The sequence below is a fragment of the Marmota flaviventris genome, chromosome 6 (genome assembly GCF_047511675.1).
Source record: "Marmota flaviventris isolate mMarFla1 chromosome 6, mMarFla1.hap1, whole genome shotgun sequence".
NCBI classification, from domain to species: domain Eukaryota; kingdom Metazoa; phylum Chordata; class Mammalia; order Rodentia; family Sciuridae; genus Marmota; species Marmota flaviventris.
Window position 1 is genome coordinate 110,847,003 of NC_092503.1, and position 110,859 is coordinate 110,957,861.

Sequence of the window (110,859 nt, forward strand, 5' to 3'; positions counted from 1 at the left end):
TCACAACCCCAGCACTCAGTATCAGTTTTTGTTTAAATATTTTTTTTAGTTGTATTTATTTTTATGTGGTGCGGAGGATCGAATCTAGCACCTCGATGCTCACTAGGCAAGCACTCTACCACTAAGCCACAACCCCAGCCCTCAGTATCACTCTTTTTTAACATTTATTTTTTATAGTTGTACACAATGATTTTATTTTCTTTATTTATATGTGGTGCTGAGGATCGAACCCAGGGCCTTACACATGTGAGGCAAGCGCTCTACCGCTGAGCCATAACCCCAGCCCCTCAGTATCACTTTTAAATGTTTTCTTTTAAACTCAAGCAAAAAATAGAATTAAGGCAGCAGTAGTCTAAATGGATTTTGGCAGTTGGCTGCACAGGGAAAGGATGCAGAGATTTATGATGAATGAAGGTTTTGAGTAAAGCTAACTCATCTCCAAACAGTGGCGCCTGTTATGGTTTGGATGTGAGTTGTCCCCCAAAAGCTCAGATTTGAGACAATTCAAGAAGGTTCAGAGGAGAAATGATTGGGTTGTGAAAGTCTTAACCCAATCAGTGATTTAATTCCCTGATGGGGATTAACTGAGTGGTAACTGAAGTGGTGGGGTGTGGCTGGAGGAGGAGAGAATTGGGGCATGGCTTTGGGTATATATTTGTATCTGGCCAGTGGAATCTCTGCTTCCTGATCATGATTCGAGAGCTGTTCCACACTCTTCTGCCATGATGTTCTGCTTCACTTTAAGCCGTGAGGAATGGAATCAGCCTTCTATGGACTAAGACCTATGAAACTGTGAGCCCTCAAATAAATTTTTCCTCCTCTACCTTCTGGTTGGGTCCTTTTAGTCACAGCAGCAAAAAAAAAAAAAATGCTGACTAAAACTGAGCCCTTCATGGAAACAGGGAAGTTGGATGCAGGAAGAAGTTTGGGAAGGAGGTAAGTTCAGCCTGGGCCCAGGGAGACGGGCAGGGGAAAACATCCAGTAGGAAATGGCAGTAGGGTGTTCAGAAATTGAGAGTAGAGGTGGGATCTGAGTGGTTCTCACTGCCCCCAACCCCACCAATGCATGCTCAAGATTGGACCATGGGTCTCACACATGTTCAGCAAGCACTACCACTGAGTTACACACCAGTTCTAGAGCTGAGGCTTTGGGAACTGTCCACACTAGGGCTAGGAGATAGCTCAGTGTTAGGGTGCTTGCCTAGCAAGCAAAGGCCCTGGGTTTGATCTCCAGTACCAAAAAAAGAAAAAATCACTCAAGGGTCAGTTAAAGCCTTAAGGATTATAAAGTTGAGGAAGGCCAAGGATAGTCTCAGAAGAATGGACAACTCTTAAAGCAGGCAGAAGAAAAAGAAGCCTTAGCCATGGCTGCAAGACTGGTCAGAGAAGTTGGAGACAGTGCACCTACCATTACAGAAGTTGAGGCAGGAGATTCTGAAGAGGAAGGTGTGGCCAACAATAGTAGCCACAGGAAGAGGAGGCAAAGAGGTTTTTTTTTTTTTTTTTTTTTTTTTTAATATTGTTAGTTGTCAATGGATCTTTATTTTATTTATTGATATGCGGGGCTGAGAATCAAACCTAGTGCCTCACACATGCTAGGCAAGCGCTCTACCACTGAGCCACAACCCCAGCCTGGAAAGGAGGGTTTTGGTGATTGATGACTTTCTAGAGTGATGCCTCTCAAATATTTTTTTAAAATATTTATTTTTTAGTTGTAGTTACACACAATACCTTTATTTATATGTGGTGCTAAGGATCGAACCCAGGGCCTCACACATGCTAGGCAAATGTTCTACCACTGAGCCACAACCCCAGCCCAGGTCTTTCAAATATTTCTGAGTGCAACCCACAATAAGAAATCATTTTACAGGTGGGCACAGTGGCATGAGGCTGAGGCAGGAAGATCACAAGTTCAAAGCCAGCCTCAGCCAAAGCAAGGCACTAAGAAACTTAGTGAGATCCTGTCTCCAAATAAAATACAAAATAGGGCTAGAGACGTGGCTCAGTGGTTGAGTGCCCCTGAGTTCAATCCCTGGTACCAAAAAAAAAAAAAAAAAAAAATCATTTTACATTCTAACCTGAGGTGAATTAGATGATTATTCCCAACCATCCACTCCCAGTGATAGGATTATACTGCAGGCCCTTGGGAGCTGTGGGCTCTTTATCCTCAGATCCAATTGATTTCAAACTGAAAATATTCATTCTCCAGGGGATCAATTTCACGACCCTCTAAGGATACCAAAATCCGTGGATACTCAAGTCCTTATATAAAATGGCAATAGTGCTTGCATGTAACTTATGTACATCCTTCTGTATACTTTAAATCCTCTCTGTATTGTTTATAATACCCAATATAAACACCTATTATACTATATTATTAAGAATGATGATGAGAACCAACTCTACATAGGAGGATGTGTATAGGTTGTACACAAATACCACACCATCTTACATAAAGGACTTAAACACTTGTAGATTTTGTTTTTTGAGTTGTTTTTGTTCTGTGGTGCTGGAGATCAAACCCAAGGCCTCAGGTATGGTAGGCAAGCACTCTACTACTTAAGAGTGTAGCATCACCATCCCAATAGCTATACACCCAGCCCAAGTGTCTGCAGAGGGAAGGTGTATATCCTGGAACCAGAGATAAATGAGGGATAGTTGTATACCCATTTCTTTTGTCATGTGGTAACTGCAATAACTCCTACTGGTGCTGATGCAGAGTTTCATATATGACTTTGGCCAATAAAATGTTAACACACCTGTGGTTTTAAATGTGCTTCTGTGATTTGGCTTGACCTCTTGTATTTCTGCCACTGCATAATTGCAATCTCTAGATGTAGGCAGACTAAACAGCCTAAAGATAAGCCCAGCTGAACTTGGATCAACCAACATCAGCCAAACCTCTCCTACCTGTAGATCCATGATTGAGAAAAATGTTTGTTGTAAGCAAATGAGATTTGGCAGATTATGTAGCATCACCATCCCATATAACCCTATACATTAGTCCCCCCTTACCCATGTGGGTATGTGCCAACATGTTTTTCAGATGCCTGAAAGCTAGGATAATATCAAACCCTATGTATATTGTTTTTTTCTTATACAGATTTATTTAAAACTCATGAATTATTTCTGGAATTTTCCATTTAATATTTTCAGACTGTGGTTGATTGCAGGTAACTGAAACCTTGAAAATCAAAACTGGATAAAGAGGGATGATTATGGTTGCTGAGATTAAATGAGAGAATACCTATTAAGTCCTCAGCAAAGTGACTAATATGGAGTAAGTCTTCAAAAATAATAGCTGTTATATATTTTCATTACTGAGAAGTTGGTGAGGAACAGAAGGAACTAGAACAATTTCAGAGATATGGACTCATTGCTTTAGGTCAGGGAATCGGGCAGAAGTTACTGGAATGAGGTGAAGGACACCAATGATATAAGGGGACAGAATCAAATCAGTGGAGGGCTGAGATCCCTGTAGGAATAAGACCCTGGAGGTGTCTATATATCACTTTTCTGCTCAGTTTTTTTTTTTGTTGTTGTTTCGTTTTGATACTGAGGATTGAACTCAGGGGTGCTTTATCACCAAGCAACATCCCTAGCCTTTTTATTTGAGACAGGATCTTGCTAAGCCACTGAGGTTCTCCCTAAGTTGCCAAAGCTGGCCTCAAACTTGTGATCCTCCTACTTCAGCCTCCCAAGTTGCTGAAATGATAGGTGGGTGCCAATGTACCCAGCTACCTTTCTTCTTAGTTCTACCTGGGTTATCACCTTCCCAGAGTATTTTGTGTGTATGTGTGTTGAGGGGAGGGTTCTGGAAATAGAACCCACGGTCTAACATATGATAGATGTCCTCTACCACTAAGCCAGAACCCCAGCTCTTCCTAGAGTTTTAACGGGACTCAGAGTCCAAGTCTGACATTGATCCCTTCAATCCTATTCCAATTTGTCCTCCCTTACACTTCTACCCTACCCACCTGAGGGTGGTGACAGGGGTGCTAGGACTAGGATTAGTATCTGGCAGTTCCCAAGGGGTTGGATGGACAGACAAGATCTTGTGCCTCTGAGCCTACATTTCAACCATCTGTGAACTGGAGGCAAGGACCAGTGTCTACTAGTTAGTCCCATCCAAGTTTTATCAGACTCCATGAAGGAACACGGCTCCTTCTAGTCAGCAAGAAGAAAGCACAGCATGAGCAAAAGCAGGGATTGAGTCTCAGAAACAGGTTGTAAAAAAGGCTTCTTTATTGAGAGCAGCGAGTGTAAAAAAACAAAAACAAAAAAAAAAAAAACAAAAACCACAAAACAAACATCAACAACAACGACGATAAAAATGTGAGGCAGGAGTGGCCCACCCCACCATCTCCTCCAGGGCCCACCCTCACCTCCCATGCCCACCCACCCCACGCTGCAATTACATACAAAAGCCGCCCATGGTGCATACAAAAAGGGCGGGTTATAAGTGTCAAAAGCTCCTGAAAACTCCTTCATCTGCCAGGCACTTAGGATGAGGAAAGGAGAGAACCATGGGGGTAAGACATGGGTCTGGGTAGTGTGCACAAGCTCACAGCGGGGAGGACCACTTGCTATGTCCTCCACAGTCCTGGTGGGATCCCTAGGTGGGAACCGTGGGTTAAAAGGCCCCTTGGCCCTGTGTGCCCAGAGCTAGCTAGCCAGCCCGGAACTTGAGTATATTATGGAACTCCCCCCAAACCCAGCTCACCCCCAGCCTAGCCCTCCCCAGGCAAAGTTGGCAGATGAGTGGCAGAGCTGGACTTGGTCAAAAGGAGAAGATGCAGGCCAGAAATAGGGGTTACCTGAGGCACCCACATTGTCCCTCATGAGGGAAGGGGTGGCAGAGAAAGCTGCCCAGCCCAAGGCCTAGTCACCCAGACTGGGTCTGAATCAGCCTCCCTAAGAGCTGAGAGTCAGGAAAAAAGAGGGAAGTCTGTCTGCTGTGTGTGGGCAGGAACCCTGGGGCCCAGGAGGACAGGGATCTTGCCCATCATGCTGTAGGCTCCCCTCAAGAGGTGTCCTCTCCCCTGCCCATGCCATCCTGAGGCACAGCCCATTGGGTTCCCTCCTCACGGCTTGCTGTCTGCAGGGCTGTCTCCCAGGGAATTGGCAATCTCGCTGAAGGAGGGCCGGTCCTTGGGGCTGAGGGCCCAGCAACGCTGCATCAGCCGGTAGAGCTTAGAAGGGCAGCCCTCAGGCTGAGGAAGCTTAGACTTCCCAGCCTGCAAATCTGCAGGGAAGATGGGTGGAGTGTTAGGCAAAACATTTAACAACCTTTCCAATACCTTGTGAGGCCTATCGTTCTCATAAGCAGTCACATAAGTATGACTCCTGGAGTGCTGTCCAGTGATGTATGGATCTTGACTCAAGCAAATATCCTGCAAGTCCTGTGGGAGCTTAAGTTATTTGATGGACACACAACATTGCAGTTGGAGCAGGAGTTGGGGACAAGAGCTATTTGCCAACCAGTACAAAAGTATTTTAGTACTTTATTTAACAACTGGAGTAGTCCTATCTGTGTACTTGCTAAATACCAGTCCTAGGAGGGCCCTAAGAAAACTCTGGTGTGTGTGTGTGTGTTGAGGGGGCATCTGGAATCATCCTTGGGAATACAGCTACCTACCTGCCAGAACTTCGTCATCTGCCTGCCCACCATGGGGCATCTCTCCATGGGTGAACACTTCCCACATCAGCACTCCAAAGGCCCAGACATCAGACTTGGTGGAGAAGTCGCCTTCCAGGATGGCCTCAGGGGACATCCAGCGTAGGGGCACCCAAGCCTGGCGGAAGTGGTAGTACTCACTGCAGGATAGAAGCAACACAAGAAGCACAGTTGGATGGGGCCAGGACCTTGAGTCCCAGCCTCCTGCCATGTCTGGGACTCCTCCTTGGGCTGAGGTATTTCTCCAACAAGACACTTAGAGAAATTGATAATATATGTCCTGAGCACCAGGGTACACTGGGTAAATTCTGGAGACATCCACATGGGGTTTTAGGGTTTAAATATTCCATTAAAATAATATTTTGCGTAAATGTTAATTAAAAAGAAAACTAATAATCTATACACACTCTGTAATGGTTAAAAAAATTGTGAAAAAGAACTCATTAGGGATAGAATTGTAGCTCAGTGGTAGAGCGCTTGCCTAGCATGTGTGAAGCACTGGGTTCGATCCTCAGCACCACATAAAAATAAATAAAATAAAGGTCCATCAACAACTAAAAAAAATTTTAAAAAGAGAATGTCTTAAAAAAAATGAACTCATTGAATGGAAAGAGTTTTATTAGTGATAAACCAACTGTGACCAAAGCAACAGTCAGATGAACTGGGGTGACTTGGAACTAGGTGACTCAGGGGAGGTTCCCGGAGGGCGCCATGTGTAGGCATTCCAGAGCCAACCAGTACATAAGGAAACTCTGCCCATAAGGCTGAGTTTCGAGTCTTAGTCTTCAAAATAATAACTATTGAATTTAGGAAGTTACAGAGGATGCCATATGAATAGTTACACTACATAAAAACTATTAAACAGTTTGCCTAGTTATAACAACAAAAAGGTGTATCATTTTTTGTCACTACAGAAAACTTACAAACATCAGGGACTCACTGCTGGGAAGCCTGATGTACCTTTGGACAGAGGATGGGAAGGCTCTGCTCCCTTCCGGGCCTTCCTACTTTGGACTAAGTAGTCATGAAGTTCTTTCCCACATACCCCCAAACTTTATCTGCCCTCTGCCCATCACCCTCTGGGAAGGAGTACAGAGCCCCCATTCTTCTAGGCCCTTCTACCTGTTGTACACGTCCTTGCTGAGACCTAGGGCCGACACCTTCACCTGTCTTTGGGCACTGACCAGGCAGTTGCGAGCAGCCAAGTCCTTGTGTACAAAGCGGTTGTTGGACAGGTGCTCCATGCCCAGGGCCACCTGGGTGCACAGGGCCACCTGGAGAGAAAATAAGGGTCTGTCAGAACAGTCCAGATCCAGGGCTTAAGGTGACCTCCCTTGACACAACCCTTGTTGTGCTACTTAGGAAGCCCAACAACAAAATAACCTCAGCTTCCTTTTCTATAAAATGAGGATAATACAGTACCTGCTTCACTAAGTTGCTAGAAGGCTGAATTAAATGAAATAAAGTGCTTGACATCATTCTGATACACAGCAAGTATAAGACCGAATGAGTAGTACATGGGGCTGGAACATAGAGTAACCATTTGTTGAGTAAGAAATAACTGGACAGTAATACCAGCTTATATCTTTAGGGGTTACTTCTTCTTTTTCTTTTACTTTAAAAGTAGGTATTTTGCATTAGTTTAAGTAAAAAACTCTGTGTGTGTGTGTGTGTGTGTGTGTGAGAGAGAGAGAGAGAGAGAGAGAGAGAGAGAGAGAGAGAGAGAGAGAATACAGACACACGAGACTGGGTGCCTCCAAGGAAGTAAACTGGAGTCTAGGGAATAAAGAGATAGGTTAACTTTTAGCTTAAATTTTTTAGATTGGGGCAGGGAAGCAAATCAACAATGCTAGCACCCCAGAAACTCCCAAGGATTCCCTCTCAATGCTACATTCTCCCCCACTACTAGCCAAGTATGGTGGTGCATGCCTGTAATCCCAGCAACTTGGGAGGCTGAAGCAGGAGGATTGCAAGTTCAAGGCCAGCCTCTGCAATTTAGTGAGGCCCTGTCTCAAAAAATAAAAGACTAGAGATGTATGTAGCTCAGTGGTTGAGTGCCCCTGGGTTCGATCCTCAGTACTACCAAAAGAAAAAAGAAGGGATCCCTGTGAACTGTGGAAATTATTGAATAAGTTACTGGCCAGCTATGTGCCCTTCAGGCCTACAGATTCACTCTAAGGATCCCTAAAGGAGAAGTCACTCACTACATAATGCAATCATGAAGGGATGAAGAACACGGTTAGTAACCAAAGTCACCAGTGATCAAGGAAATACAAACCAAGACCCGTGACACATCAATTTACACACAACCGATTGCAAAAGTTCAAAAGCCTGCCTTCAACTTATCTCAAATGGTTCAGAAATAAATGCATAAAAATGATAATACGCTCATATGTCTCTCTCTGTGTGTGTATATATACACACACACATATATATACACACACACACACACAGAATAATAAAGGAAATGGGGCAAAATATAAAAAATTGAGTCTGGATATAGGTTTGTAGGAGATTCTTAAACTTTTCTTATTACCTTTTTTTTTTTTTTGCAATGCTAGGGACTGAACCCAGGACCTCATAGAGCACTAGGGAAGTACTCCATCACTGAGCTACATCCCCATCCCTTTATTTTTTTAAACAATTCCTTTTTTTTAATACCCTGATTTGTTTATTTAGCTTTTTTATGTGGTGCTGGGCATTGAATACAGTGCCTCAAGCATGGCAAGGCAAGCGCTCTACCACTGAGCCACAACCCGGCCCCTGTTACTTTGAGACAGGTTCTAAATTGCCCAGACTGGCCTTGAACTTGCAATCCTCCTTCTTAGCCTCCCAGTTAGCTGGCATTATAGGCATGTGCCACTGTGACCAGCTTGTTGTTACACTCTTCAAAATACGAAATACCAAAACTAAAATTTACCTACCCCTAACATACAAATAGCCAATAAGCACATTTTTAAAAACCAACAATAACTGACTAAATAAATAAAAGCAGGCCACAGAGGCTGGGGGTTGAAGGGTTGATTTTAGATAACAGGAGACATCTCCTCTGTAACCCACCCCCCCCCCCCCAAAAAAAAACCTCATGTACGAATAAAAAAATAAACAAATATATGGGGCTGGGTTTGTAGTTTGTAGTTTAGTGGTAGAGCACTTGCCTTGCATGCATGAGGCACTGGGTTCTATCCTTAGCACTATATAAATATAAATAAAATAAAGATATTGTGTCCATCTACAACTAAAATAAATAAATAAATAAATAAAGATATTGTGTCCATCTACAGCTAAAAAAATAATATTTAAAAAAAGCTAGTTTGTAGATTTCCTATTAGCAAATTAGACTCCTCTGTGGACCAATAATGAGATTATGTTATGAATTAACCAAGGATTATTTATGGTTAATCTGATTCTACACTTCTGGGGAGGGAAGGAGGGAGGGGGGGAGGGAAGGAGGGAGGGGGGGAGGGAAGGAGGGAGGGAGGGAGGGAGGAAGGAAGAGAGAGAGAGAGAGAGAGAGAGAGAGAGAGAGAGAGAGAGAGAGAGAGAAGAAAGAAAAAAGAAAAGAAAAGAAAAGAAAAAAAGAAAGAAAGAAAAGGGACGGGAGGGAATAGGGGGCTGCTACCAAGTTACTTCACGCAGGCGAGAGGTCAGCCTTTCAGTGGAAAGGAAGGGCTGGGGGTGTGTAGCTTAGTGATGGAGCATGTGCTTAGCATGCTCAAGGTGTTGGGCTCCATCCGCATCATTGGAATAAATAAACAAGCAAATAAATAAAAGAGGCCGGGGAAGGACACTGCTGAGTACATACTGGGCCAGCTGCCTTTTCTCACGTGCACTCTGAGGCAGGGCTCATCCTCAGCTTTGCCCAGGATCCACAGCCAGGTTTTACATACAGCCCAGTGTCAACACCACAGCTACGTCTCCTGGGTCACATCACTGGTGAGGGGCTGGCTGCCCACCTTTACAGAACTGGCCCTTTGGCTTCCCTTCACCAGACTGGCCCCCAGGGTTATAGGCAGGCTTGTAGAGAAGCACAGCCCAAGTGCTGGCAGAGGGGTCATTCCAAAGTGGCTCTTAGCCTTCTTGTGCACTGGCCAGTGACATCCCTGTGGGTCTCCACTGGTGGTTTGCTAACTAGGGTCACAGCCTGTTAATATACTATGAAACCAATTTACCGAATCTTAACCAACATGAAAAATAAATGAAAACAACGGAATAGAAAATAGCACATCACCATGTGGCTATCTAAATTTAAGTTAATTGAAACTTCCTAAGATTTAAAATTGAACTCCTCAGTCACTCTAACCACATTCCAGGTCCTCAATAGCCACATGGGGCTAGTGCTGACCATATTGGCCAGGAAAGATACGGAAAATTCCATCATTGTAGGGGGCTCTATTAGACAGCACTGATCTAAACCACTACCAGAGTGGACCTTGCTACACAACCAATGTGTTGCCTGGCACTCTATCAACACAGATGTGGCAAACAAATGATACCATCAGAACTGGGGAAAATTTTTTTTTTTTTTGATATATTTCGTTATCAAAGTAAAGACACAAAATCTCTGGATAGCTTCCAACCAACACAGGGTTAAAGAGGGGCCAGGTGGACAATCTGCCGGGATTACTGAGCAGCCCTGGGTGCAGGTGCTGCACTAGGTCTCCAGGGCAAAATAGAAGCCAATTCCCCAAATGATCTCTGGAAGACCATTCTCAGAATGTCCTAAGTGCCTCTCGTGGTCTAAAAGTGCTTAATGATCAGTGGTCATCATAAACAAGGTTAACTCTGCTTCAGGCATTAAAACCCCAGGGCATTGTCCTATCTGTAAGTGGCAGACAACCACTTTGGTATTGTGCCCTCCTTAGACCTGCAGCTCCCCTCAGCCTGCTCTCACTAGATCTAGCTCACAAGCTAAGCAATCTACTACAAGTCAAGAGAAACAGAAAAGTGGACCTGGCATGGTGACTAACATGCTGTTTCTCCAGAGAGGCAGTGTTTCTGGAAATACTGGCTAAGTGAGGATAGTAAAAGAGAATTCTGTTATTCCCTAGCCAAGTAAGTCTTTCCTTGCTTCTGTTATATCCTAGCCAAGTAAGAGTTTCCTTGCAAGATGCCATAAGATGGCCATTGGATTAATTGTCAAATACTGTTATAATATCCTGTTCTTTGGTAAACACCAGACCCACCCTTTCCTTTCCAACTTTATCACCTGGAGGGTTTGCCCAACTCCCAGCTAACCCACTATGACTACTAAGCTCTTCCCACAATGGGCTTTCTGTTTCTGCCCAAGCATCTGACTGGATAAAGCACAGACCTCCAGGTATGCTAAGCTGAACCTGCTCCTCCTTGTTGCGTAGTAGGTGATCCATTTAAAATGCAAGCACAGGTCATTTCTCTGGCTGCTACTGTCCTCTGACATCATCCTATCAACTACTCTAACAAGCATTACCTACAATTGTGCCAACTCCCAGGGCCCATGTCTTTCATTTCTATGGCTGCCCACAGCTGTCTTAAAATTCCCCTGGGGCTCCTCTCAGCCCACTCACCTTCCTTCCAACTCTAGTTGGCCAGAGAATAGCCAGCCCACTGCCCCACCTTCCTCTAAAACCTTGACTTTTCCTCCTTCCATTCACTCCTGTAGGCCTTAGCAATATGAAGTGAGAACGCAGCTCACTACATTATTAGAAGAAGGAAATACCTAAAAAGTTTTGGTATATCATTCCTAAGAATTTTCATTTTTATGGAATCCCCCAAAGCATTGTTTTTGAACAGCTCATCCAGACCCACATGGGGGGCTGGGGTTATACTCAGTGGTGGAGCACTTGCCTGGCATGTGTAAGGCACTGGGTTTGATCCTCAGCACCACATAAAAATAAATACAGTATTGTGTCCACCTACAACTAAACATATTAAAAAAAAAAAAAAAAAAAAAGACCCATATGGGTCTTGAAACCAATTTAGTAGGTTTAAAAAGCAAGAAAAAAAATCTGGGCCCAGTGACACACACCTGTAATCCCAGCAGGGGAGGCTGAGGTGGGAAGATTGCAAGTTTGAGGTCAGCCTCAACAATTTACCAAGGCCCTAACCAGCTTAGTGAGACCCTATCTCAAAATAAAAATAAATAAATAAAAAGGGCTAGGGATGTAGCTTACTGGTAAAGTGCCTCTGGGTTCAATCCCCAATACCACCACCAAAAAAAAAAAAAAAAAAAAAAGAATAAAATAGTACATATCAAATACATCAAATGTAGTGTTGTGAAAGTTCAATTTTAGTTATATATATATATGCATGCTTGTGTGCATGTGTGGAAGGGTATACATGCTGGGTCATGAGCAAAATGCATTTCTTATAAGAAATCCCAATCAAAAACCATTTCAAAGTCACTGGTTTCCAACAGGGTTCCTCAAAAATTTTTTTTCTTTTTTGATACTAGGGCCTTCAGCATTCAGGCTCCTAGAACTTTATGAGCTTAAGAATCTGCTACAGAGGATGGGGTTGTAGCTCAGTGGTAGAGCATGTGCTTAGCACGCACAAGACCTGGGTTCAATCTCCCGCACCTAAATAAATAAATAAATAAATAATGAGCTGAAGAGATTATTTTAAAGATTTAGGTCCTCAGGGGTTGGGGTTGTGGCTCAGTGGCAGAGCGCAAGACTTGCGCGTGTGAGGTACTGGGTTTGATCCTCAGTACCACATAAAAATAAAAATATTGTGTCCATCTACAACTAAAAAAATATTAAAAAAAAAAAAAAAAAAAGATTTAGGTCCTCAGGCCCCACTCACAAGCACTCTGATTTCCTCATTCTGAAGTATGGTCTAGAAAAATTTTAAGACAATGTCTCACTATTTTGCCAGGCTGGTCTCAACCTACTTGTGCCCAGAAGGATCACTGCATTCAAGTGATCGATCCTCCTGCCTCAGCCTTCCAAGTAGCTGGGATTCAGGTGTGTTGCACCATGCTCAGTGAAATCTGCTTTTCTTTTCTTTCTCTTTTTCTTATTGGTACCAGAGATTGAACCCTGGAGCCCTCTACCACTAAGCTTCAGCTCCATTCCTTTTTATTTTTTTGAGACAGGGTCTTGCTAAGTTGCTGAAACTGGACTCAAATTTGCCATCTTCCTGCCTTAACTTCCCAAATTGCTGGGATTATAGGCATGTGCCACCATGCCCCACTGAAATCTTCATTTTTGAAAAGCATTTCTCCTATGTGATGCAGAATAGTGTCCTCAGAAAGTATGGAACTCAACTTTTTGAAACTCCCTCATCAAATTCAAAATGCTATAGAAAAAAAAAAAAGCTGGGGGTGTATATTTAGCTAAGGTGAGGATAACTCTCAAAAGTGTCCCTCAGGTCACTTGACAGAGATAGCTGACTTCCTGTCAGCCTACCTCCCTGACCCAGACACACAAACTTACCTTGATCTCCTCCCTCTTGAAGCCATCATCCCCTTCCTGCCATTCAACTACTTCCTGTCCTTGAGAACTGGACTCAATGGCTTTTTCTACCAGGAAGCCTTCTTTGTTAATCACAGTTGTCTGTCCACCTGAAGGACTCGATTGTCATCAACATCTCTCATCGATGCCTCCCACTCACTTCCGAGTGGTACCTCAAGTCCCCAGGTCTGTAATGTCAGACTCATTTACCTAATCTCCCCCACTAAAACCTAAGAGCCTGAGGGCAGGCTGTCCATTCAGAGAAGGGCCAGCTACCCCTGGAGCCTGGTGAAACCCACTCAGGGCCACACCCAGCCAACAGGCCCTGGGACTTGGACTACATGCAGCCTCCCTACTCAGCTCACCACAGGCAAATAGGTGTCTGGTTCCAAGGAAAGCTCCTGCCCCAAAGGCAAGGGCCAGAGCTGCTTTCTATGTGACATCACTATGAGAATACAAGGCTATTTTCAGGCTCCATAAGTGGGGCAAGTCCCTTAACCTTTCTAAGTTTCAGATTCTTCCTCCACAAAATGGGGATAATAACATATATTTCAGGGGACAACAGTGATGAGTAAGATAACCCATATGAAGTTCTTACTATAGAGCCTGACCCTTAGGGAGCACTGAATAAAACAGCAGCTCTGTTACTATTACTGCCCTTGTTCTCGGCCCACTCTTGGGACCTTTCTCCCCACCTCCTCACCTTCTGCTTGGTGCTGAGGGGCTGTGACTTCAACTTCTCATCCTTGCTCTTGGAAATCCTCAGGAATTGTTTGAGATCTCCCTAAAGGAAGAGCCAAGCATCTGTGAGGGCAGAGTCCAGCTATGGCACGAGTGTTAGCCCTGCCTTAGTTTACTTACTAAAGCAGTAAACTAAGCAGGTGCCTACACAGATTCTGCCTAGGGAGGTGGTGAGAAGTCCTGACCCCGAAGGCCCTCCCAACCTGTCCCCTCTCCTGTGGGGAAAGCTCACCAGAAATGTGGAAATTAAAAGTCACATACGAAATGCCTTCTAGGAGCTTTGTCAGAAAAGGAGGAGAGCTGTCCTTCCTACCCTGACAAAGCTTCTGCCCTTAGGAAGCCAGGATGAAAAAACAGGCCCCTACCCTGTCCTCACAGATCCCTGAGAAGAAACCCCTGTCCTTCAGGGGTTTATAATCTAAAAGACAAAAATGAACATGGAGAATACCAGCAGCTGAAATATACACAAAGCACCTGTAAGTACTTGTTAACGGACACACTGAGAATACTCCCTCCCCCGCCCACTCCAGAGCTGGGAGACTTAACAAGGGGATCAGGGACTAGAGCAACTGGGGAATGAAGAGGAAAGGGCAGCTCTGGGAAGGGGCTGGGTGGAAAGGAGAAGGCTGATGCAAGGCTAACACATGCCAGAAGAGGAACTGGGGAGGCAGTGGGAAAGAAGGAAAGGAAGGAGAAAGAAAAGGAGGGAAGGGGTGAGGGAAGGAAGGGAAGAAGGAAGAAAGGCCAGCCAGCTAGTCAGCCTGGTCTAACAAGTTTATTCTCAAGGGGTGACAAGTCCTGGGGGGAAAACTATAACAAATCAAAGATAAGAATCAGGGGCTGGGGTTGCAGCTCAGTGGTACAGTGCTTGCCTAACACACGTGAGGCAATGGGTTCAATTCTCAGCACCATATAAAAATAAATAAATAAAACAAAGGTATTATGCCCATGTACAACTAAAAACAAAACAAAACAAAATTAAAAAAAAAAAAAAAAAAAGGTCAGAATCAGGGAAGTTGACCCAGAAGATACCCTAGAACAACTTAGGATCAAGCAGACACCAACAGGAAAGATGAGGTGCTGGTGAAGGAAGGGCAGGTGTCGGAGAAGTGGGAGGGTAGGGAGCAGAGCATCTCAAGGTGGCAAAAGCAGGTGGGCAGAGGTCTCAGCTGAGACCACATAAGATAAGACCTCCAAGGTGTCCCTGCCCCCATCTCTGCTAGCATACCAGGTCCACATATTCCAGCACCATGTAGTGGGGCTCAGCCTCCCGGCACAGCCCCAAGAGCCGCACCACATTGGCATGATTCAGTTTCCCGAACATCTCAAACTCCCTCCGGAAGTCCAGTTGCTGCTGCTCGTCCTTGCTCTGCAGACTCTTCACAAGCACTAGGGTCTCTGCCACACCCTCTTCCAAGCCCTGTGCCTTCGCCAGGAACACCTCCCCAAACTCGCTTTTCCCTGTGGGTACAGATCTGGGTCAGGCAGCTGCCTTTACCCAAGCAGAGGAAATCACTAGCTTGGGGAGGACCTATGGCCTCACATACAGTGGGGAGTCTTTGCTCCACCCCACCTACCCTGGTGGGCACTAGCCCTGGTTCTCTTCATCCCTCTCCCTGGGATTCAATGACTCCAAGAGTAAAATAAAATGGTTGGACAGATAGCATTTTCCAAATGGTGGTTTACATAACAATTTTTGGTGGTTTATGATAAACGTGTTTAATAGTTAAATGTTTTAAAGTAAGTTACAAAAAAAGCCAACTAGTACAAACCCATAATTCTCACATTTTTTCATATAAAAAAGTTAACTTTGCTTTGTTTTCTCAGTACTGGGAATTGAACTCAGGGGTGCTTTACCACTGAGCTACTTCCCAGTCCTTTTTATTTTTTATTTTAAGACAGGGTCTCACTAAGTTGCCTAGGTTGGCCTTGAACCTGTGATCCTCCTGCCTCAGTCTCCAAGTAGCTGGGATTATAGGCATGTGCCACCACATCCAAGGTGTCAATTTATAAAAACATCAAGAGAATAATACCATAGGCAGGACCACAGGCGAGACACAATCTGTATGGAGGTAGCCTAGCACACAGGGGACACCCTAGACAGTATTTCCACCTATGCTCTGCCATCTCTTACATGCTAGGGTTCATAGACATCAGGGTCACCACCTGGCTATCACCAAGGCTCAGAACAGGCCTGGTGACATGTAATGAAGCAAGATCATCTGTAACTAAGGCAACATACCCAGCGTGGTAATGGGCTGCAGGCTGGCCCGTGGGAAGTGCATCTTATCACTTGTGCTGTGACGCTTGTTGGTGGCTGCAGAGCCAGAGCCCAAACTAGTCAAAGCCACTTCTTCCTGGATCTCTGCTGAGGTTTGCCCATTCTGCAAAGGCCCACCTGGAAACATGGGACACGGGGGCATGTCAGAATGAGACCTAACACTCCAGCTACCATGGGGACCTCAGATCTTTCCCTGTCTCCCTTGCTTGCCATGTGGGGCCAATCACCTTGTTCCATGTGATAGGGTCAATGCCACTGACAAATTGATGAGGCTGAGAGGAGAAGCAGGGATGGGTTTCTCTTAGTATATGACCACTTACTGATGTAGCTGATTACGACCTCTGAAATAACACACTGCAGAAGTCTGAACCACCAGTCCCTGAACACCAAATTTCAATCAGGGCTTTTCTGTTCATGGGGCCTCCTATGGGCATGGTCCTAACAGCCACAAGGGGGAAATCACAATGGGGGAAACCCAAGCCCTGCTCTGAACGCCTAAGCTGATAGGAGACCCACAAATGACCCTAGGGAGTGCCCTGTCAGGGGAAGAGGTTAGGAAGATAGACATAAAGAGATTGCCCTTGGGGGACTGTCAGACATGGGGGGAGAGATGTGCTACAGAAACATGTATGCATATACTGGATCGTATGTGTCATTTCGTGCTGGGAGATGCCTGGGAAACAGGCAGTGGTCAAGAGGTTCCAATGAGGAAGAATTGAGTGAGGCTGTTCAGAAGCTAAGGCCCTGGGAACAGGCCAACACCAGGCTTCCAGCTGGGGTGGGACAGTCCCAGTTCCAACACAGACCTTCAGTGCCAGGGCTTACTCCTCTGTGGCGAGGGAGGGGTCCACCTCCAGGGGTCCTCACCATTCAGGCACTCCATCTCCGGCTCCTCACCCTCAGGCTGCTTCTGCAGGCGCTTGGCTTTGCAGCGCTTCTTGCAATAGAACATGAGGCCCAGCACCGCGATGATATAGGCCACAGCAGCGCCCACTGACAGCCCAATGGTCTGGATCATCTTGTAAGGAGGAGGGCTGCCTGGGCCCTCGGAATCTTCCAGCACGGGCTTATCTAGAGACACATAGATGAGTTTGGACAGGGGCTACTGCAGCAAACCAAGCCCTGTTTCTCTACTAAACCATCCCACCTCACATATGACAACTTCTAGATATTTCTTGGCCTAATAAAGTCAGAGAGACAGGGGAAGTTCACTACCTTTACTGGCTTTAATGAGGGCCAGCAGGTCCTTGTACCCATGAAGGTCACTGAAGCTCTGAAGGAGATGAGCCCAGTGATTCCCCAACTGGCTGTGCATCAGAACTCAAGACAGGGATATATATGAAAAATTCCTCTCAGGGAGCCACCACAAACCCACACTATTAACAAGTTTCCTAAGTGACTCGATATTGTAAGCAAGTCCTGAAGAACATTTAGAAGCTTCCAATTTAGAATCCTAGTCATGGCCTAGCAGAGAGCAGGGATCTCAATAAGCCTATGTGTACAAGGGGTCTGCTAGTCTAGGGGCTTTCAATGGCATATGGAGAAAGCTCCAAGGGGTCATCAGCTGAACTGAAGGCAAGAGGAGTCCATAAAAGATCCCTCAGGGGCTGGGGATGTGGCTCAAGCAGTAACACGCTCGCTTGGCATGCGCGGGGCGCTGGGTTCGATCCTCAGGACCACATAAAAATAAAATAAAGATGTTGGGTCCGCCGAAAACTGAAAAATAAATATTTAAAAATTCTCTCTCTCTCTTTAAAAAAAAAAAAAAGGATCCCTCAGTTCTCACGTGTACCCCAACAGCTTCAACCAAGGGTCTGGCTACTTCATTTTCATTCATTTAAGCTTCCACATAATATGCTATTTAGAAAAACAATTATTCTGCTAAATCAAGAGTTTGTGAACCTTTCATTTAAACCCTTCTATGGGCTGGGGCTATAGCTCAGTGGTAGAGCACTTGACCAGGATGTGTGAGGCATTGGGTTCAAGCTTTAGCACACATGAAAATAAATAAATAAAAGAAAGATATTGTATCTACCTACAACTAAAAAAATAAAAAAGGAACCCCTATCTTACAGATGCAGAAACAAGTCCCCAAATGGGAGCTACCGCCTCCAAGGGCATAGAGCTGGTTAGCAGAAGTCTGATCCAGGGCCTTTTTACCTGACTCATCATCCTTTGGTCCTGCAGGCCAAAGCCACCTTGTCCTACTACATCCTGACATGATCCCCTCCCCACCCACTCAGGTAGCTGTATGGCTGCTGCAAAGACCCAAGGAGAAACATTTTAGGAAGAGGACACTCCCCTCCCCACCCAACATACACATCCCGGCTGCAGAACGTTAAATAAATGACAGTAATCCTAAGCAAGGAATCTAAGAATGTGCCATGGCACAGTGGAGGGGAAACTGCTGAGTCTCCTCCCCCATCACAAAAAGGATGCCTTCTATGTATGATGAGAAAGAAGCCTGGCTGCACCACTTCTGTGCAAGACACCCCCCTGGGCCATACCCACAACGTAGAGGGGGGCCTCCGTGTGTTTGATGTTGCAGCTGTTGCCTGCAATGCAGGTGTAGCGGCCTGAGTCCTCGGGGGCCACATCATGGATCACAAGGGAGCCGTTCTGGAAGATGTGCATCCTGCCCAGAGAGAACAACAGCACTGCCCACCTGGCCAGCTTCTGAGCCAGAACTGCAGAAGAGGTAAAGTGGGTGTGGAAGGGAGGATGTTCTACCTGGGTCCTAGCTTGGTAGGATCTAGGATGCGGTCTTTGCCCTTCCACTGAATGAGTGGCTTGGGGTCCCCCTGGGCCTCACACCGCAGCAGGGCCGTGTGGCCCTGGTACACGGTTGTGCGCTCTGGCTCTACCTTGAAGGTGATGAAAACTGGATGGGAAGAGACCAGCAAGGGATAGGAGTGGTGAGCAAATCGGGCCAATAAGGGGATAGGCTGTGACCCCCCAGAAGGCCTGCCAGCCCTGACTGGTCACACCTGCTACAGTGAGCTGAACATGTGCACGGATCTGGCCCTGTGGCCCATTGGAGGCAATGCAAGTGTAGTTTCCAGCGTCATCTCTGGTCACCCGGGCAAAGTGCAGGGTACCAGCATTGTCGGTCACCCACTCCGGAAGACTGCTCCCATCTGCAGGGAAAAGGAAGGGACATTATGGGATGGACCAGAATTACAATGGGTGGCTGGCAATGCCCTCAGTCACCCACCTCTACTCAAAAATAAGCCATCACTCCTTATTACCATAGACAAAGTCCAAACTTGTGGCAAGGCGCAGTGGCACATGCCTTTAATCCCAGCAGCTTGAGAGGCTGAGGCAGGAGGATTGAGAGTTCAAAGCTAACCTCAGTAACTTAGCAAGGCCCTAAGCAATGTAGTGAGACCCTGTCTCTAAATAGAATATAAAAAAAGGCTAAGGATGTGGCTCAGTAGTTTTAAGTGCCCCTGAGTTTAATCCCTGACACCAAAAACAAAAAAAACAAACAAACTTCTGTGCCAGATGTTGAAGTCCACCACTATTTTTTTTTCCCCAATTACCAGTCTCACCTTCTCCTACTGCCCATGCAACATTCCACTCTGCCAAACTGGACTTCTGAGTAGAACAAAGGTTGGCTTTGTTTTCATCACACTGCCTGTCACTCCTCACTCCTAGAACCAACCCATTCTTGCTATCTGCTAATATCTCAGCCTCCAGATTCATTTTGAGTCCCACATCCCTTGCAGAACCTACAACCCTACTCCCACTCGTACTGTTAGTGGGAATATAAAAATTGATCCAGGATGCAGTGGTGCATGCTCATAATCCCAGCAACTTGAGAGGCTGAAGCAGGAGGATCACAAGTTCAAGACCAGCCTTAGCAACTTAGAGAGGCCTTAAGCAATTTAATGAGACTCTGTCTCAAAATAAAAAATAAAAATAAAAAGGGCTGTGGATGTGGCTCAGTGACTAGGTACCCCTGGGTTCAATCACTTGTACCAAAAGAACAAAACAGCTGGGCACAGTGGCACACACCTATGATCACAGCTATTTGGGAAGCTGAGGCAGGAGGATTGCAAGTTTAAGATCAGTCTCAGCAACTTAGTGAGGTCTTAGGGAACTTAGCAAAACCCTGTCTCAAAATAGAAATAAAAAGGGCTGTGGATGTGGCTGGGTTGTAAGCACACCTGGGTTCAATCTCCAGTAGCAAAGAAAACAAAACTGGCCAATCCCTTTAAAAAACAATTTGGCAACTCACAATCCCCTGCTTTTTTTTTTTTTTTTTTTTTTTGCAGTATTGGGGATAGAACCCATGGGCCTTCTACCACTGAGTTGCATTGCTGGCCCTTTTTATTTTGAGACAGGGTCTTGTTAACTTAACCAAGATGGTTTCAAACTTGTGATCGTACTGCCTCAGCCTCCCAAGTAGGCTTTCACCACCACACCCAGCTGTTCAAACTCTTTTATACATAATTATTCCATTTCTGGAACTCTTTCCCAAAGGAGGCAGGAGGATCACAAGTTTGAGGCTAATGTGGGCTATTTAGTAAGACCTAGTCTCAAAATAAAAATAAAAAGAGCCAGAGATGTAGCTCAGTGGTAGATTGCTTGTCTAGCATGTGCAAAAGCCCTGGGTTCCATCCCTAGTATCACCACTGCCCCCCCCCCACAAAAAAAAGGAAAAGAAAGAAAAGAGAAAACTCAGGCATAGAAGCATATGCCTGAAATCCTAGCAAGAGGAGAATCACAAATTTGAAGCGAGCCTGGGCAACTAAGTAAAACTCGAAATAAAATTTTTAAAAAGGGCTGGAAACATAGCTCAGTCTTAAAGCCTTCCTGGGTTCAATCTGCTAGTACTGCAAAAATAAGTAAATAAAATTAAAAAAATATAATAAATGACATATAGTTGGGCTGGGGGTGTAGCTCAGTGGTAAAGTGCTTACCTAGCACATGAGAGGTTTTGGGTTTGGTCCCCAACACCACACAAAAATTTGATTTTTAGGGGCTGGTGTTGTGGCTCAGTGGTTGAGCACTTGCCTAGCATATGTGAGGCACTGGATTTGATTCTTAGCACAACATATAAATAAATGAATAAAATAAAGATCCATCAACAACTAAAAAAATTTGGTTTTTTTGAAACATAATATATAGTTATTATCTGTACCTTGTTTCTAAAATAAGCCACATCTTACTCATCAAGCTGAATAAGTGAAAACTATATATATATATATATATATATATATATAATAAATTGCTACGTAAAAACAAAGAGGCACAGAAAAAGGACATACACTCAAGAAAATGGATAATGGGATTACCATCCCCACCCCCTTCTCAAAATTTTCTAAAGGAGGCCACATTACTTATGTCAGAAAGAAAAAAATAAGACTTCACAGCACTGTCTTGATTGACCCAACCACTTGCTGCCTTGAGACGTCTTCCGTTTTGTCCAACGCTGCAATTTGACCCTTTCTGGATCTGGCTTTTCCTTCATAACTGGATTACACATCAGACCTATATCTCTCGTCTATCCTCACATTTCCTGGTGTGGTACTGGGCACTCAATGGGCTCTCAGACATGCACACCTATTAGTGGACTGCCCTGCCTCCCATGTACAAGATACCCACCTGCCCGTACCCACTTAATTGTGGGCTTCTCTCGGCCGGTGGCTGAGCAGGGCACAGTAGCCTCCTTATCAAACTCCATGCACTGCTGTGGCTGGGGTGGCGGCGTGAACTTGAGCTTTTCTGTTTCAACAGAAGGCAGGCAGATGGGGAGAAAGAAGAGAAACTGAGGCAGCTAAAGGCCAGGGGCAGACCCGCTACTCCTTCCCCATCACTTTCCTGCCCAGACGGCCAGGCACTCTCCCCGCACATCACACATGCTGGCTCACCCAGCACTTGGACACGGGCCTGGGCCTCAATGCTGCCGGCTGGAGTGCTGCTCACACAGCGGTACCATGTCCCGTCGTACACCTCCACGCTGTTGATGCGCAAGGTCCCATTCTTAGAGATCTCGAACCTCGAGTCCTGCAGCACATGGTCAAGAGGTACAGCAAGTGAACCCACACAACAGCTCCCTGCAGGCGGCCTCAGAGGGAAGAGAGCTCTTGGGGTGAGCAGAGACGAAAGCAGCAGAAGGAAATCCCCTCGTATGGCACATCCACCAGCAACCTTCTCATCTCACCTCAGAGATAAGCATCTGGTTCCGGTACCAGATGACCATGGGTTTAGGTGTGGCTTGGGTTAGGCAATGCAAGTAGCCTGGTTTGCCTTCCTCTAGCTGGCTGTCTTGGGGCTTCTTCAGCCATGTGGGCACAGCTAGAGGGACAGGAAAGAACAGGGAAGGCTGTTTAACAGTTCCCCAGGGCTGGGGATATAGCTCAGTTGGTAGAGTGCTTACCGTGCATGCACAAGGCCCTGGGTTCAATCCCCAGCACCACCAAAACAAACAAAAAACAAACAAACAAAACAAAACAAAAAAAACCCCCAGGTCTCCAGAGCCAAAGGACACACCCCCAAGAAGTTCTAATATCCCACTGGGCCCTGAGTTCAGAAGTCAGAGGCTGCTTGGGTGATTACTGCAGCAATAAGCTCTTAGGGTAATTCCAGCTCCTTTCCAACACTATCTTAGTTAATGTCACAATAAACCCCCAAGGTAAATATTCTTCTATTTCATTGCTAAGAAAACAGGTTCAAAGAAGTAATGGTGATTGGCTAATACATGAGAGAGATGGGATTTAAAATGCTGGTGTATGTAACTCCAATACCCTGGCTCTGAATTCCTCCACAACGTGCCAAGGCTCAGTGCTCAGATACCTGTTCTACTCTAGCCATAGTAGCTCCCCTAAACGATCTCATCCAATCCATGACCTTCAATAACAAACCTATACCCTGACTCCGATTGCCCACCCCCACCATGAGCTTCAGACTTGTAATACAGATGCCTACTATACACAGCTGCCAAATGGAAATTCAGGCATTCAAGCTTCGTGAGTATAAAGGAGAACACATCATTTCCACCAAAATCTGTTAGGCTGCTTGCAATGATAGCTGTCAACTGTCTTCCCATCCATTTCATCTCCTTAATGTGATGGTAACACTTTCCCCACCAAAAGACACCCCATTTCTCTACTCCCTGGAAGGTGGAATCTGGGTGGCCAGTGACTTGCCTTGTCCAACAGAACATAATGAAAGGGCTGCAGCTCCTGCTTTTGCACTCTTGGAATCTAGCTTCCACATGAGCAAGACTGGCCTAGCTAACTGGAGAAGAAGGCTCTGTCAATTGCCAGACTTGTGAATGAGGTCATCCGGGACTAGCCTGCCACCAGCTGAGCTATGAACTGACCACAAACGTGTGGGAGCCCAGTTGACAGCACATGGAGCTGAAACCCCCGACAGAATCAAAAGCAAATCAACCGGGTTTAGGAGTGCCTTATTATGTGGCAGTGGAAAACTGATAACACTTTAATACAAGCTGAAGTCCTCGCTAAGTCCTTACAAGGTCTCTACCTCTCCAATGACCTTAGCTGCTCTCACCACCATTTATTCAGCTCAGGCCTGCACGCTATGCTGTTCCTCCAATTCATAAATCCATTTCTGTCTTGGGATCTATCATGTGGCTGGTTCTCTCCTTAAGTACAAACTCAAATGCTACCATCTACTGAGGTCTTCCCTAAACTTCCCTTCATCCCATCCTGGTCCTCTCTGTCACTTACCCTATGTTAGTTTTTCTTTATAGCTGTACTGCCACTTAAAAATTATATATTTGTTCATTCAACTGTTTTTCTCATTTTCTTCATCTCCCCACTAGAAGAAAAGCCCCACAAGCGGAGGAGTGTTTGCTTTGCTCCCCACTGCATTTCCAGTCCCAGAAGAGTAGCTAGCATGGAGAAGGCACTCACCTAATCTCTGCTGGTCTAGACGCAGTTCTGGCTTGCCGTTCTCCAAACTCTACCTTCTACCAAGCAGCAACTGAACCAGCCTTGCTTTTATCAGGCACCCTTCTCAAATTCCACAGGCCTCCCTTTTGAAAGTTACACAGAACACCCAGCATGGCTCATTCAGTGAATGATCAAGACCTGTAGTTCCCAAACTTGGGCATACAGAAGCACTTGTTAAAGACACCTCTGCAGATGGAGAGTAGGGCCCTGAAGTCTGAATATTTAAAAGAATCCCAAATGAAGAAATGACCACAGACCCCGTTGGAGAAGAGCTGACTGCAGCTTGTATTTGTCTGCATGTTGCTGTGTAAGTGTCCTGAGCACCTGTTCCCTGTGTGCTGCAGCTTCCCACTTGAACCAGTACCGGAACATGAGAGAGAGCACATCTTTTGAGATTCCAGTATCATATTTATGGGAATAACACCATCACAACTTTACATTTACAGAGTCCTTTTCATGTTCAAATCTTTGCAAATTTACCCACGTGAAAAGATTAGTAATGTAAAGGTAAGTGGAAGACACAGATAACAAAACAGTCTGCACATGTATGTGCCTTTGGGTATACTATAGTTTGTATTATATATCCTTTGAAACTATCACAAAAGCTTGCAATGAGATATGATATAAAGAAATAGAAAACAAAAATAAATAAATCCTACTGAACACAGTGGCGTATACCTGACAATCCCAGCTACTCAGGCTGAGGAAGGAGGATTAAAAATTTGAGGCCAACCTGGGCAATTTAGTGAGACCCTATCTCAAAATAAAATTTTTTAAAAGGGCTGAAGTTGTAGCTTAGTGGTATAGCACCTGCCTAACATATTTAAGGCCCTAGGCTCAATCCCCAGTATGACTAATCAACCAAATAAATAAATCCCTATATCTATCGCAAGGTATATACAAGGCTTTATCCTATGTGTTTTTGGTCATATCTATTGCTCCCCCCACTTTTTTATTGGTACTGAGGTTGAACCAGGGGTGCTATTTCATTGAGCTACACCCCTAGTCCTTTATTTTTTTATTTTTGAGACAGGGTCTCTCTACATTGCTGAAGCTAGCCTCAGGTTTCTAAGTTGTTGGGATTACAGATGTGTACCACCTGCCCCTGGCTAGTAAGTAATATATTTATTAAAGAAACTTATAAAATATAACAAATATGAGAAATTAAAACACAGTGAAAATCATCTATTATTTTGTCCACCATTACTTCCTGAAAAAGAAAAATAGGATTTTTTTTAAAAAAATATTGTTTTAGTTGTCAATGGACCTTTATTTAATTTATTTATTGCAGTGCTAAGAATCGAACCCAGTGCCTCATGCATGCACACTGAGCCACAACTCCAGAACCAAAAAAGATCTTTTTTATATACTGCATTTGATCTTTCCAACAACCTTGTAAGGTAGATAGTGGGTTATTGACCCACTTTATGTATGAGGTGACTGAGGCCTAGCAAGGCAGATGACATGCTATCCATGGTTATTCTACTCATTAGAAACTGAGTGGACCCAGGTCTCCAGACTCCCAGTCAAGTGCTCTTTCCTCTGCGGCAAAAGGACCATTTTCCTGTGAGTGCTGTAACTATTTCCTCTGATGTGCTATGCCAAACTTTGTGCCTGGCTCCCCACTTTCTCCCAACATCACCTCCCAGCCGGTGACCGATCCCCAAGGCTGGGGGGCCTAGAGCTAAGAGGGCCTCAGTTGAGCACCAAAGAAGGCTTCGTGTATTACACCAGAGTCCAAGCCCTCCTACGACATGGGCTTCCCTCCACTTCTCCTCAACCTTCAGAGAAAATGGACTCACTGGCCACAGTGATGTTGAGGTCCTGTCGCCGTTGACCAGCCAGGTTGGCTGCATGGCAGGTGTAGACACCAGCATCGTTCTCGGCAGTAATGGCAAACACCAGTTCATGGTCCTTCTGGTAGACTCTGCCATGGGTAGGCAGTCGGACTCCTGCATGCTCCCACCATACACTGGGCTCTGGCAGACCCTGGGGAGGCACACATGCCACACGCTCCTCGCTGCCAGCTGTGAACACCCGTGGCTCAAATGGTAGCATGTCTTCAATCTCTGCAGGGTTGTAAGGGGAAGGTTACCAGCCTGATTTCTGTGAGTCCTGGGATACATGATGTTTTCCCCCAGCAAGCCCGGGGCCCCTTCCAGTCACAAATCCTCCCCTGTAGCCCTCTATACCACCTCTTACTAGCCCTATCCTCCTCCTCCCTCTGCCCTCCCGCTGGTAGCTGAGTGAAAAGAGGAGCCTAAATATCTACATGTCACTGCAGCACCAAGGGCTCACCTGCCAGGTGAAGCTTGGCCTCTAGGATGATGGGTGGACCCCTCTGTCCCTGGCCAATGCAGCGGTAGGTTCCTGCATTGCGTGGTCGGACCTGGGTCAGCAGCAGGGACCCATTGGCAAACACCGTGGCTCTGCGGAGATGTGGGGGACTACAAAGGGGAGAGAGGGCTATTTGGAAGAAGTGGCCCATAGGCCTCCTTCTGGAAGGGCATACAATGGAATTCTATCCTGCAGAGGTCAGGAATGTCCTCAAGCCTAAAGCCAGGCCATGAGCCTCAGAGCCTAAGGATCCACACCCTCAAGAACCAGGGTCATGCCTGACACTACAAAAGTGCTATCTGCTTTCCTAGAGCCTGGGCAAGGAGCAGAAGTCCCAACAGAGGGACTAGATGCTCCTAGAACCTCTGGAGGTATTTGCCTCCTCCAAAAAGTGTGTAAGTGTGTGCATGTGTAGTGTGAATAGTGTTTTTGCCTTAGACCTTTTTATCCAGAAGGTGATCACATAGGTCCCGTGTCCCTCCCACCCTTGGATCTCTTAACTCTCTTCCTCATCCCAGAAGACCCAGGGGGAAGGCTGGAGGGGGAAGAAAGCCATCCCTAGCTCACAGGGTGCCTTCATATGACTCTTCCCTTTGTTGGACTCATTTTGTAAAAACAAAACATTATACTGCCATCTTCTGGAAATACGAAGTAATACACGTACAAATCCATGATATCTGTTATTTGAACTAAATCTGCATCTCCTTGGGAGAACATATGTACAGTCCACAACCTGTTTCACAGTACTGGAAGGCTCCCAGCCAGATGTCTTACCGACTGCGGTTGTTGATTGGAGTATCATCCTCAAAGACCCACTGCAGGTTTGGGGGTGGTTGGGCTGAGAACTGACAATGAAACATGGCCTCCTCATTCCTTGCCACTACCACATTCTGGGGTGCCAGCACCACCCTGGCAAAGCTTTCATCTGCAATGAGTAGAAGTGCAGCAAGGTCAGCAGGCAGGGTAGTAAGGCCTCTCCTATCTTGGCCTCGCCTCTTCTGACCCCAAGCCAGGCTTACCTGCAATGCTCAAGGAGAAGTTCTGGCTGCTGCAGGCCTGGCCAAAGGCATTGTGGGCACAGCAAGAATAGAGGCCACTGTGATCAGGACTGGCCGGTCGAAGGGTCAGATTCCGCTCCCTGCTGCTGACTGTGTGGTTGCTCTGGCTGTCGGAGAGGGGGATCCCATCTCGGAACCACTGGTAGGTGGGCCTGTGGGGCAGAGGAGGTCAGTAGCAAGGAGGAAGGGATATTCAGCGGACAGGACAGAGAGACCCTCAGTCTACAAATGGAGAAACTGAGACCTGAGGAGGGGAAGTGCACAAAGGCACACATCATTCAGGGACAGAATCAGAGTGAGATTCCAGATCTCTCAGTTCTCAGAATCTAGGCTCACTCAGCACACAGTGCTGGCCCTCCTCCAATCCCCAGGGGCTGGCATGGGGCAACTAGGGACAGGCGAAGAGCACTGGTCAGGGGAGCAAGGTCCAACTGCAGAGGCTAGGATTTGGGGGGACATCCTGCTTGTCTAGAACAGCCCTCTCTCATCCACCCTCCTTGGCTCCTTACCGAGGGTGCCCGTCAATGTGACAACGAAGCGTGACCTGGGTCTGTGGCTGGATCTCAGCTTCTGAGGCTGGATGCTTCAGGACCACAGGACCTGCCTCAATCCCTATAGCAGAGGCCACAGTGGCAGTGAGGTCAGAGCAGCAGCAGAGGGGAAGCAGGAAAATCAGGAAACCACTGAATTGTAAGGCTCTGGATACAGTGACCACTGAGGCCCTGGCTGGTCAGGCCTGAAATGTGGCAGGCTGCCTCACGGCCCCTCCCGCAGCAGAAGATAAATGGGCCAAGACTTGAAGGGGGAAAAAATACTTTTGGAAAAAATGAGATTCTCAGTAGAGTATGTGCTTAGCATGGGTTCAATCCCCAGCAAGAAATGGAGACTTCTAACTTCTTCTTATCTATGTAAGCAGAAAGAACTGACCACAACTGCACTGTCTTCCCCTTTCAACGGGCAATGAGAAAAACTGAGCAAAGGTGGTGAAGGTGGTGTCCCCAAAGCTCAATAGTTAAGGATCTGACAAGGGTCCCAGGTACTGTCCCCAGGTTCTCACATTTGATGTTGAAGGTGGCATTGGTACTTCGGACTTCCTCTCCGGTGACATTATCCCGAGCCACACATTGGAAGGCACCAGAGTCCTGCAGCCGGTCCACAGCTACAAAGCTCAGGCTGTTTCCCTCGGCAAAACGCCGTTCAGTATCTTGGACAGGGGCCCCGTTGAGCAGCCAGTACAGATGCACTGGGCCCGTGGCTTGGACTTTACAGAAGAGCAGGGCCCGGCGCCCCTGCAGTGCATCCTGGGAGGACGGCTCCTTGATGAAGACAATGTCTGCCTGGATACCTGCAGATGGGGACACAGAAGAGGCAGGATCAGGAGTTGCAGCTTCTGGCTGAACACAGCCCACCATGTATAAAGAAGGAATGGGGTTGTGTACACAAGACATTTCCAATAAATACAGGGATGAAAAATCACATTACCACAACTGGCAAGGATCCACTAAGGAACTTAAACTGCTGGATGCTCTGCAGAATATAAAGATGGTGCCCTCCTTACAACACCTGCAGGACCAGATCCTGGGAGGTCTGGAAGACAAGCTGAGGAGCAGAGCACAACAGCAGGCAACCTGGCCCCTGACCCCATCAGGATCAAGACACTGAGCAAAGTTAAATCCTAGGAAGATCATCTGCACTCACACACTCACTGAGGGTACTGGTGGAAGTAGCCAGGGGACAGAGAAGCTTTGAAGCCCACTTAAAGGTGCTTACCAGTCCAACATTCCTGAGGGGCTTCCCCATCACTGGGAAAGCCAATATTCTCTAAAAACCTGGGCTATTGCCAAAGGCATGCCAAGGTCACCCTTGTGTCCTGTGTGCTATCCCCAAGAATCTGTGAGTCAAGTGGTACCAGGTTTTCACCTGAAGCCATTCCCCCTCCAGCACCACCATTGTTCAGCTGTGGCCAGAGAGGAAGGACCAACCACAGACAAGGGGGCCCTATGACCAAAGGTGGAACAGCAGTCAGTGGGAACAAAGGAAAGAGAAGCCTATACTGAGCACAGATGGGGTACGAAGGCGGAGGGCAGGGCTGGGCAAGTGGGCGGCTGGTTACAATGGCAGCAGGAATAACACTGGGCTTTCAACTGGCCCATGTGGGCGCCCTGCAGAGGCCTAAAACTGCTGGGCCTTGAACATGGAAGAGGATGCTCCCACTGCCCAGAAGAAGCAGGCTCTGCTCTCAGCCAAACTAGGACGTACAAGGACAAGGAGACTCACAGGGTCTCAAACCAACGGAGACTAATTGTGGCCCAGAGACCACCCTTCCAAGACCCTGGAAGTGGGGTTTGGTTCTTTAAGGCATGAAGTCGGTGTCAAAATAAGACCAGGGCTGGGTCCAGATGAGGGATTGTCCTGGTGTTGATCCATCTGCCAACCTGCCAGCCCACATCTCCCAATACAAAACAGTTGTGGAGCTAGAAGCAGCCCAGAGCACCCCTATTACTTCTCCATGGAGCACTGTGCTTCTCTGAGTGGACAATTCACCGGGGTGGGCCATCCACTTCCACTGTGGGTTAACATCCCATTTGTTAACCCACAGTGGAAGTTAACAAATCTGCCTCCAGGCACTGCTGAGCACCCCTACTCACCATGCTAATCCAAATACACCCCTACACATTTCCAAATGCTACACCAGGGTATGGCCCTGCCCCAGCCTCACATTTTGATCCAACTTCCTTATAGTACAGATGGGTAAATCCAGGCCCAGAAATGCAAAAGATATGCCCAAGATCAGACAGCTCACATATGGCAAAGCCAGGATCGCAACACAAAGAAGCCAAGTCCCAGCTCCACACTCTTCCCAGCCCCACCCTGGAAGTATCTGATCCTACAATGGGGAGTCAGTCACCTTCCCTACAGTCAGCAAGAGAAGTAGACAATGCCAGGCTCACAAAGGCAACCAGAGAACACTGGCTGAACTGAAATAACCTGGAGGCAATGTGGGGCAAGACCTGGCATCTGGAATACTTCCTGACCACTTCTCATGACACATGCAGGCAGACTTAGGCTGCGGCACCAGTGGATCTCTATAAATGTGACTCACCAAAATCTTGGGCTCCTCAACCTTGAACTCTCAAGATACTAATCAAAAATCAAAGAGAGATCTCCTGCTTTCAAAGTGTGGGTGAACCCCACTTTACCCACTCAGCTTCTGCAGGTATGTTGGGAAGCCAGAAGCCTCACTCACACAAGGATGGTTAAGGGTTTGGATTCAGGCAGGTTGGGCTCAAATCCTGTCACAATTAGTGTGTCTGACCTTGGGCAAGTGACAGAGCCTCCTCTGCCTCGTTCATGAGGGTATCACGGGTTCTCAGTGTATTAATTTGTGAAGTGCCTTGGCCAGAGTTCACCTGCAGTAAATGGCAACTACTGTTAAAAAGCCCCATGATCGTCCTTCCTGCTCAAGGATTTGAATCCTAAGAGCATTAGAAAGCTCCCCTCTTGCCAGGGCCCAGGACCTGGAGAGGAGAGAGCCACCAGAGCAGAGGAGAGGTCTGAAGAGAACCACCTGGTGGTAAATGGGATGGAGGAAGGCCCTGGGGTGCAAGAACTGCAGAATACTTGCCATAGAGACCCAAGTTGTAAGAAGAGCCAGCATAACTCAGAGGGACCCCAGCTCAGCTCAGCCCCAGCCACCCCCACCTCTGCCTCCAGCATCTCATCCTGGGGCCTGGGCTGGGCTGCTCCATGGCTGTGGTGAGAGATGCTGCATTCCCAGACTGCCACTCAGAGCCCCCTGCGCCCCCACGACAAGGCCTGGGAAACATCAAAGCCAGCCCCGCGGGGGCCTCTGTCCTGACGTCAGCTCACAGCAGGTCCTGGTTAGTGCTTGGCTGGGGCAGACTTAGATGTTTCAAAAGGCAGGGAGAGCAGCCTCCAGGCTTCTCCCAGTCCCTGCTGTGAGCAACTCAGCCAAGAGACTCCTCACTCAGGAGGCTGGCCTAGTGCTGTGGCACCCATATTTGCTCAGGAGACAGTCTGAATGTGCCTGGTCTGGTCTTCTGTATGGCTTAAGGAAATACGGGGCTGTTGCTCTGCTGGGGGGAAATGGGCAGGAAACTCAGAAGCAGCCTAGGAGTCCCCAGCAACAATGGCAGACTTCAGGAAAGAAGGGCTGGAACATAAGGGGCTCTTCAGAAGTTTTGCTGATGCTGATGACAAGAAAGAGAGGAGAACAATGACAGAGAAAGACAAGTTTTTTTTGAAACAGAGGTAACACCTGCTTCAAGGTGGCACATTCCTGCCCCTTCTTCCTAATTTGAGGATGCCCTAGGGCTGTGGTCTGGAAGCACTCTGGTTCTGGGCCTCCAAACCTGCCCCTGCTCTTAAGACTGAGCCTCACCACACACCAGCATCACCCCTACCACACACGCGCCCTCATAGAGTCACCTGGAGGCAGCCTGCTCAATAGCGAGCTCTGCTGCTGCCCCACAGCCCTGCCCCTGCCCCTCCCTAGCAACGCCACCTCATGTGACCTCCCTGCACCTTTCTCCATGCTATGAAATGTGGATACCTGGCCTAGCAGACAGGCAGCGTGAGGGCTAAGTGGGTTCATGTTGGGAAAGCCCACATATAGCACGGAGTTCGGTCAGCCACTTCCCAGGTAGGAGCTTGTCCCACTGTGCATAGTGGACCCCAGAAGTCCCTTGGCAATGACAGGCAGATGGAGCCATATGCTCATACCAGGCACCCACCCCGACAAGCTGAATCTTTGAACCCAATAGGGAAACTTCCAAGCCATGTCCTTGGTCCCTAACAGCTATCCAGACACAGACACTTGCCCTGCTTGCGTCTTCAGCCCCAGCCCTGCAAAACAGGGCCAGTGGGCAGCAGCCCAACTCCCCCAGCAAGCGTCTGGTCTGGTGCCCACCCTCCTGATTGCTCTCTGGGCTCCAGGCCCAGTAAACCGTGTATATATAAGTGTGTGCACACACATGTGTAAACAAGAATGCTATGGGGAGCAGTGAGCAGCAGGAAGTTTTTCCTAAGTACTCCAGCTCTAAGTAATTCTGGCTACTTTAGTCTTAAGAGTACCCATCTCAACTACTCAGCTCTCAGGAGCTGGTCCTCCTGGTCTACGAAAACCATCCCCAGAACTGACACAGGCCCCAGAACTACCAGACATGACTACCTCCTCTCCTTTTATGAAAGAAAATTCCATTCTTTGGACAGATGCCTCAAGACTGGGCTGAGACACCAATGTCCTGGTTAGTGAGGAATTTCATGCTGCCAAAACTCCCCCAGGAGTATGCTCCAGAAGAGCATGGGCACTTCGCATGGTGCTATGTGTGTGATCATCTGAGTGACTGTGATCCCTCCCACATACCTGGCTGACTCCTCCACAACCAGGGCACACCAAAGACTCAGTTGCTGACCTGTGGAGGACATCCCGAATTCTAGGTGGCCCCTAGGACCCACCAAAGTGGCTCCTGTTAGTGCAAACAGGCCCAAGGAAGAGCAGCACCAGGGCACAGGCTGGGACATGCAGCCCTCAGGTTCCCTGACCCATGAGAAAACTGTTGTCCTCACAGGACTCCACCATCTAGAAACTTTATTTTTCCATATTTTTATTGGTGCATTATAATTAGTACATAATAGTGGGATTTGTTGTAACATATTCTTACATGCACACTATGCATGCAAACAATATAATTTGACCAATATCATTCCCCAGCATTTTCCTTTCCCTCCCCTCTTCCTGGTCCCTTTCTTCCCTGATTCTCCCTTTGATTTTTAACGGAAATTTAAGGTTCCAAGTGAGAGGTCCTAGAGCACCAGGGTGTCTCACCAGACACTCAGCAGCTTGACCAACCCTCCTCTCCAAGGGGCTGCCACTCTAATGCAGACTCTTGGCCTTTGAGGGCTTTCAGTCACCATGCTTTTTTGACTGTTCTTGAGCTGCGAGGAAGGTCCACGACCCACAGACATTAGTAATTTTGGAGGAATAAATCAGTTGCTGCAGGAATAAGTCACATGGATGAACAGTAAGCCCAGTCATTTCCCAGTTTACCCAGGTTGGCAGAACCACAAAATACTGCAGGGGTATTTGTGATTCTGGGGATTGGAATGTTCTTCCTGACTACCACCAGTACGCTGTATGTGGTTTTAGCATCAGCAACCCAGACTGTTTGATGGTAAGTCCAAAACCAGAAGAGAACATAAGGGTTCAGAGGTCAGCAAAGATGGTCCACAACTGACTAAGAGACCTAATGTGTGGCAAGACACAAAATTCCATTCCCCCCCCCACCCGCCGTCTTCCTGGGGTCCTCAAAAGACCCCATGTTCACCAACAAGAGCCTCATTGCCCCCTCCCCCAAATACATTCTAAAATTTGCTCTGAGCAGGGCAGGAGGGAGCAGAGTCAGGGACCCTGCAGAGTTTTCTTGTCCTAGGATTAGAGAACATTATAAGATCACTAGGGATTGAGGCTGAAACAATTTAGCAGGCCTGTTTTTCCACCTTGGGCCAAACCTCAACTCAGACCTGCCGATCCTACTCCTGAGAGGCCCTAGAATAAGGAGATTGACTTTTTTTTTTTTTTTAAAAGAGCGAGAGATGAGAGAGAGAGAGAGAATTTTTAAATATTTATTTATTTTAATTCTCGGCGGACACAACATCTCTGTATGTGGTGCTGAGGATCGAACCCGGGCCGCACGCATGCCAGGCGAGCGCGCTACTGCTTGAGCCACATCCCCAGCCCCAGGAGATTGACTTTCAACAGCAGGAGGAAGACCATCTCATGGCACCCAAGATCAGGGGGGCAAAACACCAGCCCAGAGGCATGGCTTAAGGTACTGCCCAGTCAGGGGCCACTCCACCAGTCTCTAGAACCTGCTGAGACTAGGAGGGTTGAACTTAGTGCATGTGTCTCACTCACCTTTAGTGACCCTTCAATGGTTGTGGTATCTCCAAGCTATGGTGTCATACTAGTGTCCAAGGAGACACCATACCAGCCAGAGTGATGTGATGTGATATTGTGGAAGGAATCCAGGGAGACCTGGGTTCTAGTCTTGATAAGCCACTGGCAATGACTGTGACCAATCAACACCCTCCCTTCCCAGGCAGCCTTGACTATTTATAAAAATTAAAGAAATGAGAACAGAAGCCTAGACAGTCATCGTGACTTAACACCACATTAGCTACAATGATGCTGGGAGGCAGTTGCAGACCCAAAGGGCCCACTCCAAGTTACCCCCCACCCCAACCTCCAGCTGCACAGCCAGCACTTGCTTGGCAAATGTAGGGCCAGGCCTAGGAGGGATTATGAGTAACCCTCCTCTATGCGGCAGGTGTACAGGATCTGAGGCAGTTGGGGGCTGCAGACAGGGATCTGGCATCCTTCTGCCTCCCGCTTTCCACACTGCAGCTCAGCCTCCCCAGGACATCTGCCTCTTCCTTCTATTGCCCCTGGGATTGGGGCCACATTCCTGTACCCAGAGCTCACTGTCTTTGACACCCCTGCTTCTGCTGGGAATGAGGCTTCACCCCCAACACTAGATCCTAAGTTTGAAGGGAGAACAGACCTTTGTGCACAGGGTGACACTTCTGTGCCCCTTATGGCCATGAGCATGTATGAGGAAATTAAACCACTCAAATATCCATCTGACCTGAAATCTTATCCTTTATCTACCTTTATCTTTTGTGGCCAACTTAATTTTCCTCTCTGGGCTTCAGTTTTCTCATCTGGAAGATGGCAGCCTTGAAACGGATTTTTTTTTTTTTTAATATTTCTTTAGTTGTAGATGGACACAATATAAATTATTTTTATTTATTTATTTTTATGTGGTGCTCACACATGAGAGACAAGGGCTCTACCAATGAGCTACAACCCCAGCCCTTGAAATGGATTTTTTTTTTTTTTTTTGAGATAGGCTTACTAGGCAGCCCAAGTTGACCTTGAACTCCAGGTTCAAGTGATTCTCCTACCTTGCCTCCAGGGTAGCTAGGACTTATAAGTACAACTAGAAACAGATTTTAGATTCTTTTAGAGCCTACCTTAGGATATTCAAATGAAATATAGTAAGTTACTGACACACTAAAGTCTGCCTATTATTCAGGAAAGTTGAAGAACCCTAGATGTTCCAGGGAATTGACACCTCCAATTAAAATGTCCTTGAACTAAAAAAGATGCCTTCCAAAAGTGAATGTGAAGAGGGAGGAGGCATGGAACTAAACTGCCAGGGGAACCATGCTTGGGGACAAATCCACTGTCAGCCCCCAAAAGGGAAACAGCAGGCAGCTAGCTGTCTCCTGAAGATGCCAGTGAGGGGCCTGGGGACAGTGACAGAGCTGCTAGACCTGAGACTGAGAAATGAGCCATGGGCTGTCAGCCACAGGAAGACAGTGGTGCTCATCTAGTCCATTCGGGGACCCAGAGTGGACAGAGTCCAGCCCCTCAGTCACTGGCTGAAGGTGTCCACTGGGGTAAGCTCGGGTGTGGTCTGACTCCCAAGTGCAGTGGGGAAGGACCCTGGGATGTGCAGGATCTTCAGAATCCTAGTGGGGTACAGCCCTAGGGCAGAATATGGGTCAGCTTCAGGCAAACTAAATGATAGCCCAGGGACCACCACCTTTGGACTGGCTAGACTGAATTTTAGTTTGATTCATTTTCAAAACAGGCACACAAAAACTCTCTCTCTCTCTCTAATATTTTTTAGTTGTTGATGGACCTTTATTTATTTTTTATTTATATGCAGTGTTGAGAATCAAACCCAGTGCCTCATACATGTGAGGCAAGCACTCTGGCACTGAGCCACAACCCCAACCCCTGATTCTTTTTTTTGATGGTCCTGGGGATTGAACCTGGGGTCTTGTGCATGTTAGGCAAGCACTCAACCAACTGAGCTATATTCCCAGCCCCTTAGAGTCTCCCTTCTATCAGTTCTTGTTGCCTATCTCTGCCTTATGTCTGAGAGGCTCATGATCCAGGTAGATCTAGCCAGAGCCCAACTAGCCAGAGTGACCGCAGCAGTTAACTCCAAATTCCTTGTGGCAGGGAGAACATGACTTCCTGCCCTTTACCTTGCCCATACCTCAAGTCTGTTGAGCTCTTTTTAAAATATACATATTTATTTTTAGTTATGGGTGGATACAATATCTTTATTTTATTTTTATGTGGTGCTGAGGATCAAACCCAATGTCTTATGCATGGTAGGTGAGCACTCTACCTCTGAGCCACAACCTCTGCCCCAAGTCTTAAGGGCTTAGCAACTCCATGGTGGCCACAACTCCATTCAATAAGGAAAATCCTCCCTGGCTTCTAAAGAAGTAAAAATATCCCTTAGAATTGCTTTGTCCAATATGGTAGCCACTAGCCACATGGGACTATTTAAATTTAACTTAATTAAAATTAAATCAAAAATTCATTTCCTCAGTCTTGGTTGCATTAGTCACATTTGCTCAGGAGGCACTTGTAACTGGGTGCCACCATATTGAATTGCACAGAGAATAGCTTCATCATCAAACAAAGAGCTCCATTGGTGGCACTGCCTTTGCTCTTCTGTCTGCCCGTCTCTTACCAGGCCCTGTGCAGGGACACATTATTTCTCATCAAAGGAAGCCTCAATATTGGCCGGCCACATCAGAGTCAGGATATCCTGGTAAATGGCAGGGCCTGGAGCTGCCCTCGATTCTGTCTGTCTCCTAGTCTGCATTCTTTCCATGATGCTCCCCCTGTGGGCTGCTTTTCATTTCATCCACTAATTCCCTTTCATCTGCTTTCCCCTTTAACCATTCTCTTGTGTTTAAGATAAATCCTTTTGTTTGTATGTGTTCTTACAAAATGTGACTGTTGTTTCACGTGCAAGTATTTCTTTTTAATTATAAAGCTTTTTAAAAAAATTTTTTATAGTTGTAAATGGACAGAATGCCTTTATTTTATTTGTTTATTTTTATGTGGTGCTGAGGATTGAACCCAGTGCCTCATGCATGCTAGGCAAGTGCTCTGCCGCTGAGCTACAGCCCCAGCCCCAGCCCATCAAGTGCAGGTATTTTTAACATATATAGAAGGTCTTGCTTTATATCTTCCCAATTCGTACTTTTTTTTCCCCCCATTTTTTGCACTATGTTTTGAGGATCCTTCCCTGTGGCCTTTTCCTGCATCCTGTGTTCCTCCCAGTAGATGAATGTATTGTTGGGTTTTGTGGGGCTCAGGGAGAAGCAAATGGATTATTTCTTAAAGAAGTAAGTAGCTGAACAGAGCTTCCCATAGTTTAAAAATCAGATTTTTAATACATAACCTCCTCTCTGTGTGCTGGGGAGCACCAGGTCCTCCACACATCTGGGGATCCTCAAGAGCCTGGACATGGACACACACACACCAGCTTCTCCTGTTCCCCTTTCTCCTCTAATCTCAAAAAGTCACTCAAAAGCCTGGTCCTCAGCTGGTTTCAAAGGGACAAGAGAGCCAGGCTCATACTTTTATATTTAGAAGTGTCTGCAAACCACTTCCCGAGCAGCCAAGAGCGGGGAATGTGAGGAAATTGCTTTGCTATGTCGTGATGTGGAAAGCACGAGCCACTCAGGGCCTGCGGCAGTGGGCAGCATTTGCCACACACCCAGGGACACGCGGCAATGTCTAACACATGTGCAGGAGGCCAAGGCGCCCCTTGGCAGCCAGGCTGTCCCCCCACCCCAAAGCAGGGCCCTGGAGTTAGAGTGACACACCACCCAGCAAAGGCCCCTTCCCCAGCCTTCCTTTGCAGGGGGGCAGAATGTGGTCCCACCTGTCTGACAACAGCTGCTTCTGGAAAACAACCCTCCTCTCCAGGGAGGGGTCTTAGAAAGCTGCTCCTTAGGTCTATAAGGCCAGACTATAGGCTCAACCTGGGATACAAAGAGAAGAATCCAGATGAGGGTGCAGGAGGTAACCTAGATGAGCTACTGGCTTGAGGGGACCCCAGGCTCATGAGGAGCAGAATTATGCACAGGGCCCACTGCCCCCTTCTGATGACAGATCTGCTTCTGTCAGCCACCTCTGATACCAGGGTGGCTAGGAAAATGGCAACTCTCATATGCACAGAAGAGGAGGTGGAGATACCCTGAGTGATGATCAACTGTAGCCAGGACTGTCACTCAAATATCACTCAGGTCAAGTCAGGCCCAGGGCTCTGGGGTAGAAGGTAGCCTGGGTTAGGTGAACAGAGGGGGTCACAAAAGGCAGGTCAACTGCTCAAATGGGACAAACCATCAGATTTTTCTAGATACTTTTCGGACTCCTCCTAAACCCCATTTTACTGTTTACAATATAAACTTTCTTTTTTTAAAAAAAAATATTTTTTAGTTGTCAATGGACCTTTATTTTATTTATTTATATGTGGTGCTGAGAATCGAACCCAGTGCCTCACACATGCCAGGCAAGCACTCTACCACTGAGCTAGAACCCCAGCCCTACAATATAAACTTTCTAGTAAGGCAAAAACTAATTTCATTCTTTTATTTAATCTCTTAACTACAGTTCTAATTATTTATTTGTTCCTTTACCTTTAAGGAAAATAACCAAAAAAGTCCCTGGGTTCAATCCTCATCTACACACACACACACACACACACACACACAGTCACACCATTAAGAAAAAAAAAGATTAGAAAATGTATTCTGGCTAAAGATAGCAAAATAAGCACTTCAATCTCCAAATCAATAATAACAGATGAAAAAAATATATAAACGGATGAATAAAGAACAGAAACAGCTCCTTATAAGTTATTTTTAAAAGCACCAAAAACTTACAATTCATCACCAGATGCATGCAGCCTGGGGACAACCTACCCTGGGGGCTAACGTTATACAACATAAAGCACACAGAAAGCTGGAGAAGAAAGAGCTCCTTGGAGTGGCTGATGCAATAACTGGTTTGAATAGCCAAAAAAATGACAAAGACCTAAAGTTTGTTTCACGCCTACTCTGTCCATCTTTAAGTCAGGGTCTGGAAGGCGCCAAGATCTGGCTTCACTTAAGTCGGGGAACTGGCTGTCCCTGCATTTCAAGAGATGCCTCTTAGAGACCTACAAGGTCATCATGGAGAGAGAGACAAAGGGAAGCTGGAAGAGGCTAACAGAGAGGAGGATAGGGGAAAGAGAGAGATGCAAACCAAGAGACAGCAACAGACTAAGAGAGAAAGTGAGACCCTGGCAGAGAGAGAAGATGAGAGACCAACAGGCAGAAAAATATGGACAAAGATGAATGGAGAGACAAAGATGGAATAACAGAGTCATAGAGAGACAGAGAAGGGGGCAAGAGAGACAAAGAGTACACACATGTGTGCGCGCGCGCCACACACACACACACACACACACACACACGGCTCCCTGAAACTGCAGTGCAGGCCCCCGCCCCACACAGAACCCAGCTGCCCCTGGCAGTCCTGTCCTGTGTCTCCAGGAGGGGGACTCTCTCCATCCACTTCCCAGCAGCTGAGGGGGCACCAGACTCAGTCCTTGGACACAGGCCCAGGGGTTGCCCAGAGTAAGAGCAGATAGGGAAGGTTCCAGCTTGTCTGTAGGTGGGAGTCTGGCGTGGACAAGGAGAGGGGAGTGGGCTCTATATGTGGCAGATTTGGACCATGTATAATGTAGAGCCCTCGAATTAGAGGCCCCTGGTAAATAATTCAACAGGAAGAGTACAGTACCTTCCCTGGGCTCATCCATTATTCACCAAGATAAATGTGCCATACTGTTATACTTCCTGACATCTAAAAATGGTCTGAGCCATTAGGCCAGGAGCAAGAGGACAGCAGGGCAGTTTCCACCCAGCTTTTCCAGAACCTCTGAACCAGCAGTCGTGCTGCTTTGGGAACTTAGTTGCTGCTCCTCAAGTCATGGCACAGCATGCAGCTTCCAGAAAGGGCAAGGCCTGGGCCCAGTGGTGAGATCCCAAGGGCAGCCCAGGAGCTAGAGCCAGAAGTACACAACTGTGCCCAGAAAAATTCTGAGTTCTGTGTTCATCAGATCCCAGAGATCTCATCCTCTCCCAGGGAAAAGGAAAGTCTCTTGTTTGAATCTAAGGGCCATACTGTTCCTGAAAGGTTCTACTTTGATGCCAAATGAATGCCAGTTACCAAATACAGAGTCCCACATCCCAGATCTGCTCTGTGCGAGTCAGCCCATTCTTTGGGTCTCCATGCCCCCATATGTTAAATAGGCTGGTACCACCTGCTTTCTATCCCCAGGGATGCTACCAGGACAAAAGGCCCCTAGGAAGTTTAGGGAGCTCCGCAACTTCATGGCCCTGGCACACAGACTACAGGAAGGATGGAAATGGAGTCAAGCGCTCAGAGACTGACTGGACACAGTGGCAAGTGCTGTAACCCCAACTGCTCAGGAGGCTAAGGTGGGAGGATTGTACAACTGAGGCCAGTCACCATAACTTAGCAAAATCCTATCTCAAAATAAAATAAAAAGGGGTTCAGGGTGTGATTCAGTGGTAGTAGAGGGCCTCTGGGTTCAATCTCTATATTATGCCTGCCCTTCAAAAAAAATTATAGTACCAGCCTCATAGGCTGATTTTTTTTTGAGAGAGAGAGAAAGAATTTTTTTTTTAATATTTATTTTTTAGTTTTCGGCGGACACAACATCTTTGTTTGTATGTGGTGCTGAGGATCGAACCGCGGCCGCACGCATGCCAGGCGAGCGCGCTACTGCTTGAGCCACATCCCCAGCCCTCATAGGCTGATTATGAAAAGTAAACTCACATGCTAACACAGGCACAGTGCCTGGCATACACACACACACACACACACACACACACACACACAGTACTACATGAGTTTGAGCCTTTTTTTCTTTTTCTTTTTCTTTTTTTTTTTTTGTAGTGGGGATTGAACCCAGTGGCACTTTACCTCTGAACTATATTCCAGCCCTTTTATTTTGAGACAAGGTCTTGCTAAATTGCCCAGGCTGGCCTCAAACTTGAGATCTTCCTGCCTCAGCCTCCTGAGTCACTGCGATTACAGACATGTACCACAGTGGAGTTTAAGCTCTTAACCCTTATTTGCCATTATTGTGTTCAGAACTTTTTCTTTTAAAAAAGAAAATGCATTCCATGCCAGGCACAATACCACACACTGTAATCCCCATGGCATGGGAGGCTGAGGCAGGAGGATAGCAAGTTTTAGACTAGCCTTCTGTCACAACCACCAACTTCCCTTTTCCTTTGTTGGCATTCTTCCTTTTTTATTTTTTTGAGATGGAATATTGCTATGTTACCCAGGGTGGCCCCAAACTCCTAGGTTCAAGTGATTCTTCTGCCCAAGTGGCTAGGACTACAGGCACATGCCACTAGGCCCAGCTTGATGGTGCTTTTCTTATGCAAATTACTTGCAGCTACAGAGTACCCGAATTGAAATCCTTCATCCAGTTTGCCACCTGGGATTAGTGGTTCCCTTCAAACAGACCTTGAGGCCTGAAGCCATCTCCTTGATGCCCAACAAGGATCTTGGAGCCACCTGGTCAGCAGATACAAGTACATGAGCAAAGGATGGGTGAAGTTGGGGCAGCTGCTGAGACCTTTGCCTACGGCCTGCCCTGGGCGCCTCCATACAATGTCCTTCCTGCTTGCTTTCCTAATAGGGTGCAGAGTAGCAGTTGCTCATGGTTTCACTGGATCCCCAAGAAGCTGTTCAAATCAGAAACACCTTCAGTATGAATAAGAATCAGGGCAAACCTGCCTGGATGAAAATAGACCCAGATTGTCTTGGATTGAGGCAGGGCTCTGGCATCAAAGAACACTCTCTACAAATAGATAAAGAGAGCACAGTCATGTTCATGCACCAATGCCTGCTGGAGACGACTAGCAGACTTCAACATTCTGATCCTTGCAAGGCCCTCCAAGAGACCTGGAAAGCTCTATGATGCATAAGGGAAAGCAACTGACTGCACAAGACAGCAGCTGCAAATAACTCTCGAAGGCAAATGACAAATTGGGAAAGTTATTTTTAGCAAATGACAGAAGAAGGGTTTCTGGCCTTGATGTGTGTATATATATATATATATATATATATATATATACATACATACATATACATATACATATATATATACACACACACACACACACACATAAAGAGTTATATACATACATATAAAGAGTTACAAATCAATCATGAAAGCTGCTAAAATTCTAATAGAAACAAGGTCAAAACAATGAGAGTTCTCCCAAACAAATATAAATAATTAATAAATGTAAGAAAACATGCCAATGTAGTAGCAATCCAAAAACATAAATTAGAATGAGTTAATTTGCCCACCAGTGAAGGCCAAGATTTTTAAAATATCACTCAACACTGGTGCACATATGGAGAAAATGGTCCTCTCACTTTGCTAAGAGGAGTAGGAATTATGATTCCCTCTAGAAAGTGACTTGGTAATATTGTACAAATATTCTTTAAAAAAAAAAATGTGTGCCCTTTCTCCTTGGTGAAGTGGCTGATTTCAGGTTTGAGGTAGGATTTGTACCAAATAGGCCTGAAGTGACCTTCTCATACCAAAATGAGCAAGTAGCAGGGCATCATCAAAAGTTTCAAGGCCAGCTTGAAGAGGCTCCTACCAGCCAAAGAGAGGACCACTTAAGCCCCCGTAAGGGTAAGAACCATGTGGACTAAACACACGTCAAATAGGTTTAAAACCCATGAGTTCGGGCTGGGGTTATGGCTCAGAGGTAGAGCACTTGCCTCGCATGTGCAAGGCCCTGGGTTCAATCCCCAGCAAACAAAATAAAGACATTGTGCCCATGTATAACTAAAAAATATATTTAAAAAAAAAACAAAATAAACCACATATAAATAAATAAAATAAAGTTATTGTGTCCAACTACAACTACAAAAAATAAATTAAAAACAAACAAACAAACAAAGAAAAAAACATGACTTCACCAGGCATAATGGCATGTGCCTACAAGTCCCAGCCACTCAAGGCTAAGACAGAAGGACCTCAAGTTCCAGGCCAGTCTGGGTTACTTAGCAAGACCCTGTCTTAAAACAAAACAAAATAAATAAAAGGAGAGCTGAGGATATAGCTGAGAGTCAGAATGCTCCTGGGATCAGTTCCAGAAAGAGAGAGAGAGGAAGGAAGCAGGTGCGGTGGTGCATACTTTTAAACCCAGCAGCTTAGGAGGCTGAGGCAGGAGGATCACAAGTTCAAAAGCAGCCTCAGCAATTATCAACAGTACAAGCAACAATAAATGTTGGTGAGGATGTGGGGGAAAAGGCACACTCATACTTTGCTGCTGGGACTGCAAACTGGTGCAATCATTATGGAAAGCAGTATGGAGATGCCTCAGAAAACTTAAAATGAAACCACCATTTGACACAGCTATCTCGCTCCTTGGTTTATATTCAAAGGACTTAAAATCAGCATACTACAGTGACACAGTCACATCAACGTTTATAGCACTCAACTCACAATAGTTAAGAACTATGGAACCAACCTAGGTGCCCTTCAACAGATGAATGGATAAAGAAAACATCCTAACCCAATGAAATATTATTCAGCCTTAAAGAAGAATGAAATTATGGCATTTGCTGGTAAATGGATGGATATGGAGAATATCATGCTAAGCAAAATAAGCCAATCCCAAAGAACTAAAGGCCAAATGTTTTCTCTGATAAATGGACAATAATTCACAATAAAGGAGGGGAGCTAAGGAAGAACAGAGGTACTCTGGATTAGACAGAGGGGAGTGAAGTAAGGGGAGTGGGACAGGAAGGACAGTAGAATGAATCAGACATCATTATTCTATGTGCATATATGATTACAAGACTGGTGTGATTCTATATCATGGACAACTAGAAGAATGAGAAGTTATACTCCATTTGAGTATGATGTGTCAAAATGCATTTTACTGTCATGCATAACTAATTAGAACAAATTAAAAAAATTTAAAAAAGGCCAATCTCAGCAATGTAGCAAGACCCTAAGCAACTCAGTGAGACCCTATCTCTAAATAAAATACAAAATAGGGCTGGGATGTGGCTCAGTGGTAGTGGTTAAGCACAGCTGGGTTCAATCCCCAGTACCAAAAAAAGAAAGAAAGAAAGAAAAAGAAGAAGAAAGGGGAAATCGGTGCTCAATTCTTTACCATTTTCAAAATAATGAATTGGGTTTTTTATTTTATTTTATTTTATTTTTTAGGTGTAGATGAACACAACACAATGCCTTTATTTTTATGTGGTGCTGAGGATCAAACCCAGGTCCCGCCCGTGCTAGGCGAGCATTCTACCACTGAGCCACAATCCCAGCCCCTTTTTTTCTTTTTTTTTCCTTCTTCCTCCTCTTTTTTTTTGAGGGGGGGCAAGGTGGGTGGGTACCAGAGATTGAACCCAGGGGCACTTAACCACTGAGCAACATCCCCAGCCCTATTTTGTATTTTATTTAGAAACAGGATCTCACTGAGTTGCTAAGGGCCTTGCTAAGTCGCTGAGGCTGGGTTTGAGCTCAAGATCCTCCTGCATCAGCCTCCTGAGTTATTGGGATTACAGGCATGAGCCACCGTCTGGCTATTTTCCCTTTCTTGAAGAGCTATATCTCAGGACAATAAAACAGTTAATGAGGGGAGATTTGTCTTTATAGAACTTTCCAGCTAATAAATAGAATATCACCATTTTACAATCCTCTAATGAAATAATGGATCTAGCAATGAGTATTAATGGCTGCTAATTCCAGAGAGACAAACAGATACTAAGTTTCTACTGAGAAAAGTACACATGAAGGAAAAAATAATCAAATCTGAACCCAAAGAAACCTAGATCTGATTTTCATTATTAAGAAGTTTTAAGAAGCTGGGCTGAGGTTGTAGTTCAGCGGTAAAGTGCTCGCCTAGCATGTGTGAGGCCTTGGGTTCAATCCTCAGCACCACATATAAATAAATAAATAAAATAAAGGTATTGTATCCAACTACAACTAAAAAATAAATATTTTTTTTAAAAAAGTTTAAGCAGCTTTCTAGAATAGCTGAGCATGGAGGTGCACAACTGTTACCCAGTGACTTGGGAGGCGAAGACTGGGGGGATCACAAAGTCGAGGCCAACTTAGTGAGACCCCGTCTTAAAATAAAATTACAAACCAAAAAAAATGGGAGTTGGGGCTGAGGATGTAGCTCAGTGGTAGAGCACCCCTGGGTTCAATCCCTAACACACATGCTTGCGCGTGCGCACACATACACTTTCTAGAACAAATTTAGAAAAAAACAAGGAAGAAATTAGCTAACAATGTGCCACCAAAACAGGAACTGTGAACACCCATTCCCAGTGCTTCGTATTGCTCCCACCCTGGCCGTGAAAACCTAATACTGCTGTCAAACGCCTCAAATGCTCACAACCTTGTCTCTCTGGCCAAAGTCTATGCTTCCTGAGGATAAGAGTCGATGATCTCACACCTATCCATCTCCTCCACAGCAGGCATTTTGTCCATGAGAGGTGCTCAGGAAAAACTGGCTGATTTGTGGTGGTGTAAACAAGCCAGATAAGTCTTCACAGTATCTCTACACGACGCGGAACCAGCAGAGGGTCAGAGCCCCATATGGTTCCTGGTAGACAATTACATTAATTATCATTATTAATTCAACAAACATTTATTTAGAGCCTTCCATGTGCCAAGTACTCCCTAAGACATTGGGATGGAAAGAGAAAAACACACAATTACTGCCTTTAAGTATCTCAGTTTACTGGGGGAGTCAGACAAGTAAACATATAATTATAGTAATAGCGAACACTTACTGACCCTTACTATGTACCAGGCACTGTTCCAAGCACTCTAACCATATTATCTCTGGTTAATGCTCACACCCACTCAGTCAAGCAGGCACTACCATCCTCATTATGTAGACAGAGAAACTGAGGTACAGAGAGGTAAAGCAATTTGCTCAAGGTCACAAAGCTAATAGGTGGCAAATGTAAGAGTCAAGTCTCAGTTCATCTGGCTCCAAAGGAATGCCTACTGTAGTCACTAGCCAGGGCTGCACTGTCACACAGTATGATGGGTACAAAGGGTGCATGAGGGACGCTTCTCAGGTAGAGCTGGGGGAGAAGGGGCCAGGCAAGAATCCTGGAAGAGTTCTTGGATTTATGAAGGAACAAGGTTTTATGAAGGAACAAGACTTGGAAAATAGAACAATCAGAAGACAAGAGACAAAGCAAGGGCAGAGAATTCCAAGTGATTCAGGATGCTCAGAGGAGACAGCACAGCAAGAAACCACCAGGATGCTGGTCTGAGGCAGAGCGGTGAAGGGGTGAAATGCAAATCTCCCCTGCTCAGGTTGTCTCCCAACAAAAATCACTACAGTGAGTCCTTGTTTCCAGGGAGGTGGTTGCCAGGGTGGAAAACAGACTGAAGAAGCTCTCTGCGGTAGGGAGGGCAACAGGCGCAGTCAGAGGTTGGGACTGCGGGACAGCACCACACCTGTGCGTGGGTCTCCCAGAACTGCCACAGCTGCCATAACAGGGCTTCAAACAACAGAGACTCACCCTCCCACAGTACCAGAAGCCAGAGGTTTGAAATCAAGTCCTGGCAGAGACCTTCCGAGGTTCACAGGGAGTTTGCCCCGTGGCCCCCTCAGCTCCTGGTGGCTGCCCCAGTCTGGCCTGTAGAAATGTCACTCCAATCTCTGCCTCCTTGTCGTTAGCTGTCTTCCCTTGGTGTGTGTCTGTCCCAGCATCCCTTCTCCTCTTTCTACTGGGCACCAACACTCACACAGCATTACTCTCCTACCTCAATGACTTCGCTTTAACTTGGTTACATAAGCAAAGACCCTAATTCCAATTAAAGTCAAATTCATGGGTATCAGGGCTTAGAATTTCAAAATATTATTTGAGGACACAACTCAACCCATAACATTTGATACTAGCAGTTTCCTTCCTTCCTTTCCTTCCTCCCTCCCTTCCTTCCTTCCTTCCACACAATAAACCACAAATACCTTTCTGATTTTTTGTTTTGTTTTTGGTCATACCTTTTTTTTTTTTTTTTGGTACTGGGGATTGAACTCAGGGGCACTCAACCACTGAGCCAAATCCCCAGCCCTATTTTGTATTTTATTTAGAGACAGGGTCTCCTCACTGAGTTGCTTAGCACCTCGCCACTGTTGAGGCTGGCTTTGAACTCACAATCCTCCTGCGTCAGCCTCCAGAGCCACTTGAATTACAGGCAATGTGCCACCATGCAAGGCTGGTCATATCTTTTCTTATTTCACTTTTTTTTTGGGGGGTACTGGGGTGGTTGAACCAAGGGGTGCTTTACCCTATCCCCAGCCTTTTTATTTTTTAATATTTTTTAGTTGTCAATGAACCTTTATTTTATTTATTTGTATGCGGTGCTGAAAATTTAATCCAGTGCCTCACACATGCTAGGCAAGCACTCTACTACAGAGCTACAAACTCAGTCCTGTTTGTTTTAATTTTGAGACAAGGCCTCACTTAAGTCGCTTAGGGCTTGCTAATCACTGAAGCTGGTCTTGAACTTGTGATCCTCCTGCCTTAGTCTCCCGAGTCATTGGGATTACAGATGTGTGTCCCTGCACCCGGCTTCTCTCTATATTTTTTCACATGGTCCTAGCTCGTTCACCTCAATTACTGTTTAGTACTTCATTGCACGAATTACCCATGTACAGTTTGCCAATACATTAGCAATGGTCAATTAGATGGCTTTCAACATTTTTTGGGGGGGAGAGGGGTTCTAGAGATGGAATCCAGGGACTCATACACACTAGGCAAGTGCTCTACCACTGAGCCACACCCCGAGCCTTCAATTTTTTGCCATTGTAAAGAATGTTCCCATTGAACCTCTCCATGAAGGTACCTATACACACTAGTAATGAAAAGAAGTGTTTGCCAGGATGATTCCCTAAGAAAATAGGAACAAAAAAGAATAAAATTTCAAGTTTTTGATAAATAAAAAACTGCTCTCCAAAAGAAAGACTGTGCCAATTTAGGCTTCCTTATTAAACTGATGGTTAATTTCTTCCTACTGAAAGATATAAAATAATACTTTGCTTTTTAAAATTTTTTTAGTTGTTGATGGACCTTTATTGAATTTATTTATTTACTATGTGGTGCTGAGCATCAGACCCAGTGCCTCACACATGCTAGGCAAGCGCTCTGCCCCTGAGCTACAACCCTAGTCCCCAACACTTTGTTTACTTAATATATATCCTAATACTAATTTAGGTTGTCCCTTCACAAGATAAAGCAATCTCTTGTGTTTACTGGTTAGCTAAATTTCTTTGTCCATTTTCTCTTAAACTTTGTTGCCTACTTTTTTCCTGTTCATTTTTTTACTGTTACCTCTTTCTTATCCATCATTTGCAATCAGTAAGACCCGGAATACAGGATCTTTTCTGCATTCCATGTTGCACTCCCCTCCCCACCTATGAGCCAGGCTTGGCTCTAACAGCTGAGAATACAGCAATGAACAAGACAGCGAAGCTTCCTATTCCCGATCTTCATTTAACATCTCTGAAGAAAATGAAGAAAAGGAAACATGATTTGGGATAGAAAATAGTTGAGTGAATTTCCACCCTTGAGTGCAGAGACGGCTAATGGAATTCATATGAATACTGTTCTGTTTTGATCCATTTTGAGAATCTTTGGGGAAAATCTGCTCTGTTCTCCAAGTACCCTGGAAGGATCTGCCAAAGGCTTAGTGAAGGTGGAAGCAGGAACATCTGACAACCTGGCTCTTCCCTGCAAGGAAGCCACACCTCCAGGTTCCAGGGAGCTGGTTAAAGCCCTATTTTAGGGAGCAAAGGAAGAAAGTTTCATGGAAGAACAGCTCCAGCACCCAGCATCGAGCTTCTGAGGTAGTGTAGAGGGCACCACAGGAGCACCCTCCAACCCCCTTGCACAAGCCCTAGGGACAGAAAGGGCAATATCTGATTGGGTATATTTGGTTCTAGTGCCTGACTATAGTTGACACACACTGCATTTACTTTTATTGGTACCGGGGGTTGAACCCAGGGGTGCTTAACCACTGAGCCACATTCCCAGCCCCCCTTTTTTTTAAAAAAAAATATTTTATTTAGAGACAGAGTCTCACTCAGTTACTTAGGTTCTCACTAAATTGCTGAGGCTGGCTTTGAACTTGAGATCCTCCTGCCTCAGCATGCACCACCGTGCCCGGCTTGGCACATATTTTATATAGGCAGCCTCATCTTTATACAGGATGAATAGGACATTTACCCTCTTCAGATTAAAGCCTTATTGCTCAGCCTACCCTTTACCATTAAAACAAATGATACCTTGATCTCTATCTGTCTAATCCCTGGATCTGTCTGCTTTTCTTCCTCTCTCTCCCTGCTCCCTCCCACCTTCTAAATTAGTTTCAAACTCGGAAGTGAAAAGGGTGATATTTACCAACCCCTCAACATATACTTTCCAGTATATTGGTTTATATCTGAGTACAGATATAAACATATAAATATCTGGTTTTGAGAATAATGAATAAATGTTTCTTTTTCCTTTTTGTAATATGGGGAATCCAAATTTAGAGTCTCCCCATGTTAGTGAAGCGCTCTATCTCTGAGCTACACCCCAGGTCTATTTTGTTATTTGTAAAAGATTACTTGTTGATGACAAACAAATGTGTGTGTGTGTTTTTTTTTTTTTTTTTTTTTCTTTTTCTTTTTCTTTTTCTTGGTGCTGGGAATTGAATCCAGGTTTTCATGCATGCTAAACACATACTCTACCACTGACCTACCCTTCAGCTCCTAGATTTTTACTGAATTTGCATTTGGCCAAATGACTAGTCTCTTAGAGACTGTTGCAATTTTCAGTTGATAATTGGGTATCCCATATAAAAAGGAGTATCTATCTGTAAAGGGCATTAACTTTAGCCAGGCATGGTGGCCCATCTGTAATTCCAACAACTTGGGAGGCTGAGGCAGGAGGATTGCAAGTTCAAGGTCAGCCTCTGCAACTTAGCAAAATAAAAAGGCCTGGGATGTAGCTTGGTGGTAAAGTACCTCTGGAATCAATCTCCTATATCTCCCAAATTAACTTTATTTTTCACTCCCCCCCCCCTTCAAATTCCTGGCTTAATAAGGACTTGGGAAAAAAAGGCAGAAAACACCAATCTGCTAACAAAAATAACCCACAGTCTCAACTTTTGAAAACAAATATTAAGACGATTATATTAATTATTCTTCTAGAGGATGCATTTGACATTCCAACTCTCATTCACAAAACTACATTGTGTTGAACAGCCCTGCACAGGACTCTCAGCTGAGGTATAACACACATACCTCTAACTCAAAGTGGCTTTCAGATGCCACAACTAAACGAGATTGCCTTTGCAGTCAAGAGAAGCTACTACTGAAATCACATATGAATGGAAAGAACTGTACTCCCTGCTTAACAAGAGATGATTTTGGCGACAGATGATAAAAACCATACATCCTTTTTATTCAGCCATAAAGAGACATAAAAGTTAAAAGCAAAATTTACAGGGCAAACTACCAGGAGCATCAAAGGAAGTCAAAAATGGGACCAGACGCAGGGCAATATGAATTAATGAACACAGGAAGGACAAAGATAGGGAGAACAGTGAGCTGAAGACATCAGGGGAGAGGATCTGGTGAAATTCTGACCTTCGACAAGTGCCTAGGAAAAGAAATAATGGGGTAAGATTTTTAAAGTCCACTATGTGCTGAAGAGTCATCCTCTTATTAAAGTCAGGCGCGGTGGCACACAGCCATAATCCCAGCATCTCAGGAAGCTGAGGCAGGAGGATCACGAGTTCAAAGCCAGCCTCAGCAACTTAGCGAGAGCAAGACCCTGTCTCTAAATAAAACACAAAAAAGGGCAGGGGATGTGGCTCAGTGGTTAAGCACCCCTGGGTTCAATCCCTGGAACCAAAAAAAAAAAAAAAAGGCACTTCTTCTTCAACATCCTTAATCAATTCCAGCTGGTCATCCCCCATCTTCATTATCCTCATCAGCCAGTGGGTCCACTCCCCAGCAGAGTCATCTACACCACCTCGGACTCCATCTTCACATCAGCCTCATCTTTCTTCAGGGAGCTGCCATTCTTCGTCTGCTTGTTTGCCCCTTTTCAGTTTTTTTCAGGCTTTCCAGAAAAGAATCCACTTTGTGTTTTATTTGGGTCAGCTCCTTCTTAATGGCCTGAAGGTCAGCTCCTTTCTCTTTCCACACTTGGAAGAAGATCCCCACTGTCCACTCTTAGAATTGAAGCTACTTTTGCTCCTTCAGGCAAGAATTTCAGCTACAATTTCCAGAATCATGTTAAATAGTAGTGATTTCACTGTGGGTTTTTTTTTGGGGGGGGCGGGGCGGGGGGGGGTGTAACCAGGGATTAAACTCAGGGGTACTCAACCACTGAGCCACACCCCCAGCCCTATTTTGTATTTTATTTAGAGACAGGATCTCACTGAATTGCTTAATGCCTTGCTTTTGCTGAGGCTGGCTTTGAACTTGAGATCCTCCTGTCTCAGCCTCCCAAGCCACTGGGATTACAGGCATGAGCCCGGCTATGCCCAGCTCACTGTTTTAATGCGGGACTTCTTTATTTTAGTGAGTACACAATATCATTTTTAAGTTTAATGTTGGATGGGTTTGAGTTTAAAAAAAAAATCAAAAAAGGATGCTAATTTGTAACTAGTGTCATTTTTGCCTCTACTGACAGAATTGTATAATTCCTGACTTCTTTGATGAATTGTATGAGATTAAGCCATCCACACAATTTTTGGAATACATCCTTGTTTGTGGTACATTACCCTTTAATGAAGTGTTAGATTTAATTTGCCAGTATTCTAAATTGGGCTTTTAAATCAACACTTCTTAAGTTGTGTATTTTTCTTTCCTGCACAGTCAGCCAGCATTTGGGAACGAGGTTATATCAACTTTGGGACACTCACAGGATGTTATCCATCAGTTCCTTGGCTCTGTGATGATCTAGAAAGCATTATGGACTCTATTTCCTCAATATTTTTCAAAATTTCCCCTCAAAACCATTTCATACAATTTTGGGATATATTTTTTTTAACTACCTTTCAATTGTTCTTAATAGTAACTAGTCATTCTAATGGTTGTTTTTTTTTTTTTTTTTTAAATACCTTTATTTATTTATTTGTATGTGGTGCTGAGGATCGAACCCAGGGCCTCACACATGCTAGGTGAGTACTCTACCGCTGAGCCACAACCCTAGCTCCTCTAATGGTTGTTGAACAAATGTCAGTCATTTATTTCATACCATAGAATAAAACATGGTACCTCTTATAAATATTGAAAAATTTTCTGGTGCTGGGGTTGTGGCTTGGTGGTAGAGCACTCGCCTAACACAAGTGAGGCACTGGGTTCGATCCTCAGCATCACATAGAGATAAATAAATAAAGGTATTGTGTTCATCTACAACTAAAAAAATATCTTCTTAAAAATTTCCCTTTGCAATGATCATATCTGTAATTACTTACATGCATTTTCTTTCTTTTTCCTTTTTTTTTTTTTTTTTTTTTTTTTGGTTTGTTTGTTTTGGGTCTGGGGATTGAACCATGGGCACCTAACCACTAAGCTACATCTCCAGCCCTTTTTATTTTTTATTTTGAAACAAGGTCTCAATAAGTTGCTGAGGCTGGCCTTGAACTTGGGATCCCAAGTTGCTGGGATTATAGGTATGCACCACTACACTTGATTCCAAGTATGCATTTTCTTAAATGGTAACCCTCCCCGCTGAGAGGTAAGCTCCTTAGAGTCAGGCCTTATCTATTTGATGTCTTGCTCTATATCCCTAGTACCAGGTCCTCAATGTGTATTCAAGAAATAGTTGTGGGGGCTGGTGGGTAGCTCAGTGGTAGAGTGCTTGTCCAGCATGCAGGAGGGAGGAGAGAAGGAGATAGGAAATAGTAAAGAGCTATGAATAAATGACATTAAAGCCTCTTTTTTGTGCTTTCTTATCTACTGACCTTTTCTTTTTCTTATCTAGATTAGTCAAAATTTTGTTTCTTCTATTCTTTTAACATTGAATCCTAAATTACTTTATCAATTATATATTGTTTCATTTTAAATCTATTAATTTTAAAGTGGGATCAGAAGAAAATTAATACTCTTAAATCATTTCCTAAATAATGAGTAAAATAAATGAAGCTATTGGCCTAAAATTAAAATAAAACAACAACTAGACCAACGTGGTGGTGCACAGCTGTAACCCCAGCTACTTGGGAGGCTGAGGCAGGAAGATCTAGTTCTAGGCCAGCTTGGGCAATTAGGGAGACCCTGTCGCAAAAAAAAAAAAAAAAAAAAAAAAAAAAAAGGAAAGAAAAGAAAAAAGAACAACAAGCCCTGTCAACTATTTTAGTAAGGAACATAAAATATTTCTTTTTCCTTTTTTCCTTTTCTGGGGTGCTGGGGACTAAATCCAGAGCTTTAAGCATGGCTAGGCGCTTGCTATACTTCTGAGAACACCACCAGCCCAACATGAAACTTTTTCACTCACTTTAAATTGTGTCTTAAGTCAGTGGGAGACCTATTCCACTGAAATTTATCATCAGAACAGATCTGTCTTTGCTTTTATCTCGTTTTTTATTTTATCTTGGTGGGGAGCATCAAAGATTAAACCCAAGGGCACTTAACCACTGAGCCACATCCCCAGCCCTTTTTGTTTTTAGAGATAGGGTCTCCCTGAGTTGCTTAGTGCCTCATTGTTGCTAAGGCTGGCTTTAAACTCGAGATCTTCCTGCCTCGGTCTCCTAAGTCCCTGGAATTATAGGCATGCACGACTGCACCCACCTTCTGATTACATCGTCTTGTTTCCTTACACCTGTTCACTACCTTCTCCAGTCACCTTATATTCCTTACCCTCTTCGTCAACTTCCTTTACTTCTCTCAACTTCTTATCTGATTTTTTGGAGGAAGATTTTTACAAAGAACATGTCTTCTTGATATTTTTGAGGGGGAAAAAATACATACTACCTTTAAAATTTACTTCCTTATAGTGGCACACACTTGTACTCCCAGCAAGTCAGGAAACTGAGGTAGGAAGATCACAAGTTAGAGCCCAACCTGGGCAACTTAGCAAGACCTCGTCTCAAAATCAAAAAAGAATTCACTTCTTTACTGGCCATGATGGCACATGCCAGTAATCCTAGAAACTTGGGAGGCTGAGGTAAGAGAATTACAAATTCAAGGCCAGCCTAGGCAACTTACCAAGACCTTGTCTAAACACTTAAAAAAGAAAAGGCGGGTGGGGCATGCTGGAGATGTGGCTCAGTGGTAGAGCACTTGCTGAGCATGCCCAAGACCCTAGGTTCAATCCCCAGTGCAAAACAAACAAACAAAAACCTCCTTTTTATATATATATTTATTTTTTTAGTTGTAGTTGAACACAATACCTTTATTTCACTTATTTATTTTTATGTGGTGCTGAGGATCCAACCCAGTGCCTCACACATGCCAGGTGAGCGCGCTACCACTTGAGCCACATCCTCAGCCCCACCTTCCTTTTTTAACAGCAGTATTCCAAAAAAGAAATGACAGGACCTGAACCATACCCAGGACAATGAGACTTAAAGGTAAAGGAACAGATTGAGAGCAATTGAGAAGACAGTAATAAACGGAGAAGTGGAATAAATTCAGACAGCCACCTTAAAGGCTCCCAAGCAGTTGTCACTGAGTAGTTAGGTGGCCCACAATAAGGAACTCTGTGGCTCTCCTCCCACATGGCAAGAACTGAATGAACACAATCCTTCAAAAACTACCTCACATCCATCACTGGATAGGAAAGGAACAGCATCACTTTCATCCCACGGATTAGAAAATAAGTTCAGCACAATCACCCCATCTTCCAGGACTGGAATTCTAGTCTTTGGGATTCAAGAACTTCTTGAGCATCCACTAAGCCTCTGGGACAGGGGCAGGCTTGTGGGAAAACAGAGACAAGACTTTGACCCTCTCCACAAGCTGATCATCAAGCTGGTGTAACAAAAAGAACACATGGGACAGAATGGAAGATAAGAAAGAGCAGGCTAGCCAGGTCAGAGTGGTGGGCGCCTGAGTTCCCAGAGGCTCAGGATCAGCCCCAGCAATTTATCAAGGCCCTAGGCAACTCAGTGAGACCCTGTCTATCAATAAAATACAAAAAAGAGCAGGCAATTTGGCGCTAAATGGTACAGAAGAGAGAATAGATCCTCAGGGATCTGGGCAATGGGCCACCACCCTGCCTCTTACCTGGAACAACCCTGGTTTATGCTAGTTGTCTTGGCATAATTATTAATGATGGGGCTGGGAATGTCTGGATGATAAATCATCTGGTCACTGTAGCAATGCCCCACATTTGAATCACACTTCACTGTTTTCACACTATCCTGTGATTTTTCACAGGCCCATTGTACAGCAGTGATTGAGGAACTTTTTGGTTACAGGCCAAATAGTTGATGGAAACTATAACCGCCCCCCCCCCCAATAACAAATAACAAGCATACAAATTCTTGCACACAATTTTGATAAGTTCACATCCTTTGACAGAGCAATTCCACTTCCAGGAATTTATCCTACAGATATACAAGTGCAAATTAAAGACAGGTACAAGGATATTTGTGGTGGCATTGTTTAAAATAGGAAACCCTAAGAGAAACAATCCAGGCAACTAGTGAAATCAACTGGGGAAGGCGGGTGGAGTGTAGACAGCACTTGCTCCAGGATTAGCTTCCCCTTAAAAGGTGTAGGAGCCTTCCTGCCCCCCACCCCACGTGCCCCCCAACACAGCAAGTTCCCAGGGGAGGAAGAAACACGAGCAAGCACGCGGGAGGAGGCTAAATAATGAATTGTAAGTGTGTGTTTTCTTTGGCTGGGGCAGTCTGGCCAAGCTCTGGGGGCTGCTGGGCAAACATTTTTCATATTTTAGTAGCTGGCCTTTGCCCAAGGTAGTCAGAAGTTAAGTAAGCTTGAATGAGCTGCACCCATCCTCTCCCCTCCTCTCCTCAGCCCCAGAATTCTTAATGAGGTTCGAAGGCAGCGGCCTCCAGCAAACCTGTCCTGCTGCCTTACATATCACTCACTCTTCACTACTTTTAATGAATGCAAATGATTCAGCAACAAAACACTTAGCCTGGAGTGAAATCCGTCTTTGTGTGGCGGGTTTCGCCAGCTTACAGCCTGGTGGAGCAGGGCCCTACAGGACAGGCGGGCATCTCGGCAGAGCCTCAGGTGCCCAGGCTAGCCCAGGCAGCCTCTAGCACATCCAGGGCAGCAGAAGACAGGAAGTACATGGTACAAGGGAAGACCCCCACCTCTGCTGCCCCCACTCTACTCACAAGCCCAGCCACCAGGTGCAGACCCTCACATCTCAACCTCTTTATGACTCTGGCTCCAGGGCAGAGGAAAAGTGTGAGCAGGAAAAACAAAAGGTGTTTCTTTGATCTAAGAAAGGGGCTGGTCCCAGGGCACCTCAAAGGCCTGTCAGGTCACCACACATCCTGCATTCAAGGGCACTTCACAGGAGACACGCCCACCCCCACCCCCACTTCACCTGATGCCAGGTACCTAAGGGACTCAACAACCAAAAACCTGAAAAGGCCACTTGGATCCTCACCCTCCTTCACCAACTTCACGGAGGCAACAACAGAGACAGTGTAAATAACCCAATTTACACCCTGTTTTCAAAGTTCTCTTTTGGCAGCAAAAACTGAAAGCAATTTGTCAGGAGTCTGAGAGCAACTTTTAACTAATTTATTTCCAACCTGGGGCTCAGGGGATTTGTTGCCCTGTTGGCCTGATCAACACCTCTCTCCAGGACTGAGGAAGCAGCCTGGCCCAGAACAGGCCACTGTTAATTCAGAGGCTGCCATCTCCACCCATGAGGCCAACCCCTGGCAGGAGACCCATGGAGGTCTTTCCATACAAATTCTCTCTGGACTTGTCCTCCATGAGTGTAAATGGGAGTAAGGGGGAACTAGAGCAAAACTAGGCACCTAGTTAAACTCAGGACAGTGGAGAGCCCACAGCTATCTGACTGGTGCTCTTGGACATAAAGAGCTTCAAAGTAAGTCAGCTCTCTGTATCTGTATATTTGCATTCATGGATTCAACCCACCTTGGAGGAAAACATATATACATATTTTAATTTGCATCTGTACTGAACATGAACAGACTTTCTTATGATTACTTGAACAATACAGTATAATAACTATTTACATAGCATTTACATTGTACTAACTAGTGTAAGTACATCTAGAATGATTCAAAGTACATGGGGGGATGTGCTAGGTTACATGAAATACCTATGCCACTTTACTTTTACTTTTTTTCCTGATTGGTCCATTTGTTTGTTTGCAGTGCTAGGGATTAAACCCAGGGTCTTGCACATGCTGGGCCAGTGCTCTGCCACTCAGCTATATATGCGGCCCCTTATGTCCTTTTATATAAGGGATTTGAGCATTCACAGATTTTGGTATCCAAGAGCAAGGTGGAGGTAGCGGTGTCAAGGAACCAACCCCCCACAGATATAAAGGTACCATATACTGTTCACTTGGTTTGAAAGGAACCAGGGCCCCTTATGACCCTCACAGGAGAGAGAGGACAGGAAGATCAGACCCTTCTCAGAAAGAAAAATATTTCACATTATGTTTTAGAGGGCCTCTAAAAATAAGTTGTATACCATTAAAAATGTTCTTACCAGTATATCATAGGTTTTCAGGAAGAGTGCTGAAATTTTAACACCTCCAAACTATTCTTCCTGATTGTTCAAAGTACAACATGTATAATACCTTATTCTTCTTCAAAACACTCTTAAAGGAGGCCAAAGGAACTAAAGAAGGGCATTCACTTCCTAGAGGGGCTGGGTCTCCTTAGGTGGGTGCCTAAGCTTACAGAAGTGAATCTGTAAGCTCATACAGTCACACAAAAGGGCATATCTTTCTCTTTTCACCTACCACCTAAGCCCCAACACCACAGTCAATCCATCCCACCATAAAATGAACCAGAACTCAACCGAATTAAGAATTCCTAGGCCTTTGGGTTATTTGTGTCCTAAAGGGAGTAAGATACTACTTAGTAACTTGGGGATCACACAAAACAGAATGAATGGGACCAATTGTCTCAACAAAGTTAGGATCAACCTCACACAACTATGCTACCTGGGAAAGAAAATGCTACCATCTCCTGTCTATCCCCTGCCTGTCCCCTCAGGCCCCCAGATCCTAAACTCCCGACACATACCATGTGGCCTGTGTACCCCCTCTTTAGCCTTCCATGTACCTCTGTCTTGGTAATTACTCTCTTCTAGTTGTGTCCTGATTCACCTACAGACAATCCATTCCTGGAATCAATCTCTAGTCTTCCAAAGGAACAGCTCAGCCTTTTAAAATGGAGACTCTGCCATCAAAGTCCTTAGAGACATCTATAGTTTCGGCGGCTGGATGTCTCTTGTCTTAGGTGGAGTTAAAGTGTCCCCCAACACACACACACACACACACACACACACACTGTTTAGCATAATGCCTTATGCCTAAGCATCATTTGTTATTTATGTGCCAGACTAAAAGGAAAACGGCTTCTATTGAAAGTTACTGGAGGTTGAGAAGCAAACCCAGTAAATTAATAACAGTTAGAAACATCTTTTATTGAGCATTCACTAGTTCACACGCTAAGTCCTTCATACATACTAGATTTCAAAGATGCCACTGATTTTAAGATGCACCACTATTTATGTGCACTAAGGAAAAACAGCACCAGTTAAACAAAGAGAATGCTATATAGTTGATCATAAACTATTTTCCAGTTTCAAAGATTTGAAAATATGAAAGACCACTTAGCTTTAAAGAAATACAATATCTTCCCTCTTAATTCTTAAAAAAAAAAAACTCTAACAAGATTGGTATTACTATTTCCAGCTTAGAATAAACTGAGGCTCAGAGAAGTGAAGTAAGCTATATAAGAGCTCTTAATAAGGAAGTTGTGGAGCCAGAACAGATTTCTGATTTTGGAACTTCCCTATGAGCAAGGGGACAATATGGGCGGCGGGGGGTGGGGTGGGGGGGTGGATGCAGTGCCAGGCCTCCAACAGACCCTCCTTGATTAAACAGTCCCATCAAAGGCAAAAAAACCTTATGTGGCTGATTCCTAAAACCAGGATCTTTCTTCAGTTGCACCTTCACAGATCCTACTTCCAGAAACAACAACAAAAGGAAAACAGGTTTCCCTAGCTCCTTCCCTGCAAAACTGGCTGGAAGTGAGGGGGGACCTCTCAGCCAACTCGTTACATATAAAGCACTTTTAACAAGCTTTTCAAGTCCTGGAGTGGGAGAAGCCAGGGTTCATTGGAAACCTGATACTTTGGCAGCCAGGCAAGAGGGACTGGGCCCTTAACATCAGCCTCTGGGGATAAACACCATCCCAAACCCCTTTGTGCGCCAGAGGAGATACTTCCTGGGAGGCAGGAGACCGCAATCCTTTTTATGACAGAGCCCACCTAACAACAACCCTCCACCGGAGACCAGGTCGGGGTCTTTGTACAACCCACCTAACCATAAACGCTCTATCTTTCCCTAAACCTGCTGAGGTCCCTCTCTCCACAAATACCTGTGACTGCCATAAATGCCCTGAAACAGCCCCGGTTTACTGCCCAGCCTGCCTGCTGCTAAATGAGGGCATTTGTTTCGAATTTGCAAATACCGAAAGCAGTGGAAATCTAAGTCCACCCCTAAAATGAAATGTTCTGCATTCCTCCTGGCCTGAAGCACCATGCTTCAAAAGCCGGAGAGGCCCAGGCTGTTTACTCACTGGTGAGGCTATTGGGAGAGGTATTTTCCTGCTCCCTGAGGAGGCTCCTTTGATCCCAGTCGGGTGGGAAGGGGTGAAGAGGGGTACCACCCGTGCCCAGGCTACATTGGGCCCATGCTCTGGGTCACCAGTAGCAGCTGTGGGGGGCCTGGAAAAGGGAGTCTCGTGGGAAGGCCCAAGTAGAGACTCGCCTAAAATTGCAGCCTGGAGACAGAACAGGCCAGCTCAGCGGCCTCCACAGGCCCATCTTCAAAGGGCCCTGAGACAAAGGTAAAGAGGGTAAGGGAAGACTCCAGCAGCCGAGAAGCAGCCCACAGCACTCCAACGTCTTACACATCAATAAAGAGGCAAATACTGCCCAGTGTACCAAGCCAATCAGGATACTTCATCAAAATGGGGTACAGTGTTTACTAAATAATAAGTCTTTTGTTTTAAGGAGTTTTCAAAAAAATTTAAGGAGAGGTAAAGGGGGAGAGAAAGAAAAAGAAAGAGAAAGATCCTCCTCTAGGTCCCCCCTGCCTCCTGCAGTGAAGGAAGAGCCCAAAACCCAGGCCTCAAAAAGCTGCTGAGTTGGGCATTATTTCAACCGATCAGTTTAACAATTGGTTTAATCTCCTAAATTAACCAAACTGGTAGAATGATTTGCTCTTTATATCTGGAATTACAAGACCAACAACATTTCCTTGTTTTCCCCCTAAGACTGCAAGACAAGGTTTTCTTTGTTTATGATTTATTTTGTTTTTCAAGTGGCTAAGAATGAACTCTGGATCTCAAATGTCATCCTACCCCATCACCTCTCCTAAGAATCTGTTGGCCTGAAGGAGCCTTCTCTCTCTCTTCCCCACTGGAAAACAGCTCCACTTTGTTTCTGGTCTTATTTTTATACAAGAGTATCAGATCACCAGAGTTGTCTCTTTGCATCCTTCCATGATAGGAACCTGAGAACTTCAGACGCTGAAGAAAAACCTCAGTAGAATCCCCAAAAGAGGTCAATGACTCAGCCAAAGGGAGAAACACCTAGCACAATAAAACTTGCATCTCCTAGAATGTCAAAGGTTGTGATCTTGATTTTTTTCTGAACACCTGTGAGGTTTAAAAGACTTGACTCCAAAGTCCTCAGCCTACTTGGTGTCAGGGCCTGGAGCACCATCACCACTACAGGAGTGACTGTTGCCACCTACATGGTCTCCATCAGAGCAGGGCCCAGTGTGCAACTCCCAACAGGCAGCACTGGTCTGGAATGTGGCAGCAAACCTACAAGCTGAGGCCTGTAGCCTGTGACTTTCCAGAAGCACCAGGTGGAAGAGACTAAGGACTTAAGGCTCGATGAGAAGAACCCTCAAACCATGGTCATTCAGGAGGAGAGTTCTGGACCTCTAGACTACATACAGTCTGACCATGACTCTTAAAAACTTTAAAATATGTACAGATCTTTAAATGAGACATTTGAAAATCTTAACTTTGCTTGAAATAAAAAAGTGGGAAGACCAGTATTTTTTAATATAGAGCCCAAAAGATCTCTCCATGTATACGTTATTGATTTATTCCTTGCCTAGAAAGAGCAAGGAAGGTCATTCCACACTCTGACTTTGACAGGACTGTTCCTAAACCCACCCTCTTGATGGCAAAATCCTCTCTCCAGCACGTATCCTCACCCAAGGTACATGTGTGACATTTCACAGCCTCTAGTAATGACTGTATATCAGGACTTTAAGTGGACAGGACAGTAGAGACAGGCACTCTAGTTGTAGCTCTATCACATACCAAATCTGCAGAGCTGAGTAGATCATAATTTTGTGCCTCAGTTTACACGTCAAACATTCCCCCCCCCACACACACACAAAAAAAAACATCCTTGTCTTACCTACTGCTGAGCCTGTAGATAGGACCCAATGTCAGTGTGGGTGGAAAGCATTTTGTAAATTACAAAGCAGGGTGCAGTTGTCAGTTATTACAGGGGAGGCTCTTCCAAAGCACACAGTCCTCCCCAGCTTCAACTCTCCCTCTGGGTATTCTCCCTTCTGTGCACAAGAAAAGGGGACTAACTAGGGACACATGTAAGCCCTCTCTTACTTAGAGAAAAATCTCTTATTTTTCTTCTCATGAGAGTATCCCAAACCTCTCCAAATTATTCCAACCTTTCCACTCCCCTTGGCATCCAGGGAATCACACCCTAACACCCACACCACCAGTTGATTAGGTCGAAAGGCACCTATACCCACGCACTAGAGAATAAAATGCAGCCATCAGATTAAAGTCTTTCCAAAAACCAAAGGCAAGGAGGAGAGCCTGTGAGGTACGGCAGAAATACAGCTGGAGGTGCCACACCGGGTTGGCTTCAAAGTTCACCACAGTAAAGTCCCTCCAGGGTCTTCCATCTTCAAGCTGAGACCCAGAGAGGATGGGACTTACCTATGGTTACACAAGAAGTTTGGAGGAAATGCGAAAACAGGGTTCCTGTCTCCCCACTCGAAGTCTGGGGTCTAGTACATCCTAGGCTTATTAGGAGGTATGGACATCAACAGGATCCCCTAGAGCAAGAGCCCTTCGAGGCCTGGAACCCACCTTTGACAATAAGGTGATACCACTTCTCTTGCATGGTTCCTCTATAGCAGGAACTGTGCCCACACACTTTACCTGGGGGCCCAGGAGGATCCTGGGAGAGAGAACACTGGAGACAAGAAAACCTGAAGCTCCACTATGAAATGTGAAATAAACTCTTGAGAGGCCCCTTTCCTTGAAGACTCAGCCAATCTTCTGCACCAATAATTACATGAAGCTAACAGCCTGCGTTTGCCAGGCAGCAAAATCCTCTGGTGGGAGAACAATCCAGAAATAGGCCAAGATCTCAGCAGCCTCTGATAGGCAATGTGAAGTAGGTAGAGTATTGGAGCCCCAGCCTCCCAGGCTTCTCCTACTGTGTTATAGGCAGCAGTACCCCATCTTAGAAGCAAGGAGAACAGTAACCAAGAGGGTTCATTTAAAATATACCATTAGCTTGAAGGGTGGTACATGCCTATAATCCCAGTAGCTGGGGAGGCTGAAGCAGAAAGGTCAAAAATTCAAGGCAACTTAGTGAACCCCTGTCTCAAAACTAAAAAGAGCTGGGTGCCAGCTGAATGGTAAAGCACCCCTGGGTTCAATCCCCAGTACCAAAAACAAAATAACAACAACAAAAACCTAATATTAATATAAAGGTCACCAAAATCATCTTGATCTATCGGCTGAGAAATAAAAGACCACTAATTGCAAGTCCTCGTTCCAATGAGACAGCCCTGAGTAACTCCATAGGTTGTACACAGCTTAAGATGCCTGGCCAAAGTGTAACACTGAAATACTGCCTGAACTCCACTAGCCAAAGAGGCCTGGGCCCTGGTACAGAGTTGCATCCACCTGGAGAAAGGGGTATCTTTTTTCCTTCCTTCCGCTTGTGTGAGTGTGGGGGAGAGGAGAGGTTTGGGAGGATTGAACCTGGGGCCTTGTGCATGCTGAGGGTACCTATTTCTTTCTTTTTTGGTACCAGAGATTGAACCCAGGGGTAATTATCCATTGAGCTATATCCCCAGCCCTTTTTTATTTTGAGACAGGGTCTCACTAAGTTACTTAGGGCCTCATTAAATTGCTGAGACTGGCTTTGAACTTGTGATCCTCCTGCATCAGCTTGCTGCATCAGTTGCTGGGATTATAGGTATGCACCACCATACCTGGTAAGGGGGACAGCTGTTTCTAACATACACTAAGGTACTGTGCTTCGACACCTTAACAATTTCAAAAACAAATATTCTCCTCCCTGCCTCACTTCCACCCCCTACTTCCTATGAATGGGACAAAAAAGAGCCAATGTCTCCTGGAGGAGACTCTATGCATGCTAGTCACTTCTAGGAAGAACCCCCCATCCCTGATCCCAAAGCACCTCCTCGGCAACCTCCTAATAGCATTGACAGAGATTCCCACAAGTTACAGTCGCTGACTGGGGAAATCCTCACAGTCACAGGAGATGAGAGAAGCCCTTCCCACGGGTATGGTAATCATCTGGCTAGACTGTAAGAAGCATATGCCCGCATGCCAGGGAAGATGGTAGCCCTGAACCAGTTATTGACCCCCCTTGGAAGAATCTGCTATTGAGCTGAAGGGAGGGATAGTTCCCCCCAGGAAATACCAAGTGACTGTGCCCACATTTCTAAGCTGCAGTTGGAATACTGAGAGACATTTAGAAAGTCTGTGCTTTCTGGTCTGGGGGTGTAGTTTAGTAGTATAGTACTTGTCTAGCATGTGCATGGCCCTCGGTTCAATCTCCAGCTCTACCAAAACAAAATAAAACAAACAAACAAAAAAGAAATCTGTGCTTTTGAATGAGGAAACTATCTTAAAGTTGTCTGATCAAGTGACTCTGTTGAGCCCTCACAAACCACTCCAAAGACTGAAGGCTGGAAAGAAAGACAAACACCTTGAGGGTGACAAAGGGTCAGAGCAGTCTCTGGGAAGAGATAGCAAGATTAGGAAGAGTGGACGTCTCCAGGGGTCAACACTGTCCACAACTGGAGATTCATCACAAACTCATGGGGCAGGCAAGACATGGATCAGCATCACTTGCACAGTGCAAATGAGGACATGAAAAAAAGGTTAATTAACCAGCTCAGCACCATGTGCTATGCAGCAACAGAGCCAGGACCAGATATGGAAAACCAGGAATCACAGGCCGACAGATATCTTGTCTTACTTTATCACACAAGGGTGTTATGTGATACTGAAAAGAACCACTCAAGTTTTCAGACTCCTTCCAAAGCTTTCATATTATTCTGAAACACTGACCACTGCCTACTTTTACTTAGCAATATCCGCTCCTCTCTGAAGCCCTCACATCCCCATTTGCTCTTGAGACTTAGTGCCCACACATTCTGGAATGTTCTATTCTACTTAGCACTTATCAAATGGTAAGTCTTTCATTAATGCTTTTCTGATTCACATCTCTCCATCTTGTCCTCTTCCTGGTTCCTGCCCCTCCTCACACAGCTTCACCCGCAGAAGACACTCAAACACTTTGAATGACTCCTCCTAAGCCCCTCAATAGTAACAGTACCCTCTAACTCATTACTCTACCTCAGACTGACAAAGTCTCTTGTTACCAGGTGGTTCTCAAACTTCAGTGAAGTTAAGACTCTCCTAAAGCCAGGCATGATGGTGCACGCCTGTAATCCCAGAAGCTCAGAGGCTAAGGCAGGGGGATCACGAGTTCAAAGCCAGCCTCAGCAACTTAGCAAGGCCCTAAGCAACTCAGAGAGACCCTGTCTCTAAAAAATTAATTAAAACGGGGGGGGGGGGGGGGGGGCTGGGGATGTGGTTCAGTGGCTAAGTGCCCCCGAGTTCAATCCCCAGTACCAAAAATATAAAAAATAAAAAGAATCTTCTATGGCTCTATAAGCACAAATTCCTTTCAAAATTTGAATTCTATGACTAGTCTGGCTACTCAAAAAATGCAGGACAATATAATGTAATATAATATAGAATAATAAAATAAAAGACACTATCTGGTCCCTCCCCCAATGATCCTGGTAGACAGGTCTTGCAGTAAGGACCAGGAAATTAAAATTTCAAACAGTACCTATAGCTATCTGCTCTCCCACTCTACTTCCCATCATACATTTTTGGGAAACACCTATCTATACCTTCCTCACCCATGACTCAGAATCCCTACCCCACAACTTCAGAGCTAGTTTTCAGAAGCTGCATGCACACTTAAATCAGCTCAGGGTCAAGCATCCAACAGAAGCTGGGTTCTGAAGGGCTCCTGAGAGACACCATTCCACTCGCCTGTGCATCATTCAAGGCACATCTCAGTTAATGTTCATAGGGAGATGAGAGCTTAGCAAGTAGCACGTGCCTGTGTCAGCCCTTCAAACAAAGTGTCCTCCTTGCCCAAAAGCTGTTTGTGTAGCATCACTGGGAAGGAAATGGCCTAAGTGCAGAGAAGAAAAGAGGATGGAAAAAGTGACATACTACAGAGGGCTTCCTCAAACCACTGATTAGCTGTGGCAGCTCCTGCGCCAGCTCCACCAAAGCGCCAGGGGGCTCGGTAGGGCCGAATGTGCACTCCTGTGCACTTGGCAATGAACTCAGAGAACCGTAAGACAGGACACTAACCCAGCCACAATGGCAGAATCTCCACACACTCAGAAAAAAGAACCAAGCAGATGGGGGTCAGAGCAACCATGGAGGAGAGGGGCGGGCAGCAACTCCAGGGCAAACAAGGGCCAGTGCCAGCAAACAAGCAGAAGCCAAGGCCTGTAACCCACCATGTGGCTCTGGCCAGGGGCAGTGGATAGGCACAGCAGTAGAGAGGCATGCTACTGAGGTTAGGGAGAGCAGAGAAAGGCTGAGGGACCACAGGCCAAGGACACCTAACCCTGCTTAATGATCCTTTCTTCCATCAGGAAAAAAAAACAATGATTGAATCCCTGGCTCCAAACTGCTCTTGGCTCAAATATGAGAGTCTGAACCAGCCAGCGTCCATCCCAGATGAGTCTCACAGAAGCTGTGCTGGCTTAAACACAAATAGCAAAAACCATCTCACTCTCAAATATGAAACACTCCAAACACAAACAATGGACAACTGTTGAAGCTCTATGGAGACATGCCCCCCTTTATGAATCAGACATGTTCCTGAAAAGTCACCCTTGGACCAAATTTCTTTCCTTTTCCTTTTTTTTTTTTTTTATTTTTTGGTTTAGAGGACTGAACCCAGAGCCAGTTCACCACTAAGTTATATCCTCAGTCATCTTTATTTTCATGTTTTATTTTAAGATAAGGTCTTGCTAAGTTGCTGAAGATCTCACGAAATTGCTGAAATTGGTCTTGAACTTGCAAGCCTCCTTAGTCTCTTCAGTTGCTGAGACTACAGGCATGCACGACCATGCTTGGCTCCTTCAACTAAATTTCTGCTTAACAAATCCAATTTCTCCAATGGCTTTAGTTCTAAAAGAGATGTATGCTCCTTGAAGAAAAGCATAGGCTCTGAGAGGAACTAAACATCACATTTCATGTGACAAAGCTCGCAAAGTCACACTTCTAATGGGCAAGTTTCCTGACAAAAATCTAATTCAAATTCAGCCCAAAGTGAGGTAATTTTTAAACGTACACTTTATACCAGTGTTCACATGAACTGTTATTTATTTATTTAAGTACTGGGAACTGAACCCAGGGGTACTTTACCACTGAGCTACATCACCAGTCCTTTTTAATTTTCTACTTGGTCTTGCTAAGTTGCTTAGGACCTCGCTAAATTGCTGATGCTGGCCTCGAACTTGCCATTCTCCTGCCTCAGTCTCCAGAGTAGCTGGAATTACAGGCCTATACCACCCTAACCAGCAGGAACTAAGTTATTTAAAGCAAATCTTCAAATATCATACAAGGTCTCAGTCCTAATTTACACAGCTGCAAAAGGAAAGCCCCTTATGGCAAGTTTTTGTATAAGGAGGGACGCCTAGACCAGGATTTCTGGAACTTTAGGATGAAATCATCTGAGGACCTTATTAAAAAGCAGATTGTGATTCTGATTCATGCTCTCAGGGAACGCTGATGTTGCTTGGCTTTCGCCCTAATTTCGAGTAGCAAAGTGAAAGAAAACCTAGGTCCAGCCAGGGACAGTGGTGCACCCCAGTAATCCCAGCAGCTCTGGAGGCTGAAGCAGGAGGATCACAAGTTCAAAGCTAGCCTCAGCAAAAGCTAGGTGCTAAGCAACTCAGTGAGACCCTGTCTCTAAATAAAATATAAAATAGGGCTGGGGATGTGGCTCAGTGATCAAGTGCCCCGAGTTCAATCCACGGTACCCTCCCCCCCCAAAAAAAAATCCCACAAAAACAATAAAACCTAGGCCTGATATAGTTCATTGCAGAAGGAACCTCAGTATCAGCTTTTAAGCTACCACCCTCCAAAGCAAGTCAGCTTCACACACAGAGGTGGCTGCCCATGCCCAGAACTCTTGGAGAAAGGCAGAAACTCTGCCACATCAAAATTCAGAAAAGACCCACAAAAAACAGACCACACACAAACAGGGAAGGAGTATGATCTCTTGATTCGGTTATACAGAATTGACCACCAGGCAACCCCACCCCAAAGAAGCTGGACAGGGCACAAAGGATTCCAAGTGCCTAGGAGAGGCTTCACTTTGCCCTTGATTACTCTGCCCTGTACACAAAAGGTTTAATCCCTTTTTTAATGAACCTAGATAGGGCAGAGTACTGAACTTCTACAGAGGAAGGCCCTCAGTAAATTAAGGCCAAACTGGAACAAAAATATGGAAGGTGTCCTAAAAATAACAGAGTTCCAAAATTATATCTACTTTATGGCAGGAGAGAAGATAGCTTCAGGAAGGAAGTGAAGGTGAACTGGGCAAAAGAGAGATGGGGAAAGGTAACACAACACACACAGGGGACTGCCCTTGAGGAAAGGAAGGTAGAAGAAAACTAAGTAGGTATCAGGAGCTGACATTTAGGCAGGCTGGCTATAATGGAGCGTTCCAGTAGGTGGAAAACGTATATTGTGGGGATGATGATGAAGCTGAACAGGTATTCCTGCAAAGCACAGGAGCAGAAAGACCTGGAAAGGGGTCTTTATACATCACTACACTTCATCCTCTACTCAGCTCCAAGAAGCAAGCACCTTTACAGAGACGGCAAACTGAGAAGTTAAGAAATTAGCCCAGGGCTGGGGTTGTGGTGGGTGGTCAATGGCAGAGCACTTGCCTCACACATGTGAGGCACTGGGTTTGATCCTCAGCAGCACATAAAAATAAATAAATAAAATAAAGGTATCATGTCCACCTACAACTAAAAGAATATCAAAAAAAAAAAAAAAAGAACAAAAGAAAAGAAATGAAATTAGCTCAGGGCCTGTCAATGAGTTTTAGTTGGTTATGCCAAATATTTCACCTCCATAGCCTAAATACTGACCATCACTTATTGCTGTTCTAAATACTAGAAGTCTAACTATATCCTCTAGAAGTGATCTGAAGCACATCCTTTCCCTCCCATCACCCTTCCCACAGCTGATAAAAGCAAATCCCAGGCTTGAATTACAGGCTAGAAAAAGTTGGGGAATCTACAGTACAACCTATCCCCAAAAATGACAACTTAGTTTCCCCAAACAAGAGCTTGGAGGAAAGAATCCAGAGATGGGAATGTGAATAGGGATGGGTGGTGACCACAACTGATTATTCAAGTGACTGGTGTTAAGAATCCCAGGTTTTGGGCTGGGTTGTGGCTCAGTGTTAGAGCGCTGGCCTAGCATGGAGAGGCCCTGGGTTCAGTCCTCGGACCACATAAAAATAAATAAATAAAATAAAGGTATTGTGTTCAACTACAACTAAAAACTAAATATAAAAAAAAAAAAAAAAAGAAAAAGAATCCCAGGTTTCAAACCTCAAGCCTCCCTGTCCTCCTCCACCATATTTATCACACCAGGGATCTCAGAGTTTGGAAAGTAACTCAGTCATTTACAACATAATTACCCAAACTTCAAAATGGTCTAATCTACAAACCTAGCCAGCCTAGGTTCCTAACTCTGGCCTTATTAACAGTGGGGTCTCACTACAACTCTAGTTAATGACACAGTTAAACAATGAGATGGAAAAATCTACTGTGATTTATTAAAAAATCTGTTGCCCCCTTAAGTCATGCATCTGGGGTGGATAGAGTTCGGGGATTTCACTACAAGACAACAGGCGCCTCAGCTTCGACTGAAATTGTTTACAGCACATAGACAGGTTCCACACCAAGGCACATTTGGTGGAACTGATTTAAAGCTCTCATTAAAATGTTCTTTTGTTGAGCACAAGACATCCCCCCCCCCCCCCCCCCCCCCCCAGGAGATTCCAGACCTCCAGTCCCAAGCCCTCAGCCTGCCCTAACTCTCCCTCACCACTGTCTCCCCCTCCCCTGCTAAACACCCATCACTAGATTAACATCAATTAACATCAGAGTCATCTTCTCACAGAAGGAATTTAGCATTTGTTGAACAAGAGACCAGTCTCCACCAGAATCTCCCCCTAACTTCAGAAACTCTAAACAGCCACAGCAAATGAAGCTGTATCAGTAGAGTCGAACACCAAAACCCAACCAGACAACCCAGAAGGCCTGTGAGCTCAGGCTGCTCGCCCATATGGCTGGGCCCCCTGATCCTGGCTGTGCAAAGGAAAGGAAAGGAAAAAAAAAAAAAAAACTTCCATACTTCCTCTGGGAGCAGATGTGGATTCTGCCATGAGCAATAACCACCACACACATCATAAGATGCACCAGGCACCTCCAGAAACACCTCCTGCAAAGCCCCAGAGCTTTTTCCTTTCAAGGTTACATTAACCTCTCCTTTTACAATTAAGGGTGAGGGAGATGTTGATTCCATCAGCCCCCAAATCCTTCAACAGCTGGCAGGCCAGGAAAACGTCAGAAAACACAATTCCCTACCCCTGTTCTCCCCACTTCCACTTTTCAAACAAGGGAAAAAATGATAAACTAGGATATATCCCCTAGGCAGAAGAGGAAGCTGCTTGAGGACCACGACCAAAGATTTTGTATTTAGATAGATGAAGGGACATCTTTTCCTTAATAGTCCAGGGTGTTTGGCATGCACTTTGGGTAGATTGGTGATTTCCTGTAAAGCACTTCCACACTTCAGAGGTGACTCTCAGGTGTGACTGAGCCAGGAAATAAAAGCTGCGGGGGGGGGGGGGGGGGGTGTCCGTCTGCCTTGGAGATGCGGGCCACACCCTCATCAAAACGCTGAGGCCCTCCAAGAAAAGCCGGAATAAGCTCTTTTTGCCTTTTTATCTTTAGAAAGTTAGATTGTCTTTCCTCTGTGAGGACGGACAGAATGGAAATCCAGGAAGACGCAGAACAAACCCCGTCCGCACCTTGGCAGGCCGGCCATGCCCGATTTTGGCAGAGGCCTTCACACATTAGTCACCGCGACAGCCTGGGACCCTCTGCTCCCCGGATTCAACTCTGGCACGGAATGAGCTCAGGACTTAGGCCAGAAGCTAGAGAGGATGGGGCGGCCCCTAATTCTTCCCTTCCTCCGCCTTCACCAACAGGGCCATCTGGGGTCCCTGCTTTGCTCGGTAACTTGCAGGAGGGCAGCCAGGAACGTCGGGCCGGCGGAGGCAACAAAGCTCCGCGCTTTGCGCGCCGCAGGTCGGTCCGGATCCAGCCCCAGACCGGCCTCTCTCACCTGGACTGAGCCTGCGGGTCGTGGGGGGAATCCGTCTCCCCCACCGCCAACCATCTAACCGCACCCCTCACGGGGAGGGGGGGCGGGGAGCAATTCGTTTCTCCTCCGAAAAGAAAGTCCCCACCAGGAGCCGGCAACTCCCGGCTGTTGTCGAGCAAACTCTCAGGTCGGGCCGGGAAAACTCCGTGGAGGCTAAAAACGCAGGATGGGAGAGGGATCCCGACAGAGTCCGCAGGGGCTTCGCCAGCCTCCGGACCCCCCGGCTCCCTGAGCCCTTCCGCCCGGACCAAGCAGTCCCCGCAAGTCTCCCCTTCGCTCCAGGGATACTGCGCCCGCTCCAGCTCACCTCCCCGGGGCCCCCTCTTGCCCGCCGGACTCCCGCGCTTCCCTAGTCCCGCTCCCACAGCTCGCAGGGACTCACCGCCCAGGAGCGGCAGCAGCAGGACGCTTAGCAGAAGCAGCCGGCAGTGGCCGGCCGCGGATCCCCGCGCAGCTCCCATCACGACCGGCTTGGAGAAAGCGGGAGATGGGCGCACGGAGGGCGCGCAGACTGCGCTCCGCGGCGGGCCCAGGAGGCCGACGCACTACAGCGCGGGCGCCGCTGCAGCAGCCGCAGCTGGAGCCCGAGCCCGAGCTCTAGGCGTCCGGAGCTGGAGCCGCGCGCGCCCGGTACCTCCAAGTCCACGCGCGCCGCCGCCGCCGCCAAGCCCCGCCTCACGACGCCCCCTCCTCGTTGGCCGCCGCGCGGCGCCCCGCCCCCTCAACGCCCCTTCCCCGCGGTGTCAGGGAGGAGCTCTCAGTTGGGGGAGGGGTCTGAAGAGAGATGCGGGACGGAGGGAGGAAGTCTCTGGGGAGTGTGAGGGACCAGGACGAGGTAGGATAGCGTACCTTGTACCCACACACCTGGTTTGCAAGCACGCAGGAGTACCAAAGTGACTCTTTTAATTCGTAGCCCCTTGGAAGAATAGTCATTTATGTGTCTGCCTGGAAGCTCCGACCCAGTTTCCCCAGAATTTTCTAAGTGGTAAGGAAACAAAACACCAGAAATCTTGACTGAGACCTAGACCATCAGGTTGTCCTTGGTGTCCCCAAGTAGGGTAAACTAGAAATACTCTGGAGCCCTAGGAAGATGTAGTGGGAGAAGCCGGAGGGGGGCGGGGCGGAGTGCAAGGCTGGGGTCTGATTTGGCTTTGGACCAATCTGAACCGAAAGGCAGAAACATGCTGGGCATTGAAAGCCAGGCTGAAGGTTGTTAGATTCATCCCAAGTCCATCTCCAGGCTGTTTGGGCCTTGTCAGGGCATGGCCAAGTCTCCAGCTGTGGGGAGGCCCTGCTGTGCACAGCCCTTGTTCCAGGCACCCCCCTCCTACCCCCAGCGCCACCCCCCCCACATTCTTTCTTTGTTGTGAAAGCAGCAAGGGGTGTAGGAGGCGGGTCAGGAAGAGTCAAACTTTAGAAGATGGGCCCCAGCTGCTGTTCAGGCCTCCAGGATAGACTGGGAGGGGATGGATAGTGCCTTGTCCCCCCCTTGGTTCTTGAGGGCCCCCCAGGCCTGCTTAGACCTCCCTTCCCCCAAGCAGCTGGGAGGAGGAGGGGCAGCCACAGAGGGCCTCACAGGCAGAAGAAGTGGCGCCAGGACTCCAGGGTCCTGCCACATGGCCACCACATGTCCCTGACAACCCAGTCCACAACACCTTCTCCTTGAGTTGTAGGCCTCCTTCCCCATCCCCCAGATGCCTTCCTTCAGGCCCTGTGGGAGAGGATACAAACAAGGGAGAAGAGAGGAGAGGTTCAAGAATCAACCAACACTATTCCCGGTACCCCATCCACCGTTGCCCCTCACCCTTCTGTGAAAGGCCCCCAAAAAATCCTTGCTTCTTATCCCCTTCAATCAGGACTCAAGCAACAGAAAGTTTACCTGATTCTTTTTTTTTTTTTTTTTTTTTTTAATTTAAGAAATGTGAAATACATGGACCTGAAGTGAGGCAGCAGAGGGAAGGGAACAAAAGAGGCCAGGGCAAGGCGACTGGCCAGCCCCAAACCCCTGACAGAAAAGTCAGCAGCAGACTACATCTCTGAGATGCATTCCTGCTTTATACCCACCTTGGGGGCCTCAGAGCCAGCTATTCTAGAGGACCCCAGGGTGGGGAGAGTGTATCCTGAGGGTCCTTACTAAGGGGGATTCCTGAGGAGGGAGCCGAGACCCTACAGGCAGCAGCAATCTTCCGGTTAAACTGCTCCTCCTTCACTGTCCCACCTTGGGGTAGAGAAGAGGCTGGAGCAATAGGGAATGCCGTGTAGGCTGTGGAGGACCCAGCAGATCTAGGGGATGGGTTGAATGTCAGCTGCTTGAAGAGAGGTCCATGGTGCTGGCACTGAGGCCCCGAGAGACCTGAAAAAACAGACATTACCATCCCATCAACCCAGGGACCTCAGCTTTCCAAAGACTGTCTCCCAGAGTCCATCTAACCCAGGGCTGAAATCTATTTCTGGACCTAGGATCAGATCTATAAGCTCAACTCCAAATTCTGAGACTTTGGTTAGGCCCTGCTAGGATCTTCCAGAAGGCCAGAATCTGATGCAGAAACTACCAGGAGAAAGCACAAGAATATTCACATATTCTTTGAATGAGCTGAACGTAAGTGGTCATCATCATCACTATTTTCTCAAATGGAGACTACTTAATACTTTTATTCTTTTTTAATATTTATTTTTTAGTTATAGGTGGGCACAATATCTTTATTTTATTATTTTATTTTTATGTGGTGCTGAGGATCAAACCCAGTGCCTCATGCATGCTAGGTGAGTGCTCTACCACTGAGCCATGGCCCCAGCCCGATATTTTTATTCTTTTTCTTTGTCTTGGACTATAAAGTCCCGAAGGTGAGTAATATGGTAGCTGCAGAAGAATAATTAAGTGTCTTCAATGGAGGTTAGTATCTCCATTCTTGAATTATGCAAAATTCCAAAGTAACAATTTAGAGAGCATCAATTCCTAGTTTCTTCTTTCTTGTATTTGGGGGGGTTTTGTTGTTGTTGTTGTTATTGTTGTTTGGTTGTTTGGTACTGGGGATTGAACTGAGGGGCTCTTAACCACTGAGTCACACATAACGTAGCCCCCTTTTATTCTTTATTTTGAGAGAAGGTCTTAACAAGTTGCTTAGAGCCTTGCTAAGTTGCTGAGGCTCTAACTTGAGATCCTACTGCCTCAGCCTCCCAAGTCATTGGGGATACAGGTATGCACCACCACACCTGGCTCTTAGTCCCCTCTTGATTAATTTACTGGTTATTATGTCTAGCCTAAAAAATGCCCCTTGTTGGTTACTCCCAACCCCCCAACAAGCTATTGACAGATTCCTCAAGGACTCCAATTCCCTGGCCCATCTTCATCACAGGAGACTTTCCCCTCTTCCCTGCCTTCCACTGGGCTTGCTTGATAATCCTTTTCTCACCCACCAATATGCTTACAGCACCACTCTTACCTGGAGAGGTGCTGCACTGGGTTGGTTCAAATAGTTCAAAGAGGCTGCCCGCTTCATGTTGCTGCTACAATGGAAAATAAAATAAATGGGACCTCTTTTCTTTCTTCCAGGTGGCCCTGAAGCTACAGGCCTCTTGGGCAGTATCACATGAAGTCAGATCACTGCCGCCTCACCATCCCCCATGCCACACCCACTCTTATCTTCATCAGACATCAGTATTTCCTCAGGTAACTTCATCCCCCATTGAGGCACCCATCCTGCAAGAACTTCTTCGGTCACCATTTCCGTTGACCTCTATGTGCCTCTCCAATACTCTTCTCCAGAGATCAGGGGCCAAGAGGAGTTGCAGGCAAGGGCTTACTTGCCTGCTTTGCCATAACTCAACCTCATTGTGTACCTGGAAGGCCGAGGCTCAGTCCCCTGGAGCTTCCTCACCAAGAGTTCACTGCTTCTACGAAGCACATCCCGGATCTTGCCCAGAGAGCCACTCCTCTGCAGGGTCCCACTGCCATCCTGACATAGAGGGATGGGCAATCAAAGCTAAAGGAATCCCATGCAGACTAGCTTCTGAGTAGACTCAGAGAGATTTATTCTGCATACGTCCAAAGCCCAGTGATTAAAAACAAGATCACAGTCAAAAGTTGGCTTCCAGGGGCTGGGGATATAGCTCAGTTGGTAGAGTGCTTGCCTCGGGTGCACAAGGCCCTGGGTTCAATCCCCAGCACCAAAAAAAAAAAAAAAGTTGGCTTCCCGAGGTAGTCCTGAGGGGATGGGCTAACTGGAATGGGAACACATGTCCTCATTGTAGGTTGCCCTCCAGAACCTGGAGAAAGGCAGGCTCAGAGCCTCTCACACCACCAGCAGGAGAAGGCAGGAGAGATCAAGGAGAAATGATTAGACTTACCCCTGACCATTCAACAGCCACAGAAGCATCTTCACCTCCCTCAAATTTCACACTGTCCCCAGGTCCCTCCTGGGAGGTCCTTCTACCATCACCCTCCCCAAGCAGCTCTGCCACCTTGGTCTGGCTGATAGGATCAGTGCCCTGGAAGAAAAAGGAAGAAGCTTAATTTCTCAGGGTAAGCTCTAAATTTTTTCTCCACCATCAGGACTGTAAGGAAAACATTCTTGTATTTTTTCTCCTTGTGATATCCCAGTACACAACTACTAGGGCAATACTCACCTGTTCTATTTGTGATGCACTTTTTTTTTTTTTTTAATACTAGGGATTGAACCCAAGGGTACTTAACCACTGAGCCAAATCCCCAGCATTTTTTATATTTCATTTAGAGACAAGGTCTCATTAAGTTGCTTAGGGCCTTGTTAAGTTGTTGAGGCTGGCTTTGAACTTACAATCTTCCTGCCTCAGTTCCCCCCACCAGCCACTTGGATTATAGGCATGTGCCACTGCACCCGGCTGCAATACACTCTTACATATAAATACGTCGATGTATTTTACATATATATGTGTGTATGTATATATACATATATATTTAATTTTATTATATTCTTTTTAGGCAGCATGCCCTGCATGAACATCTCTCTCTCTGGGTAAAACCAATTCATTCCTACAGTCTGAGAGCCTTGCTTGCTGATAGCAGTGTCACACACCTGTAATCCCAGCAACTCAGGAGGCTGAGGCAGGAGGATCACAAGTTCAAAGTCAACCTAAGTAACTTAGTGAGGTCCTAAGCAACTTAGGAAAACCCTGTCTAATCTTGGGATGTAGCTCAGTGTTTAAGCACCCCTGGGTTCAATTCCCAGTATAAAACAAAAACAAAAACAAGCTACACACCTATAATCCCATCAGTTTGGGAGGCTGAAGCAGGAGGATCACAAGTTCAAAGCCAGCCTCAGCAATTTAGCAAAACCCTATCTCAAAATAAAATATAAAAATGGGCTGGGAATGTGGCTCAGTAGTTAAGTGCCCCTGGGTTCAATCCCTGCTAACAAAAAACAAAACAAAAGTAAATCAAGTCTGAGAGCCTTTTTTATTTAAAAAGCCATAGGTTGCTTATTGGTTAATCAATGACCCTAAAATATATATCTGAATTTTTTTTTTAATCCTAGAAAGCTATACATCCATCTGGTACCCTGAAAGTTATATAGATAGTTGTATCACAATATCCTTAACCTCCACGTGTGGTAGCTGGGTGTAGAAGTGAGAGAATAACTGTTCTAAGAAGACTAAGAAGCAAGTGCAATGGTACACACCTATAATCCCAGCTACTTGGTAGGCTGAGACAGGAGCTGCAAAAGTTTGAGACCAGCTGCAGCAACATAGTGAGACCCTGTCTCAAAACTGGAAAAATTATAATAGCTAGGAAGATAGCTCAGTGGCAGAGCACCCCAGGTTCAATCCCAGTATCATGGCAGGGTCAGGGGGAGAAAGCTAAGAAAAAGAAAGACCAATGTGGCAGTGGTGAAAGTCTCAAACTCAATTTTCCTGCTCATTTTTGCTAAACATAACTCTTACTTATAAATATGTATAAATATGCTTATGATTTCTAGCAGGCAAACAATGTCATTTATTTAAAAAACAATTCTTAATGGGCTTCCCTCCTTAGATTACTTTTTACATAAATCAAACTGGTATGTTGGTTTGTTTTTGTTGTTATTGTTGTTGTTGTTTTTACCATAGACCACACTGACTTTATTTCACAATCTATTAATGAGTCAAGATTCACAATTTGAGCAGTTTCAACTTTGGGCTCTCCTAACCTCAGCCTCTTATCACCATGCCCATCCATAGGAAAGGAAGGGAATCTTCAGTCTGGCATCCTCACCACAAAGGGTAGACTGGGAGGAAGAACACACTTCATAACCATAAGACTGTCTCACCTTTCTCTCCTTCCTATCCTCCCCAATAGCCTCTCATTTTCAGGACACTCACAAGAGGCCTGAGCATCCCTTGTCCCCAGCGCTATTCCTTCCCCAGGCCTCTGACCTGTTTCCGGGAACGCAGAGCACATTCCTCCAGGGTCTCAGCTGCCTCCAGTTTTCCTTGGCGCCTGTATAGAGCCCCTAGGTTTCTCAGAGTAGTGTTCACTGTGGGGCTATGGAAAGAGACGGGGGAGGAAGGGCGAATGGGTTCAGAGGGGTAAACAGGAGACAAAGGGAGCAGAGCTAAGGCTGAGGGAAGGTCAAAGAATAGAAAGAAAAAGGTGCAGGAGGCTGGGATCAGAGCTTGGGAGGGTGGGAATAGGAGGCCAAACCACTGTTTTTAGGCAGCTCACCTGCTCACTTTGCAGGCCTTGTACCAGCCTCCATATTCAGCATAGGGTGTGCCTCCCTCACGGTGCCGGCTCTGCAGCAGAGGGGAAGCCAGAGATGAGGATACAGAGATGCTAAGGGATAAGATGGGCATGGGGTTAGCATGCAGGCTGGCGTGGGAAGGCACCATGTATCTGGGGCTGGAGCTGGGGTGGGAAGTGAGTAGCTGGGTTAATGCAATGAGCAAGACAGAGGCCCTGACAGCCTTGGGGTCCCCAGGTTGGGCACTCCCACTCACTTTGCTCATTTCTTCCCGTTCCTCTGCATGCATCCAGATGGGCTTGTGATGATCTGGGGGTGACACATGGGGTAGAGTGAGGAGGTTAGAGAAGACAGCTGTACGGTCTGGAGGCGCCAGGACCCGGAGACCAACAGGGCTGAACTAAAGGGATCTGGCTCCCCCTGGGAACTACTATTGGCCTAATACCCCACCTTTAGTTCCAATTTCTTTTCCTCCCTGTAGCCCAGTCCCCAGACCCTCACCACTCACCATCCACAGACCCAAACTCCTGCACATGGGCACGAGTCAGGATCTCCTTGTACAGGGTCTCAGCCTCAGCGTATTTGCCCTGCTTCAGGTAACAGGAAGCCTGGAAGACAGGAGCAAGAGATGGAAGGAGACAAGGTCTTGGCCAGATTCAGGGAGTTCCGTTTCTTGGTGTCTATGTGAGTTTCCCCAGAGGTCCTCCTTACACACCCTTTTCTAGCTGCAGGGTTATAGGTATCCCCACCCTATCCCAGGAGGCTATGGAACATCTACCCCTGGCATGAAGCAGATGCCTCACCCCCAATGGCATATCATTGATGAAATAGGCACATCATTGATGAAAGTAGTATACCAAATTATGATACTGATTCCAAGACCCAAGTGGCCTTTCCCTTCCCCTTCTTCCACCCATCTTGTCCCCTTCTTCCTTACCAGGTTGTTCTTGGTCCGAGCTACATTAGGGTTATCTGGCCCCAGCTGCCCCTCGTAGATAGCCAGTGCCCGCTGGTAATAGCGTTCCACAGCCTCATACTTGCCCTGGTTTTGGCACAATAGGGCCAAGTTGTTCAGCTGCTTTGCCACATCTGGGTGGTCAGTGCCCAGGACCTGAAAAGGAGCAAAGAAACAGATGAATGACTATGATTATGTGTGTGCATGCACATATGGGGAGCAGAAGGAAAAGAAAGCGAAGAAAATAAAGCAGAGGTAAGGGAGAGGTAAGAGGGAAGGTAGGTCAGGAGAGACGAGGAGAAGGGGCTGCAGTGACAAGTGAAGGATAGAGAGAGAATGTGGGTACCTTTTCTCGAATCTCCAGTGCTCGCTGGCACAGTGGCTCTGCCTCCTTGTATTTTCCCCTTTTGCCATACAGCACAGCCAGATTATTGAGTGTGGCAGCCACCTGCAAGGGAAACCTGTCCCATCAGACAGTAGTGCTGCAAAGGATCTAAATGAATCTGAGTTGTGGCAGTACCCAAGACAATATTAAGGAGACTTGACTCCACCACCCTGACCAAAGGCTGGGAGGAGGGAAAATTGCTGCCTGGGATGGTTCTGAGGCTCTATGGGGGTGTAGTATCGCCCCCTAGGGGGATTTTTAGAAATTTCTGTGTGTCTGTAACTAGGGATTTAGTCAAGGGTGCTCTGCCTCTGAGCTCTATTCCCCAGCCCTGTATTTTGCTTTCATTAAATTGCTGAGGCTGGCCTCAAACTTGCAATTCTCCTCCCTCAGCCTCCTAAATCACTGGAATCACAGAAGTGTGCCACCACACCCCGTGATTTTTAGAAATTTCTGATGGTGTTTTTTGTTGTTGTTGCCATAAAGATTGGGGGCACTATTACTAATGGGAAAACAGGAACACTATAGCTATTTTTCACATGCAGGTCAGCGGTCAACTTTTGAACGGACTGCCAGACATTCAGACACTGAGCATAAGCTTTGGCCTTTGGTAGGATATCAAGGTAGGAGTTATGTTTTCTGAGCTACATCATCCCTGCCTATCATCACATGTCATATCATAGGGAATTACTTTCACATGTTCAGCTCCTTTTTACATGAAAATATTTTACAATATTTTAAATAAAATCTTACTTCTCATTTTTTCTACTTTGACAATCTATCATTTGTTTTGGCATGCTACCCCTACTTAAGGTTATTTCTTTCTCTTATATACAAATAAGTCTGGTCTGTGGTTACTTATTGTAACACTACAGTTTAATTGAGTCTCCATCTATACTTCTTTTCTTTCATTTTTCTAGTATGGCTTCCTAGTCTTCTGAATCCAAAGTCATTCATTATATATCAGTGTGTCTTCTAGCACAATTGTACTCAATACAGCTATTGCTGCGTTTTTACCTTTTATTTTATATATTATTATAAATTACTTTCCTGTTTCTTCTTTATATTAATTAGGGAATCATATTAAATTTCTTGGAAATCTTATATGTAAGTAGGACACATTACCTATGAATTAAATTCAGGAAAATATTCATAATAAAAAGGAGTCATTGAGTCTCAGAGCATTAAAACCACTGGGCTCCCTGGAAAGGGCCTGGAAGAAAAGAGTTCTGATGCCTCCTTCCTAAGCACCCCTAGAGAGGGGACTGAGGGCAGCAGGTGGGGAAGCTAAGAGAGGGCAAAAGAGCAATGGGGAGGGGAGCACAGGAAGAGGACCAGGAATACTGACAGCAGGATGGTCCCGGCCCAGGGTGCTCTCCCGGATGCTGAGAGCATCATTCAGCAGATGGGCAGCTTCCTTATACTTATTCTGATCCCTAGAAAAGAAAAAAGGGGACAGGTGTTACCCTGAATTTTGTCCCCACAACATATCCTTCCCTCCCTCCCTTTGAGAATACTGAGTTCCAGAAGACTGGGAGTCCCTGGAGACAGGAAGCCTGGCATGGACAATGAGAGGGTTTCACTGACACACCCACACCAGGCTACAGATCACTGCCAATCCAAGAGGAGGCCACAAGTCACAGGAAGCAAGAGACACTTTTCAGAAGAGAGACTAGAGAAGCAAAGAACCTGAGAGATGAGTGTTCTTTGAGGTTGAGGGCTTGGGAATGGAAAAAAATAAGTATTCTGGTACATGAGGAAGCACCGTAGTAGAATACACTGGGAAGACCAACAGGAAGGAGAGGCACCTAGTAGAGAGGAGGCATGGGAGCCAGAGGAGGATCAAGGGGTAAATAGGTATTGTGGGCCATGCAGAGGGCAGTACTAACCGATATACCAAAGCAAGGATGTTGAGCATGGTAGCCACATCAGGGTGGCCACGGCCAGACGTGCGTTCCAGGTCCTCTAGTGCCTGCTTGCAGAGTGGCACAGCCACCTCATAGCGACCCTGGGCTGCATACTGGATCACCAGATTGTGCAGAGTCCGCAACCTTGCTGGGATCTCATATCCACCCTGCTGGGCTGCTGCTGCACCCTGGCCACGGGACACTAAACCATCCCAGAAAGTGAACAGGAGACTTCCTCAGAGGACTCTTCCTCTCCCCTTTGGGTATGCCTCCCCACTCCCATACCATGTCTCCTGTGCTACCACCCCCACCCCACCGCGCCAAGGAAACCTGCCTCCAATGCTATTGTTTTATCATTCCCTTGCATCTATGCCCATCACAAACCCATCTGTTCACCTAGTAATTCATTCATTCAACAAACACTTATTGAACAAGCATAAGCCAGTGGCTGTCCCAGGATTACAAAATAAGAAAGACCCAGTTCTTTCCCTTGAAGGGCTCATGATCTTCCCATCCCAGGATCCCTCTCTGAATGCCTTGCTAATGAAACCTGTATCATTTTCTTGTTGGTATTCTTAGTAGTCCTCACTACTAAGTGTTTAATAAATATTGATGAGTAAGGAGGAGGCTGAGGAAATGAAAATACTAGCCCAGCCCCTTCTCTATCTCCAGAGGAAGTGGAGAGCTTATTTCTGGATGGTGAGCATCCAGTACACAGGGTGGGCCCTGCTGGGACCAGCCTTATCCAACTTCAGAGGCCAACTCACAACCATTGCTGGGGTCCTCTTCTTCCTCATTGGGGAAGAGGTCATCCAGGGAATCCTTGGTAGCATCTCCTTCTTTGTGCTCCTAAAAAGGAAGAAGCAGCATGACCTCTTCTTGGGTCCCTCTAAGTCATAAAATCTCTGACAGATGGGGCTTAGGAAAAGAGCCTTATTCCTGCCTCTGCCCTAAGGAAATGCCATCATCTGGCCAAGTCAAGCTCAGGCTTCTCTTCCTTCCCTCCCTTCCCATTCAGAAACCACCTTACCCTAAACTACCTTCCCTCTCCAGCCCCTCCCTCTCTCCTGCCCAACTATTGTAATTATAGCCCCAGTGCTGATCCCTCTATGTTTACATTGATTACACGTCTGCCATGTCTCTCCTGAGGGGAGGGAGTGTTTCTGACCTTGACACGTACCCAAAGTGTCTAGCACTTCTGCCCATCATCTGGCACTGCTTACTCTGGACTTAGTGCCAGACCCTCATATATCACCTATTTCCACACTGGAGAAATTTGCTTTTTCCTATTAGGAACTGTAGTTTAATACAAAGATCTCTAGTCCTCCTACCAACTTCATCAATGTGCCCAGTGAAAATCATCTCATTTTCCCTGAGGCAGACCAGCTCTCCATCCCTGAACTCTTCTTACCTGTGACACCCTCTGTCCTGTCTAGAAAGCTCCTCTTTCTCTTTTGTCATCCTTCAAAATTCATCCCAACTCCTAACATTCCAATAAGCATTCCAAACCTGTACCCTGCTTCCTCTGTGGATCACTCTCAGACCATTCCAGACCTCAGGGACCTATCTTCTTTGAATTTCTCTTACACTGACTAAACCACTCATCCAGTATGAGCACCTGCTGCTTTGAATTATCATGGATGTGTTCTCATGTGTAAGCCTTGTTCCCTAAAGAAACATTATAAACTCAAGAAGGAACTCTCATAGTTCTTTACTTCTCTTCTATGTATGTCTTCTTGCATTGCATAAAGCACAGAGATACCTAATGCCTGTTCAGTAAGGGTTGAATTTCACACATTTTGAGAGCAAATTTTAAGAGGGTCTTGCTCAACTGAGAGGATTCTGGATTTGAATTATCCAGCTGTTTATCTTTCTCCTATCACAAATATACCCATGAGAGCAGGAATGTCTGCTCCATTCATGAGTAGAGTACATAGTACCTGGAGCATAGTAGGCATTTAATTAAATATTGATTGAATGAAAATTGTTTCCTCTTCTTCTTGTTACCTAGAGTTGGTGTCAGGACTGAAAAAGGAATTATTCCAAGTAGGGACAGCTTGGCCATCAATCCTGGCCTCCAGGGATGATGGAGCAATTGCCTCCTGATTGTGCCCAGATACTAGCTTCTAGCCAATCCTGCCTGTGCAAACTCACCGTTGTGTGTCCATCCTCATCATACTGCCGCAGCTGTCCCAAGAACTCCAGGTGCTTCTTTTCCTCCTCCAGCTGAGCCACAGCCTGCTCACTACGCTGTAGCCGCTGCTGGGTGCCTGCCAGCTCATCCCGGAGCCACTGGTTCTCTTGGCACAGCCGCCGTACCTGAGCCCGTAACTTTTGCTTCTCTGACTCCACTGTGCTCAGATGGCTGGCAAGAGCCAGCATGACCTAGGTGGGTACATCCTGTAAGCTCCAGATTCTGGGTGGCAGCAATCAGGGACAGGCAAGAGGGAAGCCTCCTGGGAGGTGGCAAGTGGCAGCAGCACAGAGGAGCAATGAAGTAGGTAGCAATGGCTTTACCTTGAAAATATACCCTGAACTAATTTCTCACCACCTCTATTGTCATTACCCTAGGCCACGCCACCAGCTCCCACCCAGATTACAACGACCTCCTCAATGGCCTCCCTGTTTCTACCCTTTCCCTTAGAGTGTGTTCTCAACCTAGCAGTCAGATGATGTCAAGTTAGACGTTTCAACAGTTTTCATCTCTCTTGAAGTTAAAGTCTGCAAGTGCCACATGATCTGTCCTCCTCTCCCCTCTCCCATTACTCTTCAGATTTAATTTTTTATTTGCTTTTCCTTCATTCACTCTACTGCAGCCACGCTGGCCTCTTGCTGTTAACTGAAATCATCAGGCAGGTTCCAGCTCAGGGCCTTTGCACTTACAGTTCTCTCTACTTAGGACACTCTTTCCCTATTTCTTGCATGACTGGTTTCCTCACCTTCAGATCTTTGCTGAAATATTATGTTTTCAATGAGGTCTTTTTTAGCCATCCTACCTAAAATTGTACTCTCTCTCCACACTTCCTAATTCCCTTCCCTTCATTATTTTTATCTTTTTATCCTTAACAATTATCACTCTGACAACACTGAATCATTTACTTATTTATTTGTGTACTGTTCTTCTTTCCCAGCTAGAATGACAGCTCCAAGATGGCAAAGATTTTTTTACTGCTGTGTTCAGTGATGTATGCCAGTTCCCAGAAGAGTTCCTGGCAAATAGTAGGGGCTTTAATAGATATTTACTGTATGAATGAATGCAAATGTCCAGGCAAGATGATCCTAAGTGACCCCAAACCTCCAATCAGACAATTGCCCCTCCTTGTACTCTGGACTCCTTGGCACCACCCCTGTCCTCTCACCTGGGCTTCACTCAGCCCTAGCTCGATGTTTTCCATAGAGCGACGCAGTTGCCGGGCCTTTTCATGCACCAGCCCTTCCTCATGGCCTCCCTGCTGTAGACACTCAATGGTTTGGGACAGGCTTTGCAGCACAGCCTGGTGTTCACTGTGTAGGGCCTCCAGTCCTTGGCTCACCAGCCGGGTGCTCCCCAGGATCTCCTCTTGGCTAAGGCGGTGCCCTGCAGGCTCATCCCGCTGCCCCAACACCAGGCCCGACATCCTGGCCAGGGGTAGCTCGCCTGGGCTAGAGAGAAACAACAGAGTTCAGGTAGGGTAAAAATGAGACAGGGGCTGAGGTCAGAACATGGTGCAGATTTGAGCGAGCGAAGGAACAAGAGTATGTGGCTCAGCTGGAGAGAGTGATCAGTAGGGAGGCAGCCTATACCACTAAACACATAACTAAGATGAGGGAGAGGAAGTCATTTAAATGAAGAAAGTCTATAGAAGGAACAAAGGTGCTAAGAACTAGCAGAGGGATCTAGGACTTGGGAATAAAAGCAAACCAAACAGGAATTGGAGAGAGAGCTTAGCTGAGGAAAAGGGAAAGGGATGAGGGACAGCTCTACAGGAATCAGAGAAGGTACTTGAGAAAGCTGAAAGAGAATAGGGTTAAAGTAGGCAGGAGATACACAGAAAATAAAGCAGAGGCTTCCAAGAAAGGGAAGGAATAGGTTTCAAAGTTAAATTATGAGAGGGAAAAGAAGAAAGCAGGAGCCTTTCTCACAGGATTCAGATGAGAGAGTTCCAGTGGGTTACACGTCTTTAGGCTACATCACCCACAGAACTAGACCAGCATCTCCAAATCGGGTCAGCCTGTCTCTTTCCACTAATCTTCAGCCCATACTTCCCAACATCCTAGGATTAGGCTGTCTACCTACTTCCTCAAAGGTTCTAGTTTTTCATCTCTGAAGTCCTCTTACCTGTGAACAGAGCAGAGCTCTTGGCGCCACCACTCAGGCCTGAGCAGGAAGAAACTCTGCTCAGCAGCTAGGGATTCAGAAGGATCTGCCCTGCCCAAAGTCCAGAAGTCCGGCAGTCCCACCCCTTCTCTTACCACTTCACAGTCACTCAGAGGACCTGGCACAGAGCCCCATCCAGGACAAACACCCTACCTCCCTCTGCCTACAGGTCTTCAAAGACGACCAATGTCCCTCCTCCTTCCCCAACTCAGGCCTGGGGAGCTATTTTCTCCCAAGAAGGGAGATTTGATTTAATCAGCGACCTGAGGCAAAGGGTGTGTCTAGGAAAGCGTGAGGACGGAGACCTGGTCACTCCTAGGCCAGTTAATTCCATGGCTTTGTCTGTCTGGAGCACCTCTTAACAGGCTCTGAGGGGAATCACCTTAGGATGCTTCCTAAGTGTCTGATGGTGCAGGGAAGAATGGGAGGTCTGTTGAGCAGCTGCAGGGTCACAGGGAATTGCGACGCTGAGAGTTGGTCTCCAGGACCTGGGGTGGCGGTTCAGGAGTGTGTAGAATTGCGGACCTGCTCTGAGGCCCAGAGCGGGGATAGAGTGAGACAGGCGGGGGCCGCAGGGAAGGAGGTGTGGGTGGACGACTGAGGTTCGTGTCGCGGGCGAGGACCTGACAGCCAGATAATCCCGAGGTCACGCACTCGGTCGCGCAGGGGGCGGGGCAGACTGTCTGTCTGTCCGTCGGAACGCCGATGGGCGGGGAAGAACGGGGGGCGGAGTTTTTAAGTCGAGAGTTTTGTGAGGTTGGTCGGAAGAGAGTCGTTCGTCTGTCCGGGAATGAGGGAATAAAAGGTGACGGTGACCTTAGCCTTCAGCCCTAGGAGTACCCTGAAAGACTCACCTGCACTCTGTTGGTCTGGCGCCGCCTTTGCCGGTACTGCCCCTTTAAATTAATCATGGCTGCCGCTTGAGGCAATTGTTTTGACGGCTCTGGGGGCGGGGCCGAGTCCTCAGTCATGCGACCTTAGAACCGCCAGACGATTGGCTCTGACTTCGCTGGAGGAGGAAAGCTAGCTGTTAGAATTAGTCTCCAATTCTAGCCCGCCTCCTTTTACATTATTGGAAGGCGACGGCACCGGGAGCAGAACGTCATCTGGCTGCGCCAAGTAGCCCGACTAAAGGTAAAGGTAGCGTGCTGAACCCAGGGGATCCGAGCCACCCCCATGGCCCTATGGACACTGACTCGTGCTCTGGGCTCTCTCAGTCTGGCGCCTCCGGCCGTTACCGCCCCCGGCACGAGTCTACTCCCTGCTGCGCAGGTAATCCGCCTTACCCGGGTAGGAGGCTGTTTCGATTTGGGCCGTGGGAGAGAGGACTGCTAGGTAGGGATGGGAGGCGGGGGATGCGGGCAAGTCTAGTCAGGAGTAAAGCAGGCCCGTGATCTCTGCCTTAGCTCTCTCCTTTATAAATGTTGCTGCATCATAAGGCGAGATTCTTCAGAAGAGATATTGGGGTGCAAGATCTTTTGCAGATCACCAGTTGTTCAGAATGTCTACGATAAGCGAGACGTAATAGCCATTTCAAGTAAGTTTCAGCCACTCTATAAAATGGTTAACATCATTTTCATTTTACAGATGAGAAAGCTGACAAGCAGTCCAAAGTCACATACCAACTATTGGAGCTAGGCAGTCTGGATTCAGAGCCTCTGTTTTTGTTTTGTTCTGTTTTGCTTTTTTGGTTTTGTGCTGAGGATTGAACTCTGGGCCTTGCACATGCTAGACATGCTGCACTCTCGGCCTTATTATAATTATAATTATCATTATTTTGTTATTGGGGATTGATTCCAGGAGTGCTTTACCTCTGAGTTACATCCCCAATGATTTTTTTTTTTTTTTTTTTTGAGACAAGGTCTAAGTTGTTGAGGATGGCCTCAAATTTGTAGTCCTCCTGCCTCAACCTCCTAAGTAGCTGGGATTAGAGGCATGTGCTACTGTGTGGTCTCAATCATTATGATACCTACAAGAATGAGTTATTGGGCTGGGGTTGTGGCTCAGCGGCAGAGCATTTGCCTAGCATGTGTGAGGCATTGAGTTCGATCCTCAGCACCACATATAAATAAATAAATAATAAAAGTACATCAACAACTAAAAAAAGAATATTTTAAAAAATGAGTTATTGCTGAGATTAGAGAATGCTGGGCAAGAAACCAAGAATACTAGTCTCAGGAGAAGGTATCCTGAGGTCTCGAGTGGGCAACTGTTAGGCCACAAAAAAAAAGGAAATTGTCAGTTTTGTTCCTTTGGTGTTCTCAGGCTGATAATGGTACATTTTGGCAGATGAACATTTAAAGTTAAAAACCAAATCAACCTACTCTGTGAAATATAGGGAATACGCAAGGAACAAGACAGAAATGATCCCTTGCTTCCATTCGTATATGGGGAACTCCCTGAAACATAAGGCAGAGGGCAAAAAGCATTAATGCTGATGGTTATATATGGATATGTGGAAATTACCAGCTCCAGAAAAGAGTTATTTAGGGAAGGAAAACTTCTTGAAGATAGAGATTTTGAGCCAGATTTAAAAGATGACCAAGGGGAGAATATTCCACTGGAGAAATACTTAGAGGTGAGACACTCAAATGAGGAGAGGTAATCAACCCATATACACCTGGATAAACATTCTGTACTGATGTTTGTGCAAGCAGTAAAGGGTGGAGGTTTTGGACATCTGGTGTGGGACACTTCCAGAAAGAATTGGACTACAAGCTAAAATCGGTCTGAGCCATCTTCAGTTTTCTTTCAAGTGAAGAGATTTCTTATTATCCCTAGGTGGTGAGCAATGCCCTCCTCCAACTGCCCTCTGCGTTGATGTTGCTCCCCTGCCGCCCTATACTTACTTCTGGGGCCCTTCATGCCAAGTTTATATCCTGGAAGAGTCGTACTAAGTACACCATCGTACCAGTGAAAAAGAGGAAATCTGGGGGTCGAGACCACACAGGTGGGAGCAAGGGCTAGGACTCTAGACCTATGTATAGTAACACTTAGAGCTTGTAAAGTGCAGAGGAATATAATTCAAAAGCATTTATTGAGAGGCTCCTTCTTCATGTATTAGAGCCAGAGAGTGGAACAAAAAGCAATAGACAATTGGCTGTTCACAGGAAATGCCATGACATTCTTCTTCATATTCTTCCAAAATTTATAACAGTTGAAATTATATGAGTACAATTTATATGTTATTGTAAACTTACTGAACTCAATGATTTGAAGTAAATTATCTAAAAATAATATACAATTTCAGTAATTACATAATTATATTTTTACCAAACTCTATATAGATGTTGCCCCAACCCCTTTACCCCAGTGAGCTGTGCAAATTTTTTATAATTTTCTTTCTTCTTCCTCCTTTCCTTTTTTTTTTTTTTTAAGTTTTTTGTAGTTGTAGTTGAAAAGAATGCCTTTATTTTATTTGTTTATTTTTATGTGGGCTGAGGATTTTGTCTTTTAGTTGCTGCTCGGGGTATGTACCTCAGCAAGCACCCTGCCACTGAGCTACAGCCCCAGCCCTCCCTCCCCTTTTTTATGGCACTGGGGATTGAACCCAGGGGCATTCTACCACTGAGATACAGCCCCTAACCTACTTGTTTATTTAGTTCAATCAGTTTAGAGAAAAGGTCTCACTTGCTTAGTGCCTCGCTGTTGCTGAGGCTGACTTTGAACTCGTGATCTTCCTGTCTCAGCCTCCCAAGCTACTGGGATTATAGGCATGATCCCTGGCGCCCAGCCCAAACCTTTTTTTTTTTTTTTTTTTTTAGCTGTAGTTGGACCAATACCTTTGTTTTATTTATTTATTTTTATTTTTATGTGGTGCTCAGGATCAAACCCAAGGCCTCACAGGTGCTAGGTAAGCGCTCTACTGAGCCACAACCTGAGACAGGGTCTTGCAGAACCCAGGCTGACCTTGAACTTTGGATTCTCCTGCCCCGTACCTGGGATTACAGGCGTGTACCAATGTGCCCAGCCTTATCATTTCCTTTTTGTGCCATAATGTTGGGAAGTACTACTCTCTGGCCAACATGCCTGTTCCCAGTGCTAGGTAGAAGCTGAACTAATTTGACCTGAACTGCATCCCCAAACTCTCTTGACCACAGGCCGAATCCGAGTACATGGTATTGGTGGGGGCCACAAGCAACTTTATCGCATGATTGACTTTCTGCGGTTCCGGCCAGAGCAGGAGACTAAGCCAGGACCCTTTGAGGAAAAGGTTATCAGAGTCCGCTATGATCCTTGTAGGCAAGTTTGGGATGAGGGACAATGATGGTGTGGTCTGAATGACTGCTGTGAAGTTTGTTATTAGATGATATCAGTCTTCCTTGATGGTCTTCTCCCTGTCCATGAACAGGTCAGCAGACATAGCTCTGGTTGCTGGGGGCAGTCGGAAACGTTGGATCATTGCCACAGAGAACATGCAGGCTGGAGATATAATCCTGAACTCTAACCACATAGGCCGAATGGCAGGTGAGAGATGACTACTAGATGTATGGGCTGGAGGCTGCAAAGGTTCTAAGGCTGATAAAATTTTGTCTTTTAGTTGCTGCTCGGGAAGGGGATGCACATCCTCTTGGGGCCCTGCCTGTGGGGACTCTCATTAACAATGTGGAAAGTGAGCCAGGCCGAGGGGCCCAGTATATTCGAGCTGCAGGTATGGGGAAAGGAGCTACCTGAGTCTCACAGTTAGAAAGACCAAGGGGCATTTGATGTCACAATTCTCTAACCCATGGGCCCACATCTGGTCCATTGTCAGAAGAACATGTACTTATAAAACACAGCATGCATCCTTCTTTTTTGTGTCTGTTCCTAAAAGGCAAGGCAAGGGCAGCATGTGGGCTATGGCCCTTGGGTGACCCCCACACACACCTTTGTGAAGGGTGGCAAAGCTGCTTCTCCCTTCCCCAGGGACTTGTGGTGTGCTGCTGCGGAAGGTGAATGGAACAGCCATTATCCAGTTGCCCTCTAAGAGGCAGATGCAGGTGTGTAAGTACAGGTGGGTGGGATCAGCACAGAAGGAATTTTTGGAATGTATCTTTTCCTGCCTGGGATTGCTCTCAGGTGTTTTATGATACTAGCAACTTCCTCTACCTGGGTCTGTCCTTTGCTACATACCTAAGCATGCCTTGTCAGGTTGGCACCATAACGAAAGAAGAAACATTGTCTTTTCAACTACCCAGTTTCTACTATAGCTCCCCCACGTCCACCCTCTGCACTTAGGTTCTGCTGTATTATGCTTTCAACGTTGTCGGGTTCCTTTTCCTCAGTGATTCTCCTCCATCCACTTTGTCAGGTACTAGAAACGTGCACAGCAACAGTCGGCAGAGTATCCAATGTTGATCATAACAAACGGGTCATCGGCAAAGCCGGTCGGAACCGCTGGCTGGGCAAGAGGCCTTCCAGTGGGCTGTGGCACCGCAAGGGGGGGTGGGCTGGCCGAAAGATTCGGCCACTGCCCCCCATGAAGAGTTATGTGAAGCTGCCCTCCGCTTCTGCCCAAAGTTGATATCCCTGAATTTCAATAAAATGTGCCATTTTTATCTGTTCCTGGGTTTTCTTTTGGAGCGGGGAATGCAGATTGGACGTGGGTAAAAGAAGCAAACAAGTATATGGGGGAAGAGAAAGGAAAGGGCAATACAGAGGAAGGAGACAAAAATGACCTCCAAAGTCTCTTCCAGTTCTGACTATGGGAAATGGGAAGGTACTTCCGGCGGCGGGAGCGAGGGCAAAAAGGAAGAGGAAAGGGCGGAGCAAAGGAGGAGGTGCCGGCGCATCGCCGAGGTGGCAACCACGGCTCCTCCCCAGCGTTCTCCCAGGGCCCCCAGCTTTCCGCTAGGTCCGGCGGAAATGAGCGGTGGCTCTGGGCGGGCCGCGGAGCCCCCTGAGCTGGACGCAGAGTGCCACCGGCAGGGACCAGGCCCCGCCCTGCCCCAGCGGACACTGAGGACAGTGGCCCGACCCTGGGGTGCTGGGTCCTGCTGTGCCACGCCTCCTGCCTGTCCTGCGGAGGCACGCCCCCTCCCGCCCTGACCCCTTGGGGGGCCCAGGCGGGGCCCTAATCTTCGCCAGCGTCGCAGCCATCGTCTATGCCGCGTCCCTAGCTCTGCGAAGGACAGGCCTCGCGCAAGGACTCCGGTGGACATCTGAGGTGGCCTGAGCCCTGCCGCGGCCCCCTGCCCCTATCCTGGACTTTCTCGCGCACCGACCTCTCGCTTATTCCATCTCGCGCCCCACTTTCCCTCGGTACCTTAGGATTCTTTATCGACCTTAGACCCCTCTCCCATCCTGTCGCGTGATCCGAGCTTCTTAGGACTTGGTCTGGTCGACCAAGCCTCACGCCCCTCACCCACCTGGTCTCCACTGTACGGTGTCTGGGGCCTCGCGGCTCCCCAGCAGCCTTTCTTTTCCTGTTGCTCTTATTGTAGGCGTGCTTAGCCCCTGACCCTCTCCTCATAGCGCCTTGCACTTATACTCCACCATCAGTTCTCGGTGTCTCTACCCTCTGGGGCTCACAACCCAGTGTTTCAGCCCTTAGAAATAGCACCCCTTTTCATACACACTCGGATTTCCCTTCCCAGTCCCCCAAACATACTCTGGCTTCACACACACCCTTCCCAGAACCTTGGGATTCTGCCTGTAACTAAGAGGCACCCTGCCCCACTCACTCCATGCTGCAGGCCTTTGTGATCTTCCTTTTTTAATCCCTAAATTTTGTGATCTCAGAACAAATACCCCAGTGTTCCTCTGCCTAGCTCTGGCCCCACCCAGCCTGCAGCAGGCTACTCCTGGGCCCAGCTTTACCCCACCCAGCCCAACAGCTGTTGCCACATTTGTTTCCCCAACTCTTGGGAGGCCTTGATTTTTCTGACCTCCCCTCTCACTTGAGCTTGCGTGTTCTCTTTTCCTTGTGTCTCAGGTGCCAGGATGGTGGGGGAACTCCGCTACAGGGAATTCAGGGTGCCCCTTGGGCCTGGCTTGCATGCCTATCCTGATGAGCTGATCCGCCAGCGGGTGGGCCATGATGGGCACCCTGAGTACCAGATTCGCTGGCTGATCCTCAGGCGTGGAGATGATGGGGAAGGGGCCTCCAGCCAAGTGGACTGCAAAGCTGAGCACATCCTCCTATGGATGTCTGACGATGAAATCTATGCCAACTGCCACAAGATGCTGGGCGAGGATGGCCAGGTCATCGGGCCCTCCAGAGAGTCTGCGGAGGCTGGAGCCTTGGACAAAACTGTGCTAGGGGAAATGGAAACTGATGTGAAGTCCCTGATTCAGAGGGCCCTTCGGCAACTGGAGGAGTGTGTAGGCACCATGCCTCCTGCTCCTTTGCTTCATACTGTCCATGTGCTCAGCGCCTATGCTAGCATTGAGCCCCTCACTGGGGTCTTCAAAGACCCAAGGGTTTTGGACTTGCTCATGCACATGTTGAGTAGTCCTGATTATCAGGTTCGCTGGAGCGCAGGCCGGATGATACAAGCCCTATCCTCCCATGATGCTGGTGAGGGACAGTATGGGGAGGAAGGGAAAGCAGGAGAGGGGCTGGGTCGGCTCAGGGACTCACAGGACACTGTGGCGGGAGCCTCTGACCTCATCAGTACGTAAAAAAGATTCTGTTGCCCTTCTCATAAAAGTTTGAAAAAAAGGAGGGGGTCGGTGTAGGGTGGGGGCAGGGGCATCTCTGAAGAAAGAATAACTCTGAGGAACCTCATATTAATTGACTTTCTGTGCAAAGCAAGAGTCTGGATTTTAGACTATTACAGATTGTGGGTGTGGGTATGGGTAAGATAGTAAATTTTGGCTTTTGAAACATATCAACAAATCATGTCATTCCTACTGAGTGGTAGCAAAGGATTTTTATTTTATTGAGTGTAAACTCTTAAGAGAGGTGTCTGGGAAGAATGAGTTAGGAAGCAGTTACTGACTGGGATGTGGGTTACAGGGACCCGGACCCAGATCCTTCTGTCATTGAGCCAGCAAGAAGCCATTGAGAAACACCTGGATTTTGACAGCCGATGTGCTCTGCTAGCTCTGTTTGCACAGGCCACGCTCTCTGAACATCCCATGTCTTTCGAGGGCATTCAGCTACCTCAGGTATCCTGTGGGGGCATGGGGTGGGGGAGATTGTGAGCAAGATCTGAGAACCAGGCCTTTGCACCTGTCAGAGGACAGTGTAGAAAGAGGAACTAAAGCTGACAAGGTGGGTGAAAGCCAAAGTTTATATCCCACAGGTCCCAGGAAGGCTGCTCTTCTCTCTGGTGAAGCGGTATTTGCATGTTACTTTTCTCCTGGATCAGCTGAATGACAGTGCTGGGGAACCAGGAGCCCAGAACAACTCTGCCCCTGAGGAGTTGAGTAGGGAGAGGGGCCGGCTGGAGCTGGAATTCAGTATGGCCATGGGCACTCTGATTTCTGAGCTTGTGCAGGCCATGCGTTGGGACTGGGCCACGAGCAGACCAGGGAGCCTGGCGCGGTCTCCCTGTTCCATCTTCCAGCCTCAGCCTGCAGATGCCAGTCCAGGGCACCTCTCCACCCAAGCCCAGCGCTCCTTCAGGAGGTCAAGACGGTTTCGCCCTCGATCTGAGTTTGCAAGTGGCAATACTTATGCCTTATATGTGCGGGACATGCTGCAGCCAGGCATGAGAGTGCGGATGCTGGATGATTATGAGGAGATCAGCGTTGGGGATGAAGGCGAGTTCCGCCAGAGCAACAGTGGTGTGCCCCCCGCGCAGGTGAGAAGCACTGTGGCAAGACACTGTTCTGAATTTTATTGGTTGGATTTAGCTGTGCCTTTTTGTGGCCCTTAGCTTGGCAACCCACTGGGAAAACCCTCAAATCAAGATGGTAAAATGGGGTCAGCAATTCAAAGGGAGGTTATTTGAAGGGCTAAGACTATCTGGGTATCAGAGGCTCACACCTAGGAAGAAAATGATATAGTTACCTTCTTCCAAAGGTCAGTATCAGGGAGATGGGGTGCTTGAGGTCAGGTGAAAGTATAGCAATGTAACCCATCAAGCATAGGCTGGCAGGAGAAACAGCCCATCCCAGAAGAGCAATGTATCTTTTGGGTATATGTACATGCTTTTCATATGCCAGTGTTTGGCTACTTAGAAGTATTTCCAAACTTGGTCAGGTGGTCATACTGGAGTTGAGTCCTCATCGTTGGGAATTAGCCAGTCTTAGTGAGCCTTCTCCTCCTTTTCCCTCATTTTCCCTCCATCATCCAGGTGCTGTGGGAGTCAACAGGCCGCACCTACTGGGTGCACTGGCACATGCTAGAGATCTTGGGATTTGAGGAAGACATTGAGGACGCGGTTGAAGCTGATGAGTACCAGGGGGCAGTAGTCAGTAGAGTCTTGGGTGGAGGTGAGCTCAAAGAGGAATGTAGGGATCAGCCCTGAGCAGAGGAATGGTGGTCTGGCTGGGTGGGCAATGACGTGGCTGTCCCACGGCCCATTTGCACAGCACTGCCATCCTGGCGCTGGAAGCCTATGACTGAACTCTATGCTGTGCCTTATGTGCTGCCTGAGGATGAGGATGCTGAAGAGAGTGAACACCTGACCCAGGCCGAGTGGTGGGAGCTCCTCTTCTTCATCAAAAAGTTGGATGGACCTGATTACCAGGAGGTTTTCCAGATCCTACAGGACAACCTGGAAGGGGAGGTAGACACTCAGGGGATGAAGGACATTGTTGCAAGGGCTGGACTGTGACAGACATTTGGAAGGCTCCAGATGGCCAAAGGAAGTCATGAGACAAAAGAGCCACTAGGGAGGAGTCTGGAATGTCCAGAGATGCAGATGTGGGTAAAATGTTTGGGAGGAGCCAGCTACCAGCCTTGAGAGGTTCAGGGTGGAGAGTATGTGTGCAGGGGAGATCCCTGTCCCTTCCAGGTTCTCCTTGGAGCCTTTGCCCTTAGAGCTATCTTCAGTTAGACCTTCTCCTTGATAGCACGTTCTAGATGAGGAGATCCTGGCTGAGCTGGCTGTACCCATGGAGTTGGCCCAGGACCTGCTGCTCTCTCTGCCACAGCGACTTGATGACAGTGCCCTAAGAGACCTGCTCAACTGCCGGGTTTACAGGAAGTATGGGCCTGAGGCCCTGGCAGGGCAGCCAGCTTACCCATCCTTTCTAGAAGCCCAGCAAGATGTGCTCCTGCTGAAAGCCCAGGCTCAGCCTCAGGAGTCAGAAAATGCAGCCAGAGTAGAAGGTGGGTGTCAGGCTTACCACCTAAAGCAAGTGGGCATTCTTTTTTTGGGGGGGGAGGGGTACCGGGGATTGAACTCAGGGACACCCAATCTCTGAACTCAGGGACACCCAATTGCTGGATGCCTGCATTCCCAGCCCTTATTGGTATTTTAATAGAAACAGGGTCTCACTGAGTTGCTTAGTGCTCTCTGTTGCTGAGGCTGGCTTTGAATTCGCGATTCTCTTGTCTCAGCCTCCCTAGCCACTGGGATTATAGGCATGTGCCACTGCGCCTGGTTAACAGGGCGTTCTTAAGGACTCTGCTGCTTGTTGTGCAGTTCTTTCTGGGAAAGACGGCACTTTATTTAGTGAGAATCCAAAATTTAGAGATAAGCAATAAGTGGAGAAGTAGACACTGTACTTCCCTTAAAGAATAAAGGATGGGCTGGGGTTGTAGCTCAGAGGTAGAGTACTTGCCTAGCACATGTGAGGGACTGGGTTCGATCCTCAGTATCACATCTAAATAAATAAATAAAGGTACTGTCTATCTACACCTAAAAAATATTAAAAAAAAAAAAAAAGAAAGCCAAGTGTGGTGGTATAAACCTGGAGTCCCAGCTACTTGTGGACTGAGGTAGGAAGATCATTTGAGTCTAGGAGTTCAAGGCCAGCCATGGCAAGATAATCAGTCCACATCTCAAAATACAAAAAAGGATAATGGAGGACGTAAAGTTAGAACATTGTAAGAGGTTTTTGAGGCCTAAAAAAGTCCTGACTTTTGCCAGGTATGGTGGTACATGCCTATAATCCAGTAACTTGAGAGGCTGAGGAAGGAGGATGGCAAATTTGAGACCAGACTGGGCAATTTAATGAGACCCTGCCTCAAAAAAAAAAGTCCTGTGATTGTAGCTCAGTGGTAGAGTGCTTCTATTTAGAGAGAGAGAGAGAGAAAGAAATTATGAAATCTCCAAAACTAACTTACAGGAGGAAGACCAAAAAAAGTCAGGCTCAGCATGTGGCTCAGTGGTAGTATATATGCTTGGTATACACAGTGCCCTGGGTTCTATCCCTAACATGGAAAGGGAAAAAATCAAAATCATTTTTAGGAGACATTAGAAGTAAAGATTGAGAGTAAAGAATCTGTCCTTTTCTGAGCCTCTGCATCACTAACAGTGACCAATTCTTGTAACACCTCTTCCTATAGTGAAGGAACCCCCACCTCAGAGCCCCAGTGCTTCCCTGCAGTCTCTGGTGGAGGGTTTGGGCCCAGCTGGGAAACTCCTTGTGGATCTGGAACGAGCCCTGAACTCTGAGGGACCCCGGGAGAGAGAGGTCAAGCCATGCCTGCTGCAGCTCCAGCGGCAGCCTCAGCCCTTCCTTGCACTGATGCAGACCTTGGACACTCCGGCTACCAACAAGGCCCTGCATCTGACTGCGCTGAAGTGAGGAACTGGTGAGAGGTGGGGATAGGCAAAGGGCCTCAGGCCAGCTGTGCATCTCTGCCTTCTGCCCCTGCTCCTAGAATCCTGACGCAGCTGGTGGACTTCCCCGAGGCACTGCTGCTTCCCTGGCACGAGGCCATGGATGCCTGCATGACCTGCCTGCGGTCCCCCAACACTGATCGAGAGGTACCTCTGCCCTGCTCCAGGGAGATGCTGGGAGGGAGAGGACACAAGGCAGCCACTGGTGAGGCAAACCCCCTCAGCAAGGAAATGATAGAGCCTTTGTGCTCTTGGTTGAAGTTTTGCTTTTTTTTTTTTTAAGTTGTAGATGAACACAATATCTTTATTTTATTTATTTATTTTTATATGATGCTGAGGATTGAACCCCGTGCCTCACACATGCTAGGCAAGTGCTCTACCACTGAGCTATAGCCCCAGCCCTGAAGTTTTGCTTTTAAAATTGAATTTTAGCTAGGCACGGTGGCACCTGCCTATAATCCCAGCAACTCAGGAAATTGAGGCCAGAGGGTGGCAAGTTCAGTCAGCCTCACCAAATTAGTAAGACTTATGTCTCAAAATATAACATGAAAAATGGCTGGGGGTATAGCTCAGTGGTAGAACATCCCTGGGTAGAATCCCCAGCACCTAAAGAAAAAAGTTTAAAATTTAATCTTATTTTTTTTAAATAGGTTATGCATTCAAACAGTTCACAAATCAAAATGATATAACAAGGTATACATTGAGAACTCTTGCTCCCACTTGAATTTCTGTCACTCAGTACTCCCCCCACTTGTATTAATTTTATGTATCCTTCCTGTGTTTCCTATGCAAATATAAACAAATAAGAGCTTCAGTGGTTCCTTTTTTGGCTGGTTCTATGGGGTAAAGAGGTGCAGGAGACAGGGGGCACACCACATTACAAGTGTTCCCTGCAAGAGCTACAGAGAGGTCCTGGGCACAGAAGGTTTTAGAAGGGATCAGAGAATTAGGGTCATGGTGGCAGTAAGTGTCTACAGTCCACAACTTTTGCTATTACTCAGATTTTAATTTCTAAAAGGGTACCCCTTAGGGAATATACACAAATCCAGTTCCTTTTGGGCCCCACCAAGCCCTTCCAAGTGACTGAACTTGGGGCCTGAATATTTCAAAACACAGACCTACAATTCATTTTCAGGATAGGTGGGCCTGAATGAGAGAATCCAGGATTTCTCTCTGTACCTGTTGTCACCATACTCAGTAGCTTAGAACCCCAGGATGGCAAGATGTCCCTTGGCTCTTTCCTTTTTGGCTTGCTTTTGGTTCTCTAACTCCACCTAGCTTTATGTCTCTCCCATCCCTGTCCTTATACTTCGTCACTCTGTCTCGTTCACTGCAGCACCCCCAGCACCCAGTACATAATGGGTTTTTACCACTGTGGGTGCCCTTCTGGCCTGTTCCCTGAGTCCTATATTTATGACCCCCTTGACATCGCCATCCCAGGTGCTCCAAGAACTGATCACCTTCCTGCATCGCCTGACCTCAGCAAGCAGGGACTACGCTGTGGTGCTGAATCAGCTGGGAGCCCGAGATGCCATCTCCAAGGCCCTGGAAAAGCACTTGGGAAAGTTGGAGCTGGCTCAGGAGCTGCGGGACATGGTGTTCAAGTGTGAGAAGCATGCCCACCTCTACCGGAAGCTCACCACTAACATCCTAGGCGGCTGCATCCAGGTCAGGAGGAAGGGCAGGATGAAGCTTGTGGGTTCAGAGCTACCTAAGAATACAAAATCCAGCAGTGGCTGGGAAGGGGCTGTGTTCCTGAAGCTGGGAACAGCAGATGACTCAAGTGAGCCTGGGAACATTTGTTCCCTGCCCTCTCTTCCCACCACTGCTTGAGCTTTCCTCCATCCATATTTCTGTGTGTCTTTCCACATTCCTCCCATACCTCTTCTCTCTGATGTTCCCACTGCAGATGGTGCTGGGCCAAATTGAAGACCACAGGCGAACCCACCGGCCCATCAACATCCCTTTCTTTGATGTGTTCCTCAGATATCTGTGCCAGGGTTTGTACCTGTCCCCCAGTTGCTCAACATCCCCACACCTATACCATTTCCCCTCTGTACTTGTCTGGCTGTGACCTCCACTTCTTTCCCAGGCTCCAGTGTAGATGTAAAGGAGGACAAGTGCTGGGAGAAGGTGGAGGTGTCCTCCAACCCACACCGGGCAAGTAAGCTGACAGATCGTAACCCTAAGACCTACTGGGAGTCCAATGGCAGTGCAGGCTCCCACTCCATCACCTTGCACATGCGTCAGGGTGTCCTCATCAGGTAATATGCTCCTGTGTATATGCTTAGTGACACACCTGGGCTTTCTTGTGACTTCCCTGTGTTGGAGAATGCACCATCCCTCTGAATTTGGTGAATCTACAAGGACATGAGAGGTTCCAGTTCCCATTGGATCTTCCTTCCCACTCCTAGGCAGCTAACAGTGCTGGTGGCTGGTGAAGACTCGAGCTACATGCCAGCCCGGCTGGTAGTGTGCGGGGGCGACAGCATCAACTCTCTTAACACGGAACTCAACTCGGTAGGAACCCCTGTGCCATTAGCCTATCACTTGCAGATCTGCCCTCCTATCCTGCCCTAATCTCCTAACTTCCTACCCGTTTTGAGCCCCATAAAAGCAGAGTCCTTTATTCCTGTGCCTATGTGATGGCATCAGGTCTCAAGCAGTGGGGGTGGCATTAGGGTCCCTTTTATTTTTTTATTATTTTTTTTAGTTGTACATGGACACAATACCTTTATTTATTTATTTGTATGTGTTGTTGAGGGTCAGACAGAGTGCTTTACGTGTGCAAGGCAAGCACTCTACCATTGAGCCACAATCTCATGCCCTAGGGTCTTTTTTTTTTTTAGGAGCCCCATGTCCCAGGACTATAGGAGGAAGGGACACAGCTAGGAGATTGGTGCTGATATAGGTGCTTTCAATACTCCCATGTACATATGCAGAGGTGACAGTCCTCTCTATCCCTTGACAGGTGAATGTGATGCCCTATGCCAGCAGGGTGACTCTCCTGGAGAACCTGACCCGCTTTTGGCCCATCATCCAGATCCGCATAAAGCGCTGTCAGCAGGTGTGACTGGGGGTATGGGGTTCTGAGGCCCTGCACTTTGTGGATCTTGAGCCTGGCTCTCAGGCAGCTCCAGGGGTGAGGATTGAGGGCATAGCCAACCCTAGCCCAACCCAAGAAGGGTATGGGCAAATGAAAAGAGTCCTGTGTCTGTTACAGGGTGGCATTGACACTCGCATTCGGGGGCTGGAGGTCCTGGGCCCCAAGCCCACTTTCTGGCCAGTGTTCCGGGAGCAACTGTGTCGTCATACACGCCTCTTCTACATGGTTCGGGCACAGGCCTGGAGTCAGGACATAGCAGAGGACCGCAGGAGCCTTCTGCATCTGAGTTCTAGGTATGTGGAAATGTAGGTGTGTCTGTCTGTGCAGAAGGTCAGATTATCACAAATGACTAACAGGCTGAGTTCTAGAGAGGCCATGAGTTAGGGCTTTAATACAATTGGGAAGAGGAAAAAAGGATAAAGCAGTTTCCCCTCTGTGCCAGGATGGGATGTACCAGTTAGCCCAGGGCAGTTATTAAATACCAAGAGGGGCTCTGGCCTGGGTGCTGAGGGCAAGCTGACTGGGCAGATACTGGGCAACTTAAGCCTCAAGCCCTACACCTTCCTTCTGCATTCTCCTCCCCAGACTGAATGGAGCTCTGCGCCAGGAGCAGAATTTTGCAGATCACTTCCTCCCTGACGATGAGGCTGCCCAAGCACTGGGCAAGACCTGCTGGGAAGCCCTGGTCAGCCCCCTAGTGCAGAACATCACGTCACCTGGTAATCATTCTGACACCTGGCCCCACCAACCAGCTCTTTCTTGCTCTAACCTAGAAATACCTGGGTGGGCTGAGGATGTGGCTCAAGCGGTAGCGCACTTGAGCCACATTGCCTGGCATGCGTGTGGCCCGGGTTCGATCCTCAGCACCACATACAAACAAAGATGTTGTGTCCGCCGAGAACTAAAAAAAAATAAATAAATATTAGAAATACTTGGGATATGCTCTTGGTCCTTTTGGTTCCTATGTTTGTCACCCTGGTCCCTTCCTCCCCACCCAGTGTCTGCCCAAGTGCTAACCAACACTGTAAGGTCAGTGGAAGCCTGCTGCCCCTCTTCCATGTGTCATTCCGTCCTATTGCTCTCTCCCGAACTCTCAATTCCCCAAAGACATGCCACGTGTTGACTTATTTTTCTTGTCCTCCAGATGAGGATGGCATTAGCCCCTTGGGCTGGCTGCTGGACCAGTACCTGGAGTGTCGGGAGGCTTCTCATAATCCCCAGAGCCGGGCAGCAGCATTCTCCTCTCGTGTGCGTCGCCTTACCCACCTGCTAGTGCATGTGGAGCCTTGTGAGATGGCCCCTCCAGTGGTGGCCGCCCCTCGGCCTAGTGAGTACTGGGGATTCCAATAGCAGGTCTAGTTAGGAGCATTTCCTGGGCCCCCACTCACATGTTAGGCTTGTATTAGGCCATCCAGGAACATCATTTTGGAGAGCAGCCTGTCTAAGGCCTTAGGAATCATCCTTGGGGACCTGAGGGGCTGCCCCCTTCTTGCCTCTGCCACTTTCTCTGTCTCCACAGAGGGCAGAAACAGAAGCCATGACTGGAGCTCCTTGGCCACCAGAGGCCTTCCGAGCAGCATCATGAGAAATCTGACCCGCTGTTGGCGGGCTGTGGTAGAGGAGCAGGTGGGCAGGGGCAGGCATGGGTTGAGGGACACTGTGGTGGTGGCATGATCAGTGCCTCTTCACGTTCCTGTGCCTTCCTTCCAGGTGAATAACTTTCTAACCTCCTACTGGCGGGACGATGACTTTGTGCCACGCTATTGTGAACACTATTATAACCTGCAGAAGTCGAGCTCTGAGCTGTTTGGGCCACGGGCAGCCTTCTTGCTGGCGCTGCAGAATGGCTGTGCTGGAGCCTTGCTCAGGCTCCCTTTCCTCAGAGCTGCCCATGTAAGCCACTCTCCCACACCTCTACCAGGCCCCTCCCCTCTGACTTTCCCCTCCCTGCCTCCCCTAAATGACCCACCCTCCATTCCCATTCTGTTTGAATATAACCATGTTTGGTTTTTGTGTGTGTGTGTGGGGGGGGTACTAGATTGAACCCAGGAATGCTTTACTACTGAGCTATATCCCCAGTCCTTTTGATTTTTTTTGAGACAGGATCTCGCAGAGTTGCCCAAACTAGCCTCAAACTTTCAGTTCTCCTGTGTCAAGTCTCCCAAATTGCTGGGATTGCCGGCCTGTGCTGCTGTGCATGACACATTAGAAGTTTTTTCCAGTGTTGCTCCCTGCCCTCATATTTTGTTTGTGCATTGATACCACCTGGTGGATGTACTGTGATTTACTTACCATTCTCATTCTTTCAACAAGTATTTAAAAGCATTGGGCGTCAAGCAGTGTGATGAAAGGTAAAGGAAGAATAATGAGCAAGACAGAGGGCCTCATTTAAGGAACACACACAGCAAATGTTAAGCAAATCATGAACATGACAAACACCCTGGAGAGCAAGGTCCAGTGCAGCAGGGTAGTGGCGCTGTGGTTACTTGAGTTGTTTCTGGTTCTGTTTTATCAGTAATACCACAGTGTACCGTCTTTGGCCATATAACCGATTTCCTCATTTAAAATTACTATTATTTGAAGCGGGCACTGTGGCATATGCCTATAATCCCAGCTACTCTGGAGACTGAGAGGCAGGAGGATCACAAGCTGCCTATCTCAAAACAAAAATTTTTAAAAAGTAATAAAAAGAAGGACTGGGGATGTAGTTCAGTGGTAGAGTGCTCCTGTGTTCAATCCCCAATACCACAAAAATAAGAAAATAAATAAAATTACTATTGTCTGATTTTTAGACACAAAGAAAACATTTTTCAAAATTGTTAATATTGCTAATTTGCACAGTTATTGATTTTATAAAATAGTTTTATAAAAGTGTTAATCAGGTTGGTGATGTACCTCAGTAGTTGAGCATGTGCTTAGCATGTACAAAAACCTGGGTTACATTGCCCAGCAACAACAAAATATAGGGTTGACCAATGGAGAGGATGCCAGCCATTCACATCTCCTTTCTCAGACCTTCTCACTGCTTCTGCTCACCTGCTCCCCTTGGCTGACTTGCTCAGGTTATCCTTACTTTCCCAACACCTAGGTGAGCGAGCAGTTTGCCCGGCACATTGATCAGCGGATCCAGGGTAGCCGGATTGGTGGAGCCCGGGGAATGGAGATGCTGGCACAACTGCAGCGATGCCTGGAAACTGTCCTAAATTTCTCTGGCCTTGAGATAGCCACCACCTTTGAGCATTACTACCAGTGAGTGTGGACCTAGGGAATAGGAGATGGAGGGACACAGGATGGTGGGTCAGGGCTAGCTCACAGAGCCTGGGAATCTGGAATATAGTCAGGCTGGAACCCTGGAGTAGGAAGCTGGTTCATGCTGGTACTCCCACTGAGATCTGGCCTGGGTTGTGTGTGTCATAGGCAGTACATGGCAGACCGTCTACTGGGCGTTGGCTCCAGCTGGCTGGAGGGGGCTGTGCTGGAGCAGATTGGTCCCTGCTTCCCCAATCGCCTCCCCCAGCAGATGTTGCGGAGCCTGAGCACCTCAGAGGAGCTGCAGCGCCAGTTCCATGTCTACCAACTCCAGCAGCTCGATCAGGAACTCCTAAAGCTGGAGGACACAGAGAAGAAAATACAGGTAGGTGCCAGGGAAAGAATGTACAAGTAAGAAGGTGGGAAGGGAGAAACATGGAGCTGGACAGAAGAGGCCCTCAGCATTTGGAAATCCTGTGCCCCTTCAGGTGGGCCACGAGGCCAGTGGCAAGGAGCATAAGAGTGGAAAGGAAGAAGATGCTGGGGAAGCAGTGGCTGCAGATGTGGTGGAGGGAGAGGAAGAGGAGAATGAGGATCTCTACTATGAAGGGGCAATGCCAGAAGTATCTGTGCTTGTCCTGTCCCCGCGCTGCTGGCCTGTTGCTTCCATATGCCATATGCTGAACCCTGGAACCTGCCTGCCCTCCTACCTGAGGGGCACTTTGAACCGATACTCCAACTTCTACAACAAGAGTGAGGAAGCAGGCAGAGGGACTGTGGTGGACTGGAGAGAGGACAGGCTGTTGGGGAAGGGCCTGAGGCTGGGGTAGACCCTGGGGTCAGGAGCTTTGGTGGGAACAAACATGGTCTTTAGGGATAAGACTCCCTCAGGCAACAGGTGAAGGGAGGTGGATCTGAGAAGAAAGGGTAGGAGCTGCAGTTTTGTCTGGGGTAAAGATGCTGTCAGACTATAGATCCCAGGAATCTGAGGGTAGTGGGGAGAAGAGAAAGAGGAGGGACCTGAGTAAGGCCACCAGAAAGGGCTTTCCCTGGGAGTAGGTATGTGGCTCCTTCTTGGTCAGTCACCTGTAGTTCCAAACTGCTAACTTCCCATTGAGGGCTAATCCGTGTTCTGGGCAGCAACCAAGGAGGAAAAGAAATTTAATCTACCCTCAGGTAGCTCACAGACTATTGGGAGAGACACTTCCCCTCTTAAATATTCCAGTTTAATAAGAGCCCCAGTCTTCTTACCTCACTGCATTGTTTTGTCTCTAAATAAAACGGGCATAACACAGGAGTAGGCCCAGGCTGGCTCCCAGATACCTGAGATTCGCCAGAGGGGTAGATCAGAGAAAGCTGGGATCTGGAATTTCAGATTGGGACCCTCTGTTATCTATAAATACTGAGGCCACGTGCTTTGCAGACATTAGCAGAAAGCAAACTTGGCCAATAGCGCACACTTCCTGAAACCCCATTCCTTCCTTTCCTCTCCCCTTTGTTTTCCTCCCTTCCTTGGTACTTCTCCAGGTCAGAGACACCCTGCCTTAGAGCGAGGCCCACAGAGGCAACTACAGTGGACGTGGCTGGGCCGGGCTGAGGTGCAGTTTGGGGACCAGACCCTTCATGTGTCCACCATGCAAATGTGGCTGCTGCTGAATCTCAACAATCTAAAGGTGGCCCAGCTCCTCTGCCTTTTCCCACTTTGTCCTTCACTTTTCTAAACTCTTCCCTTCATCCTCTTCCCTCCACTCCTGGAGAGGCCCTGAATGCTTTGTGCCTCTTCTCTTAAGGCGGTGTCTGTAGAGAGCCTGTTGGCACTCTCAGGGCTCCCTCTGGAGATGCTGAATCAGGCAATTGGGCCTCTCACCTCTTCAAGAGGCCCCTTGGATCTTCAGGAGCAGAAGGATGTACCAGGAGGTATACAGTCAGGGCCAGAGGGCCTCTGTTCTGAGCTAGGGTCAGGTTCCTTGTGAGCCCCTACCAAGTGACCACCATTTATTTCAGGGGTGCTCAAGATTCGAGATGACAGTGAGGAACCCAGGCCAAGGAGGGGCAATGTGTGGCTTATCCCACCTCAGACATACATGAAAGCTGAAGATGAAGAAGGCCGGAACTTGGAGAAGAGACGGAACCTTCTCAACTGCCTTGTTGTTCGAATCCTCAAGGCCCACGGGGATGAAGGGCTGCACATTGACCAGCTTGTCTGCCTGGTAGGTAGTGGTAGTCAAAGGGATGTGGGTTTGGGGTGAGGGCAGCCTACAGAAGGTCCATATTTGAAGGTGGTAGGTCCATATTTGAAGCATCTTGTTCACTGTGCAGGTGCAGCCTATAGATGTGTGAGAAGTAAGGCTGAGGTTCACCTAATGTGCTCAGGACTTCCTGTCCTCTCATGTGGTTGGTGTGGAAGGTGTTGTCTCTGACCTGTTTCTCTCTGGTCTCCCATAATAGGTGCTGGAGGCTTGGCAGAAGGGCCCATGTCCTCCGAGGGGTTTGGTCAGCAGCCTTGGTAGAGGGGCTGCATGTAGCAGCACTGATGTCCTCTCCTGCATCCTGCACCTCCTGGGCAAGGGCACGCTGAGACGCCATGATGACCGGCCCCAAATGCTGTCCTATGCAGTCCCTGTGACTGTGATGGAGCCCCACACCGAGTCCCTAAACCCAGGTTCCTCAGGCCCTAACCCACCACTCACCTTCCACACCCTGCAGATTCGCTCCCGTGGTGTGCCCTATGCCTCCTGCACCGGCACCCAGAGCTTCTCTACTTTCCGGTAGCCCTACGAATGGGGTCCATGATAGGTGAGACTGGAGCTTTTTACAGAAATAAAACATGGAGTTTGATTATGTGATCTGTCGTTTGGTGACTGCTAGAACTGAGATGGGCAAGAGGCTTTCCTGGATGGCTGGGAGAAGGATCCCTCTGGCACTGAGGCTATCTCCTACCATGCTAGGAGATTTGTCAAGATGAGGAAGGTGGGATGGGGAGAAAGGGAGAGGTAGTCAGATATGTCTTCCCAGTCCTCTCCAGCCAGTATTAAGGACCAGGATGGAGCTCAGCTCCTTCTAAGTGTGTATGCAGAAGCACTTTCATCTCACAGGCTGGAGACCCAAGCCCACCTCAGCCACTAGCCAGATGCTTTGTAACTTGGGTAGTTATCAGGCATGGTTTCATTTCCTTTGTTTCTGGTACTGAACCAGTTGCTGAGGGACTGACGAGTAACAGGTGTGGAAACATTTGACCCAGGGACAGCTTTGCCAGTGAGTTCCTGTTTGGTTGCCACTCCCAGCAGTAAGTAAAATTCACCCATTCCTTCCCTAAGGCAGACAGGAGATAAAAGATTCCTGTAGCCACTACAAGCATCCAAGAACCTGTCCTTTTTTTTTTTTTTTTTTTTTTTGGATATTTTATTTAGAGACAGCGTCTCAGAGTTGCTTAGCACCTCACTTTTGCTGAGGCTGGCTTTGAACTTGTGATCCTCCTGCCTCAACCTTCTGAGCCACTGGGATTACGGGAATGCATCATCATTCCTGGCTGTCTTTTATCCAGTGCTTTAGAATCTGGGTTGGAAGTAGATATGAGACTATAGCTGTTATTTCCTCCCATAAGCTCCTCTACATTGCCCCTCTCTTCCCATCCTCCTCTGCTTCCACCTCTCCTCTGGTAGAGCTGCACACACTGTCCTGGAATTTCTACCTCCATCTAGCCCCCTAGGCAAGCCTTGCTGCTGTTGGGGGCGGGGGTTGCTGTACTCTGATTGGCTGCTCTGCCTCCACCCACATTGAGGCTGCACAGGGCACACTAGGGGACCCAATGCCAAGGGTGGAGTTATGCATCTTGGCAAGGACACTGGGGAGGAGGGAAGGAGTCCAGGGTTCTTGAAGCTCACCAGTGACAGGAAGAAAGTTATAAAAGAAAGGGAAGGATCAGGTGCTAAGGGAGGTCACAGACACTAGGCAGAAGGAATAGAGCCACTCAGGATTGAGATTAGGAATGGAGTCTATAAGGGAAAAAGAGGTCAGGGCCTGGGAGAATCAGAGAAATCAAGAGGAAGCAATGGAACAGAGGGCAGAGCGTCACCAAAGGACTGAGGGCTCAAATGCTTTGCAGTACTGGTTCCATGGTGCTTTTGGTAGGTATTACAGCAAGTGCCTGCCTATTGGCCCATGGCTGCCCTGGAGGGGCAGAGACCAGAGAAGAACAAGCAATAGGCAGGGGCAGTAGTGGGCTCAGGGTATGGGGTTGCTGTAGTGTGTCACTTGGGTGCCTTTCCTTTGTAGCAGAGACCATGCCTTTTATTGGTCAAGACATCCTCTTGTTCTTGAGCTAGTGCTCAGGTACCAAAACTTCTCTGAACTCTACTCCTTGTGATGGCTAATGTGAATTGTCAGATTGATTAGATTAAGAGATGCCTAAAATTAAGAGGCTTCTGAGTGTCTCATTGAGGGTGTTTGTAGGAATGATTTGCATGTGGGACAGCAAACTGAGGCCGAGACCCACCCTACTGTGAGGAGCTGTCCAGTAGGTTGGGAGCTTAGATGAAACAAAAACTGGAAGAACAAGGAAACAGCAGCAGACACAGCTCAATTCTTGAGAAGTTCTTCGATTGCTGTTGCAATTGCCTGAGGACATCAGTCACCAGCTCTTTTGCTCTTCCAAAGCACATTCTAACCAAGGACTCACCAGGGAATTTCCCAAATTGGGGCTAATCACTGATCCCTAGTGTTCAGAGGCTCCAGTTCTTGGACTGAGCAGGTACTGGTTCTTCTGGCTTTCCAGCCTGCAGATGATCTCTATAGGGCCCTTTTATAATCAAATCTATATCCTATTGATTTCTCTAGAAAACCATAATACACCCCTGCTGTGAGCTCTATAACCAGGCCAGTACACACCACGTCTGGACACAGAATGGGACTTTTTTGTATGGCCAGTCCCACCCGCCATCCTGCCACTGACTGCATGGGCTCCTGCATTAACTGAGATGTACATCCTGCACTAGTTCAACCCTTCAAGCATTTTATAGCCACCAAACCCCTCAGTATCCTGGTTCTTCTGCAATGAACTAGGCCTCCATCCAGCAATTTTTTTTTTTTTGGGGGGGGGGGCGCGGGGGTATGCTGGGGATCAAATCTAGGACCCTGTGCATGATAAGTGCTCTACCACTGACCTACACACCCCAGCCCTCCAAAAAAATTTTGTACCCACTGAGCCACATCCGTAACCCTTCCCCAACTTTTTTTGAGACAGGTTCTCACTGAATTGCTGAGGCTGGCTTTGAATTTGTGATCTTCCTTCCTCAGCCTCCCAATCAGTTGGGATTGCAGGCATGCACCACCATGCCCAGCCAGTCCTTTAAAAATTCACACCAGCTTTGGCCCCAAAACCCCTGACTTTGGTACAGCACCTGTGTTGTCCACACTTTATAGTACACAGTCACCCACCCACTCTGGCCTAGGTGACTTGTGGGAATCCAGGAGAGTAGCTGATTTAGGTAAAACCTACGCTGTCACCAGCACCAGGACAATCTGACCTCCTTCTCTGCCTTCAGGATCATCCATCCCATGAGAGCAGTTTACTTCACTTCTAAGATAACTCAAGAGTTACATTAGAGACTGGAGATTATGTTATTCTCATGCCCATCCCTGCTCCTTTGTGGGGCCATCCTCACAGGCACATATCTTAGATCCCTACAGCTAGTTACGGCCCTTGGCACAGTGACACATGCCTGTAATCCCAGCAATTTGAGAGGCTGAAGCAGGATACAAGTTCCAGAACTATCTCAGCAATTTACTGATACTATCTCAAGATAAAAAGGCTAGAGAGATGGGGCTGGGGTTGTAGCTCAGTGGTAGAGTGCTTGCCCAGTATGTGTGACACACTGGGTTCAATTTTCAGCATCACATATAAGTAAACAATGGTCCATTAACAAAAAAAAAAAAAAAAAATTAAAAAGGGCTGGATATGTAGCTTAAGGGTAAAGCATCCCTGGGCTCAAATTCCAGTACAGGGGTGGGGGGATCCTATGGCAGTTACTTTCATCTGACAATCTCAAGACTTAAAGAGGAAAAAACACACATTTTGACTCCATTTAAATAAAATGTCCCAAATAAGCAAATCCATATAGACAAAGAACAGATGAATTCAGGGGCACTTGTCTACTGAGCCACATCCCCAGCCCTATTTTGTATTTCCTTTAGAGATAGGCTCCCACTGAGTCACTTAGCACCTCACTATGCCCAGCATAGGGTTTCTTTTTGAGGTTTCAAAAATATTCTCACATTGTGGTAATAGTTGCACAATTTTGTAATCATACTAAAAACTACTGTTCATCTTAAACACATAAATTTTAAGGTATGTGAATTACATTTCAATAAAGCTATTACTCAAAACAAAAAACCCTCAATGAAATCCAATATCTTCTCTGGGTCCTTGCTGAAGGGTGACTGAAGGCCTGGGGTGGCCAGTACTTATTTGGACATGTATGTCCTCTGATCACCAGTCATCTGAGAAACTCCCCACAACTCTAGATAAAGAATAAATTCTTGCTTTTCCAGCCCACCCCCCTTGCAGCCATGTGACCAAGGCCTGGCTAATCAGAACAAAGCAGGAGAAAGTGGAAAGTACATCTTGGTGGCACTGAGGCACCTCCACATCAATATTCTGGTTCTGAGAGAGTTACAGAGTATTTTTTTAATATTTATTTTTTAGTTATAGGTGGACACAGTATCTTTATTTTATTTTTATGTGGTGCTGAGGATCAAACCCAGTGCCTCACACATGCTAGGCTAGCACTCTACCTCTGAGCCACAACCCCAGCCCAGAGTATTTTTAATGACTAGACTTTATCCCTATCTTCTTTCCCCCAATTTGGATCTTCTCTCTAGCATTCTCAGTAGTTCTGATACTTAGATAGTTTTCTGCTTTTAACCAGCCAGAATCCATTCACTGACTTAAAAAAAAAAAAAATAGGATTGTCACACATGACACCAGGGACCCTGTAGCACTCTCCTGGCAAGGCAAACTATACTGGTAGCTATGATCCTAGGCTTACAATCAGGGGAGAGGAGC

At 46.8% G+C, this 110,859-nt stretch overlaps 4 protein-coding genes across 14 annotated transcripts; 2 read left to right on the plus strand and 2 right to left on the minus strand.

Moving 5' to 3' along the window:
• Positions 1-4,399: 4,399 nt before the first annotated feature.
• On the minus strand, positions 4,400-72,044 carry Ptk7 (protein tyrosine kinase 7 (inactive)). The gene is made up of 20 exons (XM_027950452.3): positions 71,859-72,044; positions 28,510-28,797; positions 27,962-28,064; positions 27,414-27,604; positions 27,169-27,319; positions 26,356-26,504; positions 25,860-26,126; positions 22,302-22,435; positions 22,009-22,144; positions 21,743-21,862; positions 19,120-19,269; positions 18,863-19,013; positions 18,640-18,767; positions 17,000-17,203; positions 16,094-16,249; positions 15,080-15,312; positions 13,814-13,894; positions 6,800-6,951; positions 5,639-5,817; positions 4,400-5,245 (listed from the first exon to the last, which is right to left on the minus strand). The coding sequence occupies exons 1-20, from the start codon at positions 71,935-71,937 to the stop codon at positions 5,085-5,087; spliced, it is 3,213 nt and encodes a 1,070-aa protein (XP_027806253.2). The 5' UTR covers positions 71,938-72,044; the 3' UTR covers positions 4,400-5,084.
• Positions 72,045-73,359: 1,315 nt separating this feature from the next.
• On the minus strand, positions 73,360-86,708 carry Klc4 (kinesin light chain 4). 3 transcript variants are annotated; one of them, XM_027950441.2, is made up of 16 exons: positions 86,633-86,708; positions 84,781-85,063; positions 83,576-83,806; positions 82,189-82,270; positions 81,404-81,623; positions 80,863-80,950; positions 79,476-79,577; positions 79,112-79,285; positions 78,683-78,782; positions 78,431-78,483; positions 78,156-78,226; positions 77,867-77,975; positions 75,824-75,964; positions 75,317-75,432; positions 74,920-74,983; positions 73,360-73,829 (listed from the first exon to the last, which is right to left on the minus strand). In XM_027950441.2, the coding sequence occupies exons 2-16, from the start codon at positions 85,036-85,038 to the stop codon at positions 73,779-73,781; spliced, it is 1,860 nt and encodes a 619-aa protein (XP_027806242.1). In that variant the 5' UTR covers positions 85,039-85,063; positions 86,633-86,708; the 3' UTR covers positions 73,360-73,778. The 3 variants fall into 3 exon arrangements, 2 of the variants coding, with proteins under 2 accessions (XP_027806242.1, XP_027806243.1); XM_027950442.3 differs by lacking the exon at positions 86,633-86,708 and adding an exon at positions 86,161-86,462; XR_003584832.3 differs by lacking the exons at positions 73,360-73,829; positions 74,920-74,983; positions 75,317-75,432; positions 75,824-75,964 and having other exon boundaries at positions 77,887-77,975; positions 78,156-78,266.
• On the plus strand, positions 86,542-91,315 carry Mrpl2 (mitochondrial ribosomal protein L2). 6 transcript variants are annotated; one of them, XM_027950443.3, is made up of 7 exons: positions 86,545-87,050; positions 88,560-88,728; positions 89,879-90,020; positions 90,130-90,245; positions 90,319-90,429; positions 90,684-90,757; positions 91,069-91,315. In XM_027950443.3, the coding sequence occupies exons 1-7, from the start codon at positions 86,955-86,957 to the stop codon at positions 91,279-91,281; spliced, it is 921 nt and encodes a 306-aa protein (XP_027806244.1). In that variant the 5' UTR covers positions 86,545-86,954; the 3' UTR covers positions 91,282-91,315. The 6 variants fall into 6 exon arrangements, with proteins under 6 accessions (XP_027806245.1, XP_071469471.1, XP_027806244.1 ...); XM_027950445.3 differs by having other exon boundaries at positions 86,545-86,912; XM_027950448.3 differs by having other exon boundaries at positions 90,684-90,771; positions 91,069-91,162.
• Positions 91,316-91,536: 221 nt separating this feature from the next.
• On the plus strand, positions 91,537-106,642 carry Cul7 (cullin 7). 4 transcript variants are annotated; one of them, XM_027950450.2, is made up of 26 exons: positions 91,537-92,018; positions 92,692-93,372; positions 93,718-93,869; positions 94,007-94,507; positions 95,003-95,141; positions 95,241-95,437; positions 95,724-95,982; positions 97,165-97,402; positions 97,483-97,588; positions 98,882-99,109; positions 99,351-99,441; positions 99,534-99,705; positions 99,856-99,961; positions 100,413-100,508; positions 100,665-100,840; positions 101,133-101,266; positions 101,692-101,874; positions 102,067-102,173; positions 102,258-102,440; positions 103,636-103,796; positions 103,965-104,181; positions 104,285-104,549; positions 105,324-105,469; positions 105,587-105,713; positions 105,801-106,006; positions 106,245-106,642. In XM_027950450.2, exons 2-26 carry the CDS (start codon positions 92,700-92,702, stop codon positions 106,566-106,568), a joined length of 5,187 nt encoding a protein of 1,728 aa, XP_027806251.2. In that variant the 5' UTR covers positions 91,537-92,018; positions 92,692-92,699; the 3' UTR covers positions 106,569-106,642. The 4 variants fall into 4 exon arrangements, 3 of the variants coding, with proteins under 3 accessions (XP_027806251.2, XP_027806250.2, XP_027806252.2); XM_027950449.2 differs by having other exon boundaries at positions 91,537-91,923; XM_027950451.2 differs by having other exon boundaries at positions 91,537-93,276.
• The last annotated feature ends 4,217 nt before the right edge of the window (positions 106,643-110,859 follow it).

Coding starts and splice junctions, on each gene's coding strand:
- Ptk7 (XM_027950452.3), bottom strand. CDS start 71,937: ATGGGAGCTGCGCGGGGATCCGCGGCCGGCCACTGCCGGCTGCTTCTG. Junction 13,895..15,079: donor TGCTGGAATATGTGGACCTG/GTATGCTAGCAG, acceptor CTCTTCCTTTAG/GGAGATCTCAAACAATTCCT. Junction 5,818..6,799: donor AGCAAGGACGTGTACAACAG/GTAGAAGGGCCT, acceptor TCTATCCTGCAG/TGAGTACTACCACTTCCGCC.
- Klc4 (XM_027950441.2), bottom strand. CDS start 85,038: ATGTCGGGCCTGGTGTTGGGGCAGCGGGATGAGCCTGCAGGGCACCGC. Junction 80,951..81,403: donor ATCCTTGCTTTGGTATATCG/GTTAGTACTGCC, acceptor TTTCTTTTCTAG/GGATCAGAATAAGTATAAGG. Junction 79,578..80,862: donor TGGGCCGGGACCATCCTGCT/GTCAGTATTCCT, acceptor TTTCCCTTGCAG/GTGGCTGCCACACTCAATAA.
- Mrpl2 (XM_027950443.3), top strand. CDS start 86,955: ATGGCCCTATGGACACTGACTCGTGCTCTGGGCTCTCTCAGTCTGGCG. Junction 87,051..88,559: donor GTCTACTCCCTGCTGCGCAG/GTAATCCGCCTT, acceptor TATTATCCCTAG/GTGGTGAGCAATGCCCTCCT. Junction 90,246..90,318: donor CCACATAGGCCGAATGGCAG/GTGAGAGATGAC, acceptor TTTGTCTTTTAG/TTGCTGCTCGGGAAGGGGAT.
- Cul7 (XM_027950450.2), top strand. CDS start 92,700: ATGGTGGGGGAACTCCGCTACAGGGAATTCAGGGTGCCCCTTGGGCCT. Junction 104,182..104,284: donor ACACAGAGAAGAAAATACAG/GTAGGTGCCAGG, acceptor GTGCCCCTTCAG/GTGGGCCACGAGGCCAGTGG. Junction 104,550..105,323: donor CTCCAACTTCTACAACAAGA/GTGAGGAAGCAG, acceptor GTACTTCTCCAG/GTCAGAGACACCCTGCCTTA.